This window comes from Vigna unguiculata, chromosome 6 (genome assembly GCF_037176805.1).
Source record: "Vigna unguiculata cultivar grain cowpea cultivar isolate G323 ecotype 2 chromosome 6, ASM3717680v1, whole genome shotgun sequence".
Taxonomy (NCBI): domain Eukaryota; kingdom Viridiplantae; phylum Streptophyta; class Magnoliopsida; order Fabales; family Fabaceae; genus Vigna; species Vigna unguiculata.
The window spans coordinates 36,105,141-36,249,319 of NC_140797.1; the positions used below are offsets into that span (position 1 = coordinate 36,105,141).

Consider the following 144,179-nt stretch of genomic DNA (forward strand, 5'->3'; position numbering starts at 1 on the left):
GTAAAAATTATTTTACTAAAAGTACAATTTTCTTAATGCTCAGAGTAATTGAGCCTAATGAAAATCAAAATATTTTGTTAAGAAACTGCTTTTTTGACAAAGAAGAATATCATACAGAAAAAAGAGGGTATAGATAATTAATAAGAGAGTGTGAATTGGTAAAATCAAAGTTTAAAACATAAAAACACTTCACTTTTAAATTTATAAAAAAAAAAGGTGTTTTTTTGAAACAAGTTGATATAAAATTTTGAGTTTTGAAAAGAAGTTTGAAGAAAGAAGGAGTAGAAGATGAAGAACGTAGCTAAATTAATTGACCTTCTCTAGTCACATACATTAGCCCCTTCAAAACCTCTTTTCAATTCTACTAACTATTTAATTTTGATTGAGAATTCTTCTTATTCTTCATTCAAATTTAATCACAGTTCTCTATTATCTCAAATCAAATTAATTATGAGTATTTTTCATTACTGCATGATGTTATTATTACTTGTTTTTGAAGTTTTCACCAAACTATATAATATATGTGGTTCTATTTTCCACTATATGCTGCTTTCAGGTTTAGTTGTTTCATTATTTTCGCGTGCAATAATATGATATCCAAACACCACTTATTTTACTAAATTCTCACCTACCAAACAACCACTACAAATTTTAAATTACAAATGACAAAAGGAAAATTGAAGGTAAAATACTTTTTTTTTTCAATTTAATTTCATAATAACTTAATTTTTTATTTAATAAATGTAATAATTAGTACACACTTCAATTGCCTAAATTATTAATAAAATTCAAAACAAAATTAATAAAATCATTTTTTTGTATTTAAACTATATAATTTTTTTATTTTACTGAAAACAAAATATTCGAATATTTATTATATTGAATTAATTATTTTCAAAAAAAGACAAATAAAATTAGAAAAATAAAATAAAATAAAAGCCATACTTTACATATACAACTTCTATAAAAGTAAAAAAATAAAAAATAATTTTTTTTATAGAGCACTAATTCTATAAAAAGTAGAGTTAAATCTATATTTTGAATGAGCCATGAATGAGCCAAAAAAAATTGTCTTATTGATAGACATTTGATTTGATTTGATGTGAATTCTTGATTTGAGTTGATACGATAATATTATATGTAATATGTTTTAATTTTAGTGGTTTACCTTTACATGTGTTTATGTGGTGTGTGACCTATGATCACTATACTATATACAAAAACAAATAAAAGTACAACATCATAGAATCAATGTTTAGACAAAAATATAAATTTTATTTTAAATTTTATATATATTGTGAAAGTTTATGTTGTATTTTGCTTCGATATAATCTTTGTAAAAATTCTTTTATGATTTCGTAGTATAATTGATACCATAATGTTTTAGAGTATTGCAAAAGGTTTTACTGTTAACTTACAACTTATCCATCTTAATAAATTTTCATTTAATTAAATTTAAATGAGAACTATACCAGTTTGATAAAACCATTGGAACACCACCCAATTCTTACTTTTTCTCATAACACAAATTTAAATAAAAAAAAAGAGACATTTAAATATTTATGATATTCCACCTCTTACTCTAATTGAAAAGTCGCACACTGAAACAAATAAAAATAAAAAAATAAAACAATTTGTAGTTAACTAACTGTCTCATAGTATATAACAAAACATCTAATATAATTAACTTGTTAATGAAAATGATGTGAACTATGCTGAAAAGTTCGAAAATGGGTTTGGAATAACATTAAAAGCGGCTGCGTTTTTACTTACTCCACACATGCTTAAGCAAGCTCATTCCACGCAGCTATAAAGTACAAACCCCACACTTAATTCAAATATAACGATATTTTAATTACTAAATTTTAACAATTATTTTATAAATAAAATATTATTTCTTAAGTAATTTTAAAATATTAAAAAAATAATAAAAAATTATTTAAAAAATATTATCTAAAATTATAAAAGAATTATCAAAATTTAGTATTAAAAAATCATTTTACTTAATATAAACACTAGTGTAAACACAGGCGCTATCGCGCCTGTGTGTACGCATTTTTTGAATTATATTAATAATTGATGATATTGTAATGTTATTAATTTAATAAACAAAATAACAAAATAAAAGTATATTTATAAAAAATAAAATAAAATGTACGGAGAAAATAAGAGAAAAATAACTGTTGATGAATAGTAAAAGAAAAAAAGAAAAAGGAGATAAGTAAATAATTTTATAAAAACTTGTAAAAGTAACCGTTAAATTTTAAAAATTTAATAAATAATTAAATTATAAAGGGTAAAGTTGGAATTATGAAATGTGGACACAAAAGAGGGAATCCCCTTTATATATAGTTATAGATGAATGACTTTTTCATAAACAATTATAACCCAGTCAAAGAAACCAACACATTAAGCAAAATCAGTGATAGAAGTGACGAATGAGTTAGCTACCTTTTAGGCTTCTCATTTCTGACGTTAACGTTCGGGAATCGATCACTGAGTTAAGAATGTTTCATACCCAAAAGCAGAATTCAAAACTTTTACGTTGGAAAATGTCCACGTCAGTGGCCGGCACAATAAAATCGGAATTGACCTTGCCAACAGGCACCAACCCCAAACAAGGCACTGCTTAAGTCAAATCTCCAATATACAAAAAATAAATAAAAAGTGCTCTATTATTAATAATAATACACATTCAACACAATTCTATAATTATGCATTCTTATCCTCTATTTTTTTATCTCGACAGAAATTGTCACTTGTTTCAGTCAACGTTTAATTGTTCACACATTTTGATGCCGGTTAATCTGCAATCATTCAGAGAGTTCTTCTTATTTTATTAACTATATTATATCTCTCGAATTTTTGACGAATTCTTGCCTTAATTTACCATCTATACTTTTTTTGGAATGTTTTTTCTTACACTGATTTTTTTTTCTTTTTAAATTTGAACAGTGACAGTTAAAATGGCAAAAGAGTTTGCTTAAATAACTCATTCCCATGAAAATAGAAAATTACTTTTGAATTATTTATTTATTTTTTAGCTGGGAAACTTTAATTAAATGGTGAATATATTATTATTATTATTATTATTTTCTTAGAAGATTAGTGTGATGGAATTAATCGCCGACTTTGACAGCAGAACATAAATAAGAAGGGGTCCATCGTAGGATGTTGTGTTGTATTGTGATGAATCAAAAAATCTAGAAAACCGGCCATACAAAATGGAACGATGGTTAAACCATTGGTGCCACCAAAAAGATGTGGTCAAAGTGTCAAACATCAAAGAACCTTTTAACATTAACATTTGACCATTCTTAATCACCATAACTCTTTTTTCTCCACAATATTTAATACATTTTATATTCAATAATTAAGATAGGGTTTAAATGTATTACCATCTTTAGCTCTTATAAAATGAGTTTTTGATTTAGGACAGTTTGTTTAAGATTAAAAAAAAGGCTTTTTTTTTTATATAGTAATTTTGTTTTAGATAATTTGAAAGTGTACTACAATATGAATTGTGCCTTTTTACAATCATGAAAATCAGTTTTTTTTCAAAGGTTGATTAGATTTCATGAAAGTATTTAGCGCAGCTTTTTGATTCTGGTCTGACAAGTTTTTTTTTTCTTTAATTTTTTATTATTTTAAAAACCTGATGCATACATCCGAAAAATTTAAAGTGATTATTCTCTAAAAATAAATTATTATTTCTTAAAGAATTTGTAATGATAAACGGGTCTAATATTTAATTATTTATTTTTCTAAAATCTAAACTTATTCATTTTCCTTAAAACTATTAGATTATTTTATATTATTTTATAGTCATTCTTCAAAAGTCTGAAGTCGTTTTTTTTATTTTTAATCTTTAATTTTATTAATTATAAGATAAATAACAAATCTCACATGGTAACAAAATAAAAAAAAAAGAATTTAAAATCAAGTACTACTAAAAATATTTTTTTCTTAGTCAAACTAAAAATAAATTTAATCCTAAAAATGACCATTTAAAAGGTGTAATTACATAAGAAGAATATTAGTAATAATAGAAACAAAAGATTGAATGATGAAGAAAGTCCTCCTTTGACCCATCTTCAAGGCAGACACATACTCTTCTTTAAATACCCTCTGTCCTTTCTCTCTCTCTCTCTCCCTCATGTTAACCCAAACAAAATTCAAACACAGTTTTCTCTTAAGAACAGGAACAAGAACAAAAACAAGAATCTGCACAGTACCAACGTTGTTATCGCAACATGTCTTGTTTCGTGGCAGTTCCTAATTCCCCCGTTTTCTCTCTGTTTAACAACAACACCAACAACAATAACTCTTCTTCCATGGCAGAACCTCTCATGCTTTCTCTTCCCATTCCCTCCCCCACACCCTCTTGCTCCTCTCCACCTTCCTCTCCCCAGTTGAAGCGAAGAAGACCTGCAAAACTCGACATTCCCGTCGCTTCTCTCGCATTCACGCTCTCCACGGCGCCGGCGCCGTCTCCGGCCATGGACGCCGTCGTCGAGGTCGACGGAAGCGGGTTTTCTGTCTTCTGCAGACGAGGAAGGAGGCCCCACATGGAGGACCGTTACTCCGCTGCCGTTGATCTTCGCGGTGAACCCAAGCAGGTAACTTAGAATCAAGTTTTCTTCGATTTCTTCTAAGATTTTGGCGCGTTTGTTTGGCATTGACATTAGAATCACTTCAGAAAATCAATAACTCAGAAGAAAAATTTGGTGACGGAAATGGTTGTTTTCTCACTAAGTTTAACGTAAAAGGATTTATCGATAAAACTTTTAGAATACTATAAATGCTCAAATTAGGATGTTGGCAAATTAGTTCATAAGAATAAAAAAAAAACAATTTTTATATGTTAAAATTAATATTTTTTCATAATTAAAAATTTAAAAGTTAGAGAAAGTATATGAAATTCTTCTCTAAAATTTTTATATATAAATCAATTTTGAGCTATAAAGAAACTAATCTCAATCCTTTTTTATATATTCTTCTCTCCTAAAAGTTTTTATGATAAAAAATTCATTCAAACATAAAATATGATATTTTTTAATTAAATCGTAGGGTTCTTAAAATTGTTATATTTTATGATAACTTATAAATTATTTTCATTAATTTTTTTATAATCATGTTATAGTTATATAACAACCATCAAATTTAATAATAGTTAAGTTCTTTCAGAAAATTTGGCAATAGCAACTTCAGTTTAAAAATCTATTTGAATTGTTCAAACAGTTTAGAAAATTGTTTTAACCTAAATGTTTGTCATTAATCGTGAATTTGTTTGAAGTGAATTTTGTTTGATATATATGCTTTAATGGTCAGAATGGATGCAAGTGCAAGCAAAGAGTTCTAACATGGAGTTTTTTTTTGTTGTTGTTTGTTTAGGCTTTCTTCGGCATATTCGATGGGCATGGGGGCACAAAAGCTTCGGAATTCGCTGCACATAACTTAGAGAAGAATGTGATGGATGAGGTGGTTAGAAGAGATGAAAGTGACATTGAGGAGGCAGTGAAACATGGCTACCTCAACACAGATTCTGAATTCTTGAAGGAGGATCTTCATGGTGGCTCTTGCTGTGTGACAGCATTGATATGGAATGGCAACCTTGTCGTGTCTAACGTTGGGGATTGTCGTGCTGTGATTAGCAGAGGAGGGGTAGCAGAAGCCCTCACATCTGATCACAGGCCTTCAAGGGAAGATGAAAGGGACAGAATTGAAACTCAGGTATTTGATTAAATAACCAAGTGAATCCCTATTACAATTTGTCTTCCAAACGTGTTCCAATCATTATAAATTGAAAATTTTAACTTTTTAACATGTATTGAATGGTCTGAACTGTGAACATGCGATGGTCTAACATCGTCTGATATATAACTTACCCTCTTTTAAGTTCTTCATTTGACATGAATTTGTTGATTTAAATAGGGTGGCTATGTTGATGTGTGCCGTGGTGTGTGGAGGATCCAAGGGTCATTGGCTGTTTCTAGGGGAATTGGAGATAGGAACCTGAAACAATGGGTGATAGCAGAACCTGAGACCAAAGTTCTTAAAATTGAACCTCTGCATGACTTGTTGATCTTAGCTTCAGATGGCTTATGGGAAAAGGTATACACACACAATATAGGACTTAATTGAGTTAATGAAGTGATTTCATTTTGATAATTTTTGCATCATGCATTGCATGATACTGTACATTACTCAACTATTAACAGATTAAACTTTGTTTGATCAGGTTAGCAATCAGGAAGCAGTGGATATTGCTGGTCCTTTTTGTGTAGGTAACAACAGACAACAACCTTTGCAGGCCTGTAAGAAGCTCGTAGATTTATCTGTGTCGCGAGGTTCTGTGGATGATATAAGTGTTATGATCATCAAGTTGCAAAACTATGTTTGAAGTCTCAATGCTACAAGAAGAAGGTTTTGGGAGGGTACGAGGGACTCCACCTTAGTTAATTAGTTCTTCATTCTTAGCCTTCAACACTCAGAAGATGATGAATGTGATCATTAAGGTTACAGGGTTGAAGTTGGTAACCTCAAAGTAAGAGACTAATCTGTATATATCCGACGAATGGCAGAGTTCGTTGAAGATATTAGCACTAACTTTTAGAAATTTTTTGGTAGAATGATCTTCGAGCAATGAACGTCTTTTTGAGTGTATAAAAGGGTATAACTTGTATCCGATTCTATCTGCAAATTATGTTATGTATATCATTTATGTCACATCTTTGTACAATTCATGTTTATATACTTGAAGTTTTACTGTTCTTTCTGGGTACGTAGAATGGATAATCGAAAACAATAGTTCAGAGAGCAATTAACAGCAAAACCAAGTGATCCTATTTGTTTACCTAACTATGAATATTGAAGCTGTGTTTATAGGAGTTGATGATTTTTACACTTCTTATTAATGTAGTTTTTTTTTGTGTGTAATTTATACCTTGATTGGTTTTTAAATCACATGATTCCCCATCTCTTGTGAAAATGGTCTTGTTTATATATATAAAAGACAGTGATGAACTGTATATAATTTTTATTATTTAAATTGTTTAAAATATGGTTAAATAAAACAAAAAAAAAATCATTTTATTCAATAATTTCAATTCTCCGTTCTCTAGTTTTTTTTCCATTGTAAAAGTATTCATAAGAAAATTATTACATTATTTCTCTTAATGTCATTTAACTTTGATTATTTAGTTGTAGGGCATAACATTGACTCGATATACTTCTAGAATCGTAAAAAGTGTTGGTTAACAAAAGTAACTAGGTACATAATTTAGTATATGAAAATCATTCTAAAGCTAAATGCTACATGAAAGTGTTTTATATTTTTGGTTTTTGAAAGTTCCAAAGTCTTCCCATGTTTTTGATGATGAGATTGGAATTATGGAATTGTGAAATTTACATCACAAATGGCTTGTCATCTCATCTTTTGACTTTTATCATACTTTCCCTCTCCCACGTAGGAGTTGACTTCGTAAAGCGTTGAAAATATGAAACAATGCGATACACACATATACAGTTATTGTTTTGTTTGGGTACGTTAAAAATGCAAAGAAAATGATGAGAAAAGAATAGTTGTAAAAAGTGATTCGAAGTGGTGGGAACGCGATTGTTTAGAACCATTTATAAATCATCACCGTTTTGTAAAGGAATTGACCAAGTTTGGTGGCGTTTAGAAGCATAGAAAATGTCCACACCGAATAAAGAATATTGCGTATGGGTTGCTCACCATGCACTCACTTTTGTATACGACAACCACTCATTCATATTTGAATAAGAAGTGATAAAATATGATAAAAGGGAATCTGTGAGCTATTTCTATTTGATTCCGTATTCTATCGTACTTAAGCAAGTTGCGCAAATGTGAGTTATATTTTTATCCAACTTATCTTTTAGAAAAATAAATTATTTTACTTTTACTGTTAAACAATAATATATATATATATATATATATATATATATATATATATATATATATAATTCACTAGGGATGTTAAAAGAACAGTAGAATACGAGGTAATAACTCTCTTGTACCCTATTTATCTGTTCTCATATCTTGTGGTTATTTATTACATGAATATCTGTAAACAAATTTTAATATCAACGGATATTTATGAATATTTAAAAATAATTAAAATATTTAGTAACATAATTTTTAAATACATGACTAGTAATCATTTATATTTATATCGAATGAACTCAAGTTTTTAAGTACAATTTCAATATTTTAAGAAATTAGTTTAGAACTTTGAATAAGAGATATAAGTAAGTTATTTTTTTAAATGTATTTTTAGTCCCTCAACTTGGACAATAAATTGGAATCCGTTTTTATTATAAATTTTGATATATTTTTATCTCAAACATTTAAAATGAATAGATATTATCATTTTAACCTAACAATGTTATTTTTTCTTTTACGTGTTAAACGATGTTCTAGGTTAACATTTGAGATTAAATGTAATAAATTTTGTAAACAATTTAAATGTCAGGCTGAAATATCAGTTAACACTTAACAAAAGTTAATATTGTTTTGGGTTAAAAAGAAAATATTCATTCATTTTTAAAGTTTGGGACCAAAATATATCAAAGTTTGATATATGAATTTTAATTTTATGTCTAAATTTAGAGACCAAAATATATTTATATTTATTTTTGAAATAAAAAAGTAGTGGACAATGATGAAGTGATGATGAGAATATGATATTTGGTATGGTTTGACTTGAGGTTGATAGGAGAAGGAAGTGGTAGAAAAAAGTTAGGGTTTGAATAAGTTTGCACATGTTATCTATCTATCACTTTTTTCTACCACTTTTCTTTTGGGTGCAATGCAACTTGTGTTATAAAGCTGAAAACAAAATTTTGTGTGGTGATGAGTTGATTCTTGAGCAAATGATATTTTTAAAGAGACGAATGTACATGCAACAAACACAAACTCTCCAATCACAACCAACATTTGTTGTGATAATCTTAGTGCATGTAGTCTTGTACTATATTGTTTCTGTCTAATCTAAGCGTGCCCCATCAACTTGGTTTAATTTTACACATCGTCTTATGAATAGGTTTCTCACATTTCCTTTGTTCTTTAGTAAAAGAATACACAAGGGTTGAATTAAATTCTTAATTTAGCTTTTTCACCAAAAACTTGTTAAATTAATTATCTGATAAACCTTATCAACTTTGAGTATGGCAAAACATAGTTGTTTAATTGAATATTATTTTTTTATTTTGTATATATTATAGTAATATCGAGTATTGTTATTTTGCTAACGAAGTTTAGATTGAAAAGGTGAAATCAGTTTTCTATTCTGAAAATGTTTTTATAATAGCTTTTTTGTGTGTGGATTTGTTAAATATTATCTTCAAATAATTATTATATACTTGATTAATAATAATAAGTTATTTATAATTGAATGAAGATATGTAGATAAATTATTAATTTAGCAAAATAAACTATCCATATAATGTATTCACAATAGGTTATTATTGATCTCAATGAAAGCGATTAAAATTGATAGAATACAAGATAAGATAAGAACAGTTTGAAAAAAATCATATTTGAAAAGATTATATAGTTAGTTTTCAGTCATTATACTCTTCTGTAATCCTGCTTATTTTTTTTACAATATTAGTGTAATTTTAATTAAAATTTATTAAAATGGGTAGATTTTAAATAATTACACAAATAAGTAAGTTATATATCAAAAACATGATTTTAAAGAGAAATCATGTTTTAAAAACACAACTTGAAAGAGAAGTCACGCCTTAAAAAATGACTTCAATTTTTATTATTTTCAAACAAGTTTATTTTTATTTTTAACTATTAAGGAAGTCGCACTTTACATGTATGATTTTTATTTTCCTAAAAAATATTAGTTTTAAATTCATTATTTTTTGATAAATATTTTTAGTAATTTCATTAACTAAATAAAATTTAAATATTAAATGTTATTATATATTTTAAATATTCATATATATATATATATATATATACAATAAATAAAATTTACATTTATAGTTTTAAAAACCAAATTACTAAAAAAAATATTTAAATAAAAAAATAATTTTCATATAAAACAAAAAGACATAATGAGTTTTGAAAAATAAAAAAAATAATTAATTTAATTGTTGAAAAACATATAAAAATAATTTTTTTTGATTATATATAGAGATTTAAAAAATCTATTAGCCAAAAACGTTTATATAAATATTTTTTAAAAATTAGACATTTAAAAAAATTAAACTGAGAATGAGATGAAAAATATTAAATCCTTGTACATTCAAAAAGTTAGTATTTAAGCTTTTCTAAAAAAATATTAAATCCTTTCACATTCAACAAGAAAACTATTTTCAAACTAAGGATCTAGGTAATAAATATTCTTAGTGAGTTACATCATATATAATTCATTTCAAATCTTGATTCAAAAAATGTTTTTCCATCAATATCTAAATCCCAAATCATATTAAAGTGATGAATATGTAACAACATTAAGGACAAAAATCAATAACATATAAGATATAAAATCTTACATTAAAATTCCAAAAAAAAAAATTGAAATTTTCTAAGTTATGAAATTGCTCATTGATTAGAATAAAAGTCTATAAGTCCAAAAATTTGAGTCGAGTTGGGTTTGGGTCAAAGGTTGAGTTAGGTCGGTTCGAGTCGAAAGTTGAACTAAACTAGCCTGATTCAAAGATTGAGCTGGATAGCTCAGTTTGGATCCAAAGATGAACCCGTTCGAACCGGGTCAAAGATTAACTTGAACCAAAAAATAAAACAAGTTTTATTAAATTGAAAGTCAAACTAGATTAAGTTAAACTCAAAAATAGAGTTGACTTTGATGTAAAATATAAATTAAATTGTTTTATAAAAAAAATTAAAATTTAATATATTTTAATTATTTGATCCAAATAAATTATTTAAAAATTAAAACAATTGAATTACAAGTAATTCAATTACTAGTATTTCAATTTTTTGGAATTGTGGAAATCTTTTATCAAAGACAAAAACATGATTTCAACCTTTTGACGTAGTTTTTTTTTAATATACGCACGGGTCGTTCTTTTGTTGTTGTTTTTTTATATTGATTAAATTTTTTAATAATTATTGTTATATTTAAATAATTATTTATTTATATAATTAATATATTTATTTTTATATTAATAATAATAATAGATTATCATAATAATAATGATAAGATTAAAAAATAGTAATTAGATATGAATTTGTTTGTTTTAAATCATAATACTAACACTAATCAATTAGTAATATGTAATAAAATAATATTGTTACATGGTTAAAATTTACAACTATAGTTTTGAGTTATATATTATATTAAAATAAAATATGCATGCAAGTCGTTGTTAAAATAAGATGAAAGTATATTGTGTAATATGGTATTGTACAAAATAAGTACAACATGACATTTGTTAATTTTTTTTAAATAAAAACATAACTAGAAATAAATACATGTATATTATATTAAAATTAAATGTATGTGCACTGGTTATTGTTAAAGTAAAATATAGGCATATTTTGTAATCTGGTACTATACAAAATAAATACATCATGAGATTGACGTTAAAAAAGTAACTGCCACATACAAAGTTTAAGTTAAAAGTTGAACTCTCATCTCAATTCAAAGTGACGACTTATAAAAATGCTTAAACTAATAATAATAATAATAATAGTAAATTTAATATCAATGTTAATCCTAATAATAATAATGTTAATGTCAATGCTAAGGTTAATAATAATAATAGTACTAACATTACTACTACCAATAATAATAATTTCAATAATAATAATGTTACTAATACTATTACTACTATTAATTTAAATAATATATAATCATTAAAAAAATATGCACATAATTAAAATATGGTCCCGTAGAAAATAAAAACAACATGAGATTGTGTTAAAATTTTTAAATAGAAACATATGTAAATATCAACAAATGTAATATCTGCATTATTATATTAATTAAAAAATGACATCGCGCTCACTACAAGTTACCCGTCATAATAGTAAAATCGATTGATTTGGATAAACTAAAAATCTATTTTACATTGAAAAGAAAATTTGAAAATATCAAATATTTGTCAATTATATTGATAATCACATAAAATACACAATATTATCAATATCTTTTAAAAACCATATATATCAGACTTGATTTTAGATTTCCTTGCGTATCATGTTGTTAGGAGTAGATCATTTCCTTTTCTATAAATTTTTGCTTCACTTTTCATTAAAAGTTAAAGGTCATTAAATAAAAAAAATGCATATCAAACACTCAGGGTTACAAATACCATCACGCATTAACCTCTTTTACGATCCACCCTTCAAAGTATGTAGAACATTAAAATTTTACTCCATTGCATCAGCCGAATTTTCAGCAGCAGGAACATCACACTTTTCTTTGTTCTTACTGTACAATGTTATCACAAATATTAAAGTAAAAACACATATGTTTTATTAAAAACAATTTTAAGGTTAATTCTTAAAATATCCACAAAGTATATACAATACTGTTGTATACTTACATTAATTGATAAGTTTTGTTGTGTTTGAAAAATTCTCTCCTAAAAGCTAGCAGTTAAAAGATCAAGCCACTTATGTAGTCAACTGAGTATCTAATATTATTCAATATGACGCTTATGTATCCAATAATACCCTAACATTTATCAAGCTCATATCTAATAATACTTCTATCTGAAAATGATGTTGGTTTTAATCTGTGATACGATTTCACTAATAAGTTAGGAATTGGTACCATAAATTAAGAATCCATTTATTATGCAAAGACTTCCATAAATTAACTACTTTGACATCAAGCTTATACTTTTATACAACCTTATTAGAATTAGCATCATGCTTCCGATGAGCTTTCCACATACTACCAAACCATGATTTTGCAACCATTGGTTTTATCGAAAAATAAAATTGCCCTCTTTGAGATAAATCTAGCTTCATAACTCTGCAATGCCTAACAAATAAAATATAAAATGAAATAGTTAAAAAAGCATTAATAATCTTTTACTCATTTCAGAGAAAGTTTATAAAAAATGTTCAAAGCTCAAATAATTGTCTCTAAATAATACCAAGGAAACTATTAACACCATAATGTATATTGCGTTGCTACTTGACAATACAAAAATTCAATAAAAAACTCTTGACATGATAATGTGCATCCACCATAGAAGATACCACATTCAACAACTCACTTGACAAAACTTTTGCATTATCTCATCACTAACATAGTAGATAACAAACTAAAATATCCATATAAATTACTTTAAGAGCACAAATTACACATTTTTTGGTCAGTTGTTCTCACATTACTTCATACAGCCATGTTTTTAATTTGAATTCAAAAATATTGTTAGGTGGCTTGAGTAGTTAAGTTGAAACCATCACAAGAAAATAAACCCAAGACAAAAATAAAGTCACACAATAGTTGTAGAGTCCAATAATGTACTAACTTATGAAAACCATGAAAATAAAAGCAATACACAAAGCTATTCATATATGAGCCTTAAAATCGTGAAAATAAGCAGATTGAACATTGGTCTTTTAAAGAAAAATGTCTTATACTCACCTCTAAAGCCTTTTTCCTCATCATATAAAAACTTTGGCAAGTTTCTCACCAATCCCTTCGTGGCAGTGCTAATTATGGTCGTTCCCCATCATATATAAATACTGATCTGTGAAATAATAAAATAATAATATACTAAAGCAATAAAAAATATATTTCGTTCCCCATCATATAAAGTTTGAAGAAAAACTTACAATGCACTTCTTGATATCTTTAAATTTTTAAATATGTGCAAAACCAACTATTTATATTTATGTTATATAACTGCTTACCCCAACAGCTTCAGATTCAACAAAACACGAAAATTGGGACTCACCATGTAATAAAACCTGAAATGTTGGTATAAGGGAAGGATCACGAACCTGGAATATTGACTAAAATTAGAACTTGAGTTACTTCCAGTTTCAGTTTCAATAGTGTTAATAGTATGAAAGAACAAATTAAACCACAAAAATAAATATAATAAATAAATGATTAAAAAATAGTATTGTTTGTTTAATTGGGGTTGGAAACCATTGAATACCAACACCAATATTTTCTGCATTCAGTCTTGAACCATAAAAACTCCTCATCAAAAGAATAGAATGTTGGCTAAAATTAGATCTTGAATTACTTCCAGTATTAGTTTCAATAGTGTCAATATTATGAAAGAACAAATTAAACCACAAAAATAAATATCATAAATAAAAGATTAAACAATAGTACTGTTTGTTTAATCGGGGTCAGCAACCATTGAATACCAACATCAAAAGTTTTTGCATTCAGTCCTGCACCATAAAAACTCATTAGAAAAATAAAAAAATTGTAAAAGCATAACTTTGAAAAAGCCCAAAAAAATGGAAAACAACATAATAAAGCATAAATAAATAAACTATACAGAAAAAACTAAACAAAAATGTTACCTTTTGTTCAATCACAATAATAATCTGTAAAATTAAACTTTCAAGAACATCATATTTGTAGATCATTGTATGAACCAATTTGTAGTAGGCAGATGGCATTTTCAACACAGAAACATGAAATGAAGGGAAATTAGAGAAGTAATAAAAAAGGTAACCAATAAAAAAGGGAAAATAGAAGAACCTATCGTGGTTAGAGAGATGTAGAAAAACTTGAAGAACGAAATAATGAAGGCATTGTATCCGCATAAATTACTTTAAGAGCACAAACTACACATTTTTTTGGTAGTTGTTCTCACATTACTTCATACAACCATGTTTTTCTAATTTGAATTCATAAATGTTGTTAAGTTCAAACAATCAAAAGACAATAAACCCAAGACAAAAATAATTTCTGCATTCAGTCTTGAACCATAAAAACTCCTCATCAAAAGAATAGAATATTGGCTAAAATTAGAACTTGAATTACTTACAGTATCAGTTTCAATAGTGTCAATATTATGAAAGAACAAATTAAAACACAAAAGTAAATATCAAAAATAAAATATTAAACAATAGTACTGTTTGTTTAATCGGGGTCAACAACCATTGAATACCAACATCAAAAGTTTTTGCATTTAGTCCTGCACCATAAAAACTCATCAGAAAAAAAAAACTGTAAAGGCATAACTTTGAAAAAACCCAAAAAATTGAAAAACAACATAATAAAGCATCAATAAATAAACTGTACAAAAAAAAATAAAAAAAGTTACCTTTTTTTCAATCACAATAATAATCTGTAAAACTAAACTTTCAAGAACGTCATATTTGTAGATCATTGTATGAACCAATTTATAGTAGGCAGATGGCATTTTCAATAAATAAACATGAAATGAAGGGAAATTAGAGAAGAAAGGAAAAAGGTAACCAATAGAAAAGAGAAAGTAGAAGAACCTACCGTGGTTGGAGAGTCGTAGAAAAAACTTGAAGAACGAAATGATGAAGGCATTGTATTTGCATAAATTACTTTAAGAGCACAAACTACACATTTTTTGTTAGTTGTTCTCACATTACTTCATACAACAATATTTTTTTAATTTGAATTCATAAGTTCAAACAATCAAAAGACAATAAACCCAAGACAAAAATAAAGTCTGCATTCAGTCTTGAATCATAAAAACTCCTCATCAAAAGAATAGAATGTTGACTAAAATTAGAACTTGAATTACTTCCGGTATCAATTTCAATAGTGTCAATATTATGAAAGAACAAATTAAACAACAAAAATAAATATCATAAATAAAAGATTAAACAATAGTACTGTTTGTTTAATCGGGGTCAGCAACCATTGAATACTAATATCAAAAGATTTTGCATTCAGTCTTGCACCATAAAAACTCATCAGAAAAATTAAAAAAAAAAAACTGTAAAAGCATAACTTGGAAAAAGCCCAAAAAATTGAAAAACAACAAAGTAAAGCACAAATAAATAAACTGTACAAAAAAAATGTTTCCTTTTGTTTAATCACAATAATAACCTGTAAAATTAAACTTTCAAAAACATCACATTTGTAGATCATTGTATGAACCAATTTGTAGTAGGCAGATGGCATTTTCAACACAAACACGAAATGAAGGGAAATTAGAAAAGAAAGGAAAAAAGGTAACCAATAGAAAAGGAAAAGTAGAAGAACCTACTGTGGTTGGAGAGTCGTAGAAAAAAATGTCATAACCACAGTAAACGAAGATGGGATAAATCACTCCCACAATATGTCCATGGGATGAAAAAATTATTTCTTCAAATAAAATAATTGAAAATGGGACATGTTCTTTCACAGAGTGTAAAGAAAGTAATAGAAGAATATATATTGCCTAGAAACATGCCCTAACAGATTCCTGCATCAAGATCACAATCCTCACAAACAGAAAAGGAAACAGAATCCCGAGCATCATTAAGATTGGAGCCAACGTCTGTTATTGTCTTCGTCCTCGATATCACAACTTTCTTGGTATGTAGAAATTCTTCAAAAAAAACCCAATGAACCATGAAATAAAATCAAATAAGAAAACAATACCTAGAAAACCTAAAAATAAAATCAAGCTTACCAAGAAGAGCAAAACCAATCTATGCAGGTGTTTATTTGAATTGCTGCAAAATTTCACTTGAAATCACCAACAACATTTTACCAAAAAGGAAATCACCTTACAAAAATTCCCATCAACAGAAAAAAAAAAATTACTTCAACAATCCCCTCTGTGAACAGTGACTACAGGTGACTATGAAAGTTTAAAAAAAGGAGAAGATGAGAAGCATTTGAAGCATAAAAATAAAACAAAAAGACTAAAAATCGAATATTTTTTAATTTCCTTTTACAAATCACCTTAAATCCTTACCTCGAAGCCTTGGTTCTCTAAACCTGAAAAATTCAAAACCAAAAGTTCCCAAACAATTAACAGAAAAATTTCGGTTGAATCTCGAAAAAAACAAAAGCCCCAAACTTGAAAAATACTTCAACAATCTCCTCTGTCAATAGTAACCTACAAAAGTTTAAAAAAAGGAAAAAATTAGAAGCATTTGAAGCATTAAAAGAAGAAAAAGACTAAAAATCGAATCTTTTTTAACTCCTTTTTACAAACCACCTTAAATCCTTACCTCCAAGTCTTGTTTCTCCAAACCTGCAAAATTTGAAACCAAAAGTTCGCAAAAAATTAACACAAAAATTTTAATGGTTGAATCTGGGAAAAATCAAAAGTACCAAACCTGAAGAACTCAAAACCAAAAGTTCCCAAAAAATAATCCAAAAATTTCAACAGTTGAATCTGGGAAAAAACAAAAGTTGAATCTTAGAACCAAAAAAAGAGGAGCAAGAAGGGGGTTTAGGAGGAAAGAGACCCAGAATCCCAAAAGATGGATCTTTAACTGAGCGAGAAGAGTTAAAAGGGTCAAAAGAGAATAATGACCGAAAACCTCATTTTTTTTTCTTGGAATCGAAAAAATGGAGAAGCAGAAAGGGTTTTTAAGAGGGAGGAGGAGCAGAAAGGGTGTTTATGAGGGAGAGAAGACGAAAGGGTGCGTAGGAGGGAGAAAGATGAACGGGAAGGGAAGAGGAAAGGTTAAAGAAGTTAAAAGAGGAGAATGACAAACAGGCGGGAAAGCGGAAATGACCTAAATACCTATACAATCACAGATAACCTAGGATGCTGAAAATGGTGTTTTCCGTAAAATACCAAACTCTATCAGTGCACATCACGGACCATATTCAGAAGAAGTTAAAGTGACAAAAAAGCCATAAAAATGGACACGTGTCAGCGAAACAAATAGGGATATTTGGGTATTTTCCAGAGGTGTTTGTTTTCATATGTTTTAGATATGTTCATGTATTTTATTGTCTTTTCTATACGATTTTGACGAGTTTGTCATTTTTGAGTTGTAATATTTTTTTATGTTAGGTTCTATAAATTCATGCGTTCATCATGCTTTTTTTGCATGTCTTCTGTACGAGCTTTGAGGTTATTAACAATTGATAAACCATCCTTTTCACTTGTTAAATTGAAAATATTTTAACTTCTTGTTCAAACTTTGAACTTGTGTTTTTGGGAAATTTTCACAAAGACTATCCACAATTAGAGTCAAATATTCTTTCTAAAATTTAAATGCGTTTGAATTATATCTTAATGACGTGAGATATATTTAATTTCTTGAATTATATTAAATCCTTACCTTCAAGTCTTGTTTCTCCAAACCTGCAAAATTTAAAACCAAAAGTTCACAAAAAATTGACACAAAAATTTTAACGGTTGAATATGGGAAAAATCAAAAGTCCCAAACCTGAAGAACTCAAAACCAAAAGTTCCCAAAAAATAATCCAAAAATTTCAACAGTTGAATCTGGGAAAAAACAAAAGTTGAATCTCGGAACCAAAAAAAGAGGAGCGAGAAGGGGGTTTAGGAGGAAAGAGACCCAGAATCCCAAAAGATGAATCTTTAACTGAGCGAGAAGAGTTAAAAGGGTCAAAAGAGAATAATGACAAAAAACCTCATTTTTTTTCTTGAATCGAAAAAATGGAGAAGCATAAAGGGTTTTTAAGAGGGAGGAGGAGCAGAAAGGGTGTTTATGAGGGAGAGAAGACGAAAGGGTGCGTAGGAGGGAGAGAAGACGAAAGGGTGCGTAGGAGGGAGAAAGATGAACGAGAAGGGAAGAGGAAAGGTTAAAGAAGTTAAAAGAGGAGAATGACAAACAGGCGGGAAAGCGGAAATGACCTAAATACCTATACAATCACAGATAACCCAGGATGCTGAAAATGGTGTTTTCCGTAAAATACCAAACTCTATCAGTGCACATCACGGACCATATTCAGAAGAAGTTAAAGTGACAAAAAAACCATAAAAATGGACACGTGTCAACGAAACAAATAGGGATATTTGGGTATTTTCCAAAGGTGTTTGTTTTCATATGTTTTAGATATGTTCATGTATTTTATTGTCTTTTCTATACGATTTTGACGAGTTTGTCATTTTTGAGTTGTAATATTTTTTTATGTTAGGTTCTATAAATTCATGCGTTCATCATGCTTTTTTTGCATGTCTTTTGTACGAGCTTTGAGGTTATTAACAATTGATAAACCATCCTTTTCACTTGTTAAATTGAAAATATTTTAACTTCTTGTTCAAACTTTGAACTTGTGTTTTTGGGAAATTTTCACAAAGACTATCCACAATTAGAGTCAAATATTCTTTCTAAAATTTAAATGCGTTTGAATTATATCTTAATGACGTGAGATATATTTAATTTCTTGAATTATATATTTAATTCTCAAAATTATTATTTCTAATATTTAAACAATAGTAAAGAATGAGTATAATACATATAATTTTTTTTAATACAACACATAATGAAGATCACATGCTAACAACACTAAAATTATACGTGAATAAGAAAGTAAGTATAAATATTATTAAAATAATAATTGTTAATTAAATATATGTTTATATACATTTTTTTCTAACCTAATATTTTAATTAAATGATATAAACATGTTGAGTCTTTATACGACAAAATATTATAATCAATTAATATACAACGTATAAGTGTAACGTCCCATTTAATTAATATGCGTAATTAAAAGAAACGCCACACGTAAATAGTATAACAACGCAGTCCTGTAGTCCTTAACGCCATCCCTACAAACTAGGCACACCACGATACCAACAGAAACAGTTGAAAAGTCTAACAAACGAAGTACAGTAATAAAACATAGAGCAATACATGGGACAAATCCCTAAAGAAACTAAGATCCAGTCCATGCAGATTATGTAGCGGAACCATCACCTCCCTGTTGCCCGCGGGTGTTCCTCGCATCTGCTCACACCAACAAGTTGATGATCATCGCAAAAGAGAGTACCACACAGCAGAACATACAACAAAGAAAGTAGGGTAAGCTAAAGCACAAAAGAATTCATCCATACAATCCAATATATATTCACCATATCATACCCACATATCAACCAAGCATGTTATGACTTCTCAAATAGTACACTAAGACACGACTCGACTCATACAGATACATATAACTTGGTCGAATTCAGCGGATGCTCACACTTGTGGTGGATACCTCTGCTCACCCCCGAGCTATGTGTTACAAGTGTTACAATGAATCAATTTCCCTCACCACAAGGTTAGCCCTTAATGAATTTCAGGCCTCCTGCTACTCTCACCACATGAGTCAGTCCGCTCTAGGTGAGACTAACTAACTCCTTAGTGCGTCAGGATGCAACCTTATCTTGAATCCTTACCTAGTTATACAGATGGGGCACCACCATAGACACCCACTAACAGGGGCCATGGGATTACGTCCCAACCACTGAAGCGCGACCCCGAAAGTCTCACCTAGAGACTCCAAGGATTTACGCACTGACACGGACTAAACATGCTCAACCAATCAAGAAAGATTCATCATACAGATTTATACATACACATCGCATACTAGTTCTTCATAATCCATCCCTTTTAATTTTCCAGTGAATCCATTCCAGTTCATCATTCTCAACCAACATAGTGGAATTTCATCTCATGCCAATACCATGTCAATTTAATACCAACCACCTCATTCCTTTCACATGCGAAGGTTCAAGCCCAAAACCATCATTTAAAATTCATGGATCACATCACTCATGCATATTGATTTGTCTCACGCATTTAATAGAATAATCAACACCCAAACAAGCATAAACCAATTTTGAATTTCAGAAATAACCACACAAACGCAATGTCTCACCCAACTCCTCGCTCAGGCTGAAGGGTCTCGCTCAGGCGAGCCCCCTTCGCCTGGGCGAGGGCTAAAAAAGAAGCAGGGGCTCACGCGGGATCTCGCTTAGGCGAGACCCCTCTCACTTGAGCGAGATGCTCGCTCGCTCAAAAGTTTAGCTGGTCGCCTGAGTGACCTTTCGCGTAAAAAGGTTTGGGCGAGTCCCTGTTCATCTCGCCTAGGCGAGACTGGCTCGCTTGGGCGAGATTATCAGGTCTCGCCACTATTTTCCTGCAACAGCCACCCACACCAAACCAACACAACATATTCATGCGTCCACAGTTAACATAATATCACACCAACCACATAAACTCAAAATACAACCAAACAACATCGAAAAATGGAATATATGATTAAGCCATAGCTTCCCTACCTGGAAATGGCTAGCACGAGACCTCGACCCTAAACAGCGGAAAGCGGCAACTCAAGGAGCCCTTAAGGTGCTGGAAAGAAATGAGAAACAGCGGAAATGAGTTACCCAGCGTAACAGTAGCAGAACTATGAGCATCCATGAAAGGATACTTACGTAGAGGAAGAGAGCTGGTTCGAACTTGCGTGCCTGCGGTGGTACCAAACCCTAGCAGAGATTGAGAGGCGGCTGCGGCTCTAGGACAAGGAACAAATTTTCTGAAAAGTGAGAGCGAGAGTTAGGGTTAGGGCAATCTTAGGGTCTGAATTCGTTTTGGGCCAGTCCTTGGGCCCATTGGATTTGGGGTAGTCCTTACAAAACCAAGGCAGCAGAAAACTGGGCCTTACAATAAGAATGTTTTTTTTATTAGTAACTAGAGATAAAAAACAATTAGTTTTTTAATTACCAATTTATAAACTAAAAATTATAGGTAACTAAGATAGTTTTTAAATTGGTCTCTAAATTAGTAATTATAGTGAATTTGTTTCTGTATTGGTCTAGTCACTAACATTAGCTATCAAACAAATCAGTTTCTAAATTTGTTCTATGAGTGATCAATTTAGATACAAATTTAAAGACCAATTTTTTTAGTAACTAAAACCTTGGTAGATAATATTAGTGACCAATTTAGAGACCATTCACTATAGTGACAAATTTAAAAACTAATTTAAAAATTATTTTAGTTATCAACAATTTTTTGTTTATAAATTAATATATAAATTAATCGTTATAGTGACTAATTATTTTTTGTTACTAAAATTGATTCCTACTAAGATATTTTTTGTTACTAAGATAATTAAGTTATCACTAAGGTTGTGCTCTTTTTTGTGGATGGATTTGAGGGAGAGTTGAAGATGAATTTGTGTGGATTTGAGTAGATGAATATGTGTGTTTTTTTAGTGGATTTAGGGGGTAAAGTGAGTGAATTTGGAGATAAATTTTATGAAAGTTAGTGAGTGATTTGAGTTATGTGATAAATTAAGAAAATTATTTTAATAGATAAAATTTGAAGATTACCAAAACACCCTTGATGATAAAAATAAAATAAAATAATTATTAAATGAGATAAAACATTAAAATTTAACAATATTTTAATTATTATCTATAACAATATATAAAGGGGATTCCTCTTTCTGTGTCCACTTTCTTTAATTCCTATTTTACCCTTTTTAATAATATAATAAATTATTTATTATTTTTAAAATTGTTTCAAAAGTAACCGTTATTTTACAGTTTGTTTTTCTCTGCAACCACATCATTTCTATTCCTTTCGTGAAGTTGTTTTGCGTTGCTTATTGTCTTTGTTTTCACACTCACTTTGTCGATGTTATTTATTTTCATTGGACTTCATTGGAGAAAACAATAACGGTATTTTCCATTGTTCCTTTTCATTTATGATTATTCGCTTTGGGTAATTGTCCAATTTCCTTTTTTCATTTATGTTATAGATGTTGGCGACATCTTCTTCGTTGGTGATGGAAATCAGGGTCTCCAAGTCTCCCTTGGGTAATTGACACTTCAAGATCACGAACGAACCGCAAAACTCAGTAAGTTTGACTATCACTTCTGCACAACGACGCATCAAAACGTTAAATTAAATTCATGAAACAAAGTAACGAACCTGAAAAGGAGATGAATGAACAAAGGAACAACAAAAACACTTACTTTCGGAACCTCCAAAACATGCCAGATTCAAAGCCAACTTAAGGATACTTCATATCTGGAACATTGTAATATATTTCATATCTGTTTTCAAATTAAATTAACGCAATGTATTCTAATTTATTTTAAAAAGTACCGTGGCCACTATAAGATAATTTTCTAAACAAAAGCTGTAGTTTATATATAGATTAAATTATTTTAACTTTGAAATTTGAAGGTTAATTAATTCTTAAATTATCAAGCACTGTGCAAAGGAACAGTGTAAAGTTTTTCGTTATGGAGATGGAAGATGAGCGAAAACTGTAAAATAACAGAAAATTGCAAAATGTATATAAAATGTAGGCTGAATTAAAAAGTTCAAAATACACACAGGCGCATAATTCAGCCTGTGTTTTAAAGTTCAATTTTGTGACAGAGAATACCGAAGAGTATAGTATTCATCAGTTTTTAAGTTTGATTATTTATAGAAATCAATTAAACTTAATATTTTTAAAAATAGATGCTTGAACAATTTTAATACGGTTGGAAACAAAAAAACTTAAGGCACTAATGTTAGATTTATTTATATTTAGCCAGTATACATCTTAATGTTCTAATTAAAACATATTTTATAAACTTTTTAATTCAGCCTACATTTTATATCCATTAGTTCAGCCTACATTTTAATTCAGCCTACATTTTATAACAATTGCAAAATCTTTAAATCTATTCAATGCATAATAATGTTTAGGCATGTGAATTTAAATAGTTATGATGAGATGCAAATCGATGTTCGTGGTTCTTTATTGTGGATTTTCCATTATTAAATATTTGTTCCTTCGGTTAAAATTCTCACCTTTATGTATATTTAAACCATATCCAACAAACTATTTACTCTATCAAGAAGATGCTACTATAAGTAACAGTAGAGTTTTTTCAACCATTGGACTGATTCGACTTATCTGAATTTGATTCATAAAAAAAAAAAGAAGATGAAATTTAGATTTAACCTGATTCATTTATAATTTAGATGTGACCAAATCCAGTTAAAAGTATAATCCATTAATAATGATTTTTTTAATATTTTTATTATAATTATTTGCCGTTTGTAATTATATTAATTGATAATTTAATATTTAAGAATTATTATGATATTAATAATATTTATTTAAATATTTAATTTATCTGTTGGTCCATATATATAAACTAACGGTTTAATTTTTAACAATTATTTTTACAATAATATATTTTATAAAATAAATATTTTTTATTATATTATTATAAATAAGTGAGTTATATTATAATATAATAAATATATAACATAAATATTATAATAAGATTAGTGTTAAAGTAATAAATTATAACAGTATAATCATGTATTAATATGAAATTTAAGATGTAATTTTCTTCTTATTATTGTACAAATCTCTATGTCCCTAGCCTTATGTCCAAACAAAACATAAAATATACTAATACTAAGCAATTTTTTTTAGAAATTAGCAACTTTTTTACATTCTGTGTTATTTTAAAACTGACAAATTACTTTTTTTAATTATGAATTTTTTTTTTCTTCAGTAACTTGCTAACTAGCCTGTCATCATTTGCATTGCTGCTCTTTATTGTTACATCAAATCAAATTTTGTAGTCTTTCTACTCACACATTTTGTAGTCTTCATTGTCCTTCTTTTCATTCATTACTTTCTTCCAAGTAATACATTTTTAAATTTATATTAATTTTGGATTTATTATTTATTATTTTTTGTTTAAATAGACAACATACCTAAATGGAAAATATTCCTTCTAACAAATCAACATCAGAACAACAAAGACAAAGATGGAGAATAAATGCTGCAAATAGAAGACGTAGAATGACCCCCCAACAAAGACTTATTGAACAGTCTAAAAGAAGGAAAAATAATCCTGAAAACACAACCAACATTGTCCAAATGCCAAACAGAGCTCCCCGATTGAGAATGACATCTATTCGACAAATGGCTCGGTCCGTAACTAATGCAGGTAACATCACATTTTTCCTCATCACTATTGTATGTAAACTATATATTCGATTTAAATAAAATTTAACTTAGCTTCTAAATATTAGGTTATGGTTTGGTCCCACAAAGGTTTGCAGGACGTAATGATAATGACGAAGAACCAAGTAATACACATATTACTGAAACCCTACATGGTCAGTCAATTTTATTCATCAATATTTAATCCATGTTATTTACTTACCATTTTATGAAATATTTACATATTTATATTTATTATGCTTCATGCTTTCACATAACAGGTTCTCCTCATGCACCGCAAAGGTTTGAAGAATATAATGTATATGAAGCATTGTCAAGTACTTCACCTGTCAGTAACATAGATTGTGGTTAGTACACTATATTTGTATTATGTACAACAGTAAAAAACATATATAAACAATAATGTATTCTAACAATCTTAAAAATACTTCATAGATAATTACATTTACTTACGCTTAAATGTAAAATTATATCTAACCCTATACAAAAAAGTATAATACAACTTCTTTGTTTAGGTTTAAACCCACCTCATCACTACTGTATGTCATTAGCCGAGAAAATCCTTCCGAATATGCTTACATTCTTTTTAGTTCTTTCCTGTAAAGTATATATTTGCTTCAAATACAATTTATCTTATTTTTTAAATATTAGGTTATGGTTTTGCCCCACAAAGGTTTCCAGGACGTAATCATAGTGAAGCAGGACCAAGTAATACGCACATTACTGACAGGTTTCCAAGACGTAATGATAATGAAGCAGGACCAAGTAATACGCACATTACTGACAGGTTTCCAGGTCGTAATGATAATGAAGCAGGGCCAAGTAATACACACATTACTGGCACTGAACATGGTTAGTCAACTTTATTCATCAATAGTTAATTTATGTTGTTTACATACCATTTCAAAAAATATTTTCATTCTATTTATTTACTATTATAGGATTTGTAATTATGATTTTGATATAATTTATTACGATGTTGAAAAATAAAACACCTTTAAGTATCGTTAATTTTCGCAATTACTTCCTTTTTTTTCTCTATGTATCAAGATATGATTATACTTTATTACCAACTATCATGGTTTTTAATTTTCTCTTTATTTATTACAGTGATATTGGTTTTTTATTATGCACTTTTTTTCATTGATTTAATACCACACAGGTTATGGTTTTCCTACACAAAGATTGGAAGGATGTAATCATAACGAAGCAGGACAAAGTAATACACACGTCAATGCCCTTCAACATGGTTAGTAAATTATTTCCATCAATAGTTAATACTAATTTTGGTACCATTGAACCTTATTTGTATCTTTTTCCTACCATAATTAATACATGTTGTGCTTTAAGAATGCACTTTTCATACTTTTGGAATTTATAATACTACATTATTTACTATTCCTCCAATTTATCACAATAATGTAGATATGCTACATGGATTCCCCCGAACACATAATAGTGCTAGAAATTTTTTAAATACGGTTCCGATGCTCAAATTTCAATTGTCTACACCAACTACATGTCCACATTGTCATGCACGATTATTTTATCATGAATCGCGCGATATGTGTTGCTCTGGTGGGAAAGTCTTACTTCCACGTGTTCCTCCTCCACATGAGCTTCTTCAAATATTTTCAGATCAAACATCTGAAAGTAGACATTTTAGACAACATATAAGAAGTTACAATCATGTCTTCTCATTCACTTCTCTTGGTGTTCATATGGATGAAACTATAGTAGCAAATGGTCGTGGTATATATAGTTTTCGTGCTCAAGGTGCAATCTATCATAGGATAGGAGGATTTTATCCAAATGATGGGTCCAGACCCCGGTTTTTGCAGTTGTACATTTATGACACTGAACATGAATTACAAAATAGGATGTTGGAAAACCCTCAACTTCATCAAACTATTGTTCATAAATTGCAACAAATATTACACCGGTGCAATCCTTTTGTGCATGTATTTCGACAACTTGCTCAAGAACCAAATATTCAGATATGTTCTTTACTCATTAAAGAGCGTCCTGCGAATCAACCACAGTATAATCTTCCAACTGCATCTCAAGTAGCAGCTATTATTGTTACTGCAGACATAGAATCAATGGCACGTGGCCGAGATATTAAAGTTGTAGGTCATGATGGAAATTTAATAAACATACAAGAAACCGTAGGATATTATGATCCTTTACAATATCCTTTATTATTTCCATTTGGAACATATGGCTGGGACACCAACACAAAAAATCATAATGGCCAAAGTATCTCTTGCCGAGAATATTATAGTTTCATGCTTCAGGTAACTTCTATCATAATTATCCCAGTTTCATTAAATTATGTAATATTAAGAAGGCTAACATATTTTAGAAACACGTGATTATTTAATGTAGATTCGTCCAAATGATCAGTCTGTAATATTACAAGCGGGACGACTTTTACAACAATATGTTGTAGATAACTACGTTAAGATTGAGACCGGAAGGTTACGATGGATTCGTAATCATCAAAACAACATTCGTGCTGAAGTGTACCAAGGTTTGCAGGATGCTTTGCATGAAGGACAAACTCACGCAGGTAAATATATTTAAAACAACATTTATTACATCTAATTATATTATCATTCACTCTTTCATTTCTTTGAAGATACTGTTGGAAAGAGGACAATATTACCATCGTCATTTATTGGTAGTCGTCGAGACTTGACACAACGATATCAAGATGGTATGGCAATTGTTGCTCACAATGGAAAACCTGATATTTTTCTTACAATGACATGCAATCCATCTTGGAGTGAAATTTCTTCTGAACTACAAAATCAACAAACTCCACAAGATCGCCCTGACTTGCTCACAAGAATCTTTCGAGCAAAATTTGAGCAATTGAAGGAAGATGTTGTTAATAAAGGAGTCCTCGGAAAAGTTAATAGTTATATGTATGTTACTGAATTTCAAAAACGTGGGTTGCCGCATGTACATATGCTATTGATCTTAGATAATAATGATAAGTTACGTGATCCACAAGATTATGATAGCATTGTGAGGGCAGAAATACCAAATAAGGCAGAAGAACCACAATTGCATGAAGCTGTGTTGAAACACATGATACATGGTCCTTGCGGAACTCTCAATCCTAGATCACCATGTATGAAGCGCAATCAATGCCAAAAGAGATTTCCCAAGGATTTCTTGGAAGAAACACGACAAGGTAATGATTCATATCCACAATATAGAAGACGTTTTGATGAACCAATTTCCATAAATAGAAATGTGACTGTTGACAATAGATGGGTGGTTCCTTATAATCCTTGGTTACTCTTAAAATACGACTGTCATATAAATGTTGAGGTCTGCAGCAGCATCAAAAGTATTAAATATTTGTATAAGTATGTTTACAAAGGACCGGATCGAGTAGCAATGGAGATTCATAGAGGACCAATTATAGATGAAGTCCAGCAATATCTCGATGCTAGATGGATTTGTGCTCCCGAGGCTTTATGGAAAATCTTCAGATTTACAATCTATCGAATGAATCCAGCTGTTGAAAGATTGCAAATTCATTTACCAAATCGACAACAAGTGCGATTTTATAAGCACCAAAACATCAATGACGTGTTGAATGATGATAACAACTCCAAAACCATGCTCACACAATTTTTTGCACTCAATCAAAGAGATCCCCAATCTAGAACATTTTTGTATCGGGAAATTCCAGAGCATTATTGTTGGAATAATAGACATAAGGAATGGTATCCAAGAAGGTCAAACAAGAAAGTTATCGGCCGAATGTATACTGTATCTCCTTCTGAAGGAGATAAGTTCTTCTTGCGGGTTTTGCTTTCTCACATAAGAGGACCAACCAGTTGGGAATATCTATTATCACCAAATGAAACATATTGTCACACATTCAAAAAGGCGGCTGAGAAATGGGGCTTTTTAGAAAGTGACAATAGTATTCATGAATGCTTAGTTGAAGCATCAACTTTACAAATGCCATATGCTTTACGAAGACTATTTGTGACCATATTACTTTTTTGTGAACCAACTGATGTTAGAAGCCTTTGGAATCACTTCCACACCTATATGCTAGAAGATTATACTTCAACCAACACTTCTGTCAATGAGAACTTGATTCCTATGTTATTGAGGGATTTAAATGACCTTTTAATTCAGCATGGTAAAACAATCAAGGATTTTGATTTGCCACCTTTATCTTATGATGCATTGGCAACTACTTCAGTACCAAGAATTATACAAGAAGAATTATCAATACAGATACCTACTGAAGATGTTGACAATGTACACAGATTGAATCATGACCAACTCATTGCCTTCAATACCATTTTAGATGTAATCAACCGTAATCAAAGTCAAGTCTTTTTTGTGGATGGACCAGGCGGAACCGGTAAAACATTTCTTTATCGTACTTTAATTGCACATTGTAGGAGCAACGGTCAAATTATTTTAGCTACAGCCTCCTCTGGTATAGCAGCAACATTATTACCGGGTGGTAGAACTGCACATTCTCGATTTAAAATACCTATCAATGTCGAGGCCGGTTCGTTTTGTTCTATAAGTAAACAATCAGATCTTGCAAAACTAATAAAAATAGCAAAGGCAATTATTTGGGATGAAGCACCCATGATTAACAAATATGTTTTGGAGGCACTAGATCGAACATTAAAGGACATTCTAGATTCTGATGCTCCATTTGGGGGGAAAGTGATCATATTAGGAGGTGATTTTCGTCAGGTACTGCCAGTTGTTCAAAAAGGTACAAAAGCACAAATGATTTCTGCCTGTATTATTAACTCTCATTTATGGAGTAACACAAAGATATTACATTTACAACAAAACATGAGATCATTACAAGATCACAATTTTGCTGAATATCTCATGCGCATTGGAGATGGTATTGAACCAACACAAGTTGATGACATGGTTAAAATACCCCAACAACTAGCAATATCATGGGAAGGAGAAACCTCAATACAACACCTCATACACCAAACTTTTCCTCAGTTACAATTTCATACATGGGATGCATCTTATATGGCTGAACGAGCCATACTAACTCCAAAAAATGAAGATGTAGAAAAACTTAATGACATAATTATCGATCTATTTCCAGGAGAAGATCGTAATTTGTTGTCATTTGATGAGGTTGAAGGAGACACATATCATTTATACCAACATGAGTACTTACACACTATTTGTCCAGGAGGTTTGCCACCACATAACTTAAAGGTTAAAAAAGGATCACCGTTAATGTTGTTGCGAAACATAGACCCTAAATCTGGGTTATGTAATGGGACAAGATTATTATGTCGTGGGTTCTATATGAACATGCTGGATGTTGAAATATTGACAGGTCACCATGCAGGAAAAAGAGCTTTCTTACCAAGAATTAAACATAAAACAACAGAGAGTGCAGGTCTTCCTTTTGTGCTTATTAGGAAACAATTCCCTGTGAGATTGAGTTTTGCAATTACCATAAATAAATCACAAGGACAAACTATACCTACCGTTGGAATTTACCTTCCACGACATGTTTTTAGCCATGGTCAATTATATGTTGCTTTATCAAGAGGTGTTTCTCAAACTTCCACAAAAATCCTTATTAAAGAAGGACACCTTGAAGGACAAGAAGGCATTTTTACCAAGAATGTTGTTTATAAGGAAATTTTGTTATCTCAAAACTAGGTATTGTTCGTTTTTTACTTCATTTATGTCATTAAAATGACTATATTTTCATATTCTACCCAATTATACTTATATTTACAACTACGAAAATAAAATTCATCATATTTATTTTATACCTGGCAGGTACGATAATAACTAAGGACAACTTACACCTCAATGAAGAATTACATGTAAGTCATTTCCACACATTTATACCACAAGAGGTGATATGCGATAAGTGTAGTTTTAAAAGTTTAGTTCCCAATCTTGCAATAGTTGACATTTTCTTTGTAGAATGCAAAATTTATGAACCAATGGAACACTTGGAAGGATGAATATTCACTTTCATTGGTTAAGCCAATAGACAACAAGGTAATCAAATTAATTCATTTCAATTATAATATGTCATGTTTACATATATCAATACAACTCTATTGTGCATCGTGTTTACATATATTGTTCTTCAATTGTAGATTCATCATTTGAAAATTTATTCTATTGGTTGGGGATCCACTGTGATAACTGATAAAACACAACTTTCAAATCTAATCAAACGAGAATTACTTTCTCAAAAGACATGCAGGTATTATGCACATTTAAAATTATTTACTTTCTTCCATTATACTTTCTTCCATTATTCTTCTATAATACCACAAAAAATCTTTATTCTTTTTTATTTAACTTCTTTCCATTACCAGGAAACAACAAAAATCATTACCAATCCATACTCACTACAACAACAATCTTTGTGTTTATCAAAATATATGCATCAATGAGGTTATTACTATTTCTTCAATATTTGTATACCATTACATATACATTTAATGACTCATAAGTAAATAACATTATTCAATGATATTTTTTAGTTCTTTAAAACTCAACAACTTATGGACCATGTCTTCTACAAAGAATTAAGAAGACTGCTCCAAAGGTAAATAAAGTTTTTTTTATTATCTATACATAATTCAATTGCTACATAATATTTCTGTTATTTGCATATATATTAGCAATAATATTTACTTTTTTTACAATGCAGGGAAGCTGAAACACATCCTAGACATCAATCTTTATTTGGCCTCCCAATTAAAGAAATGTTTAAGGATGTCGATATATGATACTTTCATTTACTATTTTTTTCTGCATCATGTATGTATGAAATATATATTTCATTCTTTTAATGAATGTATATTTATAAACACCTACTAAAATAGTTTGTATATTTATAAACACCTACCATTGACTCCATCACATATAACTCATTAACTCCAAATCTTGATCAAATGTATTAAATATTAGTTGATATATAATTTTATGAATTAGTAATTTACTGTTTTCTTTTTCAACCAATCTACTTATACCCATCATAAATTGTAATCGATTATTCTTAATATTATACGTATAAATACGTAAAAAAAAGCGAACACACAGGCGCGACAGCGCCTGTGTTTTCGCTAGTACATATTTATATATATATATATATTTATTATTAATTATTATTATATATATATATAAATAATAATTATTATTATATACATATATATATATATATATATACATATATATATATATATATATATAAATAATAATAATTATTATATACATATACATATATATATATATATATATATATTATATTTTAACAATATTTCAGTTATTATTAATTATTATAAACATATTAATTATTAATAACATTTATTTTATATTCATAATTAATTATTATAATTCAATATATTAATTATTATACTTTAAATAATATTTTAATTATTATATATATTATTTAATATTATAATTTATTATATATATAATAAACTATAATAATAAATAATATATATATATATAATAATGTAATAATATTTATTTTTATGTATAATAATAATAATTATTATTAATAATATTTATATATAATAATTAATAATGAGAAAAATATTTTAAAAGGGTATGGTAATTTGAAAAATGTGATAAGGATAATATGTTAAAATGTTATCAATTCACTACAAATCTTCTTATGAGAGGTGAGATAGTATTATTTAACCGTCTGGTAACTCCATCCGCCCTTATCTTTGCAAATCGTTTTAAAAGAATATCAATTTTTTTTATATCCATCTCACCAAATCCACCCTACAGTACAATCTTATCAAAAGAACACGATATAAGTAATTATTAACTCACGAATAAATAAGATATTCAAATTTCAATTGGATACTCTCAGTATAATTTCAATCAAACAATAATATTACTAGAGCAAGTTTTTAACTTAGCTCATCTATGCTAATTTCTCTTATTTAATAGTCACGTTACGATTTTTCAAAAGTAACATTTAAAATGCTTTTCTTATTTAAAATATAATGTTGAGTTTCATACGAAACCATGCCAAAGAACGTACTCTTATCATATTTTTAGTATTTAATTTTGAGCTACACGATTCGATATGACATTTCACAACTAGTTAAATTGTAAATCACCTCAAAACCTTCATTTATTAATTCAATGTTCAAAACGCAACCATGATATCTTTTTCCTAGCTGGTGAAAAAAAAAAATATTCGGGCGTTATTCTTTAAACTATAATTTGAATTCTTAATCCACAACTTCACAACTTGAATACCTTTGTTTTATTCCTCACAGTTTATTGCGTCACACAATATGCAAGTCAAAGTCATGAAGCACTTTGCTTTAACACTCCAAACAACACCTCATCCAAACCAATTATGCATATTCCCAACATATTCCATCTCATTTGCTTCTCCTCCGCGCAATCATATGTCAAACCCAAAATCAACGATAATCCAAATTGTTATCAAATGGTTACTTACACAAATCATTTATTGCGAAAGAGAATCTAATGAAAAGTGTTTTTTTTTTTTTTTTCTAAATGGTCTGAGTTTTACGTCGATTAAAGATATCACCAATAAACTTTATTTTACAAATTAATTTTTATGAAATTGAGATAGACTTAAAATTTATTTCATTATATGATATTAAAGTCATGAAATAGAGTTTATCATACAAAATTTATTGTTTGTTGGACATATTTTTTCACTCGCTATCATATTACTATTAGTCCACTTATTAATATCTAGTCTTATGCATTAGACATAGGGATGTGAAAACGGACCAGGCCCGTCAAGAAAAGGGCGGGCCAAGTTTTAATTTTTAACCCATCAATCCGTTCTAACCTGGTTTGCCTAGCCTGCTAATTTAGCATGCCAAAACGGGCCAGTCCGCCTTGGCCCGCCAACTCGTTCTTTTATATTTTTTTATGTTTAAAATTAAAAAAAATTTAAAAAATAATATTTTTTATATTATATAAATAAATTTATATATATAAAATAGATTTATAAAATAGATTTAAAAAAAATCAAAAAAATTAAGGGAAAAAATAAGCGGGCCAACTTGTCCTATGACATGATATGTTGCAATATCTAACCCATTTATTGGTGGTGGACCAGTCTGACCCGACCTGCTTTTAGCGGATCATAGGCGGGTCAGACCAAAATGGGCAGAACTGATCCGTTTTGTTATTCCTAATTAGACATATATACGTCAACAAACTTTTGTTGTATAATTGAGTTAAATTTAAAGTTTAATACAAATTGTTGTCAAATGGTTACTTACACAAGTCATTTATTGTAAAAGAGAATGTAATGAAATTCCTTTTCAAACTTTGTTTTTCCTTCAGTATATAGTTTTGTGTCAAAAGCCATCTTCCGTGGACGACCTTTCCCCTTCGTTTCCCTTTCCTCCTGCGTAACGCTGTTGATTATTGTTTTATATTCTTTTTGATCAATTCATTTTCAGTGTCCCTTGCGAGCACCCACACCATGACAAGTGGCGCAATTACTCTAGTTTTAAGCCACTCAACTTCAGTTTCCATGCACAAACCAATTAAACAAATGCGTAAAAAGGTGCTAAAAGGGAAAACAAAAATGGTGAGTGCTCTACAATGCCATCTACAAGGCTAATAAAAAGATAAAAAAATAAAAAACATCAACGATAAGATGATGTAAGAAAAAACTACATGAATAAATTTTGTGTTGTGAACCGTAACACCGTGAAGCAAAAGTAGTGTTCCAATAATGTTGTCCAGGAGAAACAGAGAAGAGATACTGTATAATGCATCCTGGTTCAGATCTTAAAAAAGATACGACTAGATTTTGGGACCTCACCTAAAAATTAAAGTATCCACATGCACCAAATTTTTCGTAAAAAGAAACAAAATAAAAATATTTTGAACATTGTGTGGCTAAGAGCAACAAGCATAATGGCATGGGCATCTTCTCTACTAGCCTCACTTCCCCACTTCTCTTTTACTGTCTTCTCTTCCATTCCCTTTGCCCAAAACAATATTCACCACATTCCTCACCATAGCCACATCTTCTATTTCATCACATTTTTATCACTCAAACACACTTATATTTTTCAAACTAATGATAAATGTCTTTCTTCTATCTTGATATACAGGCTTAAATTACTTTAAATTAGTTGTAACAATTAGAATTATAATTTAGCTTTTATCTAAATAATTAGTTAACTAACAGAAGTGATGATTCACCTAACTGTGCTCCAAATTTAGTGACTCCAATCTGGTTAAAATACAATGAATGTCTTAATCTAGTTCCTAAGCTAATTTAGTTGAAATACAATGGTTTTGTTTTGTCTCTAAGTAATTCCCAACCAACTAGCTTAAATGAGTGCTATTGGATAAGAATCTAACAATGTTTTTTGTTGTTGCATACATGCCATTAATAGCAACGTATTAAACCACCACAAAAAGGAGTAAAATGGGAAAAGTTCTTCAAGCTCGAATATAAAATGGATAACGATTAAAACACCCACAAAACAAAAACTCTTCCTTCCCTCTCTATCACCATTTACGTCACTTCTTGCGACCACTTTCGTTAATTATCCACTTCCATTAATTCCACGTAGAACACAAAATAAACAAGAAAAAGGAAAAAAATGTTTTTGTGCAGGAACAAATAGCAAACACCTACTCCACTATATATATATATACACTCTCAATTGCACACTCAAAACACACACTTTAAAATGGTTTCTTCTTGGGTAAGAGGCAAGTGCATAGGCAAGGGCGCGTTTGGCACCATCAGTGTCGCGCTTCGAAAGCTTGAGGCGCAAACGCAAATTTTCGCGGTGAAGTCTGTGGATATTAAAACAGGTCTCCCGGGTCAGCTGGAAGCGTTGGAGAACGAGATTCGGATCCTCCGACGCATGTCCTCGCCGCACGTGGTGACCTTTCTCGGCGAGGACACCACATGCGAGAAGCGGAACCTTCACATGGAGTACATGCCATGTGGCACTCTCGCTGACCTGGACCCCGACGTGGACGAGTATATAGTGAGACAATACACGTGGTGCTTGGTGAGCGCTCTGAAGCACGTGCACGAAAACGGCGTCGTGCACTGCGACGTGAAGGGGAAGAACGTCCTTGTCGGAGACGGAGCCAACGGTCGCAACTGCAAGCTCGCCGACTTCGGCTCGGCGATGGAGTTCGACGGGGAAGGTCTCCCGGCGGCTTCGCCGCGCGGGAGTCCGCTATGGATGGCGCCGGAAGTGATACGCCGGGAGTGTCAGGGTCTGGCGTCGGACGTTTGGTCGTTAGGTTGCACGGTGATCGAGATGATCACCGGAAGACCGCCATGGGAGGGAAACGCCGTGGACGCGCTGAGTCGGATTGGATTCTCCGGCGAGGTGCCGGGGTTTCCGCGCCGGTTATCGGAGCTCGGCCGGGATTTTCTGGAGAAGTGTTTGAGGAGGGAGCCGTGGCGGCGGTGGAGCTGCGATCAGCTGCTGGAGCATCCGTTTCTGATACCGTGTGGTGTGATTGTGGAATCGTCGCCTCGGTGCGTTCTCGACCGAGTTGACTCGGAGTTCGCTGGGTTCGACGACGAAGAAGAAGAGGAAGAAGAAGAAATGATAACCGAAAGTGAAAATTCGGCGAGGGATAGAATTGGAAGATTGGCTATGAGCGTAGGGGTAAATTGGGAAGCGCAAGGATGGGTGATGGTGAGGGAATTGGCGGTGGTGGCTGAAAGTTCTGAGGACGTTAGAGAAGGGACGATTTTGCAAAATTTTGAGATTACGAGGGCAGAACGGGGAATTCAGGTAGGGACAAATTCGGAATGTGCAGGTTTGAAAAACGAAATGGTAAAATTGGGAATGTGTAGTTTGGGTGGAAGGCGTTGGTTGACACGGTACAACCGGCGGAGTGAGTGTGAGTGTGGGTGGGAAAATGTTGATAAGAGAAAAAGAATGTTATTGAAAATAAATATTTACAAGTTGTACTTTAAATTATTGAAATCACATTGTTTGTTTTTGAAGTATTTAATGATATACTTATGTTTTGGGTGGATTCGTATTGATGGCATTATGACTAAAGTATGTTAAGTTGAGTATTTCTGTAAGGAGAGTATATTTGTAACTGAGCACAACGCGTGCATGACGCAACCAAGCAAAGCAAGGAAACATTGTTGGGATTTAATTGACAGTGAGATGGCATGGTTGGGTTTGGCTGCGTAATGTACCCCACATGTTGGGGCATTCAGGTAAAAGGACGATGAAGTTGTAATGTTGCGTGAGTATGACACTCAAACAATGTAGATAGAGAAAAAGAAAAATCAAAAAATAAATTCCACATTTTTAATAGGACATTCGATGAAGGCTTTTTAGCCATGAATTGGGATCAGAGACACTCTTGCTTCTCCACACGTTATCCACGAAAAGATGAATGACAACACTGTTAACAAAATTTCAAATCATGATTGCCAATTAATTAATTTACTAATGTCCAATGGGATGATGGCCTGGGCCTACCAGGCCTACCAGGCCCAAGGCCCACCTCTCCCTCCATCTTCCGGGAATCAAAAACAGCAAAAACAATTTTAGAAAGGATCCTTCCATTGTTCCATTTCCACTTCCACCTCGTTCGTTGTGGTGTGTTTCCTTCTGTTCCTTCCACACACTCTCCTTATTCTTCTCTATCCCTTCCCCACCTCTCTCTCTCTCTCTCTTCACTGCTTCAGATCTCGCAGCGCACCACTAACACACCATCTCTCACTTTCGAATTCCCTTGGATCCACGCCCGCCATGGCCGCGAACGCCCCCATCGCCATGCGCGAAGCCTTAACGGTCAGCATTGCCCCATTGTCCCGTCGTTTTCCCCGCAATGCCTCGTCGCATTCTCCATTTTCTCGTCGTTTTCTGACTCTCCGATACGTTCGTCGTTTTTGCAGTTGGGAAGCGTGGGCATCAACCCGCAGTTTATCACCTTCACGCACGTCACCATGGAATCGGACAAGTACATTTGCATCAGGGAAACCGCGCCGCAGAACAGCGTCGTCATGATCGACATGGCCATGCCCATGCAACCACTCCGACGCCCTATCACCGCTGATTCCGCTCTCATGAACCCTAACGCCAGAATTCTCGCGCTTAAAGGTAATCATTCGCTGTTCCGATTGCTTTACGTGACTCTGCCATGATTCCGATTCGATCAACGAAGGTGACGGCTGTTCTCCGTGCAGCTCAAGTTCCTGGCACTAGTCAGGATCATTTGCAGGTGTTTAACATTGAAACGAAAGCGAAGATGAAATCGTATCAAATGGGCCAACAGGTGAGGATTTGTAATATTTGTTAATGATTTTTATTCTCGCACAATCTGTCTGTTGTTATCAGTTTATTTGTTAATTAATCGTGTTGTTCTTTATTTTCCTCCATTTCCTTTAGGTTGTGTTTTGGAAGTGGATAACTCCGAAGACATTAGGCGTAGTGACTCAGTCATCTGTGTATCACTGGTCAATTGAAGGTAATGTAATGTTGTACTATTTTACTGATTGTGTATAAGTTTGACTGCTGGTTATCTTATGCTCTCTTCTTGTTCTATTGATGGACCTTTTTTTCAGTTGTGAGTTTAATGTTTTTATGGTTTCTCTTATCTAGCTGAGGGTGAGCCAGTGAAGGTGTTTGACCGGACAGCTAATTTGGGGAATAACCAGATCATCAACTACCGTTGTGATCCTACTGAAAAGTGGTTGGTTTTGATTGGAATTGCCCCTGGTTCTTCTGAGGTATGCGTTTTTTTCCTGTCGCAACGTCTAGACCTTGTCCTTAGCCATTCCCTTTGTCTTATTCTTGTATTTGTGTGTCAGCTTACTGTCACTAATAAGTTGCAAAATTTGTCAATTTAATTTCATGGGCTGGTTTTGAGTATGTGAGGAAGATATTACAATAGTTTCTAACATAGTCAATGAGGTGCTATTATACAGTTTCGTAAAATTTGATATTTTGATTTTGATTATAATGGATGAGTTAAAAACCCGTTAATGCATTTTGGATTGTTTGAAAATGTATGTAAATCGCAAAATCAAATGCATTCATGCCCCATTTAATAAATAATCCAATCTATATATTTAATTTTTTTAGAAATATATTATATTTAAAAATTCATCTACACCTCTTTCACCCATCAAAGAAAGTTGGTGTCTAAAAACTTGTCTTTTGTGTGGAATTCTGTTTTTTGCCACTTAATTTTCCTGTTAGGTTAAAGTTTAGGTTGCTTAGTTTACTTCTCTTTTTCTGTTTGGGAGAAATGCTACATTTTAAGTGAAGGTTTGTCATTGTTTATTTAGAATCGTATATGTGGATACTGCAATGGCTCTAGTACTGTAGTATACTGTAGATTGCGCCCTTGTGCTCATACTTGGTATGAATTAGTTTAGATTGAGAGTTTTGTTCAAATATGTTAGCAAAATTCTTGCAAATATATATATATATATATATATATATATATATATATATATATATATATATATGTGTGTGTGTGTGTGTGTGTGTGTGTGTGTGTGTATTTGTAAATGTAGACAAAAGATACCTTTTGATCAACAGCTGAATAAACACGTTTTGGCTGTTGTTTTTTATTATGAGTTGTATTTGTATACATCAATGGCTATAGTGCTGTAACATACTGTAAATTCTGGCCTTGTTCCAATCCTCATTATGAGCTATTTTTGGTAGACTTGAGGAATTTGTTTGAATATGTTAGGAAAATTCTCATATATATATATATATATATATATATTGTTTACATACTGAGGGGGTCATTTTAATGAGTGTCCAAATTAAAAGTTTTTTACAGTATCGCTGCATAATCTGCTCGTGTAACTATTTATAAAAATTACATGACTTTTGGGTATCTTGACGGTTCATGATAAAATTTAATGATTTGATTTGTCTCATAAAGTCCTTTTTAACAAGATACATGGACCCACACACTGCATTTTTTGTGTGGGTGATATGAATACATACTAATCCTTAGATCTTACATGAATGTTGGGATTAAAACAATTATATGACGCGGCGAGTTTGTTTAATAAGTCATGACTTTTGACCATTCATGTATGGTTCCTTGTGGCCCAGATTTACTCCTCTTTGGACATAAAAATGTCTCTCTCTAAGTACGTCCGTTATGTATTTGTTTGTGTGTTCGCGGTAGTTTGGAATGGATTGAGAGAAGTAATAGTATCATAGGGTGAGATACGAGGAAGAAATCTAGACGAGACAATCATCCATGAACATGGTTAAGATTAAATCGTGAAGTCGTGTGACTTCTTTAAGTAGTCCTGTAACCTTTTTAAATAGTTACAGGATCATTATTTATGTTTAGGAAAGATAACTAGTTGGAAATTCAGCTGATTTGGAAAAAAAAAAAATTTCAATTTCAGTTGGATGTTAGGGATAATGGTTGAAATTTGTTAAACATTTGTTTTTTCTGAAAAAAATCAGCTTTTTTCGTTGTAAGCTTCGTACATATTTTTGTGCACAAGTGGATTTTTGTTGCTTCTAAACGATTTTAATTATTTTAATACCATTTTTCAACAAATTTACCCAAACAAAAACTTATTGTGATTATAACAGTAATATATTATACATATAATTGATCATTGAAATAATTCTATTATCACAACTATCCCAAACACATCATAAATAACTTTTAATCTTAACCATCTATTTGTGATGCGAATTTATTTCTCTTGTATTATTGTGAGAAATAAGGACAATAAATCTGGGTCTATATGTATATATATGATTTATAATTACACACTGAAGCTGTCAAGAGACTCAGCATGTTAATACTTCCTATTGTAAATAGTTAATGGTTTAGTCATTTAGTTTTACCTCCATTGTCCTTTTTTCTGGTCAGTATTAGTTGTTATATTAAGGTAAATAAATGTCAAAGTTTTCTTGATGAAATAAACAAGTCCTTGATTTTAATTACTCAATTGATGGCTCAAATTTATATTTTTCTGAATATTTTTCATTTCTTTGTATTATTTTTACTTCTATTTGGTATGTACATTACAAACACTTTAGAAGGTTTTCCTTGCTGTGTGTTGTAAATACGATGGTTTATAAGTTAGGTTTAGGTTACTCATGTTTTTCAATATTTTTTGTCAAATGTTATTCTCCTTCAACTTTTTGTCATGCCTTATTAGTGGCAATACGTTTTACACAAATTAATTTGTTTTGAACTTATATTGTGTAATAAACATTTTTTTTTTGTTTTTTTATTTGAGACGGGGATGTTAAACTTACTGAATTACCATCTCTTCATATTTTTGATTGCTAATGATAAAACCTTCTGAAATTATTTGTCGGAGTGATAGTATTTTGTTTTGTTGGTTACAGAGGCCACAACTTGTAAAAGGAAATATGCAACTTTTCTCTGTGGACCAACAGCGGAGCCAGGCTCTTGAAGCACATGCTGCCGCATTTGCCACATTTAGAGTAATTCTGTCTTCTTTGTGATCGATTAATATGTATTTCAGGCGTGTGGCTTGCAGGTTGAATACTGTTTGATATTTTTACTTTGTTACACGTAGGTTGCTGGCAATGATAAGGATTCAACTCTTATTTGTTTTGCATCCAAGAGCATCAATGCTGGACAGGTTATATCAAAGATGCATGTCATTGAACTTGGCGCCCAGCCAGGTATATGCATGTCTAGATTTTTCCTTTATCAGCCAATAGATACATCCCCACTCATTAGTATAAACAGTTTTTTTTTTTTCTTAAATCATAAAGAAAAATAAATTTTCAATATCAATTCAACTTGTTAATGAAAGAGGGGATTATAGGATATAAAGTGATTAATAAGTTAAATAGGAGATAAGCAACACGAGATGTAATTATGGATCTTCAATAGACTGTCTGCTATTTGTATTATATGTTCTTGCCGCATTCTGATGCCTTTTTTGCTACCTTCTGGTGTGTTGTGTTATTGGTTATCAGGCAAGCCATCTTTTTCAAAGAAACAAGCCGATCTCTTCTTTCCTCCAGACTTTGCTGATGATTTTCCCGTATCAATGCAGGTATAAGTGTAGACTTTATGATTCTCTGTTTCCCAATAAACATTATGTTGAATACCTGACTTGTTTCACTGTGCAGATTTCAAATAAGTATGGTTTGATATATGTTATCACAAAACTCGGTCTTTTATTTGTCTATGATCTAGAGACTGCTACTGCAGTTTATAGAAATCGAATCAGCCCCGATCCAATATTTTTGACAGCAGAGGCCTCAACATCAGGGGGCTTTTATGCTATAAATAGACGTGGCCAGGTGTTGCTTGCTACTGTGAATGAAGCAACCATAGTACCTTTTGTTAGTGGCCAGGTATTTAGTGCTCGTTCTTTTTCTATGCGAACACCTCTTTTGCTATCTACTTCTAATTTTTGCTTGGATTTTTGGCAGTTAAATAATTTGGAACTTGCTGTTAGTCTTGCTAAAAGGGGAAACCTCCCTGGTGCAGAAGAATTGGTAACTTGAGCTGCATATGATGATGTTATACTTTTATCTGTAGTTTTAAAGTTCATGAACTCCACGTATTTACTTTTAAATTTGCTGAAATTTTTTACCTGATGGATACTTAACTAGAAGATTTATCCTTGTATACCTTTTGTCTCAATAGATTGTAGTTGTCATAAAAGCATTTCAGATGTGTCATCTAGAGTAGAGCAGTTATCAACAAGACAATTAGCATAAAAGCGTGAGAAAATGATTTTCTTTTGTAGCATTTGCTTGTATGTATGTTTTTTGTTTTTGACAGAATACCAGAATGAACAGGTAACAGTTTGTAAGCTGTAATTACTTGAGGCCCAAGGGAATCTTCATTAAAAGTATGTGCTGAGAAGAATAATGTTGAAGTGAAATATGAACATGGCAACTGTAACTTCTGATTCAAAGATTAGTAACTGGAGTTATTAGGGCTTAAATTTTTCCCCAACCATAATTTTTTTCTTCGTAGTTGGTTTGATAGGAGGGAGGGGAGAATGGTTTTCTTTTCAATTTTAAAGTTCATTTATTTTTACCTAGTTATTGTTATGCTTGTGTTTTCTCTCAGGTTGTTAAGCGTTTTCAAGAATTATTTGCTCAAACCAAGTATAAGGAAGCTGCAGAGCTTGCTGCACAGTCACCACAAGGAGTACTTCGAACGCCTGATACTGTTGCTAAATTTCAGGTCTTTTATACATCAAAATGCTGCTCCTTTAATATTTCTTGGTTTTGTTACCAAATTTAGGGTATGCATAATCACATTAATATATCAATATGCTCTTTATCCTGTGTTCTTGAGTTGCCTATGTTAATTTGCTTTCAGAGTGTACCTGTGCAAGCTGGGCAAACGCCACCACTGTTGCAATACTTTGGAACTCTGTTAACCATGGGAAAACTCAATGCTTTTGAGTCACTGGAACTGTCACGACTTGTTGTAAATCAGAACAAAAAGAATCTTTTGGAAAATTGGCTGGCAGAGGATAAACTTGAATGCAGTGAGGAGCTTGGTGACCTTGTGAAGGTCCTGACAGAAATTTAATGTGTTATTTGTTTTTCATTTGGACATTTATGAATATTATTTTATTGATGGTTTGGGGAAGGAAAATCCAAATTGTCCATTCCTTTTAAAGAAACACATGATCTGTTCCCTGACTTGTGTTTTGCACTTGTTTCCTTTGTTTTTCCTAATTTTTACGAGGCTTGCATATATGCAGACGGTGGATAACGACCTCGCTTTGAAAATTTATATCAAAGCTAGAGCAACACCAAAAGTTGTTGCAGCTTTTGCAGAGAGGAGAGAATTTGACAAGATTCTGATATATTCAAAGCAGGTAAATTTTTTTATTAGTTTAGTAGGATCAGAAAATTATTGGTGTTGATATTCAATGTTATTATGTCATTTGTTAGTTTTCTTACTACTACCTTTATAATGCCATTCTTCGCTGTTCTTTAATGAAGGTTGGATATACACCTGATTATATGTTCCTTCTTCAAACAATTTTACGAACAGACCCCCAGGTGAGAAGGTTTTGTCTGAACAATCATCTGATTTAATTTTATCTCTGACTTGCTTGACATTCATCATGTACTTGTTTATGTTTTGGAAGTCTGAGCATAGCTTGCTTAAAGTAGCATCACCTAATGAATGGCAGTTAATGTATCCAAATGGGAATGGTTTCCTCATGCTTATGTTGCTTTCATTTTAAGAATATTTTCACATTGCTCATCCACACTCTAATCTAAGTTGTTTATTTTTTGAGCATCCATATTTTTTCTGGTTTATGTATATAAAATAATTCAAAACTTCTTTGATTGCAGGGAGCTGTAAATTTTGCTCTGATGATGTCTCAAATGGAAGGAGGATGCCCCATAGACTACAACACAATTACGGATCTATTTCTTCAGGTTTACTTGCAGTTTACCCTTTGGATCTTCATGATACCGTGTTCTTTGCGTTCTCTTATTATTTATTATTCAGTTGTAATTTTAGAAGACAGTATAATGTACAATTTTGTTTTCCTTTTATATCACTGCGTTCATTATGTACCTTTTTTGAAAATTTAAAATGAAAAATAATAATAATTTTGTCAAAATAAATCTTTCTTTAATTTTTGGTTTTAATAAGGCTTTTTGATAACTTTCTTGCTTAGGCTAATATAGTTTCCTCCACTTTCAACTAAAAATTATTTGTTTAAACTTTAATGTAGGAACTGATTGCATACTTTTTTTTTGGTTATTTGTGAATTGGAAATCTTATTTATATATATTTCTTCTGCTACTTTTTAGAGGAATTTGATCCGTGAGGCAACGGCCTTTTTGTTGGATGTGCTGAAGCCAAACCTTCCTGAACATGGATTTCTTCAAACAAAGGTTCTTTTATTATATGTGTCATTATCACTGCCCCTGAACTGGATGGTGATATATATGGTTTTTTTTTAAGAAAGTGAAATCATATTTTTCTATGTATTATACTTAGGTTTTGGAAATTAATCTGGTAACCTTTCCAAATGTTGCTGATGCTATATTGGCCAATGGCATGTTCAGTCATTATGATCGCCCACGCATTGGACAATTATGTGAAAAGGCAGGCCTTTTCATTCGGGCTCTTCAGGTTCGCTTCTTCTTAAGTTCTGATGGCAGTATAATGTTCTATCATTAGCATATCCTGAACCTTGTCTGTGTATTATGCAGCATTATTCTGAGTTGCCAGACATCAAACGTGTCATTGTGAATACACATGCCATTGAGCCGCAGGTTTTGATTGCAATTGCTCATATAACCCAGTCTATCATAAAATTGTTTGATATTCTTATTTCTTACCATATAATATGATGTATTTCAGGCTTTAGTTGAGTTTTTTGGTACCCTTTCTCGAGAATGGGCACTAGAGTGTATGAAAGATCTTTTACTTGTGAATCTCAGAGGCAATCTTCAAATAATTGTTCAGGTACTATCTCTGGACAATGTTGCCGCAAGACTTCTGTTCTATTTTTTTTGTTTGAATTCCATAATTCATTTCTCAGAGTATCTTACTTAGTACATGATTTGCAGACTGCTAAGGAATATTCTGAGCAGCTGGGTGTTGATGCATGTATTAAACTATTTGAGCAGTTCAAATCCTATGAGGGACTATACTTTTTCTTGGGTGCATACTTGAGCTCTAGGTATTTCTTTCTTATTGGGATGGAACATGACTTCATTTCACTATTCACGCCAGTTTCACAGTTCTAGTTTGTTTTTTTTTTTCAATTATTGTAACTTTCTTTTGTTGTCTTGTAAAGTGAGGATCCTGATATTCACTTCAAGTATATCGAGGCCGCTGCTAAAACTGGACAAATTAAGGAGGTTGAGCGTGTAACTAGGGAATCAAACTTTTATGATGCTGAGAAGACAAAGAATTTTCTTATGGAGGCCAAGCTTCCGGATGCACGACCATTGATTAATGTCTGTGATCGTTTTGGATTTGTTCCGGATCTCACCCATTATCTGTATACTAACAACATGCTTCGATATATCGAAGGTTATGTTCAAAAGGTATATTTGTTTACAGGTTTTATATTTGAATTTGGTAATCCTTGTATCATATGTGTCCTTCAAATCTTTCTTTGAAAATTTTTGAACGGTGACCTAAACTTTGTACTTCTTGCTCTTAGGTCAATCCTGGAAATGCTCCTCTAGTTGTTGGACAGTTGTTAGATGATGAATGCCCTGAAGATTTTATTAAAGGTCTTATACTTTCCGTTCGTTCTCTTCTGCCAGTTGAGCCTTTAGTTGAGGAATGTGAGAAGAGGTGGGCTAGCTTCTTTCTACCTTTCATCTCCAATATCAATGTCATGTTGATTTCTAATTTAGATTCCTATGAATAGGAATCGTCTCCGCTTGCTTACTCAATTCTTGGAGCATCTTGTAAGCGAAGGAAGCCAGGATGTGCATGTACATAATGCTCTGGGTAAAATAATTATTGACAGCAACAACAATCCCGAGCATTTTCTCACAACCAATCCATACTATGATTCTCGTGTTGTTGGTAAATATTGTGAAAAGCGGGATCCTACCCTTGCTGTTGTTGCTTACAGGAGAGGGCAATGTGATGACGAGCTGGTTAATGTTACTAATAAAAACTCCTTGTTCAAACTCCAAGCAAGGTGCGAACTTTGACCTGTATCAGGAAAAGTTTTCATTGTATTTCATAATACTAGTCTCTGACACACGTTATTTTCCGATGTTTGTGTCAGATATGTTGTGGAAAGGATGGACTCTGACCTCTGGGAGAAAGTTCTTGATCCTGAGAATGAGTTTAGAAGGCAGTTGATTGATCAAGTGGTGTCCACTGCTTTGCCTGAAAGCAAGAGTCCAGAGCAAGTTTCAGCCGCGGTGAAAGCTTTTATGACTGCTGATCTTCCACATGAGTTGATCGAGCTTCTTGAAAAGATTGTGCTACAAAATTCTGCTTTTAGTGGAAATTTTAATCTGCAAAATTTGTTGATTCTTACTGCAATCAAGGCAGATCCTTCAAGAGTTATGGATTACATTAATAGGTTGGACAACTTTGATGGACCTGCAGTAGGGGAGGTAGCTGTGGAAGCACAACTATATGAGGAGGCATTTGCTATTTTCAAGAAATTTAATTTGAATGTTCAGGCTGTTAATGTCCTGCTGGATAACCTCCAGACTATTGATCGTGCTGTGGAGTTTGCTTTCCGGGTTGAAGAAGATGCTGTTTGGAGCCAGGTTGCTAAAGCACAACTTAGGGAAGGCTTAGTGAGTGATGCAATTGAGTCATTCATTCGTGCAGATGATTCAACTCATTTCTTAGAGGTTATTAAGGCTGCTGAAGATGCAGATGTATACCATGACATGGTGAAGTATCTTCTCATGGTTAGGCAGAAGACTAAAGAGCCCAAGGTGGACAGCGAGCTCATTTATGCTTATGCTAAGATTGACCGTCTTGGAGAAATTGAAGAGTTTATACTGATGCCAAATGTTGCCAATTTACCAAATGTTGGGGACCGCTTGTATGATGAGACATTGTATGAGGCTGCAAAAATTATATTTGCTTTTATTTCTAACTGGGCTAAGTTGGCAGTCACATTGGTGAAGCTTAAACAGTTTCAAGGAGCTGTTGATGCAGCCAGGAAAGCAAACAGTTCAAAAACATGGAAGGAAGTCTGTTTTGCCTGTGTTGATGCTGAGGAATTCCGCTTAGCTCAGATTTGTGGTCTCAATGTCATCATTCAGGTGACATAATTTTCTAGTTTATATTTTAACGTTTGGAAAGAAAAACAATTTATTTCTTTTGTCTAACCTTTTTGCTGCTGTCTGGCTACTTACTATCTGCTATATATGAAGGTGGATGATTTGGAGGAGGTTAGCGAGTTTTATCAGAACAGAGGATGCTTCAATGAACTCATATCTCTAATGGAAAGTGGGTTAGGATTGGAACGTGCACATATGGGTATCTTTACTGAGTTGGGAGTTCTATATGCAAGATATCGACCCGAGAAGCTAATGGAACACATTAAGTTGTTCTCAACTCGGCTTAACATTCCAAAGCTTATTCGGGCATGTGATGAACAGCAGCATTGGAAAGAACTCACTTACCTATTCATTCAATATGATGAGTTTGATAATGCTGCAACCACTGTCATGAATCACTCTCCAGAAGCATGGGACCACATGCAATTCAAAGATGTTATAGTTAAAGTTGCAAGTGTAGAGCTCTACTATAAGGCTGTTCACTTCTACTTACAAGAGCATCCAGATGTAATAAATGATATGTTGAATGTGATTGCTCTTCGTGTGGACCACACTCGTGTAGTAGATATAATTCGGAAGGTCTGCAATTTTTCTATTTACAGTTTCAATCTTATTTGGTGAGTTAAGTTACTGGTTTCAAATGTCATTCTGTAACAATATTGCTTGTTGCTTTGTTTTTTTATTTTTAGGCTGGCCACCTTAGATTAGTTAAGCCGTACATGGTTGCAGTTCAAAGCAACAACGTATCTGCTGTCAATGAAGCTCTGAATGAAATTTATGCCGAGGAAGAGGACTATGACAGACTTCGAGAATCAATAGATCTGCATGACAACTTTGATCAGATAGGTCTTGCACAGAAGGTGAATCTCCTTATTTTTTGTCTTATTTTGACGACAATTAGCAAAATATGGGATTATAATGTTACTGGTAAATTTATAATTTTCGAGTTATTATTGATCGAGATCAACGATGAGCATATGCAGATTGAGAAGCATGAACTTCTTGAGATGAGGCGTGTTGCTGCATACATTTACAAGAAAGCAGGAAGATGGAAGCAATCCATTGCTTTGTCAAAGAAAGACAATCTTTACAAGGACTGCATGGAAACATGCTCTCAATCTGGTGATCGGGAACTCTCAGAAGATTTGCTTATCTACTTTATTGAGAAGGTGTTTATTTCTTGCCCTTTTCCTTATTCAACTCTGGTGATATAAGCCCCATTTGGTGGCATAGTTCGGTTTGACCCCTGTTTCAGTTAGAAATTATTTTGCTGCTCCCTTTTTCATTTCCTGCACCAGTTCTTTTCTCTTAATTAACAAAGGGAATATATTGATTTTCAGGGAAAGAAAGAGTGTTTTGCATCATGCCTCTTTGTCTGTTATGATATTCTCCGGCCAGATGTTGCTCTTGAGCTAGCTTGGATGAACAACATGATTGATTTTGCTTTCCCATATCTCTTACAGGTATGCTTTTGCCTGTGGCTCTGGTATAATGATTTTCATCAACAGACGAAGTTAACCATTTTTATTTTATTTTATATTTTTGGTTGAAGTTTATTAGAGAGTATACAAGCAAGGTGGATGAGCTTATCAGGGACAAAATTGAAGCTCAAAATGAGGAGAAAGCTAAGGAAAAGGAGGAGAAGGACGTGATTGCTCAACAGGTAAGCCTTTTTCGAATCTCCTTTTACAGACACAACCATATTGTTTGTTTGATTACTAACCCAACAGTTTTTTTTGTCAATGATCTCCAGAATATGTATGCCCAGTTGCTACCACTTGCTTTGCCGGCACCACCGATGCCAGGAATGAGTGGAGCCTATGCCCCTTCCCCTCCTCCAATGCCTGGAATGGGTGGAGGCTATACTCCTACGCCTCCTCCACCACCCATGGGTGGAATGGGGATGCCACCAATGCCTCCTTTTGGCATGCCTCCAATGGGGGGCGGCTACTAATGGTGAAGCTAGATAGTTTAGAATATCTCATTTTTGCATTCAAGGTAACTACTTTCTTAGGGTTAAACAATTTCACGTGGTGGCACCAAGCATCATCAACCTTCTGTCCAATCATTGCGGCTTTCTTCAATCAAACTTTTCTGAGCTACTACTTATTTCTTTCGGCATTGGCTTGGTTGCGACCTGTATAGTTTATTTTCTTTAATTATTATTTGTTTTCATAGTTGTCAAGTCATAAATGTTTATTCATTAGGACTTAAAGTTCCTCATCTTAGTATATAGACTTTCATATAACATTTAAAATTATCTCTTACTGTATGTTGCTTTAATTCTTTCAGATATATAAATTAGCCCATAATTTTTTTATTATCCATTCAATAAATGTTGAATGTTCCAAACTAATCCATTTCAGTTTCGGCTCCTTTTTGGATAGCCATGCTATTGATTAGTTGCAGCACATAAATTCTGAAGTTTCTCATAATACGAAGTGTTGGTTCGTTATTTCCACTTTTGTTTGTGTTTGTGTTTGTGTCTGGATGAAGAAAAAAAAAGAAAGAGGAAAGGAAAATAGTAGATAAATATAAAAGAAAGAGAACAAAAGAAATAAACAAAGTTTATATTGAAACTTTGTTGCAATCAGCTGAGTGAGTATCGAATGCATTAAGATAAACAATTTGTATATAGTATGACGTCACTTTTCACCAGAAAATGTAGATAACCAACTAATGACAAAAGATATACTGAGTACAAAAACCGTTGACGTAATTGCTCAATTGATTACAAGACAAACAGTCGTTAATGAGCAACAATACATTATAATAAACTTCTACTTTTTATTTCTTTTAAAAATTTGAATAAGTGCGCTATTAGTACTTTTTTATTCAATCTTCTTGCCCAATATTTAAATTAAAAGTTTTATCATTGATAAATACACAACCAATTTCTGCATAATAATAAAACTCCTAAACTAAAAAAATACATTTAATTCTTAATTTAGTTTTTATAAATGTATTTATTCTTCATATTTTTTTAAGTTATATTATCTTAATTGCATACACGTCTCAATTTAAACTAAATTAGATAATGAAATTTTTAAGATAGATTAATAGTGTTGGAATATTCTTACCTTAATAACCAACTTTTAAGATTGAGTTAGACGTTAACCTGTTCGTTCTAAAGTTAACTTAGACTTTAAAATGATTTCGAAATTATCGAAAAATTATACAATTATGTATATAGATTATGTTGAAAAAGTTAAGTTTAATTGCATAAAACTAAGACTTCATCCCACGAAAAAACAATAAAAAGTGTTGTTTTGAATTTAGTCGCATTTTATACCTCTTTAATACTCAATAAAATGTAAAAAAGAAAAAGAAATACATTGTCAAATAAGTGAGTATGACTTTTAATGCTGTTCAACTGTCTTTAGGCGCTCAAAAGGTAATTCAAACACATACCATATCACCATGTTAAACCACTCATTTAATACCGAACTTGATATATTTATTCGTTGATACGAGAGAATTTCTTGAAGAATCATATTAATGAGATAAAATTAAACTATAATAAATATTTACATAATCAAATTAGACCATACAGGCATTTCAAGAATTGAAAATGGAAATGCTGGTATCAAGCATTAGGAAAATGATCATTACGCAAAATTAATCAAAAGTTAAAATGGTCACACATGTATATCCTGAATTGTCTTCCCATGAATGGGAGATTCTCACAATTATAAACATTTCCCGGGCTCCTGTTAATGTAGGAAATCTTTCATGGGATCATCATGATGTACTCTCTTCATCCTGTATGCCTCCATGTCCTCCTCAGTGACCTCGTCGTTCCATCTGACATTATATTTGCGTTTCCTCTCATCTTTCTCTTCCCTCTTCCTTATATCTTCCTGCAAAAGAACGTTTGTATACATGTCAGGATAACTGCATCTCAAAAGATTGAAGGCTCCAGCAAAATACATTTTACACTACAAATGGACATCCTAAAGTCATGTTTGTCACAAGAAATTATGTATAAAATTTAGCTTAAATCAAATGTGTCGTGTCCTTGGTAATTAAGGTCAACTTATGGGAAAAAATATATAATTGATTTCAAAAAATATATAATTGATTACAGTGGATACAATTAAGACGCAGAAAGACACTAACAAAGACCGAGTGAGTAGCCACACAGGATGGGACGAGAATTACCTTCTTGAGTGCATCAGCAAGCAATTTCTCATCTAGAACTAAACCATCTGGGACATCAGTACCCCACGTAGCAAGCTTTTTCTCCTCCACAGGTGCAGGATCGTCTACAGGTTCATTAAAATGATAGTGATTAATAAAGACATGCTAAATACAATTAAACAAAATTGACAAACAAACAAGAAGTAAAAACAGAATAGGAAAGTGACAAGATAGAGGTAGAGAAATAGCATAGATGTGATGTTTGTTAGCAAACGAACCTGTAGCCGCCTCCTTACGGGCAATATTTGCTTTCATAAGATCACTTGCCGCTTCAGCAGCCTCAATACCGGCAGCACCCGTGCAATAGCTATTTCGGATTGTCTGCTTGCAGCACTTATAGCCCCACTGGTGATCCTTCCACCATGAGCCCCACACTGTTGTGTGGTTGTTAATGTAAATATCTTCTTCATACTTGCTCCTGGGGACTGCTGCTTCCTGATCAGGTAAATAACAATTAAATATAGTCCCAAGTAACCATAAAGCAGAATCATTAAAGTCAAAACTAAAAGTCAAGGTAAAACCCAAAACGTTAACAGATCATGAAAAAGTCCGACTACCAAGAATATTTAAAATTTATAAGCAAATTATAATGGTGTTCTATACAGATTTAGGATACAACTCTCACCTGGCCTTTAATTATTCTACCAGCACGATCATACTCAACTTGCATTTCAGTTTGGCCTAGCAGAAGTGCTCTTGGAGGCTTGTTCTCATCAGATGCATTGCCATACTTCTCAATAATTGTTTTCTTTGTTTGATGCTTCAGTTCCTCACTCCGGATAAGGAAACTCTTATGGACTAATTCAGCTTGTGATGGGGCCGCTTGCATGTGAACATCTTGTCCCTTTTCAAATGCTTCCCAAGCATGGATGTTCAACTCCTTAAATTCCAAAGCTTGCCCACTATTTCTATATTGGTTATCACCCTACAGTAAAAAAACACAGGTTCAGTCTAAATACATGATTAGATATAACAGTAAAAACAAAGTTAAAGTGTTCCAAATTTTCATTCTAGAGACAAGTTACCCCATAAAACTTTTCATTTGGATCTGCATCTGGGAGTGGATCCTCTCGCATGGATCTGGTCTTAGGATCATAATGTGCTGAATTGACATCAAGATTAAGAAGATATTTTGCAGTATCCTCTCTAATACGTAAATTCCTGTTGAAAAAATATTTTAGCTCCAGTTCATTTAAAATAAATAATTAAATAGATAACCTTAAGTATAAGACCAATTAAAATTAAATTGGCCAGAAGTATTAAAATGATGGTAACACAAAAATTACCTCACAGTTCCTGTGCTCCCACCACCTGTTGTACGCACACGCTTCTCAACCTTTGCAAAGTCCATTTGCTTGCTCTCATCAACCTTTGCTTCATCTATCCTTAGATCATCTTCATCTTCATCCTCATCACTTGCAGCATCCTCACCGTTTTGGTTGCTCTTCTCCAATTTCTTAAGCTGTTGTTCTTTCAGGTACTTCTTTCGTGCTTCATCTCTAGCTTCATACCTCTCAATGACTCGAGCATAAGTAGATGCGTCATAACCATTCCATCTGTCCCGTTTTCCATCATAGTCAAGCTCAAAAGTTTCTATCTTTTCATCAGGGGCAATGTGAGTGTTTGTCCATTTTGCTCCCACTTTTCGTGGTCTTTCCATACATGACTTCACATCATGCGTCATAGCTCCACAACTGTATCAAAAAGATTGGAGTGGTCCATAAATAAATTCAGAGACAAGCCTGGCTGTCAAATAGTTTACGGGATTTGAAAGATAATATTTAATAAACATGTCTTAATAGCCAAACATATCAAATAACATATTCACTTACTCACAAGTAATGGAGTATAAGGTAAAAACATAAATAACTAAGTCATCTGTTACGCTATATATATACAGTCCCACTCACAGCCTTTATCGTGTACTTTAATAGCAATACAAAAACTAATTCAAATATTCAGACTTCAAAAACCTAAAATATACATTGACTAGCAGCACCAAGTACCCAGTCAAAAGTTGCACTTGGAAACATCTTAAGTTCAAGACTAGAATCAACTGCTCATGCGAGTGTTTACCTAAACACATTACTTTGAGAGAGAATTTACAAGCAAGTAAACACCATACTTATCTATTGTCTTATAACCAATAACTAGTAAAAGTTGAATCAAGAGTTTACAAGTTGTTTGTCAGACAAGGAATATACATTAAACACAAACAAATGCTAAGATATTTGACAAATAAAGATCACTTACTTTTCGCATGCGCCTTTCCTATACTTGTCTGCCTGATGGATTTTAGCACCTCTATCGTACCATGATTTGGTGTAATTGGGATCAGATTTCCATTTTCTTTGATGTTTCAAACTCTACAAGCATAACAATGGGACGACAATGTTAATTTTTATACATCAAACACCCCAAATTCCTACCGATCTTAATAATTCTAAAAAAGTAGAAACACTTACAGGTCTCTCAGCATTAAGATACCAGGGCGCAGATGACATATACTGGGGGATATGAGGGTTGATTTCCTTTCCATCCTCATCGAGTTCAGCAGGCGCAAGCCCCGCTTTTCGTGCCTCCTCCAACTCAATCTGTTTGCGATGGTCCTCCCTGGACTTAAATGCCACTGAAATTCATGCCAAACTAGTTTAAAAAACATTGAGGTATATAAGGTAAAATGAGACATGCATGGTCATGATTACAATTCGATTACTATTCAAGGGGGAAAATGGTGCAAACAGTCTCAAACCAATTAACCTAAGCTATGAAGCCACCGTACTTCAATTTTTTTACACGCATACTTGCCAACAATACTAAACTAGTCTGAAAAAGAAAAAAAAAAAAAAAACCCTCACGCTCTCTAAACCTTGCCAAAATTTCATCTAGTTTCTATCATCTATTAATTCAAAACATGATGAGCGGCTATTAATAGATTTAAATTGTGATATGATTGGGGCATTGGGACATGCATGAACGAAACAACAGCCAATCCCGAGAGAATGAAAGTTACACAAAACAGAATAAATAAAAGATTGAAGCCGCCCATAAGAATGAGCAGGTTTAGGGAAAAAGGAAAAGAAAAGAGAACGATCTAAGGGGGACTGGTATCAGAAACCCTAGAAAATGAAAATCTGGGAATTGGGAGGGAGAAAAGAGTACCTGAAGCTGTAGCCATGGTGTGAAGTACGCACGAAGTAGAAGATCCAGGTGCAAATCGCAATGATTTTGATTTTGCTACTTAAACTTGGGATCCTTCTATCTCTTATGTAGTTTATTTTGTTCGGAATATGTGATTTCTATCTTCTATATCTTTTATTTTTTTTTGGAGAATATGTGATCTTCTATCTTCTGTTTTTTTTTTTTTCGTAATATGTGATTTTCTATCTTTTATCTTTTGCCGCCTCCATTCCAAAGCCTATTAAAAAGATGTTAATAAAAATGGGCTTATTGAGAAACACATAATGAGGGATTACTTTTTACAGTCCCTTTTGTTTTAAAATACACTACTCTTCCTCTTTTTTTTTTTTTTTTATTAAAAACTAATAAGACTTATTTATTAAATTACAATAAATAGTATGATATTTGATTATATATATATATATAATTCAAATTATCTTTATTTCTCAATTGAAAAAGATTCTATAAAATAATTTTATTTTGCTCAGTTCCACAATTGTTAGTATTGTTTTATAACTTATCTTTTATTTTTATATTTTATTTATACATATGTTTGATTTATATACTATACGTTCACAAGCATCATGCCAATAAATACATTGAAAAAAATAATAAATTTATAAATATTTTACTATATTAAAAAGTAATTTAATATAAATTTTAACTTCAACAATGTTAACAAATAATTAGTAACATATAAAAAATTATATATATATATATATATATGATTTTTATTATAATTACTATTTTTAATTTTTTTTTTGTAATTTTTATGATAAAATTGTTAAATATTTTCAAAAAGTTATAACAATTTTTTTTAAAATATTTTTTGATACTAAAAATTTTTCAATTAGAGATATATGTTCACAATCTTAACTTTATCTTCTATCAATAAATAAATTACAAAAAAATTATAGCACAATCTTATTATTATGTTTGATTTATATACTATACGTTCACAAGTATCATGCCAATAAAAACATTGAAAAAATAATAAATTTATAAATATTTTACTATATTAAAAAGTAATTTAATATACATTATAACTTCAACAATGTTAACAAATAATTAGTAACATATAAAAAATTATATATATATATATATATATATATATATATATGATTTTTATTATAATTACTATTTTTGAATTTTTTTTGTAATTTTTATGATAAAATTGATAAATATTTTCAAAAAAGTATAACAATTTTTTTTAAAATATTTTTTGATACTGAAAATTTTTCAACTAGAGATATATGTTCACAATCTTAACTTTATCTTCTATCAATAAATAAATTACATAAAAATTATAGCACAATCTTATTATTATGTTTGATATGTATAAATATAAATATATTAAATTATACAATAAAACTACATTAAAAGAACTACTAACATATATTTATTACCAATTAACTGATTTCTCATCATATAATATTATACTTAAATATAATAAATGTTTTAGTTTAGATTTTTCATATTAGTTTGAACCATGTAAAAAGAATCTTGATTTTGTATTTTTTTTGTTTGATAGGTTATTTGAAGAGGGTCCCACCTTTTTTATCCACATTGGGAAGTTCAACTTCTGAGTTGGCATTGTTATCCAAACATTGTGGACACCTCAGAACCACACACGTGCCAATATTAAAATTCACTATGACAAACTTATTTGTCCTTTTTTTTTTGTGGTCAACATGGCTTTCACTTTACTGCTCCCCTTCACAACACTTTTTTCCGCCCATGAGTGGGGGCTTGTAATAAAAATAAGTTATAAATTTTATTATTATGTAAGAATTTTAAAGTTCACTAAGTTTGGCATATAAGATAATAAAATTTAAATTTAATATATTTTACAGAATAATTCAATCAAGTGAAGTGTTAAAGAATTTAAGTATGATGACTAGATATGATAATATTAAGTAACATATAAAAAAGTAATCTAAAGAAAAAAAAATTAACGAATTTATTATTTTAAAATTTTGGATAAGAATTGATATGAATTTTTTATACGTGTTTGAATCAAATTTTGTTATTATTGAATCTTATTGAATTTCTCCTTCAGAAAACTTTATCAGTAATATCTTGGAGTCAATAATTTATTTATGTAAATATAAATGAAATTTGAAAGATTCATCAAATTTAATTGAAAAACTTTGTTCTAAAAAATATAATATCAACTACTATATTTTTAGTTTAAAATGAGATTCCTAAACTATAAATATATACTACAAATGATGATTGAGTAAAATGCATAATTAAAAAGAATAAGTATAATGGATAATTGCCTCTACGCCATCAATTAGTTTTATAATCCTTGCTCCACAATATATATATATATATATATATATATATATATATAAAGATAATATAAAAACTAAAATCAAGATATATTTTACATTATATATTCTTAAATAACACAGTAGGACATTTTCTGTTTAATTAATGATTTAAAAGAAAAAATGAGTACATGATTGAAAACTACACTTAAAATAAAATATAAAAAACTGGTACCATACGGATAGTGTGCATTACACTATTGTAATATTAAAACACATGAAAAAAAAAACAATAATATAACTTATCACTAGTATATTGTTAAAAAAAAAGTCAATATAATTAAAAAAATACTTAAAAAACCTTTCTATAAAAGTTAAAAATATATAGAAATTACAAAAAAAAAAAAACACTTTACTTTTTAAGAAATGAATATTTGTTTGTAAAGTAATTAGATTGATATTTCATTAGCAAAAGTAAAAATAAAGAGATTCACGAGCACTAGAAAGAAACATTATAAAAATATTGCCAAAAAGGAAAGAATAGTCAAAAAGACAAAAATCACATAAAAAAGAAATGATGTTTTAGCTCTAAAAATGATAACAAAACTTATCACTATTAATTCTAAATTGTTTGGAGTAACAGATATAAAATAATTTTAAACACTTTATTAGTGTCCATCATTTTTCCTTATTGCACCATATTCCAGCAGTTACATTTATCTCTAATTTCATATAATTTAAATGAAAACCGACTAAAATAACTATAAACTAGTTACTTTTCCATCAGAGAATGAGTGAGAATCAGAATCAAGGAAAAGTTTTCTTTTTTTCTGAGAGAATCGGTTCTAACTACTTACTAGTTTTGGTGCGACCTAAAGAGGAAATAGTAAACATATACGAAAAGAGAAAGTACAAAGAAAGATGCAATTGGTTCAGTTTCAGATTCATTCGGTGATTGATGAAGTAACACGTGTAAAGGTGATACGGTGATGCACATAGACATAACCAAAATAGTGGCACAACCAAAAAGCACAAGAAAGAGAGAGGTATAAAGGGTCCAAGAGCAACACATACAACAACTTTCCAATTCCCAAACCTCTTTATCCATATCACACCAAAACCAACACAAGACATACCCATCCCTTTTCTTCTACACATCGGTTAATCCATTCCCATCCACACACACAACAATAACTTTCAAACACACTTTTCTTTTCTTTTTTTTGCTTTTGTAGAATCATCAAAGGAGAATTCTCGCAGAGATATGGGAACGGGGACATCGAAGGACGAGGAGGAAGGGGGCAAGGAAGAGAGTGACAGGCTCGACCATGCGGGTGGCCAACTCTACGTCTCTCTAAAGATGGAGAATCACAAGCTCACTGGGGACCTTGTTCCTCACGTTTATGGCTCTCTTCCTCTCGTCGGCTCTTGGGATCCTTCCAAAGCTGTAATTTTTGTCCCTTCCCTCGTCTCATTTCCATTCATCTTCTTCTGGGTATGTCTTATTTTTCCTTGTTTCTCGTTCTTTTGTCGCTTTTGGTGTTAGCTTTTCATGGAGCGGGAATCGGTGTCAATGTGGGAGCTTAGCTTTGTTGTCCCTCCTAATCACGGTAATACCTTTTGCTCTGTCTTTTCTTTCTGTCTCAGTTTAGTTTAGTGGTCAATCAGTAAAATCAATTTTATACCATAAACCAATCACAATTACGTTATCTGATACTTCTAAGTAGATTTTGTAGAAGTTGACAAAGAGCAATTTAGTATGACCTCATGGGAAATCCCACGATTTCAAATTTTCTTAAAATCTGCTTGGTAGTCAGTTACTGAACCGTATTGGCAGAGCTTGAAGAGCTCAGTTTGGTAGTTTACGTAGGTGGAGGGGCCAAAACGATTTTAAAAGAGATTTAGTGAAAATATCTTAAGTTGTAAACTTAGAACTGTGATCATCCGTTTAAGCCAGCGGAGAGCATCGCCATTCATGTACAGGAAAGCCATATGTAGGCGTTGTTTAAGAGGAACCTGGTAAAGGGAAAAAAACTCTTCAGCATGAAATAAGGTGTCAAGAAGTTCTGAGCCACCAAAAGTCACTAGTTGCAGTTTTGGGGGGTGGAGTGAAGGAGGAAGGTTGTGTGTGTGAAGAGGGTTGAATGGGACAGTGGTCATGAGGAAAATGTGTTGTTACTGTTGATCAGGAAGGAGGAGGGGAAAGGATGCATGGGGGTAGTGGTGAAACGGGGAAATGGTAGTATTAACATTGTAGGAAGGAGGTGGATGAGGTAGGGGTTGAGTAAGCATGAGGGGATATGGCATATAAATGGGGTTGGTGGTGAGAGGTAACGGTAGGCCATTGTTTGGGAGAGAACATAATGATAAAGTGTTTGTAGTGACGATGGTGAAGTGGGGGTCATAGCACGGTAGTAGAGAGGGCAGAAACATTGTTGGTGAGGGAGGTAATGGAAGCTTGGAGTAAAATTGGCCAACAAATATAGCCCATTAAGGATGTTTCCATTACTGGGTAGGATTGCAGTTAAAATGTTTGGCTTTGAGCATTGACTTTGTTTCCATCACCATGAGGAGGGAATCTGGTATTAAGGTGTCTTAGCAATATTGGGAAATGAATTGATTTTGGTTATGAAAGTGTGTTGTGCTTGATTATGTCAATAGTGAAATTAAAGGGGTGTTGGTTTTTGAGTTATGTGTGGGTTTCAGAGTTTAGCTTGGTTGTTCTACATAATCAGGATAATGCTTTTTTCCTTTCCTTGCTTTGTTTGCTTTGAGTTACATATGCAGTTCTGAGTTTTTTTTTTTTTTTCAATCAAAGTAATTTGTCTCTTTCTTTATGAATATGTCTGTGTACATGGATCTGGGATGTAGGAAGGTGCTGGAAATTGCAGGGAGAAGGGAAAAGTTAGACAGTGAGGGACTAAAAAACTTAAGTGTCTTTAGGGTTTGTTTAAACAAACTTCTTCATAAGCACTTTTAGGAGAGAAAAGTAAGAGGAAAAATTGAAATGAACTTCTCCATAAGTTAAGCTTATGTATATTTCTACAAACTCTGTCATGTAATTTCTCTGAATTTTTATTTTAAATTTATGTAACCAGTTTTAACTTATGGAGAACTTTATTTTACTTTTTTCTTATTTTTCTCTTATACAAGTACTTGTGGAAAAACTACTGCAAACATATCTTTTAAAATATTAAAATAAAAATTGTGTGTGTGCAATGAGATGCCATGTAGTCACCTCACCATTATTGGCAACTAGGAAGCAACAAAGACTAATGCAAAAAAATGAATATAAAGACTATTTTAAAGTAAAAAATAAAAGGTAACAAAAAAATGAGTATATTATGTGGACTAAAATTTAAAAATGTAATTAAACCTTTGTCTCTTTCTTTTCCTTATCTCATTCACTTAAAAGAAATATGTTTAATAAAATAGTACATAGTGTCTTAAGATTCAGAGGTTATAGGGAAGAAAAAAGAGAGCATAATGTGACTCTTAGCAATGGCTTTGTTGCCTTTACCATAAGAAGGAATCCAGTATTAAGGTGTCCTAGCTATTCTGTGGAATGAAAGGAGTTAGGTTATGGAAATTGTGTTGTGCATGATTGTGACATTACTGAAATCGAAGGGATCTTTAGAATTTTGAATTATATGTGGGTTTCAGAAACCTTGGATTTCAAATTCCTGTTGAAGCCTAAGGACAGCAATGCACCTTGCTTTGTTGAGGAGGGTCCAAGCCACCTGCTTGTGGGGGGAGCATTGCAAGAGGATGCCAGGCTTGCACTGTTTAGGCTTGATAGCGGTGAGGTTCTTGAGTATCAAGTGTTTGTCAAAGCAGACAGGGTTTCTCCATTTGATCTTGCTGCTAGTTGGAGGGCTTATCAGGATAATTTCCGTCCTTCATCTGTGAGATGGATTCCTGATATCAGCATAAATTCAGCACCTCAAACAGGTGGTGAGGTAAGATGAAAAAAGAAAAATCCTTCTTGGCACCTTCATTTTACTTTGTAATCCACTGTTCCACATAATGTTAACCTTGTTCTGAGGTTTGAGATAGTACGCACATGTGGGATGTCTCGCACTTAAAACCTCACCTTTTTCTAAACAATGTTTTTCAAATAGTGCCAAAATATTGGTCAATTTTATATTCCAGTTCATTTTTCCTTTGTTTGTTCTATATGTGATGTAATGTAATAAGGAGATTTCTTTAATTGCAATTTTGTTTGTAGTATTTTTCAAGTCTGAAGGGGATTCTACGTGCAATGTTTATTGTCAAGCTTCAAGTGAATTAGGCTTACTTTATTTTCTTTGTCCAGAATGGTTCTTCTGTGGGTTTGGAACTTGATCTTGAGCATTATGTTGTCCCAACTCCAGCAACTTCTGCAGATACAGCCCATGTATATGCAGCTAACTTGACAGAGAATCCAAGGTCACTGGTTAGTGGGTCTGGCAGCAATTCATATCCCATCAAGGTTTTTCTTTCAAAACTGCATTCTTTTTGGTTATGTTATACTTTCTAAATGGACTTCTAGTTTTTACAGCTTACTCTTTTGAGGATAATCGACAAATAAAAAACTTTAATCAGTCCATTCATTGTTATCCCTTTAACAAGTTTTAAGTGCTTATTTTCAACCTCTTCATTTTTTTGACCATGAATCTTCACTCTTTTTTTGTAATGCAATGCAATTGGATGTACACAAGAATTTAATTGGTTCAAGATTGAACATACGTTCTGTGCTCCTTAAATTTGATTATCAGATAGATGCTTGACATTATAATAATTTGCAAATTTGGTTCTTTCTCATGAACCTTTGTTCTGTATTTGTAGTGAATATGTAACTGTATTTCTGTAAGACTAATTCTTTTAAGTTTGAAAATGAAATCTCTTCTGTTTGTCGACATCTATGGCTAGCAGGCAGATGATCAGCTCTATAGAGTGTTAATGACTCTCTCTCTCTCTCCATATATATATATATATATATATATATATGTACACACACATACCTTTTTATCCTTATAAGTAAGAAATAACTTCAAATCTTAGAGGAAATACACAATGAAGTAAGCTACTGGTTACTGTTAAACTCTAGGGAAGAGAGAAACATTTAAGTTGAAAGAGTGTGTTTATGAGATAACATGGGTTCTTTATTTATGTTACACATAAAAGGAATTAATACAATATATAGAGGTGATTTGATATCCTCAAATAATAAAGATATAAAATGGAAATAAATAAAAATGTTCCTAATAATATATATATATATATATATATATGTATATAGATAATACACATATATATAGTTTAGATATTCCTAATTATATAGAAGAATCATCTTCTTGTTTACGTAATTATGACATTTACGTTGACTCTTGCTCCTGCCAACACGTAATTCATTACATCTAATAGGTTATGCTGATGTTCCAATCAGGAGATGGAGGTTATCGTTCCTGATTCATCTAAGACGTTTCAAAGTTCTGGAATGGTTGAATCCAAGTCAGTTGGAACAGTTTCGCCTCTGCAAAAGCAAGAGAGTCAAAGAGGACTTTTTGTTGATAGAGGTGTTGGATCTCCTAGACTTGTAAAATCTTCTAGTTCAAATATTTTCTCTGCTGATACTAAGGTTTGTATAAATGATTTCCATTTCTTGTTTATTGTTCAAATTTATTGCATGTCAAGTAACTTATCATGTTGTGAGGTTGTTCACAAATAATCGTTTCGGCTCCTTTGCCTTTTTATTGATAGAATTCAATGCCAGCCGCTGCTGGAGCTGTTGCTGCTGCAGCTGTTGCTGATCAGATGATGGGTCCCAAGGAAGATAGACATTTGGCAATTATCCTGGTATTATTCTGGCATGATGAGTATTTAGTTACATATTCAACTCTTGGTAATTAGTTTCTCTTTTTTCATGGGACGATTTGTTTCCTGGTTTCTATTTATGTTACGAGATAGTTAGTTTCCTATGATTATTTCTATCTTGTATAGTTCCTTATAGTAGTTTCTATCTTGTTTACCTTCCCTTTATAATTTATTTTCCCCATTATCCTTTTCATTATGCATTCTATTTAAGCATTTGACTTGTAAATGTTTAGGAGCAATCTGAATAATATTTCTTTGTTTTATATCAAAGTTTTTCTTGAATTCTTCATTACTCTGCTGCACTAATTTCTCATGAATATCCATAGTTTTAGTAATTCTAGGTCACTGTTTTTTATTGTGCAATGTGGAGTTCTAGTTGTATGTTACTTTAGAACATATGCCAAAAGCTTGAATTTAGAAATTACTTTTATGTAGGTGGGTCTGCCCGCCCGAGGTAAAACTTTCACAGCAGCTAAACTTACAAGATATCTTCGTTGGTTAGGTCATAATACAAAACACTTCAATGTTGGGAAGGTTGTTTACATTCTTAACACCATTCATTTATTTGATCAATATACTTTGACCTAGTAATAAACTGGAAATACATTAGTTGTCATGTATGAACTTTAGAGATTAACACTTGTTTTTTGATGTCACAGTATCGTCGCCTTAAGCATGGAGTTAATCAGGTAATGTTTATCTGTGAAATAATTTTTTCCTTCTCATTTAATGATTATCTGCATAGCTACATATATTGAATAGCACAAAAGTTATCATGATTGCAGGAAAATGTTGTCTCACTTATATAGTTGTTGCTGTATTTTTCGCTTTTATTTGTATCCCTCATTGCATGTAGTACTATATACTGATGCGTGATACTGATCGTCATATGAATATCTGGTTCATGGTAATGCAGAAAGTATACGGTGAAGAAAGTGTGGTAGAAAGTTCTTATACCATTTCATAAGAACCTTAGTAGAATTGCACCATATAAGCTAGTCATTGTAGTTGGAGAGCTCAAGGCACTATAAACCTCATACAAGAATCTCTTGTGGGACTCAAGTCACTTGACCTAAAAGCTTACCTATTAAGCTGTGGGAGACAAAAAAAAAAGGTTTTTATAACACACCCTTTCAAATGAAATCCCTCTGGGATTGAAATGTGGACCTAGTATATTGTTACAGTTTCCTTGTGCTGAACTTGACTTTTTGTATAATGAAATTCGTACAGAAGATGGAAGGTTGAAAATAAAATATTCTAAACAGTTAAAGAATTTGTTATAGTGAGTTAACACTCCAAGAATGAATTTTATAATCCTATCATCATCGATGGTTCAAATATAATGTGTTGTAGTTGAAAAGTTTCCACATAATGAGGCAATAGAATAAGATACTATTCTATTGATTATAGCTCATCCTAATCAATGTGGGTCTCCTAACGTGATTCCCTTTCTAAATGATATGTTCTGGAAATTAAAATGTTGCACCACTGGCCTCAGATATCCTTGGACTATCTTAATCATGTCATTCTTCTATGCAGTCTGCTGATTTCTTTCGAGCTGATAATCCTGAAGGCATGGAGGCACGCAATGAGGTAGTTTTTATCTATTTGTTATAAAATATTAGTAGATTAGCTGCAGGTCTATGATAACTGGCCTAATAAAACCTATAGTTTGCATGCTAGGCCAGAATTGTTTATTATTACTAATTATTTAGTATTCTATGATGAATTTGCTGCTATATTTTGTTGAACCTTTCCATGGGACTATATTATTTCTTGAATCTTGTTCATTTGACTAACTTTTGTTATTGGGTCTTCCTCGGAAACCAAATTGACTGTCTTTGTTTCCTGAATCATCCATGACACTGTTTCTTGAATAAAAGTAATATATATCTTGTTCGAATACACTACATGATTACTAAGTACAGCATTGTACAATGCCTCAAAAAGGACGGGAAACTTCGTATTTTGTTTGTGTTCCCTTGTTAAAACAGTGTTACTCTGCAAAAAATGCTAATGCTGTTGTCTGATTTATTTTACCGAGTCTGTAAATATAAAGTAATCTAGAATAAATTAAACAAAAGAAAAATTCATACTATCAGGCAACAACATTTTAGACCGTGTTAACTTTCAATATAGTGTTACTTCAAATATTTGATTTATAATGTTTCTCATAAAGTTGACACCACGTTGACCCTTTCTCTGTGTACATAGTTTTAATATATCACGTGCCATTAGGTAGCAGCACTGGCATTTGAAGATATGTTCTCTTGGATGCAAGAAGGCGGCCAGGTAAGTTCATTTTTGTTATTTTAATGAGTTATTATTATTATTCTTTTTTAAGTTTTAATCTTGATTTAGGTTGGGATATTTGATGCTACAAACAGTAGCAAGGAACGAAGAGATATGCTGATGAAATTGGCTAAAGGAAGATGCAAGGTAGTCAAAGATGGAACTGAAATAAGCATACGATATGAATAATATATTTAATTTTGAACTGTTCTGATCATAGCTGTGTTTTCATTGTAGATAATCTTCCTTGAAACAATATGCAATGATGTAAATATAATTGAAAGGAATATCCGTCTGAAAATTCAGCAAAGTCCTGATTATGCAGAAGAGTAATAATGTTCATTTAAAACCAGTGATATTTTGATGGCTATATGGATACATATGCAATTAACTTTCTTATGCAGGCCAGACTTTCAGGCTGGATTGCAAGACTTTAAAAATCGTCTTGCCAATTATGAAAAGGTATGTGTATATCATACCATGTTCTTTTAATGACTGTTCAAGCTAAAGCTTTTTCCTTAAATAATGTTGATTCCATGCACCAGGCATATGAACCTGTAAATGAAGGATCTTACATAAAAATGATTGATATGGTCAGTGGACATGGTGGACAAATACAAGTAAGCTCAATGTTTATTCCATTGTTTCATTGAACATAATCCTCTTACGTAGTTGATTGTTAAGTTGGCTAGTCAGAGATTGTATTTAAAAGTTTATTGTCCGTATAGTAGCTGTTATTTGATAGTTGAAGGCGATAGAAGGAAGTAATATCATACAAGAAATCTGTGATGGGATTGGCATAAGTGTTGATAATAGTAGAAGATGCAAAAATGTTAAAAAATGTGTAGTTCAGCAGCATATTGAATGTGTTCTTTCCCTTTCCTTCATGGTGTTCCATCTACAATTGGACATAACTGGTTTGGAAACCGGCTCTCTTCAATTAGTGAATTAGGTCATGTTAGTAATTTTACCAGACTCTAATAGAAACTAGGTGTAAATTGTAGTTGCAGTGACATCTTAATTACAGTATCTTGGAAATTGAAATGGCTTAGTTTCACACATAACTTTAAATCATTATAGCATTTTTTATTTCTCTTTGTCTTCTTTGTTTATTCCATGGTAGACTGAAAGCACAAATTTCAAGATGTGTCTGTGCTGTGAAGAATTAGTATTTGAAAGGAGTATTGCTATCGTATGAAAGTGTTATGGTGTACAACCTGTGTGCATGTCCTTGAGTTTTGCTCTACCAATTTAGTAGTTTCAAGTGTGGTTTTAATTTGTTAATTGTTAATAACTTCTGTCTTTTGGTCTAGGTGAACAATATCAGTGGTTACCTTCCTGGACGAATTGTCTTTTTCTTGGTAAGCTTTGTTAAATGTAGTTAAATACCAAAATTACTGTCAAATATTTGCATACATGCACAAACAAAATAAACAATTAAGTTGATTAATATACTTACCTTGCCCAATATTGGCTGAATGAATTTGATCCTTTGAAGGTACAAAGTTTCTTAAAATTAACCCACATTATGTGATTTAAAGAATTTGGTTGACTCATGTGATTAAATGCATAATTGAGCTTTCACAATTGCTCTTGTGAAAAGTCAGTGTTCTTGTAGGGTACAATGCTTTTTTTTAGTGGCCAGGGTTGTACTTTATTTATAGGTCATATGCAAGAACAAAATCTTCTAAAAATCAAGAGAACATTTTTATGATACTTTCATTAAAAGTCCTCAAATGCAAAGTTTTTTTAGCTGAATTCAAATCCTGAGGAATCTTCTACTCTATCTGAAAGACCATAGTGTCTTGTAGACTGTGGACAATAATTATGGGTAAAATATTATCGAGTTGAACCATTCTATTGTATGCTTACACAAGAGAGGTTTACAATAATTAATAGGTAGCTAATATAATGTCAAAGTTGACTCATGTTAACTTTATGGAACATGAAATACGCAAGGAACTGAGCTATTTATATTCAATCATAAATACATGTCATTATCCGTGGCAAATGTTACTGAGGATATTGCACTGCTCAGTCAAAATTTGACTTAAAAGGACATGCTTGTCTTGGTGTCATAGTTATGAAATGAAAATGGTTTGTATAGAAGATTAATGATAGTTGGAAAAGTTATATATTTTATAAAACTAGTATCTACAAAATAATGCATAGACTCTGTATCAATGGTAATTTCTTATGAATAACCAGAACTTTTCTTCTATTTAATTTTCATACATTTTTATGAACCTCAATTTATGTGAGGCAGGTAAATACGCATCTTACTCCTCGCCCAATATTACTTACTCGACATGGGGAAAGTCAGGATAATGTGAGAGGCAGAATTGGAGGAGATACTGCAATAAGGTATTTTCTTAGTTTTGGTCTTTAAGTTGCTATTCAATGTAAATTTAAAATTGAGGGTGATATTAGATGTAGAAAAGGAAGAGAGATGAATATAAATCAGTACAAGAACAACCTGACCACTGTTTTGATTAACAAATACATTTAAGATTTCCCTGTTTTCTTTTTCTTCAATCTCCCCCTCACCCCTTTCAATTGTAGAAATAAGGCTTGTTGACTTCTAGTATAATGTCACATTGGTTTCTGAGGGAAGCAAAGGGTTGTTAGATAATAAATTCAAGGACTTCCATACAAGTTTGAAATGGTAAAATATTTCTCATGTTTGAATGTTGGCTCAGTGCTCTCTTTTTTATGTGATATCTGGCATTTCTTAGAATCATTTTTAATATTTGGCTGAATTCCTAGAGCTCTGCAATTTGTTGTTACAGTGAGGCTGGGGAACTTTATTCAAAGAAACTTGCCAAGTTTGTTGGAAAGCGTCTCAAATCAGAACGGGCTGCTTCTGTAAGCTTTATCTACTGTATAGATTCAATCTTAAATTTTCCTTGAAATTCAAGCTTATATGGCTAAGTCCTTGTCTGCTAAATCTGCATATAGCATTTTTGTTGAACTGTGTTCAAGGATTATACATCATCTATGCGAATCTGCTAAACAGCATCTATAAATATAAGCGAGTGTTAAAGTGATGGATGGTTTATGATTTTTGTAACTGGTTGTCTAGATATGGACTAGTACACTACAACGAACAATTCTAACAGCAAGTCCAATTGTTGGGTTTCCCAAGGTAAAGTGTCAATCTCAAGCTTATTGTTGTGTACTGCAATGTTTTTTATATTTCACAAGAAATAAGTTCACAAATTTACACAGTATGACCTACTATCTATATGTTAGATACAATGGCGTGCACTTGATGAGATAAATGCAGGGGTGTGTGATGGTATGACATACGCTGAAATCAAGAAAAACATGCCAGAGGAATATGAGTACGTTGCAAACTTGGACTTTCTTTCTTCTTTGCAAGTGAATGCAGCTAAATATATCAGATATCAAATAAGCACTATGAGAAACTTCTTTTTGGTTTTGGGGTTAGAAGATAATCAAGTCACGGTTATATCCCACCCCTCTTCTTTTTCATATTTCAGGTCTCGCAAGATGGACAAGCTTAGGTATCGTTATCCTCGTGGCGAGTCTTACTTGGATGTTATTCAAAGGTTCATTTTATGTTATGAACATTATTTAGCTCCTTGCTTAAACTTTCTTGATACAAATTACTCCAGTTTTACTAATAATACAGGTTAGAACCTGTAATTATAGAGCTTGAGCGACAACGAGCACCAGTTGTTGTGGTATCTCACCAGGTTGGTTGTACGTAAGACATTAAGCTTAGGATTGTCTTATTCTATGGTTGTCTTGTTCTAATCAGTGAGGTTTTCCCATACTCTTTTCATTGCAGGCAGTTTTGAGGGCACTATATGCATATTTTGCTGACAGGCCTTTGAATGAAATTCCGCATATTGAGGTTAGCTGAACTTCTGTCATATATGTTTTACCAGATTCTTGCATATGAAACATGGAGTCCAATGATGCTTTGGTCTAATTGTCTTGGATGCAAATATTTAAAGAACAACGAATAAGGCCTCACAATTCTTGATAAGAAAATGAGAAAACCTGAACACAGTATCATCAGTCTTGATGTTATTACTGTTCTCCAATCAGATTTGGAGTTTAATCTTGGTAATACTTGAAATATTTAATGAAATTATCTATCATGTGTGTATTGTGGAAGTGAAACTTCAAATTTGATTGGAGAACAATGGCATATATTGCATCTAAGTTTTCTTTATACAAAATGTCCGGAGGAGAGTCGATCATTTCGGTTGGAAGTCTTATAAATAATGTCAATTTAAATAAGTAGGTGCAAATGTCATTTTACAAGTCGATTTTGTAAGATTGAGTTAGACTTAAAGTTCACTTTTTAACATGATAAGACTTAAAGTCTACTTACAATCTCAAGTATTAAACCGAAGAAGAATTTAGAAAGCATAAACTACAGATTCTGGTTAATTAATGGAATGAATACTGGCTTACTTTCTTACACTTGTATTTACTTTTTGTTTACAAATTTTGGTGGTGTTCATCATGTCAGTTGGTGAGTGATGATGAAAATGGAGAAGATATCTAACGTGAGATTTGTGATTTCCAGGTTCCTCTTCATACCATAATTGAGATACAAATGGGAGTGACGGGTGTCCAAGAAAAAAGATACAAACTAATGGACTGAAATGAATTGAAGAAGAGTTTCTTTCTTTTACTATACTTTAACTATGTCCTTAGAACCAATTATCCATTCTTCTCATTTCAATTTATTGGCAAAATGTAATATTGCCCCGAATGGACTACATTGTTCAAAATTACCATATTGAAGGCAAGTTATGCTCTTCAACTTCAATATTGTTTCACTATACAACTGTAAATGACATATCTTTATATTCAGTTAATACACACGCCATACCATTGTAAGTGTTGTGTGATAATTCTTTTATTTTTTGTAAATACCAAAAATGAAATGAATTTTGGTAAGTTTTACAACAAGATAACTGGTTATCTCTTTACTCATCAAATGAATACATATTACAGGATTCTGTTATTCAAAATCAGGTAAAATTACAGTCACTAAAAGTACTCATCAAATAATATTTATGAATATAACCATAATTATATCAATAAATAAGTTAAGAATATATCTATAAATCAATAATAAAATAAAATAAGATGATAATATCTTAATAAATTTCTTTACAAGTTAAAAATAATGTATATATAAATTAAGAATAATAATTAAAAAATATTATGTAAAATTAGTTTATAAGTGTAGAAGTTTATTTCATTTTTCTTAATTTCTTATTCTAAAAGTGCTCTCGTTTCGAACTTCTCCATCTTAACCTTTGGTCCTTTTAATACAGTATCGTTCCCAGTTTTGCATATCATTCACTATTCTTTTAATATGAATTTGTCTCCTGTAAACTATGTAAATGAAGTAAATGTAAAGTGAACAACATGATTTTGTTGTTAATTTTAATTAAAGTACTTTGCAATTTTTAAATGGTTTTAAATCAGTGGTTGATTAGACTTTATTTTTATATATTTAGTCGCTTATCATGGATTAAATATAGTAGAAATATGGATTACGTTATTTTATCATAAGTTTGTTTCAGCATATAGATTTGTGCATATATACTCTTTCAAGATAAAGTTATCATAAGAAGACAAAAATTTTGCAAAAATTGATTTTTTTTTTAACTTTCTTTATTTGCAAAGTGGATAAATTTAATTTTTAAATAAATTTAATTTTTAATAATAATAATAATAATAATATAATAATAATAATAATGAAGATTATAATTTTTCATTTTTTTAATTAAAATATTTTTAATCTATCACATCCTTTCTTTTTTACTATATTTTCTTTAATTCAAACAATTTCACGTTTCCTTCTTCTTCTTTTTTTTTTCTTTAAATTTATTTAAATTTAATCTCTCAAATTCATCTTGACGTATAAAGACAGCCTAAATAATACTTTTAGGATATTTTTGAGGTTAACATATGTTGTATTTTGTTAATGTAGATGTTTTTATGGACCTATTTATCTTTTTGTTATTTATAGCATTGTCATCAATTGCTACTTTTAAGTCTTTAGTAATATATATATATATATATATATATATATATATATATATATATATATATATATATATATATATAAAATGTGTGGTCTTTGGCGTCATATATATCTTTTTTAAGAGTTTAATATTTTAGTTTCATTGTGATTATAATAATTTTATTAGGGAAGACGTATGAACTTGTATTTAAAGACGTTTGTATATATAGGTGTTATATATAATAATTTTTCATATTTTAAGTTTATTTAGAATTTCAAGATATATTTTTATTATTATTACATATTAATTATATTTACTTTCATTTGTGTGGTTTTATTTAAATGGCGTATTATTTATGGTAGAAATGTAAACTTTAATTTCCATGAATTAATTTTATAAAATACATATTTGATTATTTATATTAATTTAATATTTATATTTGTTATTTATTTTATATTTGGCGTTAAAAATGTAGAATTCTCAATTTTGATTATTCATTTGATAGTGACCTAAAAATATTAATTTTATTTTTTATTTAATTAAAAAAAACTTTTTTATTGTATAATTTTTTATTTTCTCTCAATAATTTTTATACTCACTAACATTTTCAAATGCGCTTTCTCTTTCAATATTAGAAAAAAAAATGATGTAATTGTCATAAAATAACATATATTGTATTTAATAGCGGTGACTCAATTGAAAAATATAAATTTATTAAATACTAAATATATCACAAAAGTTTAGTACGGATTCAATTGAGTATTCTCATATCTATTAAGGACTTAAAATACAATTAAACTTTTTATTTATATTTCATTTTAAAAATCTATAAATATTTTTTTTTCAGATTGCTATTTTTTATATGGGTTTTATGATGCACAAGATATGACATATATCTGTTAAATATACATGCATATCGAAAAGTATACAATAATTATTAAAAACATGATAAATATATTATTGTTATTGTGTGAATCCAAATTAAAATCACATGTATTGAAATTTTTAATATAAAAAATTATAAATCATTATCATCATAAAAGTGTTACTCATTTATAGATTAAATATTTTATTTTATTTATAACTATCGGTAAAATATCCTAAAGTATTGGACACATATACGTGACTAAAATTGAAGTATCAGTGCATCATAATCAACTAGTAACTAGGGATGGCATCGGGGTGGGGATGAGTACAATTCTTAGAGAAAAAAATTCATCATCGTCCCCATACCCAAACCCAATATTTGTCTCATTTTCACCCCTGTGGAGTATTCATAGAAAATTTGAATCAGACTATTCAGAAATCTAAAAAAGGATAAGAATTGAGGCATTAATTGTATAACAAAAACGAGCTATGAATAAATTTATAAAAATAGTTAAGAAAAATGAATTAGAAAATACATGTGGGTGCTCTTTGAATCAACAAGATAATAACAATATAGATATAGGTGAGAGCAACAATAGAGAAAGAGAAGTAATTAGTGATTAGGATAATGTTAACAAGTTCAGTGAACCGAAAGATAATAAAAATTTATTTAAGATAAACCATTATCTATTGAAAAAGAAATGTTAAATAAAATTAATTATGACTATTTAATAAATAATTTTGCATAAAAAAAAGTTCAAAAAATAAATTTTAAATAAAAGGCCTCATTTTTTAAGTTTACTTTAGACCTCCCAAACTCTTAAGCCGTCCTTATTTGCCAACACACAAGTTTTAAAACTAAAATCTAAAATATTGCATTGATGAAAAATAATGATGAAAATAATTTCTTTAGATAACTAAAGGATGAATGTCCCAACTTTATGTGCCATAGTCAAATTTTCTTTTTGTTTTTATCTTGTATATTTCACTTGCAAGGTGAGTCAATGCAATTTGATGGGTTTATTGTGAAACATTTTCAAGATCTTCAATGTGTTTACCATACCACTATCAATCTTCTCCTTGGTAATATGTTTTAAAAAACACAATGGGTGAGATAAAAGTAGCAACACAAGAGTGTGACTTAGTTAATTTACTGGCATATAGAAGGTTACAATTTCAAGTAGGAACAAATAAGACATCAAGTATTGATAAAAAGGTGAAAGTGACATGATACTAACACCTTCAATAGGAGACGAGACTCCAATGACATTAATAATAACAATTTTAGAACTTCTAAGAGAAAAGAAAAGTAATCATGTGGGGATCACAAGTCATATGACCAGTAGCAGCTGTATTGATTATCTAATCATTATTCTTAGTAACAATAAAAAGATTAAAAACAAATTAGATATACTTGACTTGGTCACAAATCTAATAACAATAAATGTATGACTCTTCATATTTTTTGTTTTGGTATTTGGAGCAATTTTACCTTTTGAATGTTGTATCGATTATTTAATCACTATCCCTAGTAACAATAAAAAGATTAAGAGCAAATTTAGATATACTTGATTTGGTCACAAATCTAATAACAAAATGACTCTTCATATTTTTTGTTTTGGTATTTGAAGCGGTTTTACCTGTTGGATGCTACTATGAATATCCATGAGTCATAACAACACAAGTTATAGAGTAAGGTTTCTCCAATTTATTTTGATTATGAAATACCATCAAAATTTAGTCAATAAAACCAATAATATACTAATTCCTATATTGTAGAGAAAGTCGGTGTTGACTCTTGATTATTCTAATGTATTTTCATTCATAAAACAATATTATATATATAAAAGAAAATTTATATAAACCATAATTGTATTTGCATAAGTCTCTTATTTCTAACGGTCGTAATATTTAATTGTCTAATTAATCAAATATTTGATTTACCTAACACTCTCATCATTACGAGTTTTGTTAAATCTAATCTATCAAACATTATTTTAACTTATGTCTTATCTATTTTTATTTAATTAAATGTCGCTAATTTTACTCATTATATTTTATTTCGCACCTATCATATTTCTCTTCTCTCCAACTTTGGCACCTCTGTTATGTAAGAAGATCCTGTGGAGAGAGACAAAGACATGATTATTACCTACATCTTGACTTCTCTGTTGCCTCCTCCCATCAATGAATTCTTCAACTCATTCCCATCCCACTGTCAGAACACAACCTCACACCTAACCCATTTTGAATTAAATTTTTAATAATTACTTTACAAATCATTATGTGTTTTTTTATTGGAGCTTAACTTCTTTAGCTACTTTTCTCTATCTCTCTTGGTGGATTTTTTAGTTTTCTTTTTTTTAACAACAATTTTTCCACACATTCAATAATCTTATGTTATTTAGAAATAGAGTTCAAATCACATTTTTAACTGAGTGTATTCAGATAGAAATCAAGAACTCATTAATACTAACAATGCAGTATACGTATAAAAACTAAATGAAAAGCACGTATGATCGTAGAGTGATGATGAAATAAGAAAAAAGAAGTGAAGTTAAAGAGGAAAAGGTGCAATAATTTTGAAGTGCATGGGAAGAGGCCATAGGTCCCTCTTTACATGATACAATAATTACATGGTGGCAGTTTGGGGTACGTCAGAGTTCACGAGCCCTTGTGAATGAATATGAACATTCACACACACAGCATATGGCATGTCTAAAACGGTGGTCGGAAGCATGGTGGAATCTATGCAAAGATATCCACTGTTGTTGTTTTTGTCATTTAGTTTTGGTTGCAAAGTGTAGAAAAAAAATACTTCTCAATTCCGTTCATATTGGATCATTTGACATCAATGAAACATGAATTCAACCTATACATAAATTATTAATATCATTCTTAACCCAAAATCTTAAAACAGTAAATTTACGAATCTTCTTTTTCATTGTAAAATCTAAACTCACACTTAAATTTCCAAGGCACCTAAACCCCAATTCTAATAAAAAAACACGTCCCCTTATGTTTCCATCAAATTTTCCCTATTACATGAGGATTCATGTATTCCAAATAATTCAAGACGAGTTCATTCATTTTGTTTGTAAGAAAATAATGGTTGAAGCAATGTTACCGTTCCTTGGTGTACTTCGGGTTTGGTGCAACATTTTGCAAGAACCTCAAGAATCATGACTCGGAATTATATGCCCCGGGTCTGCCTTGGGATCCCCTAAATTCGCCACATTAGTGAAATTACGTACGGTCCATTCTATCACACCAAAAACTCATTAAAATACTTACAAATTTTCATCACCAATAGATGACTTTTTGCAAGGATAATTAAAAAAATGGCTCCACCGAAACCATAGTCTACAAAAACCTGTGCTGCATAAACTATTCAGAAGAGTACACTGCTCCACATGAATATAATAAACTTCAACCACCTTCTTTCTGCTGCCGTCGCCTTCACGAGTCCTTCATTTCTGCACCTTTTTCTCATCACATCACTCTCTCATCCTCGGATATAGGGATTCTTCTTTGACTTCAACAACACCCCTTTCGAGTTCAATCTATACAACAATCTAATGCATCACTACACACAAATTTGTTGCTAACCACTACACGCAAGTGTATCATATGCAAGAGGCAACACCCCTAATTTATTCCATCACACAAAACTAACTTCACTCTCACGTAATCACTTTCACATGACACAAACAAAACACACCAACTACGCCCCCAATCTACTCTATTATGCACATTTTTCTATCTAGAACTGTCATATTAATTAAGGTTGCATCAACTTTATTCTGCAGATTGAGTTTGTAAAATTAGTTTAGTGCTTTTTCAAAATCTGAATGGTCTCATCTCAGTAATTACATTATAATTAACATATCCTCAAAATTATCTGAGATAGTTTTTGAACAAAAATATGTTACAGGATGTATCTGAAATAAATGCGCAGAAAAAACAAACACCCACCAGGAATCTAAGGCACCCACACCCTACTAATAAAACCCTTCAAGTCCAAACCTTTGAGCCAAAACCAAACACCCTTTTGGCCACTCTTCACAATGCCAACCCAACCTGAGTCACCCAACACGTTGACCCAAATGTTTCAGAACATCTTCTCAGACAACAGTAACATCATGCTTGCAGCCATCATTTCCCTTCTCCTTGTCATCCTCTTTGTCCTCCTTCTCCACCTCTATGCCAGATGGTTCCTTGCTCAGGCACAGGCTCAGGCACACGCCCGCCGTCGACGCCGCCGCCGCCGAACGACGGTCACCGTCTCCGACGTCCTTGGCCCGGCAAGGTTCCACCAGTTCCACAGCTTCAACATAGAAGACCCCTCCCCCCTCTCAACCAAAGGCCTGGATTCTTCCACCATTAGAGCAATTCCTCTCTTCATCTATGAGCACAACAACAAGGCCAAAGAAGATGAAGAACTTGAATGTGTGATTTGTTTGAGTGCCTTTGAGGGTGGTGAAGTGGGAAGGTGCTTGCCAAAGTGTGGCCATGGTTTTCATGTGGAGTGCATCGACATGTGGTTGAGTTCGCACTCTAATTGTCCCATTTGTAGAGCCCCCATTGTAGCAAATGTTGTTGAGAGCGATTCTTCTCAGGTTGTGTCTTCAAGAGATCATGGTGGTTCTGATTTTGAGATTGTGGTTGATGCTGGTTCTGATGAGACTAGAGAAAGTGAGCACGGCAATGGAGGAGCAAGAACAAGTGTTTCTGTGTCAGAAACTTCTTCCTCGTTTTTTGGATGCTCTTTGGAGAGAATGCTCGGCAAGGTTTTCCCATCGGCAAATTAATGTAAATTAACTAATCACATGCTTGATGAGATGTATATTCTACACGATTTACCATGAAATGAGCATCATCAACTACGCTTCTGTACAGGTTTCTCTGTTTCATCCCTCTCAGAAATTATTCTAAAGCCTTGAAGCTGTCAAAAGTTTCTTTTTCCTGCATTTCACTGTGTTATACTATTAGATAGGTTATTGAATGCCATTAAGAGCATGTTAGGAACATTGTCCTCATATCATATTGATAACTAAGTTATTTAGAGCTTTCAATTTTAATTTTCATTGGGTTAAGTTGAGTGGGTTGGTAGTACCTGCATGCTTACATCACAGGCCAGTTAACTTTCACTGCTTAAGAAATCTTTTTGCTTAGACCAAATCCATGACAATCTATGAGCATGACTTTATGCAGGATTGTATTTAAAGAGCAATGCAGCTAGAAAGTAGCAACCACACTCTATTGCTTCTTTTGAACATAGTAGAGTAGGAAAGTAACAAGGGTTAGCACTAGGGTAGGTGCATAATCCAAAGGAAAAAGACAAAAACACAGTACTTAATAACTAAGCACTTAACTCTGTTGAATTGGGCAGTCACACTTCATGATATATATACCTTTTATCAGCATTTGATTGTCCTCAAAACTTTAGATGTGTTGTTTTCTGTCCAGAAAATGTGGCTCTCGGTTGCAGAAAACCAATACGGTGTGGGTCCATCACACAGTCTTATATTCAACAATTTAAACCAAATTAGTTCAGATAATTTCGTCTTGGATTTAATTATGAGTAATTAGTCATAATAGTAACCTTGTCATTGTGTGTTAAGCAAAGGGATTGATGAATAATGTAAAAAAATGTACTCTCATTTCTATCCAGACAACTGTGTGCACTGTACAAGTTTTTTCATGATTTGTTATGAATGTTTGATTTGTTTGAATAGTTGTGCATGAAGGGAAGGGTGGAGTGGGTCAAAGAAACTGTAGAAGTGAACCCATTAAAAATGATGTCTGGTTGAAGCTATTTAATGCAGACCTTGGCCTGACCCAGAGAAAAAATGTTTAGTCAATACTGCGTACAGAGAACAGAATTTGCTGTATAGATTCATAGTTGGCTTGTTGTGCCCATGCTTTTCCCCTTTGATAGCTACGTGTTTTAAATATTGAAATATAGGTTTTAATATACTTTTAATTTTGTAACGTGTTGAATTTGAGTTTTCTGCTTGTTTTTTTTTCTTGTTTTTTTTTTTATTTCTCGACTGTACTTTCATAATACACTAATTATCACTAATTTCTAATATTTTAAAATATATTAAAAAAATATTTAAAATATTAGTACAGTGTATTTTTAAAAAAATATTTAAAATATTAGTACGGTGTATTTTTATTATCTAGTAGAGGGGATAGGACAAAATCTTTACTCAACATGGTTGTGTTTTAATTTGAACTCTTCTTTTTGTTTTTATATATCTTTAACTTCTTTTGCTTAAATAAATAAATTTTATTTTGGGATAAATACTTTTCTTTGATTTCATTCTTCCATAATATGAAGTTGTTATTTATTTTTTACATCGATATGTAACATTTATTTTCATAATCTAAACTTGTATTGTGTCCCTAATAATTGTTATTTGATGTTGTCACTTAACCTATGTTAAACACCTAATTAAGTAATGAGTTATACGATAAGATTTAATACAAATTGGGTTTAAAATAAGGTATTTTATAATTTGATCCAATTCACAAGTTCGAGTTAGATAAGTTTACTCATTTAAAGATATTTCATTTTTTTTAATTTATTTTATATATTGTAGTATAATCTAAATAAATCGACATGATATATCTCACTAGGATACAATATTTCTTTAAAGACTCTTATAATAAAAAAAAAATTAAATAAAAAAAGAAAATATATATGTTTCTCTGAAATCTAAAATTAACATATCATTAATTTGAAAATAAGCTTTTAAAGAAACTGATATAAGAAAATTTTCTTATAATTAATAGATTTATAAATTACTTCCTGTATAACTTATTTCATGTCATAAATTAGGTAAATGGTGCATGACAAGTCATACATGTGCTTACATAACCTTTTACACAAATTTAAAACATTCAGACTTTCTCTTTCTCTTGTGACCTTTGTCTCCAAACTTTGCAAAAGAAAGAGAAATGATAACCCTAACACATCAGTTGTTAGCTAAAGAGATAAATAAAATAAAAGACATCGTTTTGAAAAAGTTGTCCCTTTTTGTGACACAACCTACATTTTAGTTTTATTTTTTAATGTTACATCCAAGCATGATAAGCAACTTTGGGCTGGGCCTAACATTTTGTTTCACTATAACTATTAATTAACCTAATTAATGCTTCACGCAGTCCCATAATTATTAACTGCACTCCACACTAGTGAAAATAACTAAATTACCCTTCATCATTGCATCAAGCAACTGTTGTTGTCGTCATTACCGTGGTTGCTTCCATCATCATCTCTGCCAAAGATGAAACAGAGAGGAAGAACGTTGCAGAAGAGAGAAAACACAAAAAATAGCTGATTCTCAAAAAAGCTCATTCCATGCATTCCAGAAAACTCATAGCATTATATGCGTTTCAAAAAGTTTATTATGGAAATCCTATTCCAAAATGCTTTTCTTAAAATATATTTCATGCATTCTTCTGAAAATTTTGTTTTGAAAATTTTATTTCAAAAATCTTATTCTGGAAATTCAAGAAAGCTTGTTCCCAAATTTTTTGAAAATTTGAGGGTGCACGAAGAAATTATAAGAATGAGCCTTAATCTTGAAATTATAAAGAGAAATGATGAAGTTGTATAAGTAAAAATAAAATTAAGTGTTTGAAGAGAGATAATGCTAACCTCTACAAAAGAGTGTAAAAGATTCATCTGTTAATTACTTTTAGTTCCATTATCAAATACTCACTCTTTACAGTTTTTTCACATGTTTCTTTTAATATACTTTTTATTTTTTTCAAAAAAACTTAAAAAAAAATTTAATAGGCTTCTCAAAAAGTTAAAATCAACTTATATAAAGATAATTTCTACAAATTATCTTATAAATTTTCTCAAATTTTATTTTATAATTTGTTTATGAACTAATTTTAATTGTGATAAAAGTCGTTCTTTTTTAAAAATTTGTAAACTACTTATTTTTATAAGAACGAGTTTATCTAAATATTCTAATTATAAAATTTAGCAGTGGATTTTTCATTCAAACCAAAAAAATGAAGGAAACAATAACATTACAAATTCTAACAATAACATACAATTAGACATGAAAACATGTTTTATGGATAAGAGAAATTGAAGAAATGGGTATGTTTCAAATGTTTGTATCACCACACTATTATAAAATATGCATATTGTTACTACATACTTTTCTTCAAAATTGTGAATCAAAATGATCATCACGAACCGAACCAAACACTATTTAATTATTAATTGAGAATTAGGACCACCATTTATTGGTAGATGAGTACAATAAGTAAAATCATATCAGGTAGTTGTTTTCTAATATTGTTTATTTGATGTCATTATTAATGCTATGTAAACAAAATAAAGGATTCTGACACCTTTTTTTCTATCTTAATAATGTTAACACATGGAAACAAAATAAGTAAATTGGGTAATATGTTATTGTTAGTTAAGGTCTAAGGTTCTAATAGTTGTACTTGATAAATTTATACGTTTTAGATTTTACAATTATGCATATGTGATGATCAAATTGATAATAATAAACGGTTTAAATGTGAGAAATATGATATATGGATTGTATTAATGAATAATAAAAAAAATATAATTAACTAAGTTTAAAATATCTTAATCTTGTGTTTGGGTGAATGATTTCAAAAATTTCAAGAATTGAAATACATAATATTTGAATTATTTATAATTGAATTTATTTCATTTCTTAAAAAGTTTGTTTGGATTGAGTGATGAACATATTTTATATTTCAATTTTTTTTATTTGGACAAAATAATTTAATTTATATTTTAAGACAAACTCAATTCTATCTTTGAGTCTTAGGTGAGTTGGATCGACCTTCGATTCGTGGGGACTGAGCTCGACTTCGATCCAGGTTGACACAACTGGACTTTGGGCCAGGCCAACACAACTCGACTTCGGCCCAAGCTTATTTGGCTAAACCTTCGACCTAGGACGACTTGACTCGACTCGACCTTCAGCCCGAGTCGGCTTGACCTTCGGCTCAGGCTGGCTAGGCTCGACCTTCGGCCTAGACCAGCTAGACTCGACCTTTAGCTTGAACCGACTTCGCTCGATCATCAGCTCGAGCCCTTCTCGATTTTTGGGTCATCGTTTGACTCGAGCAGACTTGTCTCAACCTTTTGTCTAAATCGTGTAATCTCGACCTTCTATCTGACCTAACTTGATTTTATGGACGTAAATATTTTTTGTCCTCAACAATGAATAATTTTACTAACTTGAAAAATTCAATTTTTAGTTATTTGAAATAACTTCTTAAAATTATTCAATAGTTTTAGCGTGTAAATTTATTTATTTAGTAGAAAAATTAAAAAATAGTAAGTTTTATGATTATTCTTTTATTTTATCTTTTTTAGTTTACTTCTTACTTTTTAGTATTGATTCTTTATTTTATCCATTCTGTCTTTTCTACCAAACACTAGGCTTTAGTAGGTCCATATATTTTAAGTTAGTCTTTCATAAAGAGGGATTTCATTAAGAAAAAAAAAAAGAGAGCATTTCCTCGTGCACTTCACAGCTAGTCACGATAAATATATAAATGCAGACTAAGAAAATATATAAATCGTGTCCCTACTACCTCACATAAGATACGGGGTTTCTTTAATGAGAAAAAAAGGGTTAGGTTTGAACAGATATTTATCCAAAGAACAGAAAGAGAACTAATTCTTTATAATTTAGTTAAAATGATTTCGGTAACAATTTTATTTTATAGTTTCCTTTTACTTTTATTTTTAATTTACGAGTATAAATTAATTTTAATTTGTTAAAAAACTAATTTATATTATGAAACTTCATATGAAACAAGTCCTATAGTTCAATTAAACTACCTCACTGTCATATTTTTATCACCTTACATACTATTCTCTCTACACTTCTATCATTACTAAAAAATCTCATATTACATAAGAATTATCTTGCAAATCTCATATTACATAAGAATTATCTTGCAAATTTATTAAAAAAATTTACAAGAAAAACTTTTTCCTAGTACTTTTTCTAATAATTTTAATTGACAAGTAATTTTTTCTGTATAATTATTTTCTACAAAATTATAAAATTCGCAAGTATTTTCTATAAAATTTGTAACGAAAAATATTTTATATAAAATATTTTGCAAAAAAATTGACAGCAATCTCCTGCAATTTTTTTTTCACAACAAAACTTATAAATATTTTCTACGAATAAAAAATTTAAAACAAAATTAACAGAAAATATGAATTTTTTTTAGCAGTATCTCTTCTTCTGTTACTAAGTGTTAGTTAAGTAGGCTTAAAACATAAGTAAATAAACATCATTTTATGTTCTACCAACTCTATGTTTTTGTAATATCAACTAATCTCTACATTATATATTGATTAAAAAAATTAATAGCCTTTCATTATATATCATATATAAATTAATAAAAATAATAATAATAACATTAGAAGCATGAATGTAAGAAAGAAGTGAGAGGAGATATTATTATTTGGTAAGATTTTGTCTAAGATGCAGAGAGGCCCTGCAGAGAGGGCAACTAGGGTGTGTAGTGAGCCACAAGTCCAAGCAATGAGAATGAAAGACATGTTCACATTGAATCAGCACCTTCAACTTTTCATTACCTTGGAAAAGACTCAAACATATGCAACATTCTTCCTTCTCAAAACCAACCATGATGTTGTTTGTTAGCTCAATTCCAACACACTGAAGATCAGGCAGGGGAGAGACCACTGTGGTTGCCGTGGACCTTCCATGACGTGAGAAACAGCGGCGACAGAGGTGGATGCAGAAGAAGAGCGAAGGAACAAAGATGAGAACAGCGAAGAAGAGGAGCAACAAGAAGAAGCTTTGGCCATAGGAGTGAACAAATGTTGAAGCATTGTCGTCAAAGTGCAATTGGATTAAGTGTTGTTGCTGAGAGGCCATGTTTGGTCAGAGAAAGAGAAAGAGAGAGAACAGTGAAATAAGATGAAGGGTGAGAGAGTTTGGTTAGAAAGTTAGATTGGAAATTAATAGTGTAAGATGAAAGGAGGAGGTAGTGGTTGGCCTGAGAAAATGGGACATGAACACCCGACCCGACCCGACCGACCCGTGAGTCCCGTGTGAGGTGGTTGTGAGCATTTACCAGGTAGAAAAAATACTATCTTCTATTCTGCCTTGAAAAAAATGAAATATAAGTAAAGAGTTAAATATGTTTTTAGTTTCTTCATTTTCAGTAAATTTTAGGATTAGTCTATTTTGAGATTTTGAACCAATTTAATTTTTTATTATCAAAATACGTAAATTTAGTCTTTTTAATCATATTTTGTTAAGTTTATTTGATATTTCAAGCACGTTTTATAATAATAATTGACTTAACATTAAAGCAAAAATACAAAAATGTGTCAAACCGTATAAACAACTTAAATAAAATCTTAAATGCGTACGAAACATAAAATAAACCTAATAAAAATTAATTAAAAGTACTAAATTCACGAATTTCGAAAGATGAAAGACTAAATTTATTCAAAGTTTTGAAATAAAATAATTCCAAAATTCACTTAACGTTAAGAGACAAAATGCATATTTAATCCCATAATTAAACAACAACTCTTTTTTTAGGTTTTCGCCACTTCAATATATATTACATAAAGTAAATTTTTATAGAAAATAAACTCTTATCTCCTTCGCCACTCCTTTATATCTGTGTAGCCATTCTCAGCTCTTTCAAATTCACATGTGACATGGATTTAATTGAATAAAATTAGATGTAGTTTATTTAAAAACGAGCTGGTTTATTTAATAATTGGGTTTTAAATAACGTACAATTCAACTTATTTTCACTGCAATTGAACATTAATATCAAATAACAATTTTTGTTTTTTAGCAATGTATGTTTTATGAAAGATTTAAATGCAGTTGATGATTTTTACATTATCATGGAATATTATATGAATGCATCATTTAAATATTAAACATTTTCAAGGCTTGATGATTTAATGTAAATTAAAAATAAAATAAATATATCATCAGATAAAATTATAAAAAAGACGCATTGGTGAGAAAATTATCCAGTGTTATATATTATATATGGGCATGTGGGGCTATTTAGAAATTTGGTGAATGGATGCGGCATGGCATGACATGGGGATTAATTAATTTGTTGTAGTTGAGGAACTACTAATACTAATGTTCATTGACTACATATTTATTCATCAACATTTCTTTCTTTTTTAATACAATTTTATAATATTTTTTTCTGGAAACAAAATTATTATCACAGTGATTAAATAGAAATATAGATTTTTTTTAATGTTATTATTATTATTATTATTATTATTATTATTATTATTATTATTATTATTATTATTATTATTATTTTATTATGTTTGTTCGATTGATCATGTAAGTGTTAGGATCGAGTACTTACCATAGGAGAATTGTACAAACAATATCCCCTTAAAAATTACTCTAGAAATTGAACTCATGATCTTGGTTCTAATATCAATTATTAGGATTGAACTTTTACCACTAGGTCAAAAGGTATAACCATTAGTCAAGATGCAACTCTTTTTACTTAAGAGTGTAACACAAGCCCAAACACTAAGATTCAATTGTGACTCAGCCCACTTAATCTCTGCCATGAAACAATTTGATGCCACCTGCAACAGTAAGATGTTTTTGCACCAAATTTGTTTCAAGGATAGAAATGTTTAAGAGTCGAGGAATAAAGGAAAAGTACCAAAAACGAAATATAAAAAGTTAAAAATAGTGAAAAAAAATTAGTATATTAAACTTTCAACAAAATATCAAAAAAAAAAAATTGATTATATTCTTACATAACTTTTGATTATGTAAATATTTTAAGGTTAAGATAATAATTTAGTCCATGATGTTTTTTTCCGATCAATTTAGTTCTAATATTAAAAAAAATAGGACTAACACATGACACGATGATGACTTGACAAATAGGATTTTTCTTAATTAAAAAATTTTAAAAATCCATAATAGCTGCTTATAATAAGAAACACCTAACACTTATAATGGCAACTTATGGTTCCGACGAGGCTCGAACTCGCGACCTTCGGCTCATAAGACCAACGCTCTAACCAACTGAGCTACGGAACCAATTTATTTATATAATAAAATAGGCAATTCAACAAATAATTTTTCTATCTTGTTAATTCAATGGTTATAAGTAGACATAGATTCAAATGGAGCCAAAATCTAGAAGTGAACCGTGGATGATCTAACACGATGCTCAAAGGTACCCTATGCAACCTCATTATCTTCTTGATGTACAATTATGCCAACTTGGCCATAAACATCCTCATATTCACTACTAGAAAATGAGCACTCGGTCAACCGGTCTACGATCATTTAGATGACATCATGACCTTTAACAGACCGTGGCAGATGGGTAATAAAGTCCATAGCAATGTTATCCCATTTTCACACTAGTATCTCCAACTGCTGTAACATTCCTTCTAGCCTCTAATGTTCGGCTTTTGCCTTCTGACAAGTCAAACAAGTTGTTACAAACTGAGCTACATCCTACTTGATGCCTCACCACAAAAAGGACTCCTTCAAATCATGATACATTTTAGTCATGCTAATAGGAATGCTAAGGCGACTCTTATGCCCTTCCTTAAGAACTATACTCTTCAACCTTGTATCCTCTAGTATGCAAACTCTGCCTTTAAATTTCAACACTCATCTGACCCATCACAAAATCCTCAACTTTCTCAAATCCAAGCAACCCCATTATTTTCTACAACTTGGTATGTGTTAACTACTTCTCTTTTACCAAAACAAGGAAATCACTAGATATAGTCAAGTGACTACATTTAATGACATCTTCTCCTGATACTACATGTAGTTGCATGTCTTTAAACTTCTCCACTAGTTCATACTCTCTGATCATCATAAAAGATGCATGCACCGCCTTTCTGCTCAACGCGTCGGCCACCACATTTGCTTTCCCTGGGTGGTAGAGTAGTTCAAAGTCACACTTAGATAGTTTAGTATACAACATCTTCTCTCTTAAGATGCTCAAGAATGTCTTTAGAATATCAACATGCTCTTCATGAGTTCTGAAATAAATAAGAATGTCGTCGATGAAGACCACTACAAACTTATCTAGAAACGATTTGAAGATTTTGTTCATATAGTCCATGAACAAGGCATGAGCATTAGTCATACCAAATGACATAACTAAATACTCATAGTGTCCATATCTGGACCTAAAGGCTCTTTTTTGCACATCATCAACCTTAACCAGAATCTGATGATACCCTGATCTCATATCTATCTTAGAGAACACAATAGCATCGTGCAACTGATCCATTAGATCATCTATCCTTGGCAAGATATATTTGTTCTCAATGGTTAACTTGTTCAGTTGCCTGTAGTTCACACACAGCCTGAAATTACCATCTTTCTTTTTACCCAAAAGCATTGTGCTCCCCGAGGTGATACACTTAGTTTGATAAACTACTTCTCCAACATCTCTTCTATCTATTTCTCAACTCTGTCAACTCTGTTGGAGTCACACGGTATAGAGCTAATTATACTAGTCCCGCTCTTGGCACCAAATCAATAGAAAACTCCACTTCCCTCTTAGGAAGTAACCCAAGTACATCCTTAGGAAAAACATCTACAAACTCCGTCACAACAAGTATCTCAACATTTTCATCTCCTTCCTCAATAGATAATTGAGTTAAAATAATGAAACATTGAGACCTTTCCTTGGCTTCTTTAAGAACTTGTTGTGATGACAACAACCCCTTATCTAGGACACAATAACCTCTTCTCAGTGCAATCAATAAGAATGTGATTGGTCGACAACCAATCCATCCCTAAGATTACATTCAAACCCTATAGAGGCAAACATACAAGGTTTACCTTGAACTTACGCCCCCTCAACAATAATAGAGAATCTAGCACACAAGGTAGATGTCTTGACCAAACCAGATGTGAGAGTGGAAACAACCTGATCATACTACAACTTCCTAACCGGCAAGCCCAACACTTGAACCTTAGATTCTGACACAAAGAAATATGTCGCTCAAGAATCATTTAAAACACACAAGCTTCTACCGACTATCACACAAGAACCAACTATGAGATTACCTGAGCTAGATGCCTTTGCACCCGTCATGACATACACTCCGCTTGTTGCCTAAGGTATGTCACCTCCCATCTTCTGTTGAAATTGAGACTGAACTGTAGGTCCTAACATTACATTCCTACCAGAAGGACAGTCCTTGACGATATGACCCTCGTTTGCCACACCCATGGCATGTCTTTCTACTAACGATCTGTGGGCAAGCACTCTTTAAATGCGGTCCTCCAAACTGAAAACATTGAGGTTTGAAAGATGGAGATTGTTGTGGCTGGGGTGAGAATCTTCTAGAACCCTGAGATTGAGGCCTAAAATATGGATTCATCTTTTCTTCCTGTTTGACCTTGGACCTAGATGGTCATCCCACTCTCTGTTGAGATAACTACTAAGCTTCAACTTCAGCTTTCAACTTTTCCATCACTCTGGACTTCTCCTACTAAGGCATGGAATTCCTTAATAAAGAGAGGAGTTATCATAAGCTTGAGATCTCCCCTCAAGCCATTCTCAAACTTCCTCATTGCCACTCTTCATCCATCCCCAAGATATGAAACCTGCCCAAATGTTTAAACTTCTCCGCATACTTAGATACAAACATATTTCCTTGTACAAGGTGCAAGAAATCCACTTCGTTCACATACCTTGACATATCTTATTTATCCTCTCATTCAATTTTTAGTTAGTTTCATTTTATTTATCCTCTCATTCAATTTTATATTATGTTTTGTGTATTATACCACTTTCTATCATGTAACTAGTATTGAACAAGTAAGTCAAGAAACTGAACTAACTAAACTAATCAACATTTTTAAAAGTGTTCCAAAAAAATATAGCATTTCAAAAATAATTTTGAGAGAAAATTCTAACACACTTAGAAAACTTCGGGACCTTCGACTCATAAGGTACCAACCTTCTATAAAAACTTATGGTCCCAGCGAGGCTCGAACTCACGACCTTCGGCTCATAAGACCAACGCTCTAACCAACTGAGCTACAAGACCAATTCTTTTGTATAATAAAATAGGTAATTCAACAAATAATTTTATCCATCTTGTTAATTCAGTGGTTATAAATAGACACGAATTCAAATTGTGATTATACGAGTTATTTACTATTACTATATAGTTTATATCATAATTATCAATATAATAAGAATTATAAATACAGTTTATCTAACATCCCATTTAATAGTTGAGAACTACTAAATACAATATTATATAATGATAATGCAAAGTAAGTAGTGGAAGACAACATAAGAATATTAATACAGTCATCCCAAAATAACCATGATAATATACATATATTTACATACAAGCACTCTACATAGAGGTCTAAGAGTTTTCTAACTCTACACAAAAACAAAAGATGTCTCTATACTATGAGACTTTACTCTATTGCTCCACTGCTAGCCAAAAGAGGATTATCCTCACCTACGCCCTTCTCTGCTCACACAATTAAGTGATCATTGCAAAAGAGATAACCAAGAACAAACACACAAGCATGCAAAAGGGTAAGCTAATATAAATGATGAATATTCATATGAAAGCTTAACACAAATTATAAAATAACACACATAGGCATACATATAAACAGAGATACAATTGACACTAAACTCAATTATTCGGAGACATGCATTTGACATCGAACTCACTAGTGGTGTACACTTGTAGTGGTTCCCAAACTCTGCAGAGTTTAGCCTCAAGGGGTTATCACCCAACCACTCACAAGGTAAATCCCCTTCGCACTAGGACCTCCTTCATCTTTTCACGACATAACCTACTATACTATATTTGAGTGTGAGCATTGAGAAAGGATACTACCACATTGAATCCTTATGCAAATGCATACACTAAATACCTTCACTTAGAATTTCTCCTTGAAATTCTATCAATCACATATCATTTCATACTTATAGAAACACATACGAACCTTAATTAACATTCATAATCATGTGTATAAATATACAAACTTCTAAATTCCATTGACTTATATATGTTCAAAATATGACACACTCGCCCAGCGACCAGCGAATAGGTTGTTCACCCAACGAGTTTTCCATTGGGATTCTAGGGAAAATATTCCTGAAAAACTCATCCAGCGAGTCCTAAATCAAAGGTATCCCTGACTTGACACTCGCCCAATGAGAATTACTCACCCAATGAGTATGCATAATTTTGCAGAACAAAAATTCTACATAATTGTGTAATCTCAATTCAGCTTGAATAACCAGAAAACTTCACAAATATCAGTCACACATCAAGAATCCAATTTCATTCTTAGTAATGATACATTCATGGACTAATAGAGCTATAAATTTTACACGTCATACCAAAGAATGCAACATCGCAGATAACATCTAAATTCACACATCAGGCAATACAAAACTCAATTTCACAAACCAATCATCATCACAATCATGAAATTCATAATTTCAACAACTCTACAAATCATAAACAACATAATTAGCTTCCCTTACTGAAGATGACTCGAACAACCTAAAGAATACCAAATTCCCCTTTTTGCTAACAAAGCTCACAACTCAACCTAATAGCAACATAAACACGGTTAAGGAACATCATCAGAACCACTGATCGGTGGAGATTCATAAAGAAAACTCAAAAGTCACATGCGATTCACGATTGATCACATCCAGACATAAGAACAATTGACCAAGAAAAGAGCAGAAAAACAACTTACTCAATTGAGAAAACTGATCGGACAAATGTGGAAAGATCATCGCAATGATCACTCTAGCTGTCTCCAATCTTCAAAAAGATGAATGCAGGATGAGAGATTTTAGAGAGAAGGAAAAGAGTTCTAGAAAAGTACTTCTAGAGAGATAAAGTGTTTTATAAGTAATGAGATCATTTTATAAAATTTCTATTTATATATAAGTTTTTAATATTAAAATAATAATAAGATCTCATTATTTAAAACATTGTTACTCTTAAAACAAGATTTTCTATGTTATCCCAATTCACCAAATATATAACTATCATAATTATCTATCTATAACAATAAAGGGGATTTCTCTTTTTGTGTCCACATTTCATAATACCCGTTTTACCCTTAATTATTTTAAAAATTAATTATTTTATAAATAATTTACTTTTAATCATTTTTTTACAAATCTTTTTTGTCTTAAATCATTATTTAAATTTTCTTTTTACATATTTTTTTAATTTTATATTTAACAATTATTTTAAAAATTATATATTTTTTATTGATCTTAAATTTCTTAAAAATTAAAAAATGCGAATACACATGCACTGTCGCGCCTGTGTGTTCGCTAGTTAATATAGTAAGAATTACAAATACAATTCACCAAATATATAACTAAAATAATATATTACTATAATTAATATTAATGATATTTATTATTATTATTAGTATTTTAATATTATTATTCAATTATTATTATTATTAAAAGTATTTTGGATTATTATTATTATTATTATTATTGGTTTTCATTATTATTATTTTTAGTATTATTATCATCATTATTATTTTTATTATTTGAATTAATATTACTATTAGTATTAATAAATATTTAGTATTATTATTGTTATTATTTCACATTATTATTATCCTTAGTAATAATTATATTATTATTTTGTATAAGATCCATAATAGATAATATGACTACATTTTGTTTTGGCAATAACACACGTAAACTATTTTATGTTATTTTAACTTTCTTGAGGATTACATATCACACTATGTTGTATTATATATATATATATATATATATATATATATATATATATATATATATATATATATATATATATATATATATATATATAACAATATATAAAGGGAATTCCCTTTTTTGTGTGCACATTTCAAAATACCAATTTTATCCTTTAAATATAATAATTTATTAAACTTTTAAAAATTGACTGTTACTTTTACGAGCTTTTTATAAAATCGACTATCTTTGCTTCTTTCTTCTCTTCTTTTTTATTGATCTACTGTTATTCTTTCATCTGTTATGATATATTTCACTTAATTTTTAATAAATATAATTTTAGTTTATATATTAACTTAATAACATTACACATATAAAATATCACGTATATTTAAAAAATACAAACACAGACGCTATCGCGCTGTGTTTACGCTATATATATATATATATATATATATATATATATATATATATGCTTATGTTAACAATTTTTATCATCAACTTCGTTTTGTATTTATTTTGTATGATATCCAAAATGTACAATATACCTACATATTATATTATTGTTATTATTATGTTTACCGTATTCAATGGCGGACCATTGTCATGACAAGTGGAGCCATGACTCCCAAAAAAAAATTAATTCTATTTTTTATATATGTTTTATATTTTAAAATTATATTTATATATTATTATTTTATTTATATTAAATTTAATAAAATATTTTATTTTATCACCTATTTTATTTATATATATTTATTGTATAAAAAATAAAATAAAAACCAACTTGATGGACATTGGTTAATGAAAGGTAATAGGTTTTATCACTAGTGATGAGATTCTTTTAGAAATAATGAGAATAGAAAGAAAGGTAAAGAGATAGATTACCAAACAAAAGATTGAAAAATACACAATATCTCTCATGAATCAAGGTTAGTATTTTATTATAATTTATGTGATTATGATTCTCCTAGTACGATTATTTTCTTAAATTAAGTTTTTTTCCTAATTAGTTTGTCTAATTATGATTGTAGGGATTATTTTATAAAATTGGCACTAACCCTAATTATATTTTTCCTGAAATTAGTATAGCATAGATTATGAATTTAGAAATTTTGTGTTTTTCATTGCATAGGGTAAAATTTGTAAGATTTTAGGGATGTACCTTGGGTTGAACTACGAATTTCGTTGCACATAATGAATTAGTTGAATAACCTTGAATTGGATTAGAAATTAGAATACCCCTATTATGTTAATTTAATGAATTTGAAAGATTATAAATTGAAAAATACATACGAGAATCACTTTATGAAAATGATTGAAACAAATAAAATGAAGATTTTTTTTATTTAATTAAAAAAATAATTTATATATAAAAAATCTAATTTGATACTCCTAAAGTTTTTGTCCAAGTTCTGCCACTGACAGTATTATATTACTAGCACTATTATTATTATTATTATTATTGTTATATTAGTTTTGGTATTATTAGTAAAAATATATCTATGTATTTCTGTTTAAAAATTTTAACCTCAAATTCATGTTTCTGTACCTATTTTAATATGGATTACATCTCACAATATTGCATTTTGTTCATATATACATGTTACTTTTGTTTACAATATTTTAAGTTTAACTTAATTTTTTCTTTGATTTCATATGGTCAATAAATTTTCGATATTATGTCTCTATGCTTTAAGTGGCTTATATCCACGTGTACTTTTATTGATAAATATTTTAACATCAATTTCGTTGTATTTATTTTGTACGAATCAAGTGACGGAACTTTGACCAAAATTTGAGGGGAGGCAAATTATATTTTTTTATATATAAATGATTTTTTCTACATTAAAAAAAATATTTCCTCACATCATTTTCTTTATTCAAAACAAACAAATATGATAATAGAATCCAAAAAAATATGACAATAATATATATGAAAGTGTAACATAAAGTTTATTATAAAAAATTATATATTAAAAAAGTAAAAGTTACCTTTAATTATAGTGCTTCTCAAAGCTCTTTCAATATCCCTTTCGGTAAAAGTTACCTTTCAATATAGATACCTTTGAGAAGCACGCAAAGCACTCAAAGTTACCTTTAATCAGTAAAAATTTTAGTTTGTTGTAATATTCCTTTCAATATAGATAATCATAGTGCTTGCTATAAAAACTTTTAAAACCTATAAAAAAACACTCAAAAAAATTAAAACATGTTGATGATAATCAACTCAATGCCAATTAGAATTCAATGAAAATCAACTCAATTACATGTAACAATGAAAACATCTGAGTTAGGTCGTCAGTTTGGTTTTTTATTAAAAAGATACCACAGTAAGCAATATGCAACATTTTTAATGGCGAATACTATAACCATGAACAAAATAAGTCAAACCATGTGTATTGAAATCTTCTTGGATGATCATCTTTATCAAACAACGGATAATTTTTTAGATACATTTGATATGTACCCCATTTTAGATAAGTCCTTCGTACCTCATCAATTTTATTTGGTGGGTATTGACAAATTTGTGGACGTTTCCCTGGATCACGTTCTGAAGCATTTTCAAATTCATTGTATATAACTCTAGGAGCTTTAGAAAGTTGTTTTTCATTTTCTTCAATTTTTGGATTATCGTGAAGTTTCTCGAGTTTAGATGACGTAGATGCATTTTCTTCATCTTCATCACAAGCCTTCCTCTCGAAAAAAGAATCAATTCTTCTACTCTTTATCATAATTTTTCTAATATAAATTTGTCACCTCTCACCTATTTAGGAAAAGATAAAATTATGAATACCCCAATTAAATCCCAAAACTAAGACTCAATATTTTGGGAAAATTAACACCTTCTAAATGTTTAGCTTCCCTTACCTTAAAGTAGATTCCTAATATTGTTCTTCCTTTATACAACTTCAAAGACTAAAATAACTCTATGTACACAAAGAGAGTTTGATCAACAATTAGAGCATAATTTTATGATCACTAACAGATAGAGATATGTCTAGAGTGTAGAAAAGCCACATACAAGAGGAAAACATACTGCTTTGAGAGAGAAAAAAAAGGTACAAAATGAACTTATTCAAAAGAATAAATTGTTCCGTCCAAAATGTTCATTAACTCCTCAATTTTACTATAGCGCAGTTTGATTTTGAAAAAGATAAGAGATTGAGGGTGAAAATTGGAAGAGAGAGAAACCAAATATAATATATATCTCAAGTATTTAATTATAAATTTCAATCATACAACAATATTGTTTTACTATCCATCACTAATTAATTCTTATGTCAATGTTATAATTTAACACACGCAAAAAACATATATAAATGCATAATTCCAAAGAAAAAAAAAGCATGTATATGCAACAATAATTAATTATCATAGTGTCGATGTTTCTATTGATAACAATATCTGCATATATTTTTGTTCAAAATTTTTAACCTCAATTTAATTTATTCATGTTACTATAACTTTTTTAATATAAATTACATTTCACAATATGTTGTATTTTATTCATATATATATATATATATATATATATATATATATATATATTTTGATATTTTTTTTTTTGTGTTTTAAAGGATTTATATCTATATTTTTCAATTTAAAATTTTTAATATGTGTTATATTTATTTTGTACGAAATCTTATTACAAAATATGCATTTAATTTTAGTATAATATATACTCAAAAACTTTAATTGTAAATTTTAATCATATAACATTGTTTGTATTACTAACTAATTATTGTGTGAATTTTATAATTTTAAACAAAAAAACTCATATCCAGATTTTATTTTTAAATTATACTTTTAATAATATATTACTTTAACATAATAAAATAAACATTAGTTAATTTTATTTGTTATGTAAAATGAATTCATAATTAATTATTTATCTTTTTCCCAAACTTTTTATTAAAGTTTTATATTTATAACTATATATAATAATAATAGTTAATTATATTCATATAAATAAATTATTTATATAAATATAAGAATAATTACATTAATTTTTAATACAAATTAAAATAAAAAATATATAAATTTTTACAAATATAATAAAAATTAATTATTTTTTTAACACAAAATTTAAAATAAAATAAATAAAAAACAAAGACCCGCGCACAATGATGGACCGATACTTCAATTTGGGTCACATGTCCGTGTCCGACACGTGTCCATGTCCGATATTTTAGGATACTTTATCGATACTTATGAGTGAAGTATCTAATTTATAAAGTTATAAAGTCGTAGTAGAGTATAAGAAAACATTTGAATAATGATCAATTTTAATGACAATAAATAATTAGTCATTATATAGTGACCAATTTAAAAACTAAAAATTATTGGCAACTAAAATAGTTTCAAAAAATTATAATTGGTTTCTAAATTGATAATTAAAATTGATTTCATTATGAATTGGTTTCAAATTGGTCACTAATATTAACTACCAAAATTTTTACTACCAAAATAATTAGTCTCTACTTAGAAAATTGGTCTTTAACATATTTTGTTATCAAAATTGGTCATTATTTGAGAGTTTGGTTATAGTAGTACTTTTACGATGACAATAATTTATATATTTTTTTATGTTGACAACTTTAGTATATATAGTTTTAATTTGGATTTACACAATAACCATCATATATTTATTATGTTTTTAAGAATTAATGTACAATTTTTAATATTCATATATCGCGTATCTATCACGTATTGTATCCTATTAGTTTCAAAATAAACGTATTGACGTGTCGGATACGTGTTGTATCCGATACACATATCGTATCCGTGCATATGTGGGGTCAATTTTAATGTATATTGTGACTATTACTTTTTAAGCTACTTGTATATACATATGCAACTGTTTAAAAAAAAATTAACATTAATTTTATGTTCTATTTATTTTGTACACAATATACATGCATTCTATTTTAACAACTACTTACTCACACACATCTCATTTTAATATAATATATAATTCAAATGTTCATTGTAAATTTGGATCATACAACATTACTAATCGGTTAATGACAAATGTATAACAAAGGCCCGCGCATATGCATGATCAATCTTGATGTGCATTGTGATTATTAGTAATAGTATTAATAATTTTTAAGCTTTGTATTTACATGTGCAACTGTTTTGAAAAATTTTAACATTAATTTCATGTTCTATTTATTTTGTACACAATATTCATATATTTTATTTTAACAACCACCCACCCACACACATCTTATTTTAATATAATATATAACTCAAACGTTTATTGTAAATTTTAATCATACAACATTACTAATCAATTAGTGACAAATGTATAATTTAAAAAAAAATCATATCTAAATATTATTCTTTAATATTATTATTGTAATTATTATTATTATTATTATTATTATTATTATTAGTACAATTCATTATTATTATATACTGTATTTTTTATAATCCATTACTTTACTATAAAGAAATCAATAATAAAATAATAATATTTATTTTTAATGATTTTGTTATAAAATATAATGATAATTTATTATTTTTTATTATCAAATATATTATTTAAATGTTATATATATAATTTTACATTATTATAATCTTTACATATATAAATAAATTATTTATATATTGAAAAGAAAACAAAATAAGTGTGTGAGTGTAAAACTAGTTTATTATAAAAATTGTATTAAATTTTTATTGAATTTTGTCAAATTCTATATATGCAATTTCAAGCATTACTTTACTATAAAGTAAGAAATCGATACTAAAATAATAATGATAATTTATTAATTTTATAAAAATTGGTCCCGGCGAGGCTCGAACTCGCGACCTTCGGCTCATAAGACCAACGCTCTAACCAACTGAGCTACGAGACCATTTCATTAATATAATAAATCGTTAATTCAACCAATAATTTTATATATCTCATTAATTAAATTAATCTTAAAATTAGAAATTTGAGATTTTACTGATTCATAGTTTCTCTGTAAATTATAATGATATAATAATTTCAGTAAATTTAAAAGATATATTCCATTATTTACTTACGTCAAATCATTTCTATGTAATAAGATTTTTTTTATTGACACAAATGTATTTAATTAAGATTTTTTTTTACGTCAAAAAATATTTAAATAAACACGTCTAGTTAAAGGATCATACATAAATGAATGATAACTATAAATTGTCTTTATAATTTAAATAGAGTTGAGAAGTGATTTATGTTTAAAAATATATGAATGACTATGTTGTAGATAAAATGTTATACACATAAAAACACAACAAATCAAGAATCCTTTTAAGAATGATACAAAACAATAAAACTTGAGAAGGAAACCTTCGTGGACCTTTGTTAATTCCGTGGTATGCTTATTAATTGAGCATAACTTACTTGCATTTTAATGAAATTTTTTATTTTCAATATTTTGTTTTTACATTAATTTAATAATTAATTTAGTACGCCTATTTGACAATAATATATGAGTAAAAAGTGTAATTAAAACAATAAGACGTATAAAATAATTAAGAAAAGAAGTAATTTTTATAAATGATATAATGATTATTTTATTATTAAAATGTTTGAATAATAAATAGAAAATTAGTTAACCAAGTTTTATTTTGTAAAAGTTATTATCTTCCAAAATATTTATTTACATTTCTCTAATATTCTAACAAATTTATTTTTTGGATATTAAAGTGCATCATAACAGTCTTGACGAAGAATAGTATAATTTTATCCAATCAAAATTCGAAATAGAATAAGTTTATATTGTGTCTTTCTCTTAAGTTTTCTTAGAATCTATGCATGAAAAGTATAAAGTTATTCCATGCATAAAAAAAAATTCAAATTGTTAAGATATATTCAAATTGTTAATATGAATTTTCTTTGGACAAACCTTTAAAATATGTAAAACTTAATTCATATATATATATATATATATATATATATATATATATTCTTATTAATAATGTTTATTATATTGTATTTAGAAAGATTTTATTTTTGTGGAGAATTGTAAACTTATATGTAACTACAAATTAAGGTTCTATAAAAACCATTTTTTATTTGGATTGCGGTAGTAACTAGATCAATAAGAAAATCACAAATTTTGTTAAGCAAATCCAATGGGTAAATAGAACATACCATGAATAAGCAATTTGATGTACGCCATTAGGTTAACAATTTCAATTAGACTTAATTAATTATTTAATACTCTAATTTGTTGGTTTGGTTCATTTTTTATTCTTTTATTATTTTTTTGTTTAATTCGGTGCTTTAATTCTTTAAAAAAGTTCAATTTGTTCATTTGCGTTAAGTTGACGTTAACACCGTGTATGTACATGTCACGTGTCATTTTATAGAATTTTTTATTTTTCTAAAATTTTTATTTTTTTAAATTAATGTCGTGTCATAGTCATGTCATGTGTCAATTCGTGAAATATTTAAAAATTTTAAATTTTTTTAAATTAAAAAAAAACTGTCACATGGCAAGTCATAGTTGTGTCACGTGTCAGACTAACAATGATTGTTTTCAGTATAGTCCTTCTATTTACAATTTTGATTCAATTTAGTCCTCTATTTTTTTTAAAATGATTGAATTATGTCCCATTCAATTTGAGAACAAATTAGTAATTAGGTTTAATTACAAGTTATATATTCATATCAAAATAATTTTTATCATTTATACATCATATCACTCCTTAAATACTCATTATTTTATTTCTTACGTTTTTTTACTTGTAATATTTACACTTGAAAATTTGTACACTTGTGAAAAATAAAATAATTTGAAAATTTAGTGGAGTAATTTGATGTATAAATTATAAAAAGTTATTTTAACAAGTATACATAAGTTATAATTAAGCTTAATTACTAATTTAGTCTGAAATTAGAGAGGAAAAAATTGAATTGTTTTAAAAAATAGAGGGAATAAATTGAATAAAAAATTATAAATAGATGGACTAAATTGAAAACAATAACGGTTAGTTTGACATGTGGCAAAACCATAATCTACAACGTGGCATTTTTTTTAAATTATTTTTTTTTTGAAAAAGATTAAAATTTTTGAAAAGTTCACGAATTGACATGTGGCACGACCATGATGTGACACGTGAGAGTTTAATTTAATAAAAATTAAAAAATTCCAACAAATATGGACACGACGTTAATGTCAACTTAACGGAAAAGACCAAATTGAACATTTTTAAAGAATTAGAGGACTAAATTAAAACAAAAAATAATAAGAGGACCAAAATAAACCAAACCAACAAATTTGTGTTAAATCAGTACGTATAATATACACAAACCAAAAAGGGTGAATTGGATTTTCAAGATTTTAATATGTTAAGCAATTCTTGAAACAATTTTCAATGTTTAACAAATACTCTAATCAATTACACATGCAATTTTAATGAATTATTTCAGACACGTCAAAGATAGTAGTAAAGATAAAAAAAGAGAAGATAAAAAATTTTATACTGGTTCAATTCAACGTGAATCTACATCCATTTTTCTTCTAAGCAACCTGAGCTTGGAATATTTCCACTAATTCAATAGTTTTTCAAGAATTAAAAGTTCCTCTAAATAATTCTAGACTCTAAAGAACCAAGATATTGATCCACTAATCAAGAACTCTCCCTAAATGCAATGCTTCACTCAATTGCAACCATACATTCACCTACAAAATGAACCAAGGTACAAAGAAATTCAATTTAAAGAAAGAAATGAATGAATACACCTATTTCGTGCATATTTTACAATTGATCTCTAGTGCCAAGCTTGAACTCTCAAGATCAAATCCATCATGTAGACTTTTTGAAAACCATTCTTCAATAACTCTTGTATCTCAATCTCTCAAATTATATTTTAGAAGTTGTTTTTCATTGTTTAGAAAATGAGTTAAGATTGGTTTAAAAAGAGTTTCTGTTGTTGATATTAATGGATTAGGAAATTGACCTAATCGATTATCGTAGTTAAATTGTGAGTGTAGTGACTCCAACAAATATCATAATCAATTAGATAAGTAAGTTAATTCATTATGTAGTTTTGAAGGTCTTTCTTGTGTCATATTTCCTTAATCAATCATGTTAACATATACCACATTTGGATTTGTTGATCTAAGCGATTCTAAGCTCAGGTTACAATGATTCTAAGCATGCACTACTATTCATATAAATAGTGACAATGTTGAATCATGTTACTTGACTTTGAATATCATCAAAACTTCATTTGAGTGGGTATTCTCTCTCTTTCAACAATTAGAGGACTAAATAATTAGTTAAGCCTTTAAATTACTTGGAGAAACCTAAGAAGATGGAAGGAATATTATTCAAACTAAAACTCCTTTTAATATAATAGTTTTTCTATCTTGAATTTGGACAATGGAGATTAAATTGCATACCACTAAAAGCGTTGAATTTCTCAAATGGACATACTTAATAGAATTGATTTCTATCATGGAAGTTAACTGAAAAAAATAAGTATATCTAAGTTCCATGTTTGATAAATATGAGAAAACTAGATATCTTATAAAGAAAAATACCTAAACTATTTATCGTCTTAAAAGTTTTTATTAGAGTGATGTCAATTTCCTATATAAATTGAGTGTACTTTTCATTGATATTGTATGTCACAAAAGAATCTCTCTTTAAAAACTCATGAAAATATAGATGTAATGAATTTTGAATCATAAACTAGTCTATACATAATATATTTGACATTATTTTGAATCCAAAACTTTAAGATAACATGTTTAATTGTCTTTTTTTTCTTATATACTATTAATCTTACACACCTTTATCAAAGAGATAAGACCTTATTCTACAAATTCCACATATATATATATATATATATATATATATATATATATATATATATATATATATATATATATATATATATATATATATATATATATATAATGGCTATATCACTAAGTCTTGCTTTTATCACTTTTTTTAGCTACTGTTTCCTGAACCTGCTTTTATGGAAGATACAGTAAAGAACGCAACATATTACTTTATCTAAGATATAGTCATCACGACTCTAAATCCAAAGGTTCCCATCCCAAACTAATTTAAAAAGACACATAGTGGAATCAAGAATCTGTCTTCAAATTTCGAAGAAAGTTTTAAAGAAATAAAAGTGCACAAAGAAAAAGTCGAGTACAATGGAATCACACTTCACAATCCATGATGAAGAGGCATAGCGAAATTTCAAGTGCATTTTTTACTTAAGTTAGTGCGGTCACTTTTTACCTTTACCAATTTATTTTCTCATATCAAGACTAAAGTTATCACCTGATAAATGATCAAGGAATTTTTATTTCTCTTTTCTTTTGGTGTGATGATGAGAAATTTTTCTTTCAACCATAACATGTTTGTAAGATTGAGGACCGTTAAACTTTAAACTATAACTAATTTGAATTCGTTGAAGGGGAACTTTAAAATTTATTATTTGACGGATAAGTTTGTATTTTTTTTTTATCATCTTAAGATAATATCTTAAGCAAATTATTATTAAAGGCTAATTAGTAATAATTAATAACATTAAATAAACATAATTTTAATTGTGTTTGGATGTAGCTAGTAGTGATAAAAAGGGTAGGATTATCTTTATTTTTTGAAGGACAGGCTGAATTAGTATTTCAATTCATTTCTAATAAACTTGACACGGCAAAATGTTTCAGGCCCAAAGTGCCAGAACAGACATTGAAGCAGAGCCAAGAGTTAAAGCAAGAAAAGAGAATTTTTTGAGCCACAAATTGGAGTTCATAAGCTTGTTATGAAAGAAATCAACTGCTATGAGATCAACCAGAGCCATGTAAATTAATATCCCTGAAGAAACTGAACCCAGTAACCCTTCCATGATCAAAGCTTTAGGGTTACTATCATCATAACCAGTCACTGAGAATAACATCATCCCCAAAATTATCCCCACTGGTGTTGTCACTGAGAACATGAAACACATGTACGCAGTTGTTCCAAATCCAAACCCTGCCTGCAATATTAATCAACATCATTCAATGTTGGGTCTATAAGACATAACATATAAAACATAAGACATAACTCTAATTATACGAAGTTAGATAACATTCTTGATCTAAAATCTTAAAATAAGTTTAAGAATCATCTATACTTTTACCAGAACTTAGATTCACATGGATTCCAACATTGAATATTATCAGAATCTTCATTGTGACCGATGATTCAATCCACACCCACTTCATGTCACCACATATGATAGAGTTCAAAAATAAGAAAACAAGTAGGCTGTGTAAATGATTTACCTGAGCAATGCAACCACCGAGACCTAAGCCTTCGAAAATCTGATGAAATGCCAAAGCAGCAACGAGAGGGCGAATGGTGCAAACATTCTGGGACATTCCCATAGTGACTCCGATGATAACAGAGTGAAAGATGATACCTATCTCCAACACCTGCGACACCAGCTTCTGCTTCAACCTCATCAACTCTTCAACCCTATCCGCTTCACCGCCGCCGCCGCCGCCGCCGCCACTTACCAGCTCGATACTCAATGAGCCACCGCCACCCTCCTTCTCCTCCGTGTCCACCGCCGTGTAGTGCGCATGCTCCACGTGAGAGCTGGCAACAGTGTCCACCAGCAGAGCCAGCAGAACCCCACCCAGAGTCACCTTTCAATGGGTCAGTAACAAAGATTGAATAAAAATAGCAACTTTTTCTAAAATTTTTCTCTCTGAGTCAAGCAAAATTACCAGGCCAGCAAAGGGAAAATCCTTCCACGGATGCTGCGATGCCACCTGGCAATCGGAGAGTGCGGCAAACGCGTCCGGCAACACATGAACCAGTGAGGTGGCGAGAATAACACCGGCGGCAAAACATTTGATTACCAAGATAGCTATATCATAGAGAGACTTTCCTTGAAAGTATCGTGCTAGCATGACAGGCATGGACACACCCATCACGCTGGTTACGAAGATTGTGAAGATGGAAATCACTTTCAAATGTGCTGCAGCGGTGCTGTTCCGGCACAGAGCAACCTGAGCCATGTCCGTCACACACTCCGCCATGGAAGAGCTTACAGAGCTTACAGAGCTCACAGAGAGAGATGAAATGATGTTTGAGTTTTGATTTTGTGTGTTTTTGAATTTTGTGAAGAGGTCCCATCCCATGCATTCAGTTGTCCACCAAGGATGTTTTCTATTGGTGGGTGATTCGGTGTGCTGAATCTGAAATCCATAGGTTGAGAGAAGTGCATGCCTTTTATGAACTGTTCAGTGTTCAATCTTCGTCACGCATTGTAAAGGCTACACGTAAAGATGGAGATTATGACAAAAGTTTTGTAGCTTCCTCTGTGGTCATGTTTTTCAATTGGACAAGGAAAAAAAAAAGTTTCTTTCATACCAATTTACAAACATTTAACACTCAACGTAAACGTAAAATAGCCATTAAACTATAAACTTTTGTACTGAAAAAGAAAAGGAGAAGGTGAGAAGCAGTGAAGGATAATGTCTAAAGATACTACCTTTACTGTCTTTCACTCTATTTTTGTTTTGTTTTTTAAATACAAAAGTTTAAAACTATTTTACTTCTATTGTAAATTGTGTAGCTTTTTTTTTTGTGTGGCAAAAGTAATTTATTTCTTTTTCGATTGAAACCCCACATTTCTTCATCCATGTACCCTGAACGAGAAAAGATAGCTAAAAAGAGAGAGCAAAAAAGAATGTATATAGATATAATATATGGTGTGAGAGAAAATTTTAAAAAACAATTTAAGATTCGTGGTCATCAATTAGTGGATGTTTTCTTTGCTTTTATGAGACTTTTTTTTTCATTTGTTAATTCAATTTTATATAAAAAAGAATTGGAGAAGGTATTAATTAAATCAGATGAATTTTGTAGAGATGGGACTATAGTAAGGAAAAAGGATCCTTGGAACGTTGTTGGGAGAATAATATAAATTTTAGTGTTATTTAAAAAAATTTATTTGATAGTGTTATTTGTTTTCTAATATTTAGTTCTCGTTATGCGTGATAACTTGTTTCTCCAACACAAGCAATAATAAAATTGTAATGAATTTGTTCTTGTACAGAGAGTTAAGTGATCTCAAGAATTTTTTTTCATTGACTTATGTTCTTCATGACTTGTGTCTGGATTGCTCCCTTAATTATACTTTCGGAGAGTAGGTACCTGCAAACACTCTAATGTTCAAGTTAGGAATTTTTTGTTAAGATATCTAAGAGATGAGTAAACTCAGAAAAGCATACATTTTGTAAATACAGACCCTTACTTCTTATTTCCTACCCCTAATCCTAACTTTATTACCTTTCATAAACATTAATAGTTATTCATCAATGTCGCATCGCAACTATCGATGTTGTTGAGGACCTGGTTACATTTTCTCACTCAACTTGGAATTACCACTACTAGTACGTGTGTACACTACCCGTACTGGACTAGAACACCTATACCTCCTGCCTGGACCAAGATATACTCGACCTTCTCCTTTGCCTAGTTGGACCGATATATACACAATCATTAATCATGACCATCTCGACCCTCTCCTCTCAACCACTCATTCTCCTTGCGGATGGGAATGGATCGAGATATACTCAGCCCCCTATGCTCCCATATTCCCAGCCTCACAACTCCTCTATACACCAGCTCCTCTATACATCAGTCCCCCTACACCAACTCCTTTGTACATCAGTCTCTTGTACCAACTCTTTTGTATACCAGCTCCTCTGTAGCCCCTCTGTACACTAGCTCCTTTGTACACCAGCCTCTCTATACATCAGTCCCTTTACATCAACTTCTCTATACACCAGCTCCTCTGTATACTAAGGAAGTTCATCTTTCTAGTCTAAAAGATTGTAAAAATCATTGGCATGGGCGTTTCTTATTAACAAAAGGGGATAAGCCCCCTCACGCACTTGGATTTGTGTAAGAAACTTGATTAGGCTTTGAAGCATTTGAGTCAATGGAAGGCAATTCTCTTGATAAAGAATTCTATGAATTTTCTTTCTCTTCATTGGAGGATATGAAAAGGGTTTTGGCTATTGGAACTTGGAACTTATCTCGTGGTATTGTTCGTATTTTTGCATGGATAAAGGATTTCATGCTTGCTTCTATGAAACTCACAAAAACTCAATGTTGGGTTCGTATCAATGGCCTTACATTAGAGTATTGGCAACCAAAATTGATTTTTTCCATAGCATGTGGTATTGAACACTTTTATCTTTGGATGATTACACCATGAATAAGTCTCGTGGTTTCTTTGCCCATGTTTTAGTTGATATTGATTTTTTATTTGATCTACCTAATCAAATTATGGTGGAAAGGCTAAGATTTGCATTCATTATTGATGTGGAGTGTAAAATATTGCCATTATATTATTCTAACTGTAAAATGATTGGTCATGACCTATCTAATTGTAGAAAATTGTACCACAATGCCAACACCAATGTTGTTGGGGGAAAACAGTTGGTACTGGTGAAAAGATCCAGCAACTTTATTGTTCTAAGGTCGTTAGTGTTCTGGATGGTCTACAAGACTCAGATCTTGTGTTGGAGGAGCTTATGGTGAAATTTAAGAAGCCTTTGGTGCAATATGTGGTTCAACAACCTTCTAATGAGATTTAACAACCTGCTAATGACATTCAACAACCTACTAATGAGATACATAAACCTATTCCATGGTGCAACTTGTTGCTATGATGCACTCTGCTATTATGGTAAAGCCTGCTATGAAGCATGTTGTGGTACAACTTGATGTGGTTCAACCTGGTGTGGTGCAACCTGTTCAGCCTACAGTCCAGCTTGCGACACCATGTTCACCTTCTCACTTGGTGGTTAATCCTGATAGTTTTGTGTTGAGGATGAGTCTTCTCTTGTGCATAATCTTGGTACTACTACTGGTCAGGTGCTAGTGGACTCGTATTCCTTAGTTGGTATGCCTTCTCTAGAGGATGTTATTGCTATTGAAAATAATTCTCTAAACTTACGATAAATGGATTCTCGCAATAGAAATTCTCAGAGAGTCCTTAATCCTTTTACATATGAGGAAGCTCGGTTGCGGAAGAATTGAAATTAGCTTTTAATTTGGCTAATATGGTGGAAAAGGGGAAGATTCTACTATTATAAAAGATTATGTGCCACTTAAAACTACTAAGAAACCAAGCAGAGGAAGACTTCCAAAGAAATCTAACGTTAAGTCCTCAAAAGTAGGGAATTCTAAAAAATTATCATGAATTTTAGAGGTCTTTTTTGGAATTTGAGGGATTTGGCTAATGATAAAACTCTTAATATGCTACAAAATTTGATTGTTGAGCACTAATCGAATTTTCTTTTCTTAGCTAAACAAATGGCTTCTTTTAGTTCTTCTATGTTATTTGTTTTATAATTTGAACTTTAAGTTGTTGGTTGTCTTTGATTCTTCTACCAAGGTTATTAGTTATGGTTCTTGGGTAGAAGTGACTTCATGTTTGATATTATTGATATCACTAGTGAATTTAATTCATTTGTTGTCATGGTCAATGATGTTAAGTTACAAGTTACAGGTGTTTATGGTGCAATTACTTACATTGCTCATCACTTTTAATGGTCTTCTCTTATTAATATTCATGATTCTTAGTGTATCCTTGGTGATTTTAATGATGTTCTTTGTGTTGAGGATGTGAAAGGTGGTGGTGCCCCTAGTCCAATTTCTTATGTTGAGTTTTCAGTTTGGATAAACTCTAATGAGCTTGTTGTGATTCCATTTTCTATATCTTATTACACTTGGTCAAACTTACAAATAGGTATGCATCATATTGATAGAAGACTTGATAGAATATTTTGTAATTTTTCTTATCTTGAGAATTGGTCTTCTTGTTGTGTTAATATTTTACCTCGAAATTACTCAGATCATCATCTCTTGCTACTTTTTTCTTCTTATTTGGTTGGGGTTTCCAAACCATCCTCTTCTAAAGATGTGGAAGTCTCATATGGATTGGTGTTCCTTCATCAATAGCTCTTGGAATGCTCCTACTTCTAGCATCCTATGTTGATTTTACAAAGGAAATTGAAACGTCTTAGTTTCTTTGAAAGAATGGAATAAAATTGTTTATGGAAACATACATAATTTGTGGTGGATAATCAAGGTCTTCTTTCTAATATTCAACAACATATTTTAAATGTTTTTCCATCTGATTTGGATGCTTTGCTAATAAGGTCAAGATAAAAGATGATTTAATTTTTTTTATGAATTGTCGAGCCTTATTGGAATGAAAAAGTTAAAATGAATTGGTTTATAGACAGGGATAAGTATACTTCAATTTTTTCATGTTGTGGTTTGCATAAGGCATAAGGCATAAAGCAAAGGGTGAAATGACAAATAGTAAAAAGAATTTAGCCAGTAAAGTAAAATTTTTAATTATTAAGTAAGTCCAAAAGTTAACATGATAATTAACAATTTTTAATATTATTATAAAATTTTAATTTATAATTTTGATTTAAAATAAAAATATATATATCTATATGTGAAAATGTGGAATGACAAATAGTAAAACTATTGTGAAAATAAAAATTCGAACAAGAGTTAATATAACAGAAGTCCAACCCAAATGGAAGTGAGGTATGGGTACGAAAGTGAATTGTGAAGTGCAAGACATGGCCTGATCCATTAACTAATGAAGCATAGGTGCACAAAGAGCGTGCGGCAGTGCGACAATTAAAGTGAGGTGTGCAGGAAATGCTACAATCAAATCTCGTACATATAATAAAGCCCAATAAGTAGAGGTGTGTAAAATGAACAAGCAGCCCAATTCAAATAATAGGAGGTGCAGGGAATAAATTCGGGTGCTGGGAAAAACTGGAACGGGATAGGCCCATCCTAAAGTTTTGATTATTTTTTGATTATTTTTCTTTTATTATTTTTTTTATGTCTAAAATGCTTCTAATGAAAACCAGAATCTTCTTCATTCTCAAGTCATCGTCACCAGCCATGGATGATCGGACATGCCGCTGGCATTGTTGCCGGCAAAAATTTCTTTATTCGCGCGTTCTCTCTTCTCCATTCCAAACCCGCGACACCATCATCGTACAATCGCTGCAGCATGAAATCTTGCCGGCGTTCGGTGGCGTCGCCGGAAATATTGCCGGAAATAACTAATTTTACATTTTCTATTCTCTACTCTAATCTCTCTGTTCTGTATTCTATTTGCTCTATGATTTCTGGAAGAAGATATGAATTCAAAGCAACTAGAAGGTTTAAAACTACATAGCAATAGGAATCAAGCAATCTAATGATCAAATTGAAACAACGAATCAGCAACGAACGAATAAGTGATGTAAGATATCAGCAACAAGCGTATCATTCGATCAAAACAAGAATTTAAACAAAACAAGCGTAAAATCTATAGAAAAGGTAACGAGTCACCTCCGAAGCGAGATTATTCTTCTTTTCTTTTGATTTCTACTTCTTGGACTTCCAGATTCTCCTCAGATCAACCACTGTTCTTCTCTGTTTTCCGATTTTTCTCTGACCTCCAAACTTTCATTTTGATTTTCAAATTCCAGAATTCTTTAATTTTATTCCCCCAAAAAAATCTTCTACTCTATTTAGCTCATCCGTTTATGTAAGAGTAGAACCTTTGCATTTTTACCGCTTGGTGTCATTTTAACTGGACAAGACTTTTTTTAAAATAATCTAATAAAGTAAAACATTACCCCCAAGATGGCTCTAAAAGTAAAAAAAAAAAAAATATATATATATATATATATATATATATATATATACTGAGATAGAAAATGTTTCGTAATTGTTCAAATAACATAAACGTGAATTGAGAGTATTATGGTTTACTAGCTCATTAAAATTTTAAATCTTCAGACTTTTTATTTAATTTCTAAAAATAAAAAATAAAAAATTCTGATTTTCTCTCTTTTATTTTTTATTTTTAATTTTCTAATCTTCAAAATTTTTATTTTGTGATAATTAAATTTTCAATATTTTTTTTTGTTTTCTATTATTTTATTATTTTTCATTTTTTGATATAATTGTTATTATTCATATTCTTTATTTTTATTATCCTTTTTCTTTAAAAAACTATTTCAATGTTTATTATTTCTTTTTAACTTAAAAGTAAATTTTAAGTGATCCGAACAAAATTGGATTTTTTTGACTCGATCCAAATATGATCGAAGATTTTATTTTGTCTTTTTATAATAATTTTATATTGCTTTAACTACTTTTGATGTTTCTATTACTTCTATACAGTATTTTGTTAGGATGAAGATAATTTTTTGCTTAAATACCCTGATCTTGATGAGGTGATGCATGCAGTTTTTCTCTTAATGGTGATAGTGGCTATGGCTCAAATGACTTTGGTGGATGTTTTTATCACTCTTTTTGGAATATTGCTTGTGTTGATATTTGTAAAATTGTCCAACAATTCTTTCAAAAGGGTTATATCTTCCTTGGTATGCATTTGAATATTGTTTTTCTTATTCCTAAAGTTAATGCAACAGATCGTATAACTGATTCTTGTCCTATATCAATGGCTAATTTTCTTTTCAAAATCATTACAAAAATTTTAGTTGATAAGCTTATGGTGATTACTAGTAGGATTATCTCCCTTAGTCAAAATGATTTCATTAAAGGGAGGAGTGTTAAAGATTGTATTTGTATTACTTTTGAGGCTAATGTTTTATCTAAAAAGGTTAACGATGGTAATATAGCGATCAAGATTGATATAATCAAGGCTTTTGATACCATCAATTGACATTTCTTAATTCAAGTGTTGCACAGTTTTGGTTTTCATGAAGGCTTTTTGAAGTGGATTGTTCAAATCTTGTAATTTGTTCATCTTCGTATCCAGGTTAATGGTAGTTTGGTTGGTTACTTCACTTGTGATAGAGGGGTTAGATAGGGAGATCCCCTCTCTCCTTTGTTATTTTGTTTTGTTTAGGTGATTTTGAGTAGGGGCACCTTAGATCTTATTTCTAAAAAGCTTATGCTTCCAATGGTTGGTCTTCGGGGGATACAATTTCCTTCTCATACTTTCTATGTTGATAATATATTTATTTTCTTTAGAAGAGATACTACTACCCTACAACATTTGAAATCTTTCTTGCATGAATATTGTATTTCTTCGGGTCAATGGGTGAGTCTTGTTAAAAATCTCGTTTATATCGTTGATGTTTCTACTTGTCATCTCAAAAGACTTCTCTCTTATAATCAAGGATATCTTCATTTTACGTACTTGGGTGTGTCAATTTTTGTTGGAGCTCCTAAGGCACAATTTTTTCAACCTTTGGTTAATAAGATTTGTAAGAAACTTGCTTATTGGAAAGGGAAGTGTGTTGATGGGGAAAATTGATTTGGTTGGATGAGATACCACCAACTAAAATTTTGGTTCTTTTGAAGTTGTTGTCTGGTCGTTTACATATTTATTTGGAGGTTAAGAAAAATAGTGGTTTTATGCTCTATGTGTTCATTGTGTGGTAATAATGTTGAATTTTTCTCTAATTTGTTCTTTCATTACTCTATTATTATACGGTTGTGGGCATAATGATTGTTGAGAAAGTTTTTCAGAATTTGCAATTTTCTTTTTTGGATTTGGTTCTGCAGTTTATAAAGTTTCCTTGTAGTCATTTATTTAAAGTGATTGTCACTACTACAATTTTTAGGATGATTTGGAGGCTGAGAAATCATAGTAGATTTCAATATTAAATTGTGATTCCTTCTACTTATTTTAAATTAAGGAATTAGAGCATATGACTCGAAATAAATATAAGAAACATATCAGTAATATTGTCTTTGGTTTTTTTGTGCTAAAAATTTTTAATATTTAAACTAGGGAAAGATATGTTGTTTCATTTATGGAAGTAGTATGGCAAGTTACATCTTCCAATTGGCCTTAGGTGAATATTAATGGTGCAGTTAGAGGTTGTTTTGGCCTAGCTTCATGTGATGGCTTTTAAAGGCTTTGGTTGAAGAGTGGTTCTTCTTTAGTATGTCATTATTTTTTTGATCAACAAGTGGTTTCTTTGAGTCATAGAAGAAAATGGTGTGCTTGCAATTTTGTAAGCATATGCAGTTCAAAATTGTTTATGTTTGTTGTGAAGGAAATCATTGTGCCAATAAGTTACTTAATCTAGCTTTGATTCATAGAGATCAACATAAGTAGTTTAATGTTTTACCTCCATGTACTTATTTAAATTCTTTGTCTATGTTTTGTAAAATTTAATTCTTATCATGAGTTTGGTGTGATTCCCCTATGTTTTTTATTCTTTTTAATTATTTTTTCTTTTTAATAAATTTTCATGTAATAGCAAATTATTGATGAGCTTTGGGGTGTTAACACAACTGAGATGTTAAAGTTTAGTGATACTCAAAATGACCTTATTTGGAGGATAGAAAAGATAAATGATCATATAGGTGAAAAGTAAAATAGATTTTAATAAAAAAAGAGATAAAAAATATATATAAATAAAAATATTTAAAAATAAAATAAAAGTAAAATGAATTCTATGACTTAAAAATGTTTTCATTTCCAAATAATTTCAATTACTTCCAATTACTGTTTCCTCTAATTTATTACAAATCAATTTGATCAAAACTATTTTGACATATTTGTCAAAAATGGAGTATAACTTAGTTTAGGATATTTGAGACGTAAAAATTTAACTAGTGTTTAAATTATGGGCAAGTTCAATCAAAATCATTAAACATAAACACATATAAAACAAAAAAACAAACATCGTCGGATTCAATCTGAATATTACGCAAGATTATGTTAGCTATTTTTAAAAAGGTTCATAACTCCATAATAAAATGCGAAATACTTGTCTAAAACTCAAAACATAGAATCAGTAACTAATTAATCAGCGAGCACAGCACACATAACTACTGAATATCTCTAACTTTAAGGTGTTATACAAAAAGACTTCACTGCAATGGTTCCACAACCACCTGCAAAGATAGACAAACAAGATCAAATGAATATTTCAAACGTTAACTAGTTTGAAATAGAAAATACCAGGCTTATCAAATGTAATGATTAAAGATAACACATTATAATTTTTTTTCTTTGCTGAAAAAATAAAACTATATACCAAATAATCACTACATACACATAAACAAACAATTATTAATATTAAAGTCAAAAGCATTCTCACCTTAACTTTATGATGGCCTCATTCAAAAATAATCACAACAGGTATCTTCAGAGTAGCTGAAATCAGATTCATAATCATTCCAACAGTCATCATAGCCATATTCATCGTCACTCAAGAAGCCATGGAAACCATAACTGTATCCATAGTCATCGCCAATGCTTCCACCACGGCGGCATTCACTGCTACAATAGCCACCAAGATCAGATTCAAAATCATCTTCACTGTAGTCACTGGTGCCGCCCAAATCAGATCCAGATTCATCTTCAAAGCTATCTTCCCCAATAATGCCACTGGAGCCACCGTAATGAGATTCATACTCACTCTCACTGATATGGTCACTGTTATTCAAAGTGAAACCACTATATTCACTGCTATCAGAGCCATCAAAATCAGATCCAAAGTCATCTTTATAGTCATCTTCACCGTAGCCATAGGTATCATCAAAGTCATCTTCATAGTCATCTTCAAAGTCATCTTCAAAGTCATGTTCATAGCTATCTTCCCCGCTGTTGCCATCGGAACCACCGTAATGAGATTCATAGTCATCTTCACTGTGGTGGTTCTCTGCCATTTTCTGAGAGTCTTTTTACCGAGTTTATTAATGTCGATGCAAATATGGCAAGAAAGCAACTTCCAAGAAATCATAGATATATATATTATCACTAAGAAAATCATCGATTAAGCATTTTTTGTTTGAAAACCTATATTGATGCAGTTTCTAAAACATATAAACCTGAAACTAATACCAAGCCCCATCATGTACCTATCATGGCTTTTTGACCCGCCACAACCGTGGTTGCAGCCATCAACTCTATTTATCTCTTGTTTCTTGCAATGTTCTTGAGAAATTTGCAGACACAGTTTAGAACTATATATGTATTAATTCCCTACTTTATCATCAATCAAGAAATGGATATAGAAGATTAAAAGAATGATTTTCTTTAGTACAAGGGGATGTACGCACCTTTTACGCCGGCGAAGAGAAACTTGTCTTCAAAGGGAACAACGCATTCAAGGTAAATCAAGAGTCGTGAAATGAATGGAGAATTTGAAAAGACCAGGTGCCACCTTAGTTCATAATTATTTTTTTTAGGGTTTTTCTATTTATTGTAGGAAGTGTATTTATATAGAGTTTATTTTTTAAAATGCATTAGTTTATCTTTGTCTTTCTCTTTTTACGTTGTTTTTCTTCTTTGTGTGTGCTTTCTTTTCTACAATAATCAAATATTAATATGTGAATAGGAGTAGGAACAAATGGTGGTACTAACACGAGGAAAGATTACTCAAAATTTATAATGGTAAAAACCTTATGTGATGATGTATATTATAATTTTTGAAAAATGTATCATTTATGTTTTAAAGCACTGCAATTACAATTATAGATAATATGTGAATTTTATTTGTCTCCAAGTAATGCTCTAAGAGTACATATTACTATAACTTTTAGGTGTTACACTTATTTTTCGTTCTCAATTTGTTTTATTTGTTTTGTATTGGACTAATGTTTAATTATTTAAAATTAATTTTATGAATATATAAATATATATAATTTAGACAGGGAATTTTAAAATAAAAATTTAAATATTTTGAATTTTATGATAATAATTCAATTACTTAAAATAAACAAATTTATAATCCTATAAAAAAATGAAATTCTATGTATTTTTAATAAAGTCACGTGTTTTTTTATTTTTAATATTTTCTTTCAGTTCAGTTTTGACTTTATAGTCGGGGTTTCTATGACATAACTAGTTTCAGATAACTATTTATTTATTTATGTTAATTAAAAGATTTTTTTTATTAATTTTGGATAAGAGATGTTTTTTATTTAAATGTTAGGATTAATTTTGTTATATAAAGCATGGCATTTCGGGTTTGATATTTATAGTTTTCTCAATCAAAATGAGAATACTATTTTCTGTAGATGTAAATTAATATTTCTTATTCACATATCATGGTTATTACTTTGTGTTGATTATAACAATTAGTTGTTCTCATCAATATAAATGTTATTTTTTTAATAAATTGTTATAATTATTTTTTGAATATGTTAAATTAAAAAAGTTTTTGTTTTTACCACATAAAATAGTCCTACATCACTTAAAGATTGAAGTCTAAAATGATTTAAATATCCTTCATTCATCTACCTTTCCAAGTATCTTCTAAGAATAGAATTGTAATTATAATTAAAAAGGAAAAATCTTCACAAACATATGTCATGAAATTTTTTTGTTAAAAAAAAAACAACAAAAGAATAATTATTATTAGTATTTTTGAATTATCAACTATTGTTTGATATTTAATAACTTTTTTTGTTTTTGGTGATAATCGAAATATTTTATCTAAATGAAAAAAAATAGTAAACTTAAAATGATTGCATTTAAAGAAAATATTTATAAAGTAAAATAATTTAAAATAAAATAAATTCAAATTTAATGTTTAAATTTCTAAAAGATATTATCAAATTTTCCGTTAAACGAAGGTGAGAAATATAATGTAAAGAATTCAATGGCTTAAATATCAAAATTTGTATATGGTCAACTAGTAAAAAATTACCCTTCTATAAGTTTCAAAATTTTTAAAAATTTAACCATCTTATTTGTGTTTGATGATTACTTATCACACAGTAGTAAAGAATTATTTACATTAAGTCACTTTCTTCTCGTATAAAGAACAACATACTTTTTCATAGAAGTGTCAGAAGGAATAACTCGGTTCGACTCGACTCGATTCATTACGGGTTTTTTTTTTTATCAACAATAAAAAATATGAATTGAAAATAGGGACAATAGGGTTGCCCCAACCCTTATACAGAAAAAAAAAGAAAAAAAAAATATGCTAGCAAATACACCAACAGACAAAACAAAGGGCAAAGGTTCACATTCAACAACAAATTAACAACCGCAAACCCTTTTGATAGGTTAATGATTTAGTGAGTCAATCCAACCTGACTCACTTTTTTAGCGAGTCAAAAAAATTTGAATTCGGTCCGGCCACCATGGATTGGCAAGTTAAACGGGTTGGCTCACGGGTTCACTTGATTAAAAAAAGTACAATTTTTTTATTTTTTGTTTCCGTCAAAACTAAATTGTAATTAAAATTTAAATAAACTTTAATACAATCCAAATACAAACCAAAATAAAAAAATATAAATTATTTATGTGTTAGATAAAAAAACGCAAATGTAAAGCCCAACTTAATAAAAAATAAATAAAAAAAAGCACTTGTGTGACCCTTTTATCTGTGGGTTGGTGAGCCAACCTGGCTCACCACGGGTTCGACCCGGATGAACTCAATTCTAGATGAGTCAGGTCAAAAATAAACTTGTATTGAAATTTTTTAAAAAATTTTAACCCAATCCAACCCGAACCTATAGTGAATAGATTGAATGAATAGATTGAATCGCACATTCTGACCCATTTTGACATATTACTGGTCAGGATTTAAATATAAGTCAAACTAACAATTGTTTAATTAATTAAAATTTACATAATACTATTTTATTCCGGAAATCATTTTTCAAGGTTATCTTTCATTGAAATTTGAGATAAAGTGTAACAGAATTATTGGAAATAAGATCTTGATTGATGAAAAGGTATATTTTAGAAAGATATATAATTCATTATAAAAGTTACTAAAGTTTTATTAATAATATTTTTATCTAATTTAGTCGATATGTGTCCAGGATGAAGATAAATTTTTCAAGAGTCGAACTGTATCTTATCTTTCCTTGAAAAAATGATGATAAGACTGTACGTTGAAAGATTGTAAGACTGATTTATATATTTATTGAGACATGAATAAACAGATCCATTAAACATATTTTATTACTTGAAAACAATTAATTATTATATTATAAAATATTATTTCTAAATATCTTTAAAATAATAAGATTTCATAATAATGGATTCAATCATTACATTCAATTTTTATCCTATTTTTTTCTCTATTATCTCATTCATTTTTATATTCAGATTTAATACATATCCCCTTAAACTTTTATTGACTATCTTTCTAATTAGACTTGAATCAAATTCAATAAAAACAAACAATTTTATTATATATATATATATATATATATATATATATATATATATATATTAATTATGTTACATATTTTTATATTTTATTTTTATTGTTTCATCTAAATGAATACGTCTTTGTCCATTTTCTTATATTGTTATCTTTAAACAAAATTATTTATTTAAACGAGTCTCTCCGTAACCACTGTAACGACTTTTAGAGAGAAAAATAAGAAAATAAAATAACTTCTGCACAAATTAGAAATTAAAAAACTCCACAAATTAGAAATTAAAAAAATTAAAGAAATTATATGAAACAAATTCTACAAATGAACTTATACAATAAACCTCGATTTTAACTTAAATGATTTTTTTTTTCTTCAATAAAGACCTGAAAGAGATGCTTGTTAAAAATGACTCTCTTTAAATATTTTTTTATAGCAACTTTTGTCTAACATTTATCTATGTAAAAAATCATTTTATAAATAATAATAATAATAATAATAATAATGTATAATTAATAAATCAGTTTCATTTTTAATTTTTTATTTGTTAGAATTTTTAACTTGATTTTCTGGGTTTAAGCACGGTGAAAACTTAGTTTATCATGCAAACAAACGACACCGTATCCCTTCTCCTTTCAGTGCATTTATAGGTGAATTCTTACCCTTTCAGTTCATTCAATCAAAGAAGCTTAAATTCTCTTTGGCGCTTGCTCCTTTTCTCTCTGGTGATCTATACTCCGTCTTGCTCACAGTTTTTTATTTTTTTCTTGCAATGTTACTCTAATTGCTTTCCCTCTATTGTATATTCTTTTAGTTAATACTAGTTACTGTTCTTGTTCTTCTGTTTCTGGGCGTTTCTTCGAACAGCGAAGTTTCCACGGATACCCAAATTGTTTTTCCTTCTGTGTGATTATTCTAAACCCCAATTGCTTAAAGTTTTATTTTTAATATTGAATACTTTCTTTATGTTGGAGTTTAATTCTTTAATGTTGAATACTTTCTTTATGTTGGAGTTTTATTCTTGGGTGTAAAGATCTCAGAAATGGGAATTTTTCTTGAACTTGAAAGATTTTTTGCTAATGTCATTTTTCTGGTTCTTTATGCTTGAACTTTGAAAGAATTAATATCTGTTTATGTTCTTGCTTTTATTTTTTATATAATTCTGATTCTTTCTTAAGTGCAGGCTTGTAATTATATTTTTTTTTTTTGTGATTTTCAGGATAAGCATTCCTAGTTGTTGTTCTTTTTTCTCGGCTGATCAAAGTCATTTTTTCTGTTTTCTGGTGGAATAAGCTTCTTGAAGTTTGAACTATGGCGCTTCTTGGAACCACCTTACTCTTCAATGTAAATTGCCTATTTTCTTTGAATCCAAAAGCTGACATATTTCATTTGACTGAATTGAGAAGAGTCTGCTTCAGTTCTTGGCAAATTTCTATGAGAGCATTTGTGTGTTGATCAATGTTATATTAGATAAGAAGTCCGATATTGAATCTTGATTTAATTTAACTATTTGACACAGAATTTTGGAAAATAAAATTAGGCTTTCTCATTGACCGCATGCTATCTTGGATTGATTTCTGATTCTGTTAGAAGCTATGATATATTAGGTTTGTATGTGCTTATATTTTCCATTGCATTGTTGTAAATAAGATAGACCGTGAATTAGCTGACAGAAATCGACTTTATGGATTGATTAGGGGTGAGGATGAAGTTATAACTTTCCTTTAAACAATTCTGTATTTCTTTAGTAAATTGCAACACAGTTCATTGATTTTATCTTTTGAATGAAGGGACTTTCTTCTACTATCAAGGAGTTTAATGTCTTGCCACATTCATTCATCAATAGCTTTCAGAAGGTGCATCATGTTTCTTTGCCTTCCTGCACTCCAAACAAGTTAGTTCTGAGCAGAAGTTTTGGAAGAGGAGACCAAATATGTCTTTTACATGGTCAATCTCTCAAGTTGCAAATGGGAAGATTCAGTAAGTAACTTTACTTAAAACTTTATAATTCACATTGAGATATTTTGCCAAATTTAGCAATTTCCTTGTCTAAAACTGCCTTTGGATTCTATCAGTGGGAACACTGAGAGTAAAAAGAGAAGACTCAGAGAGCAAATTGAATTGCGAGAACGTTGCATTGGATGAAGAGGAATTGGAGGAGGAGCTAGAGAACGCCATAGCTGCAGAGAATTATGCAAGAGCAGCACAAATAAGGGATACGCTGAAAAACCTTCAGAAAGGTAGCAAGACAGCGATATTTGGTGCAAACAGACGGTTTTATGAGTCATTCAGGAATGGTGACCTTGCAGCTATGCAAGGCATCTGGGCGAAAAGGAAAGATGTATGCTGTGTCCATCCTGGTTTGAAGGGGATAACTGGTTATGATGATATCATTGAGAGCTGGAATTTTATATGGGCTAACTACGAGTTTCCACTAGAAGTTAAGCTAGAAGACATTAAGATTCACGTTAAAGGGGATATAGGATATGTTACTTGCGTGGAATTTGTGAAGACAAAAGGAGGCAGATGGGGAGGACAATTTGTGACAAATGTGTTTGAGAAGATTCGTGGAAAGTGGTTTATTTGTATCCATCATGCTTCCCCAATAGACGTATGAACACATCAGAGTTTGTAATATAGATAGGAACTTCACCCTTAGTTGCTCTTTCTATGTTTGTATCCATTTTTGTATCCAAAGATTCTGCGGGTGTAGCATTACAACATACACATAATCTGTAGAAGATGTGATGAGGATTACAGAATAAAATCAATTTCTTTTTGTAGAATTTTTTTCTCTATTAGTTCCTTTGAAATCTAACTTTTTAAATTTCTGCAGAAGTTAATTTAGTGTCTGAAAAATATCAGGTTGCTAATGGGATGCTGTTGATGAGATATGTGAAAATTTTAGTTGTTCAGATGTTGTTGACGACTTAGACAAAAAAAAAACTATTTACTTATTTTGGGGTTAGAGGAATATATAATGCAGGGGGTGTGTGCGTATTGTATTAGAGGATAAAAGGAAAGATGACTGCTAAAAAGGTCAAATTACACTAACAAAGATACAAGTAGCAAGTCTTCTTCCAAGTGAAAAAAAAAAAGACACCGATTTGAGATAATCACATAAAAGTAACAACAAAATCACATGAAAGTTTTGTCCTTCATCCGTGCTCTCTAAATTTGTCACCCTCATTACTCGTGCTTATGTTCTTCTCATAGCTCTTACGCCTGTGATTCTCATGGCTCTTCTGACCTTTGTGATGCTCAAGGATGTTACCCTTGTGATCCTCAAGGTGCAATCATCCCACCATGTACGCGCCTTCATGTTCATCAATAACATTAGTTAAACAATGCCACAACAAAGGTGAGAAGTGAGTGAATGTGAAAACTAAGAAGTAACAAATGTATTGCTACTTAAGCTAGATTGTTGGGTTAGAAATAGAAGATAAAAGCTAAATGAAAGGACAGAATAAGCTTATCAAAAATATATAAAATAATATAATATATATTGGTTGAGCATTAATATATATATATATATATATGGCTAATTCTTAATATAAAATATAATCAGCTAATTAAGGCTTCCAAGATCCTCTGTTTTTTTGTCTCTTTCATTGGTTTTTCTTTGTTAAGCCTTTCTCATTTTATATGTTCCCTTTTGGGCCTGTCTCAGTGTCTCATTTTCATTCCAAATGGGCTATTTCTTTAAGCACTCTTATAGTTTCTTCTTCCACATTCAGAGGTGCAGTAAAAGTCCATATTGTTGATAGGTCAGAAATTTTAGATTCAATAATATACAAAAACATTTTAGAATTTACAGTTTTAAAATAGAAAGTATATTTTAAATTACATAATCTGTAAATATATTTAGTATACAATCCAAAATGTATTTCTAAATTTAAAAATGTATTATAGATTGTATAATCTGAAAATACACTTTAGATTATATATTGTAAGATATATTCTGAGATATTGTAATATAAAAATAAATTATGAATTATATAACCTATGATACTTTTTCAGATTAGGTACTCAGAAAATGTATTTCAAATTATATAATCTAAAATACGTTTTCGAATTATATAATATGGACATGCATTTGTAATTCTACGATTTATAATGTGTTTTTACAGTAGCTCATTTATAATATATTTGTTAACATGAAAATGTTTTTCCTATTACCTAATCCATAAACTAAACTTATTTTTAGTTTTAAAAATGTGTTTTGAATTGGGTATATACCATTTTTTTATTGTGTAGTCCAAAATATATTTGTAAATTTTGGATATAGTAGAATCCATAATATGTTTTCAAATTTACGCAATCCAAAAATATAACCTATGCACAATTTAGTCTTTTCCAACACCTTGTAGAGGTTCACGATGAAACTGGTTGGAGGAAGAAAGAATTTTCCAAGTGCTTTATGAACCAATGTAAACAATGTTGGACCCTAAAGTAGAAAAGACTGAAATAAAATATATATATATATATATATATATATATATATATATATATATATATATATATATATATATATATACACAAAAGAATATTGTTCAATCGGGATACTGAAATACAAAAAATATACAATTTTTTTATTAGTTAACACTATGATTAAATTTTTCTCTCATCACATCCCTTAAAACAAATTTTGGTGAGGTATTATTATGGTTGGTATTGATTGGCATCAAAGCCATGAAATGTCTTTGAACAGAAGCAGGAATTAAAGTGCATGACATAATAATTGTTTGCGAAAACTAAAAACAGCAAGCAAAGGTAGCTTCCTCCACTTGACGACAAGCACTAAGTCCAAAACAAATGACAGAAATTTTGACCTGCGTAAACCTTTTGGTTTTTGGCTTTCTATGGAGATAGATAGTACTGCTGAATTACTAATCAAAGTGGTCCTGAGTCTACCTTCAAGTTCAATGTTTCTTCAATTTCTTCAGTTTCAGAGACCCTTCTTTTTCAGGCTACTAAGTCTAGGTGCTCTCTGCATCTTTAGGTTTATTTCGGCACACTGGTTTTGGAGAGAAAAGAAGGACAATGCATGGCCCTTGGCTTAGAAAATTTAGTGTGAAATCAAGGAAAACTTTCCTTGCTCAAACCCAAAGTGGTCTAAATGTCTATTTTATCAAATGTGGACAGAAAAAATTTTGGAAAATTAAAGGAGCATGACTAAAGCCACAACCTTTGCATATTCTAAGCTTAGTTTCAAATTTGATAATGAAATTTAACGTTTTCATAAATTGTAAACTGTTTTGACTGAAAAATATTGATGATGAGAAATGAGTCGATAAATGTAATGTAATGTCTCAATCATTTATTGCAGAAGTTTCATGAGTGCTATTCCATGGTCACACTGAACAGAAGTAGAACAATTACAGAATCTTTCTAAATACAAAGCCACTAACTTTAATAGTCCAAGTCACTCTTTATATGGTTCTAACAAAGAGCAAGGTCCCTAGCTAGTTAACCAACATTTGCCTTAATGGTAAAAAGTGAAAACCCAAGCAAAGTCTCTCTCTCAGTTGTGTTTTTGGGTGATTCCAACACAAGCCTTGGAAACTTTAACATTCCTCATGCAGTTAGGGACAACAATGCTCGAGCACAAATGAAGAAGAAACCAACCCCTTGACAGTCACATGCATTTTTTCTTTCCCCCTTTATCTTGGAACAGAAGCTGTCTAACTCTGACTTGAATGGAATAGAATAATGGTTACTTTCATGATCACACACTATGTATATAAAATGGCTAGAAAGTAAATCTCTTTTTCTTTTCTTTTCTTTTTTTTTTCAGTGATGACATACATGTTACGGAGATGATATCCCAATGAGATGCGACAAAGTGAGTGAGGAGGGTCCAGCTAAAAATTTTACCTGAGGGGAAGGAACAAAGTTTGGACCACCATGGTGATTGAGTAGTCAGAGTCATGAGGCAGAAGATGGGAATTGCAAAGAAGGACACCAAAATTATGGATATCTTTTGAGATTTTGTGTCACCGATGTGAAAGGAACCAGAGAAAAACCCCCACCAAGAGAGATGGATGGACTTATCACACAATACATGAGGTGGGTTTTGGTTCTTGGAGAAAGCTAAGGAAAGAAAAGAAAGAAAATTAAGGTGAAGATATTTCCAAGCTTTTTCTTGTCCCCCCTTTTATTACTCTTTTTTTTTTTTTTAATATATGTGTTTTTTTTGAGATCATGCATTAATTAAACCTCTCTTGGGTCTACAAAAAGAGCTCTTGTTGGTGGGGTTTTGGTTAATTCGTGGAACTTGTTATTTGTCCCTTCATTTTTCAAGGGCTTTATGCACCACAAGTCCTCTGGGCACGAGAGCAGTTTCCAATGTGGAATGTGATGGTTGAGCTCGTCTCTTCCTCCAACTTCAGTCACAATGATCTTGCAATTCTCATCCTTGGATTCTGCAGCCATGTTGTGTACGAATTGGCACAAGGCTCTCACCAGCTTCCCTGAGAATGGCCCTTCATGGTGCACCCCATACATGAAATAGAACCCAAATGGGTTGAAGAAATCAGGTATGGTTGGAAGTTTCAAACATGGGAAGATTTTATCAATCAACCACCAACTCTTGGTGCATAACAAGCAAGAGAATGGTGCTTTCCCAAGCCTCAGTTTGAATATCTCCCCACTGTTCCATACACTCAGCATTGCCCAACTATTAGGGACTTGTCCATCTGACCCAAAATCCCCCCAACCAATATCTCCCTTCAAATAAGCCACCCATGTCCCCAAACTCAGCTTGTTCCTAAGTATGTTACCTATGTCATTGGGAAAAAACTCTGTGGACCCCATGAATCTTCTGTAGAGGTATTCGGCTTGGTCAACCTTCAACCTTGCAATCTCAATGTTGGGTGATACTTGAAAGCAATGATGGTTCACAGGGTTCACAAGAATTGCCGGAGTCCTAAACTTGGTGTAGCCAAACTTGTCCATGAAGAGACTAACCGAGGCTTGGTTGTCTTTCTCTGTTGCCATGTATGCATAGTCCACGTCCTTGGAACTGAACCATTCTTCTAGCCTTCTCACAAGGCTTGAGCCAATCCCTTTTCTTCTGTGGTGGGGTGATACCCTTAGGCCAAGGACATACCCCACCTTTGCCAAATCCTTCGGGGGATGACCATGAACAGTCACCAGCTTTATAGACCCTTGAATCACACCAACCAGTTCATTCTCCAACTCTGCCACCTACCACCAAATTCAGCAGTTAGTGGTGGACATGATGATCAAACAAGAACAATGAGAATTGTGGGAATTGCGGGAATTGTAGCACGTACATATAATAATAAGAAGAAGAAAAAGAAAGTGTTGAAGCCATGTAGTGGCTGGCATAGTATTGTATATCACTTACCAGCATCATGTACATTGGACTGTTCCGAATCCTACAAATGGGGTCACCCATAGTGTCTGTGAAGAGGAACACGCTTTCTGATGGCCCTACCTCGCATCTTCTCTCAAGATCTTCCACTTGAGCCCTATCATATTGCCCCTCGTAGCTTCTGATTCTGAACTTGTTGAATTCCATACCCGAAACAAAGAGATTTCGAGGATGATCGGAAGGTGTTTGATGTGTGGTGATTGAGAGAAAGAAAAGTAAAAGGGAACGAACCCAAAGCTTAACAAGGTACGCGAGATACAAATAGCAAGACAGTGCAACCAACGAGAAGTAATACAAGTACTACAACAAGAATGGTTTGGCATAGACTTCATTATGATAATGATTTATATGCAGGAGGTAGAAAGAAAAACAAAATACAATAAAATACAAAAAAAAAAGGTGGTGGAAAGAGAGAGAAAGAAAAAGGAAGAGTGGAAGTAGAAAGAGAGAGATTGAAACTAGGGAGAATGTTCTTTATCAGATTCATCAATAACCTAGGCTTCAATAATAATAGTAGACAAAAGTTAGATTAATAATGGAATGTGTTTTTTGTCTCTAGCTTTTTGTGTCCACTCCTCCTATTTATATAGGTTAAGGTATTGTTATTTTTATATGTAAAATTAAAATCTCTCACATCACCTAATTTTCATTATTCATCTTTCTTTTACCCTTCATTTTGTTTTTAGTGATTTCCACACTATCTCTTTAGATTAAAACCTGGACTCCAAGTTTACTTTCTCCTTTTTCACCCATAATTATGACTCCAAATTCATCAACTATGCAACCCACTATGCTCCAGCTTTTGATTGACTGTCATTTCCCTAGCAATTCAAAAGAGAAGATAATGGACAACAACACCAACAAAATGGTACAATTATTTTTCAAATTATTCAAAATAAGTAGATTTTAAAATAGATTGAAGAAGTCGTGTTAATTGAGTACAACTTCTTTACAATAAAATTATTTTAAATTTTTTTTAAATCTGTCTGTTTTGATGATTTTGAAAAATATTACACCATTTTAATGTTTTTACTATGATAACACTTCAAAGATGAAATTGATGATATATTTTCCCTTTTAAAATCAAGCGTGCATCTTAGCTTTTTCAAGAGCAACCCATTTGAGTTTTCACTTTCTGAACAATTTTATATCATTTTGAAGTTTGGATATATATATATATATATATATATATATATATATATATATATATATATGTTCCGAAGCAAGATGGGTTTCCCTAAAGTGACTTTTGTTTATGTTCATAGGAGTGACTCTCTTTCATTAGGAATTTAGGGCAACCTTTTTCCAATAATTTGGAAATTCATAATTAGGGTAAAGCAAAGCATGTTTAGTGGGGTTTAACTTTCACTTTCGAATCTAATGTCTAAAGACAAAGGGGCCACCCACGGCCACACAACACAACACAGACAGAAACATATCTCAAATAAATTAACACTGAAAAAATAAATAAATAAATAAAACTCAAGTGTTGCATTGTTCCCAAAAGCTTCATTAAATTAATGTCCTGTCATTAACTTATGAATCCCTAATTCCACTTAATTATGTTGCTTTAGCTAACACACCGCTTTGCTTCTACGGTTTACACGTAACCACCCATTTATAATCTTAAATGATTAATTAGGTTTTGATGGACTAGTCTCCAATATAATATTGGAATGATTAATTTAATTAATCAATTGATTAACGAATGAATATGTGTTGTTAAATATGGTTGATTAGTGAGTAGATTCTGGTTTATGAAAGTTATTTAATAATCTGCCGACTTGTACGGAACAAGATTAAAACTGCATATTTGTAGTCAAGTCACACGCACTTTAGTTTACACAGTCTATTCTTTTACACTGTTTGAAAGTGGGAGAAAATAAATATATAAATTAGAAGATGTTTGATTATAGGAAAATTAATTTTGTGTCATGTATATTCCTCAATATTTTTTATGTTAATTTTATTTACAATATAATAGAGTTAATTTTCTTAACAAATATTTTTCTTTCCAAGGACCAAACCCAGTCTCGTTTGATAAAAAGTAAGCATGCACTGAATAAATCTATTAAAAAATTTAAAGAATTATGAAAATGAAATTAAGTAAAAGTAATTGGTATTAATATTAAAAATTAAAGAAAAGAAAACAAAAATCAAGTGATGTTTGTGATAGGGTAGGGTAAATATTTGTTGTATAGTTTTGTAATGCGTCAGCGTCGTACGAAAGGCGTGCAGCGTGGCGTGCGTGAGCCTGAGGTTAACCTAACGTCGATCCACACAAAAACATAATAATACCAAATCTTATTTTAAAACTATTTTCTCTTTATTTAATATTATATTACTTTTTTAATTGCGTAATTTCTCAAGACAGGTTTATAATAAAACAAATGTGGAGTAAAAAAGAAGAAGAATCAATTTTCTGAAGGAGTTAAAGTTTTATTAGAATAAAAAAACATATTCTCAATTATTATAGTATTAGAAATTCTCTTATTTAGCCCATGTGACGAAAAAAGGATCACGACCTCTCTTTTTATCATAACATGTTACGAAGGCTTAGAGAAAATTTTTAGAACACATGTATGAGTTATATTATGAATCAATTTAAAAAATATTTTCTGGATAGAATATTTACAAATCTAATTTAGAAGGACTTTAAAAAATGTTAATATTCTATGTCGATTTTTACCAGCCCATAAAAAGTATTTTCTTAGTCGATTATTAGTATAACCATAAATGTTAAAACATTTTAAATAATATCGTATAATCAACTGTACAAATAAAAGAATTGAAAATAATTTCAAGATTTTTTTTTTGGCATAAACAATTTAGATAATCCTGTAGAAAATTCAAATGTTCATTGTAGATTTGATGGTTAAAAAGTAAATGTAAAAATTACTTTTTTTTACTTTTATTTTTCTAAATAATCTTTTACTTTTAGAAAGTCTAAATTTATATATACTCCATCTTTAAAATAATTAATTTGTTATTCAACAATAGAAAACCATGTAAAATAATTTTTCAATTTTCGAATTATGATATTAAAAGACCAAGTTGATATTGTTTTCAATAATCAAAGGACTAGTTGAACAGATATCGATCTCCTGTGGTTTAGGAAAGTGCTGTCAAATGTTCGGACAACGAAATCTTTTACATATTGTTTTATATTTGTTAAAATTTATACTTTATGTTCTAACTTATCTAATTTAAAATAAATTAATTTATTTGTAGCTAATAATTTATTATATAATTTTATTCAAGTTATGCTTCAAAATTATTTGTTATCTGAGTTTACTTGTTAAGCAATTACTAGCAAATGATTTTATTTAAAATTAACAAAAATTACAAAAAAAATCATAGATATATGTTTAAATATAAAGAAAATCCAATACTCAGTGTATTTTTTTTTCTAACTACCACTTTGATTTAAATTTGAATAAGAATTGTTACATTAAACAAAAAGAATGTTGGTTGATTGATTTATATGTCCGACACTTCTCCTATTTATAAGCAATGGGTTATGCAATAAGTGGCGTATATAATCAGGGATGAAAAATTCAAATAGAAAAAGAAAACGACTTAATGAATGTTTAATTTAAATTTGGAATGAGCTTTTTTATCATTCAAACTCATCTTGCTTTAAATTCACCAAATTTTAATCTAACATTAGGTTAAATTATGAATTCTAAGTTACATGTCAAAATTAATTATAGTTTCAAATTATAATTTTATTTCAATTAATCTAAATAGAGAGTATATTTTAAATCACATTCTTTTATTTGAGGTGTACATATCAGAGCATAAATTATAATGGGAAGTTCAATTTTAATTAAGTATGATCATGAATAAAGAAAAAATTCAATTGGGCGGAATGGTTGGTAGCAAGTGAAGACAAGAAAGTGACGATATGATGACAAAATTAATCTTAGGAATTGTGATTCAAATAATAAAAAATATATAAAAGAGACTTACTTTGAGTTTTAAAAAATATAATCTACATAAATTAAATGAGAGCTTTTACAAGTTAATTTATAACAATTACATACATTATATTAAATAATACGTGTAAATATAAAAAAAATTGACAGATATATCATATATCTCTAAACTTTTTATAAACAAATACCTACATTAAATAAGTCAAGTCTTCATCATAAATGTATTTCACAGGCACATTGAATAATTCCAATTATATTTTAATTACACGTAATGAAACTGTTCCAAACTCTACTTCGTTTTTTATTTATCTAAACACATTGAATAATTCTAATATTGTGTGTTTGAATAGTTAATTTTGGTTCTTCAAAAACCTATTTATAAGTATATAATTACCGCCGCAAATTTGCATGAAAGGTGTCAATACTTGTTTTTTTTTTTACTCATAACATGCATGCATGGAACTCATCTACCTTCATGCATTTTCTATCTTCAATTATTTTAAACTTCATCAGTAGTAAATAATGAATATGATGAGAGTAAAACAATAAAATTAAATGCATGTAGAAGTGAAAAATAATAACTAATTATTTTTGTAAATAAATAATAAATTATTATGATGGCAGAAAGTGTGGGTCCAAGTGGACATGAATTAGAAGCAACAGAGGTATTGGACGGTGGTGGCTGTGCTTCATAACCTTTTTGCATAAAAAAACAAACAAAACCTTCACAATTCGATACACATCAACACCAATCATCATTGCCTCACAAATCAACGTCACACATAGCAAACTTTTAAATATAATTTATTAATGTTTACATAATAATAAAAATAATACAATAATAACGCCTATATATATATATATATATATATATATATATATATATATATATATATATTATGGATATACATTACTTTTTACGAACTTGAAATGTATATTATTGATTATTGATGGTAATCTAAATGAAAAAGTTGAACAAGTTGAAAATAGTGTTAAGTTTTTTTATATATTTCGTTCTAACAATTAGTTTAGGCAAGTATACTATGATTTGAAATATTTTTGTTTGAGAAGAATTCTATTAATTTTGAAATTTACCTTTAAAAGAAAATTATTAGAAATATATATATATATATATATATATATATATATATATATATATATATATATATTTCTATACAATTGAAAAAGTTAAAGATTTTACTTAGATCTAATAAGTACGATCGTCAAAACTGGTTCGAATCTATATTCATATCTAGTCAATGCAGAAATTTTCGAATTCAAATAATAATTACATACGAGTCTATTTGTTATTCTTACTCACTATATTAAATAAAATGGTATTTCCAAATAAAGAAAAACACAAATTTTTTTAAATGAAAGTATTAACTTATGAACTTTAAGTAAATGTAAGAAAGTTAAGAAATATATAATAAAAAAAACTTATGAACTTTGAGTTTATCTCAAATTTTATGATTGTTAAATTTCTCCTATGAATCTTTTCGAAAATCTGACTATCATTTCATGTTTTTGTTTTTGTTTGGGTGAAGATAAATATTAAGAAAACATCATAATACAGAATCATAAGAAATACACCAAGTATGAAAGTGTCGTTAATGATAGAATATTGTTTTAACAATTAGTTGTAGTTACATCATTGGAACTCAAAGATTATAATTTATACGTTTAAATCAAAATATTCTCTCTCCTTTTTTTTTTTATCAGAGATATCCTGTATAATATATAGTAGTATGGATGAAAAAGTATTTTAGATTCTTATGCCAAATTCATGTAGTCCATCCTCTTCTAAGTTGTATTATTAAGTTGTGTGGTTTTCAATAAATAAATAAATAATCATTATAAACAAATTTTGAATAACAACTAATTTTAGTGACAAAAAATAATTAATTATTATAGTGATAAATTTAAATGTCAATTTAAAAATTAAAAATTATTGATAACTAAAATAGTTTATATTATAAATTAGTTTCTAAATTGAACATTATAACTTAATTATTAAAAAAATTAGTTCCTAAATTAATTTCTAATTAAAAAATTGGTCTCTAAATATATTTGTTGTCACTAAAATTAAATATTATTTAAAAGTTTCCTCGTAGTGTATAACTACATTTCTTATATTTATACAAAAATTTATTATATTTGAAAAAATTGTAAAATCTGTAAACCCCTCTATTAGATTATAATAATAAGATAAGATAATCAATTAAATTTGCATTTTATGTTTTATACATGGTATACTTTATTTCACCATTTAATATGTTTTTTAACTTGAAAAAAAAACTAAAAATTAAATTATGTTATAAAGAATAGAAATCAAGTATTTTATGAAACAAAAATACAAGATACAATTGAGATATTTAAATATATTCAATTTTTTTTATAAGATGAGGGTTAGAAATATGAGTTGAAAAAATAGAAATCGATAACATACAAGAGAAAAAAAAAATATTAAGAGACATTAAGTCTTAAGGCTTTTTATTGAATATATTGTCTTAAAAGTAATTCATATTTAAGGAGAAAAGCATTAAAAATTCAAGCATAGTTGAAAGTCTTACATGAATAAATATACAAACATTAAGCTTTAAAGTCTCCAAAATAAAAGAAACATAAAAAACTGTGAACAACGACATCCATGGAAAACAAAGATGTCCATATTGCAATGGGAAAAACATACTCTCGAATAAATATGCAAAACAAGTATGAAATAATATAACGAGGGCAATATATTATTTATGGAAACATATGGGTCCATAAAAACCTTTGGTAGTATAATTATTTTTTCAATTATGTATTTTAAAATTTGTGTATAGTACATTTCAAATGTCCTTTTTATTAATTAATTTATTAATATTGATAAAAAAAATTAAATTTCAAGATTTTATGCTGAAGATAATGTCATATAAGTATCTCATTCATCAAAAGTCATTAATATCCCTAGTACATAATTTCACACGTTTTTTAGGTTTTCTATAAAAGAAATATATTAGTGTAGCGAAGGATTTTAGCATCGTTTATTTTCGGCATTTTATTTCACTTCTCGAATCAAAGCATATCAAGGTGAGTAAAAATAGGATTTTTTGGCTTCATTTCTGAATCGAAACATAGACTTCAACTGAGGATTCAGCGCCTCTAAAACCAAAGTCCAAAATATTAAAAAATTACAAAAGTAAATAAATAAAGGAATAGACTTCGATTATGAAAAACAAGCAAAACCTATTTGACTATAGGCTTCCGTTCCTTGGGCAATAGATGTGGTCTTTAAAAAAATAAATTCATTGAGTAACTTTCATATTATATTAAACAACCTAAAAAATTAAACTAAAATTTAATACTACCAAATGAACCAGAAACAAGTAACATAGTTAAAAATTGAGGACTAGTATTGAAATATAGATTTTCATGCTTTTATGAACATATATAAAAAGAAATAAGTCAAACATATCATCATATCATTTTTAAGGTTTCGAATAGGGAAGTGCAAACCAAGGGACATAATTTAAATGATTCTCCGTGAAAAAACATCAAAGTATGTGAATTATTTAAATAGTGAACAAATGATGAACAAAGAAACAAAGACAATGAACTTGAACAATTAACATAAAAAACCTCTTTATGCGGGCTGAAAACACTAGCCCGCCCCGCATACTCCTTAGCCTGCGGGTCTGCGGGCCGGCCCGCTTTCTATTTTTAATTTTTTTTAAATTTTTATGATAAAACTTTCAAAGTTTAAAAATTGAAAAACTTTAAGAAGTTCACAAAATTAAGTAAAGACTTTGGGAAATTAGATGATAAATTGATAATTCAACATTTTCATGATATTCATATTATGACATACACAATGTATTCTTTATATTTTAGCACATTACAAATTACATAATACTTGTCTTTTCCAATTATACAAGAATTTGAAACGTTAATGCAAGAGTCCATAAATGAAGTAATTAATATACACAAGTGCAATTTTTTTTTATTTTATGCGGGCTTGCGGGCCGAGCCTATGCGGGCCTGTGGGCTCGCTACCCTAGCCCGCCTCACATTTTTTCTGCGGGCCTGCGAGCCGAACCGACGGACCAGACCCTAATTGTCACCCCTACTTTAAACATGGTGATGTGAACTTGTGAATGAAGGAGAGAAACCAAGAGAAAAATCAATAAGAAAAAGTAAGAAGAGAAGTTGTGAGAGAAGAGAAAACCTAGAAACGAAGAGTTCATAATAATGAGAGTCTAAAAATGTTGTGACAACGAAATAACTTTCTAAATATTTAACTTTAGACAGAGAATAGACTTCGTTATTTAAATAGCTAAAGTTTATGATAGTGCAAATATTTAAAAAATTGTCGTCGATAACGGTTTTAAAATATTTACACGATTATAAGTTACGGTTTTATACTAGTATATATAGGCTTCAATTATTTTAGAACTAAATCTTATAATTCTGGAAATAATTTCAAAAATATTACCATATTTTGGAAAACTTCTTGTTTGTTTTTTTTTTAACCAGAGTCTATTAAGTGATTTTGAATATATTTTTTGCACTGCTATATATATAAATAAAAGTGTGGATAATTGAGAACTATGTAATCCTAAATATTTCCAAAAACAACATTTTAAATTTGGTTGTTATTTTTTAATTAATAAAATTTAAAACTACACTAATTAAGTTTTTTTTTTTAAAGATAGAATAGTTTCTAACATGTCAAAATTCATACAATTTTATTGGCCAACACCTAGTAGGAGCCGTATTGGATTTTTTTTTTTTTTTTTTATATACAGAAACAAATATTTATATTAGCAGAAAGCTATCTTGGACTCTTATTTTATAAAGTACCTTCTACTTTTAATGAAATGGCTAATAGAAAAAAGTACAATCAACACAAAAAGAGTATGATATCTTAATTCAATAATAGTAAATATACATATTTTTTTGTTTCCTCTTTCTCATCATTATAGCTCATCACATATGTTTCTTTCATTCTGTTTTAAATAGGTGTACGATTTCCATTTCCCTTCTTAATTATAATACACTTTTTATAATTTTTAAATATGCATATAAACTATTGCTCCCACAAATGCATAAAATAATATATAATTAAATCATTAGGAGTTTGATTTCCATTTTTCTTCCATTAATTAACTGTGCACGATATAGTTGAGATGTATAATTGGTTCACGGTTATTTTAAGTTACTAGATATTCTTATTGAATACTTACTTTAATTTAAATTAAATCATTAATGAAATTGTACATAATGTTTCTAAAAGACACTAAAGATATTTTTCCAACTAGTAATTGAGAATTAATATATTCTAGATATTTAAGTTATTGAAGTGTGATCAATGGAAACCAATCACAATGCATATACATCACTAAACCCTCACTACAATATTATAAAATATATGTTTCATAAGAATGTATTTCTCTTATGAAAATAAGATAAATAACCTTTTCTCGATCTATAATAGTTTGTAGAGAGCAAACAAACAATGAACTATTTCAATCCATTACTTGAACAAATAATGTAAGAGAAAGAAAGTAAACTATATAACAGCTGACAGTCAAAAGATGAAAGAAGTTATTAACAAAAAGAAAAATAAAGTAAACAATGAAAAAAAAGGCACAACTTAAATATTCATTTTAACTGGCAAAATATAATATAAATTTAACTTGAATTTAAAAAACTTCTAAAAAATAAGTTTTCCTATAACATATTTTTCTTGTGGTGATTTAATTGTAACTATTTTCTTGTTAAGGAATTTTCTTTTTTGATTTGTCATTTTAAAAACGAATGCAGCAGTAACTATTTCATGGATTATGTCCTTAAAAAATGAGAAATAATAAATAGTGAAGAGAAATCACAATGAGATAAATAAAGGTTATAAGAAGAAAAAAATTAACACATAAAAGCGATATCATTATCTGTACTTCTATTTTTTATGTCAAAATTTTAAACACTTACGTAGTATTGATTTTCTTGTACAAAGACAAGGATGTTTATATATTTAAGATAAAAACTCCCAAATATATATTTTTTCAGACAATGAATAGTAGTATTGTGAGAATGTATTTCTCTATAGAATTATTCATGCAAAAAATAAAGTCTATCCATGATTACATTATAATAATAATAAATAAATAAAAAATAATAATACTAATAATTTTTGAAAAAATAAATCTTGATAATATACACACACACATACACTAATATTAGATACATAACATTTGTGTAAAAACTATGTTTATTTTTATTTATATAAATAAAAGACAAAAATTACAATTAAATATAACTAAATTATAATATATAAATAGAAACAAATATATAATCTATAATACAAGTCTTACTTTATTAAACTAGTTTTATATTTCATGTGATAAATTCTCTTATAATAAAGTAAGAAGATCATACACAATATAGTAATCTTTTGTATGTAAAAAAAAAAAAACATTACTTAATCTTGAAACAATCAGAAGATATTAGAGTAAAAAAATAAAGTGTTAAAATGAAACATGATGGTATTAGCTTTGTTATTAGAAAGTGATTGGAGAAAGCATAATAAGCATGTTGAAGCCCTGATCTGATCCTTTTGTCTTTTTCTTGGCTTTTTTGTATATAGGCTTTACATATACATACACTTAGCTTTTAACCCTCTTTGTTCCTTCCAACTACCATCCTTTTGGTCACTAATCATAAGAAGCCCCATTGTTAATGGAAAAGACACGTGGCAGCCAAAACGTGTTGGAATGTCCAATGGGGAAGTTCACACGTGTACATGAATGGGGATGGGTCCCACGAGTGTAGTGGGAGGTTCCCTTAGGTTAATGATTGTATTCTCCACAACAAGTGTACCACCTGTCTTGTTGTGCTTTTCTTTGCATGCATTATGTTGTCCTCCTCTTCACACCTTTCCATGCCACAATGTGCCCATGACTCCTTCATGGGGACCCACTTTTTCTCTCTTCTCTTCTCAAAACAAAACCCTAAGTGGAATACTGGGTCCCACCCAATTCCAACAAATCTTCTTTTTTTTTTTCTTTTCTTTTCTTTTCTTCTTCTCTCCTTCATCCTCCAAACTCATTCTCATCCAATCCAATCTCCATTCCAAAACCTTCATTTTCAACCAAACAGGAATACACTACTGTTGCTCTGCTGCTTCATGCCTTCCTCATACTAATCTTCTGTTTAATTTCCAAACAGACTTTATGTTTTATATATATATATATATATATATATATATATATATATATGCAATATCTTCCATGGATCGTGTTTATCCACTTTGGTGCACAATTCAATCATGCCTCTATGTGCACACGAGTGCTGCAAAATTCAAATATTATGCATCCAAACGTGGACCTAATTAAATTGTTGGCTTCTTATTAAAAACGGGGTTGCAAAGATTAAGATTTTAGTTATCAAATGAACAAATGTACACTGTTTGAAACCGGAAGACATTTTTCGCATCAAAACTTCAATACCTAAATTCACAGAATAATCGACAAAGTTATTTAGAATTCAACTTTAAATCTTATTTAACCAAAGTGACGGTTGTACCCACTTATATATTATAAATCTGTCTTATCTTTAGTTGATGTGAAATTTTTAATACACATTTTTTACACTGAAACATATACATCTTGAACGTGAGACTAATGAGTGGTCTGATAACAACTAATAGCAGATGATACAATAGACTCAACAAACAATAAATCTAGTTAGAATATGATTTAACTCATATTCTGATACCATATTAACAAGTGAATTTTAACCCTAACTCAAACTTACAAAACCAGTTTGTAAGATTTACAACCATTTATATACACTATGAATTTGTTTTATCTTAATCGATGTAAGATCTCCAACAAAAATTATTATTCCTCAAAATACAATTTTCCAACAAAAACTAGAAACTTTAACACAATTATACTTAACAATTAAATTGTGGTTTAGGTATGCATACTCTTTGTCCTCTTTGTTTTGTGGATCACAAAGTTGTTCCAAATTGTGATCATCTAGTTTTGAATGGTCTTTTGTTTTGACGGAGCAATGATGCTACACTATTGCATCTATTTGTCCAGGTTCTACCTTTTTGTATAAGGGTTAGAGTACTTCTCAAGTGCTCTATCTAATTTATTTTATTTTTTGCTGATAAAAAAAATTGTGATAACCACTCTCATCAATTATTATTTTTTAGAACTTTTCTACAACTTTCACCGTCGAAATTCTCGACGTAGAATCTTGATAAATAGGCACCTGAAGACTAATCATTCATGTTTTAATTTATCGATTTTGATTAAAATTTAAAAAAATTAATCTTTTGATTTAAATTTTTTATTATATTAAAATCTTTTACTGTAGTTTTTATATTTTGTAATATAAATACTTTTAATAAATACGAGAATAAACGAGTATAAATATATTTATTATTTGAGAAAAAAATGAAACATAGATTTTATCACATGCCTTAAACAAAGATATGTACAGTTGTTATTCCACTATAAATGGATCGTTACATTAACTGTTAACATTGTTATATATTATTACATGTAGCTGATTAGCAAGCTTATGTCGATAATGGCATCTTAAAATCAATTTTTTTATTAAGCAGATGTTAACTTTCACATCACGAAGTTTGCAAAATTAATTATTTAAAATTTGCGATTTAAAATTTTGTTCTTATTAGTTCATGTGATATTATCTTTAATAATTGTAATCTTTTTATACTTATATATCATTCGGTAATATCTGATATATTTAAATAAAACTTTAGTAATTAAACTGTTGGATTAACATTTTTATGAATATATAATTAGAATAAGGATTGATATTTCATAACTCAACGTTCATTATGATATACGGTATACTTCAAGTTCAAATAAATAGATATCAACAATCACATTGTATGTTTATGAATGTATGAATTATAAAAAGATAAATAGCAGGTTTGCATGACCATAAAATAATAAAAATGATTCATAATAGCTTATTAAATATTAAATGTTTTAAGGTATTGATAACTTTATTATCTGAAAATTCTGTTGTGATTTTATTTTTAAAAGACGTTTCACAAATTTGAATGAAGAAAATATACTTAAATTACATTTAATTTCAAAATAATAAAATTATATATAGAATATAATGATTGTCTACGAAAATAACCAAATTAAACTAATAACATATATAATTGTTTCATACACATATTATTCAATTGAAAATATGATTAGAGATGAAAAATTAATAGAAAAGAAGAAAAATATGTAAGAAATATTTTAATTGGATGAATGGGAGGTATATGGAGCTTAAAAGAAGGTGGCATTTTGTTGCTTTAATGACTTCGCCTATTTACGTGTCCAAAAATAGATAATCTTACAAAGATTTCAATCACTTTCACACTTATCTAAATCTTTTCCCATGATTTCCTCCTACATAGTCCCATTGGACCTCACTTTTTACGATCCTTTTTAGCTGGTGATTGTTATTCTTCCTTCTTCATCAACAATTGTGGTACATAAAGGAAAGAAGAGCAATATAAAAGAAAAGTTCCCTATAGATTATGCAATGTTTAAAGATTTTCAATCTTTTGAGGCCCTCTTTTCTAGTTCACGTATACCTCACTTTGATTCTCCAACCAAATTGATGACAAATTATATATAAATATAAATTATAGGGTTAAATATATTTTTAGTCCCTTAACTTTTTCTACTGAAAATTAAAATTAGTCTCTCTTTAAAACTATGATCCAATTTAGTCTCTCAATTTTATAAGTGCATAAATTTAGTCATTTTAACCAAATTTTGTTAAGTTTGTTTGACGTTTAAGACGCGTTTAATGATAGTATTTGAGTTATTTATACAATTTGGTACATTTCCGCTTCAACGTTAGTAATGAAAAATGTTTGAAACATAAAATAAATTAAATTAAATTTGGTTAAAAGAACTAAATTAACATATTTATAAAGTTAAAAGACTAAATTAGGTTAAAGTTTCAAAGAGAGACTAATTCTAATTTTCACTTAAAATTAAGGAACCAAAAACATATTTAACTCTGATTAATAGAATGGTTATAAGTATTGGTTGTGATAATGTATCTGTAAACTCACTTTTGATAGTAGTATTATAACGTTAGAATATTTATGTGTGAAGTAAAAGTAAAAGAATTGAGTAACATAAAAAAATTATTCATAATCTGATTGTAATAAGATTTTAGATAGAAAGAAATGTCTATATTTTTACAAATAATATATAAATAAGTTTATATATTTTATTTACGGTGTCTTTTTTGTCAATTTTTCCTCAAATACTTCATCATATAACTATGTGGTTATAATTTACCATTAAAGACTTCAAATGTATATATATGTAGTTTACGTGATCCTTATTCGAGTATGTACATGGAAAAGAAATGTAACTAACTATGTACAAAAATTCCATTAAAATTGATAAACAAATTTAAAGAAAATAGAGAAAATAGAAAAGAATGACATAAAGGCAAAGAGGGTTGGAACAGGTAAAGCAAGAAGAAGAAGACATAGGGCAAATGAAAAGCAATAGAAGCAGTTAAATTAGTACGGAGTACAGAGATCACGTCTTTAACTTTTTACTCGTTTATCAATGGCCTTTGAGCAATGATAGTAATATCTACACCAAACAGAGCTTTATTTATTTAATATTATTATTTTTTTGTTATGTGGGGAATCCAAAATAATGTTTGCTTGCGTGAATAAGCAATTGTTGGTTGGGTTGGTTGTCATCGGATACATACAAAAGCATCATATTCCCTACCCAAACTTTTGTTCTTTTTATTTTATTTTTTTTGAGTTTAAAGTTGTTTGAGGCAGTATTTTTGTTGTCTTGTGGTCCTTGCTTCGGTTCATAACATTTATATTATTGAAATGATGGAATGGGATATTCATGAACCCAAACAAGGCAAAAATGGAGAAGACAATGATCAATCATTGATTGATATATACATAGCCAAGCATTTTGAGCTTCCTACATTTTCCCTCCTCTAAATTATACTTTAAGTTTAATTCAATCTCACACAATCGATTCGTAAAGTAAAATTTATTGTAGATGACATCAATGATCTCCTGATATAGGTTAAGTGGACCGGATTACAGTCAAATTTTGATGTTTTGACTTATGTTACACTTTTAAGTAAAAAAAATTATGTTTTGACTAATGACTATAACTTTTGACTTAGTGGTAAGTATTCGATGACTTCTAACTAATTAAAATAGTTTTAAATCAAAAATAAAAACTGAAAATTAAACCTAAATTTCAAAACCTAGACACGTAGTTAAAAGAAAAAAGGAAAAAAAATTGGGGTATGAAAGAAAAAGACGAGGACAAAAGAAAGGAGTGGTGTGTCTGAGCAAGGTTGATATAAATGTTTAGGCATAAGATGGCGCAGAAGTTAGCAATTGGATGGAATAGATGATCTGATGATGACAATTACCTAAATTTAAGATATTGAAAACTAGGGTTATCTGAATTGATATTTGATAGCGAAGTTTTGAGGAAACAAAGGGTTTGATTAGGGTTTTGGAGGGTATTCGAAAAGGGAAAGCATTTTGGATGGTTTATGATATGAATGAATGAAGAGTAGCAGCAGAAACTTGACCTTATTTATTAATGTTTGGTTTTCCCTCTCAGATGTTGTCTTCAACATCAGAATGGAAATTGTTTCACAGGAATAACGAAGCACTGCACAATTTCTTCTTTTTCAAAGTCTGCATCTTATGATCTTCCCTCTGTCATCAGTCAAACTACGTGCGCTTCTTATTATTGCACCCTTTGCTTCTTTTCCAACCAAATTTCACAAACTCATTCTAAATTTTATGCAAAATCAACTTCTTTCAAAATAACTAATCACAATCATCTTAACTTCATCTCCTTTTATGGATATACATATACAAGATAATACATGAATAGAAGCTTGTATATAAGATATTTATGAAAATATAATAATTTCTTAGGCTTTAAATTATTGTACCGATCAAATAACATGTCTTGAAAAGTCTCAAATCGTCTAGGATAATCAAGAGATTGGGTGTTAGTGACTATATAATGGACTCTAAGTTTATGATGTTCCTTGTCCCGAGTCAAAGACACTTCAAGCTTATATTTAACTTTTCTTATTTCTTATTATTTTGACACTTCAAACTTATATTTGACTTTTCTTATTTCATTGTTTATTTCTTAATACTCTTGTAATAAAAAAGTTATGAGATTTGGGTTAAATTATAAAGTAATTTTCAAAGAGTTTTTTCCAATACAAATATATAATCAAGATAGTATATATAAGTTTTAATCACTTTTATATTAGACATCATAGGAGTGTATTTAGTTTTGTTTTGGAACATGTATCGTAACTTTTTTTTTTGTGATAAGCTTGATTTAATATGTGGTTTTTTTTTCATATATATATATATATATATTATATGATGATAAATGATAGATGCATTTTAAAATGTTAGTATAGTTAAGATGTTATTCCACAGAATTATACCTAATATGAGTTTTTAATTAAAAAAATTTATAACCGAGATAATATATTTTAAAATGAAACATATACGTTCTTCAATAAAAAGTAGATAAGTCAGAAAAATATTTCACTAACATTTATTTAAGTTAGCTTTTAAATTAAATCACTATTTAATCGAAATTTTATATGGTATATACATTACAAGAAAATTTTTAAACAATGATCTAATTTAGTGATAAAAAATAATTAGTTATTGCAGTAACCAATTTAAATACTAATTTACAAACTAAAACTTATAAGTAAACTAAACTAGTTTCAAAAAAATATAATTGATTTCTAAATTAGTAACTAAAATAGTATCTATTATAAATTGGTTTCTAAATTATTCACTAACATTAGCTACTTAGGTTTTGACTACCAAATGATTTGGTAACTAAATTAGTCTCTAATTAATTATTTAGAGATCAATCTAGAAACCAACTCCTTTGATAACAAAAACCTAGGTAGCTAATGTTAGTGATCAATTGAGAAACCAATTCATAATAGAAATGATTTTAGTTACCAATTTATAGATCAATTATAATTTTTTGAAACTAGTTTAGTTACCAATAATTTTTAGTTTATAAATTAATATCTAAATTGGTTATTATAGTGACTAATTATTTTTTGTCACTAAATTTGTTTATTATTTAAGTTTTTTTTAGTGATATAGGTGATGGAATCATTATAAAAATCTAAATATGTAATTGAAGTTATATATTTTAAATTTTAAATATGTAGAAGTATAAAGTGATGAATTTTAAGATGGTATATATCAATCACCAACACAATTCAAAGGGATAAACAAAATGTGTGTACCTCAATTGATCCTGGACCATAATTCTTTGATTTATGACAATAAATTATCTATATTTTTGGTACTTTTTTTTGTATGTCGTTATAATTTTTATCTGAAAGTATATGATAACATTTTTGAATTTATTGTGTAAAAAATGAATTAGTGTACCAGTTCTATAATTGGTGGTGTAAAGTTATGAATAATCGATGTTGATTAAGGTGGAAAAAAGCATAAGAAATTGTGAGGTAAGTATATTTATTTGGGTAATGATAATAATAATAATAATAATAATAATAATAATAATAATAATAATGGAGATCATTAATTATTAATGAAGAAGATTTGATAATGGAGATCATTTATGGCAACACGTCATGTTTCCATCTGTAAGAAGAGTGTCACATTCAGAAGCCATATTCCTCAAAATTTCAATCCAAGTGGCCACAGTTAGTGTCTATATATTGCTTCAAATTCAAATCAACCACTCTTCTCTCTAACAAAGAGATTAAAAGTAGTGGACACATATATTTGTCTCTACCATTTTTGGTAACAAAGATTAAAATCAACTCTCTCTTTTCTTCCACAATTATATATGTTGGAGTTTTATTACTCTTTCTCTTTTCTTTTATCTAAACATTATTTTTTTACTTCAAAATAAAATAGTTCATGAAATACAATTATTATTATAAAAAAAATAGGTTTGAATTTTAAGTCACTCATAAATCTGTATCTTTTTTATTCAGTCCATATAATTTTTTATTGAGTTTTTATTGTTTAATTTTGTTTTGCTTAGCTTCTTATATAAGATATGGATTCTATTTTAGATTTTTCTATACTATTCCACTACTGTACCATTTTAAAATACACTAATAATCACTTGTTTTTAAATTTTATAATACATTAAAAAAAATAATTACAAATATAAATATATTTTTAATGCTCTATAAAAAAACTCAGTAAAAAATTTGGAATCAATTATTTTATCATATCACTTACTTATCTTTACATCTTTAACAAAATGTGAGATTTTGTAGTAATCAATATAAACAATATTTTTGTAAAATAATATTTTCATTGAAAATGTGTTAGATATCAATTATCACATTATCTAATTGAAAAAATTAAACAGAAGCTCAATTGAAAAAAATATAAATAAGAGTTCAAGCATTTGTTCTGTTACCTCAAGATTTGGTAAAATAAATATTTACAGGGCACTTTGTTTTATCTATATCAATATGTAAAAATGGTATCATTTTGAATAAGTTTTTCATGTATATAATTTTCTTATAATTTTGTCTATATTATGATGACGTTCGGATAATTATTAGTGTTTCCATTAGTGAGAATAGTATTTCTGTAATTATAAAATGTGTTTAATTTTTATTCTTGCCTGAAAGTCAAAAGCTTGTTCGGTTTTATTTATTAACACTTCCTATAGAACGTAATGTCATGAAAAAATGCTTTGCAATTCAGAAAAAAATGAAAAAATGATTTTTATTGCATTTATGTACAAAAATTTATTAGTCAATTGCAGAAATCCGTTGTAGTCTAGTTGGTCAGGATATTCGGCTCTCACCCGAAAGACCCGGGTTCAAGTCCCGGCAACGGAAATTTTTATTTTTTATTTTTTATTTAATTCAAAATATTGTTTAATATCTAGAAATTTATTAACTATTTGCAAAAATCCGTTGTAGTCTAGTTGGTCAGGATATTCGGCTCTCACCCGAAAGACCCGGGTTCAAGTCCCGGCAACGGAAGTTTTTTTTCTTTTTTACAATGTTTTTTCCATCATTACTCTGTATAAACTCTCATGATATTCATCTCAAGATTTTCTCAACACCTTATCCATGAGTGAGAGTACATAGTTGCACAAAATATATGGTAAAATTATAAATAAATTACATTGGAAACTCACTGAAAAGTAAAGCTACTTTGTAAAGAAGGTACAGAGCATGAAGAAAACTGTTATAAAATTGTTTGAAACATTATTTTGAAACACATAAAATTGAACTCAGCTATAATCTCCCAGAGAAAGAGGTTGAAGGTGTGACATAAACCCTGCATGCTGCTATGGCCATCACACATGAACTAGTTCATCATGACTCCAGTGTTCCATTTGAGTGCTCCTCACCTGCAACATTGGAGGTTCCATTTGGCAACCGGTTCATATTGTTCGTAGAATAATTTGAATTTGAATATGGTGAGTGTGCAGAAACAGGACTGCTTCGTGAATACCGGTTCTGAGCAACTGTGCTGCTCCTTGTTACTTTCAGACGAGCCTTCCTACCCTGAATGAAGCATGCATGCAAGCATTTCCATGGTAGGAAAATGACACATGTCAGAAAACCACAAGCCTCAAATGCATGCATCTTTGGAAGATTAAAAAGTAAAAACTTTCAAGTGAGGAAAAACCAAGTTTTAATTCGGGTACATGGATTAACCGACAAAAGCTGTTCTTTTTAGTTTCTGATTACTCTAAAAAGCTGAAGACTAAAACATTTGAGGAAATAATTTAATTGTAGAAGATAAAAGAATAACCTTCCCCATGCACTTTTCCAAATGAGGAGCAAATCTCCCAGCCATGATAGATCGACCACAATTCATGCACTGAAATATTTCATTTGCAACAGGAGGATGGGTTTGTCCGAATATGTCAACCACATACTTGCCATTTGCTTCATTACTATTACTAGGATCAGCCACCCTAACCCTGGCTTGTGATGACAGCTTCAATTCTTCATCTTCTTCTTCCAAATTGGAATCAAGTCCAAGCCTTGCCACTCTGTGACACTCTGATGCCACATCAACTATGATTGAATCAAGGAGATCCAAGAAAAAGTGAGATGAAAGCTGCAAAACATCCCAATATAAGAAAATAATCATAGAAATATATATAATAGAAAAACACATGTTTTACTTTAAATGTTTCAATTCACTGAGACATGAATAACTACTTTAGGCTAATCCACAATAAAAAGAAATACAAGTATGATTAAGGTATTCTACTAAGATTAGTATCTAACACCGTTTAGTGTATTTGATTTTTTTAAGGAAACAAATGAGAGATGAAGAGTGGCATTTATGAATTCCTACATCCTTATTCTAAAAGAAAGATACTGTATAGGACATAAGGGTTCGATGTTGAAGATAGACTCCCCCATTCATGCATATCATCCAACTATCTTTCTCTGGAAAAGAAAACAAAAAACAATTGA

The 144,179-nt window shown here is 30.2% G+C and overlaps 11 protein-coding genes and 5 non-coding genes across 22 annotated transcripts in view; 9 read left to right on the forward strand and 7 right to left on the reverse strand.

The window, feature by feature from the left end:
* The first annotated feature begins 4,137 nt into the window (after positions 1-4,137).
* Positions 4,138-6,773, forward strand: LOC114188975 (putative protein phosphatase 2C 25). Its single transcript, XM_028077664.2, has 4 exons — positions 4,138-4,619; positions 5,395-5,733; positions 5,935-6,114; positions 6,242-6,773. The coding sequence occupies exons 1-4, from the start codon at positions 4,254-4,256 to the stop codon at positions 6,401-6,403; spliced, it is 1,047 nt and encodes a 348-aa protein (XP_027933465.1). The 5' UTR covers positions 4,138-4,253; the 3' UTR covers positions 6,404-6,773.
* A 19,661-nt stretch (positions 6,774-26,434) lies between these two features.
* LOC114188511 (uncharacterized) lies at positions 26,435-30,566 on the forward strand. The gene is made up of 3 exons (XM_085675111.1): positions 26,435-27,166; positions 27,258-27,441; positions 27,511-30,566. Exons 1-3 carry the CDS (start codon positions 26,435-26,437, stop codon positions 30,564-30,566), a joined length of 3,972 nt encoding a protein of 1,323 aa, XP_085531237.1.
* Positions 30,567-35,592: 5,026 nt separating this feature from the next.
* Positions 35,593-37,240, forward strand: LOC114187704 (mitogen-activated protein kinase kinase kinase 17-like). The gene has a single exon (XM_028076022.2). It carries the CDS (start codon positions 35,594-35,596, stop codon positions 36,947-36,949), a length of 1,356 nt encoding a protein of 451 aa, XP_027931823.1. The 5' UTR covers position 35,593; the 3' UTR covers positions 36,950-37,240.
* A 151-nt stretch (positions 37,241-37,391) lies between these two features.
* LOC114187703 (clathrin heavy chain 2-like) lies at positions 37,392-49,974 on the forward strand. Its single transcript, XM_028076021.2, has 30 exons — positions 37,392-37,690; positions 37,795-37,999; positions 38,086-38,174; positions 38,288-38,366; positions 38,501-38,628; positions 41,246-41,344; positions 41,440-41,548; positions 41,849-41,928; positions 42,005-42,232; positions 42,311-42,376; positions 42,960-43,076; positions 43,215-43,412; positions 43,606-43,722; positions 43,850-43,909; positions 44,210-44,296; positions 44,678-44,761; positions 44,868-45,002; positions 45,083-45,145; positions 45,234-45,338; positions 45,443-45,555; positions 45,673-45,925; positions 46,045-46,181; positions 46,258-46,536; positions 46,627-47,629; positions 47,741-48,226; positions 48,337-48,507; positions 48,631-48,816; positions 48,988-49,110; positions 49,200-49,310; positions 49,401-49,974. The coding sequence occupies exons 1-30, from the start codon at positions 37,649-37,651 to the stop codon at positions 49,599-49,601; spliced, it is 5,154 nt and encodes a 1,717-aa protein (XP_027931822.2). The 5' UTR covers positions 37,392-37,648; the 3' UTR covers positions 49,602-49,974.
* A 1,238-nt stretch (positions 49,975-51,212) lies between these two features.
* LOC114189069 (pre-mRNA-splicing factor SLU7-like) lies at positions 51,213-55,212 on the reverse strand. Its single transcript, XM_028077775.2, has 9 exons — positions 55,010-55,212; positions 54,313-54,476; positions 54,101-54,213; positions 53,134-53,541; positions 52,873-53,008; positions 52,473-52,772; positions 52,066-52,282; positions 51,809-51,912; positions 51,213-51,507 (listed from the first exon to the last, which is right to left on the reverse strand). The coding sequence occupies exons 1-9, from the start codon at positions 55,023-55,025 to the stop codon at positions 51,361-51,363; spliced, it is 1,605 nt and encodes a 534-aa protein (XP_027933576.1). The 5' UTR covers positions 55,026-55,212; the 3' UTR covers positions 51,213-51,360.
* Positions 55,213-58,376: 3,164 nt separating this feature from the next.
* LOC114188864 (6-phosphofructo-2-kinase/fructose-2,6-bisphosphatase-like) lies at positions 58,377-70,329 on the forward strand. Its single transcript, XM_028077522.2, has 23 exons — positions 58,377-58,747; positions 58,847-58,910; positions 60,964-61,259; positions 61,616-61,771; positions 62,729-62,920; positions 63,043-63,138; positions 63,592-63,690; positions 63,816-63,845; positions 64,696-64,749; positions 65,395-65,448; positions 65,518-65,595; positions 65,686-65,777; positions 65,853-65,910; positions 65,994-66,068; positions 66,762-66,809; positions 67,715-67,812; positions 68,238-68,313; positions 68,531-68,593; positions 68,701-68,792; positions 68,952-69,020; positions 69,104-69,167; positions 69,263-69,328; positions 70,013-70,329. Exons 1-23 carry the CDS (start codon positions 58,565-58,567, stop codon positions 70,088-70,090), a joined length of 2,181 nt encoding a protein of 726 aa, XP_027933323.1. The 5' UTR covers positions 58,377-58,564; the 3' UTR covers positions 70,091-70,329.
* A 5,737-nt stretch (positions 70,330-76,066) lies between these two features.
* On the forward strand, positions 76,067-77,233 carry ATL63 (TOXICOS EN LEVADURA 63). Its single transcript, XM_028075912.2, has one exon. The coding sequence runs from the start codon at positions 76,403-76,405 to the stop codon at positions 77,144-77,146; it is 744 nt and encodes a 247-aa protein (XP_027931713.1). The 5' UTR covers positions 76,067-76,402; the 3' UTR covers positions 77,147-77,233.
* An 8,146-nt stretch (positions 77,234-85,379) lies between these two features.
* On the reverse strand, positions 85,380-85,453 carry TRNAI-UAU (transfer RNA isoleucine (anticodon UAU)). The gene has a single exon. It is a non-coding gene; the product is annotated as a tRNA-Ile (tRNA).
* A 2,919-nt stretch (positions 85,454-88,372) lies between these two features.
* Positions 88,373-88,446, reverse strand: TRNAI-UAU (transfer RNA isoleucine (anticodon UAU)). Its single transcript has one exon. It is a non-coding gene; the product is annotated as a tRNA-Ile (tRNA).
* An 8,480-nt stretch (positions 88,447-96,926) lies between these two features.
* Positions 96,927-97,000, reverse strand: TRNAI-UAU (transfer RNA isoleucine (anticodon UAU)). Its single transcript has one exon. It is a non-coding gene; the product is annotated as a tRNA-Ile (tRNA).
* A 4,715-nt stretch (positions 97,001-101,715) lies between these two features.
* Positions 101,716-108,658, reverse strand: LOC114188249 (zinc transporter 6, chloroplastic-like). Of its 2 annotated transcripts, XM_028076821.2 has the most exons (4): positions 108,522-108,658; positions 102,860-103,411; positions 102,413-102,778; positions 101,716-102,123 (listed from the first exon to the last, which is right to left on the reverse strand). In XM_028076821.2, the coding sequence occupies exons 2-4, from the start codon at positions 103,274-103,276 to the stop codon at positions 101,809-101,811; spliced, it is 1,098 nt and encodes a 365-aa protein (XP_027932622.1). In that variant the 5' UTR covers positions 103,277-103,411; positions 108,522-108,658; the 3' UTR covers positions 101,716-101,808. The 2 variants fall into 2 exon arrangements, with proteins under 2 accessions (XP_027932622.1, XP_027932621.1); XM_028076820.2 differs by lacking the exon at positions 108,522-108,658 and having other exon boundaries at positions 102,860-103,590.
* Positions 108,659-116,893: 8,235 nt separating this feature from the next.
* On the forward strand, positions 116,894-119,077 carry LOC114187172 (Nuclear transport factor 2 (NTF2) family protein). Of its 2 annotated transcripts, none has more exons than XM_028075333.1 (4): positions 116,894-117,016; positions 117,511-117,635; positions 118,082-118,271; positions 118,367-119,077. In XM_028075333.1, the coding sequence occupies exons 2-4, from the start codon at positions 117,603-117,605 to the stop codon at positions 118,906-118,908; spliced, it is 765 nt and encodes a 254-aa protein (XP_027931134.1). In that variant the 5' UTR covers positions 116,894-117,016; positions 117,511-117,602; the 3' UTR covers positions 118,909-119,077. The 2 variants fall into 2 exon arrangements, with proteins under 2 accessions (XP_027931134.1, XP_027931135.1); XM_028075334.1 differs by having other exon boundaries at positions 118,103-118,271.
* Positions 119,078-121,591: 2,514 nt separating this feature from the next.
* LOC114189240 (Acyl-CoA N-acyltransferases (NAT) superfamily protein) lies at positions 121,592-124,212 on the reverse strand. Of its 2 annotated transcripts, XR_014995594.1 has the most exons (3): positions 123,664-124,212; positions 122,169-123,500; positions 121,592-121,981 (listed from the first exon to the last, which is right to left on the reverse strand). XR_014995594.1 is itself a non-coding variant. In XM_028077959.2 (2 exons), the coding sequence occupies exons 1-2, from the start codon at positions 123,835-123,837 to the stop codon at positions 122,505-122,507; spliced, it is 1,170 nt and encodes a 389-aa protein (XP_027933760.1). In that variant the 5' UTR covers positions 123,838-124,212; the 3' UTR covers positions 121,592-122,504. The 2 variants fall into 2 exon arrangements, 1 of the variants encoding a protein (XP_027933760.1); XM_028077959.2 differs by having other exon boundaries at positions 121,592-123,500.
* An 18,289-nt stretch (positions 124,213-142,501) lies between these two features.
* TRNAE-CUC (transfer RNA glutamic acid (anticodon CUC)) lies at positions 142,502-142,574 on the forward strand. The gene has a single exon. It is a non-coding gene; the product is annotated as a tRNA-Glu (tRNA).
* Positions 142,575-142,648: 74 nt separating this feature from the next.
* Positions 142,649-142,721, forward strand: TRNAE-CUC (transfer RNA glutamic acid (anticodon CUC)). The gene has a single exon. It is a non-coding gene; the product is annotated as a tRNA-Glu (tRNA).
* A 40-nt stretch (positions 142,722-142,761) lies between these two features.
* The window catches only part of LOC114186912 (SAGA-associated factor-like protein), a 3,898-nt gene continuing 2,480 nt past the window's right edge, over positions 142,762-144,179 (reverse strand). For 3 of the 4 annotated variants that reach the window (XM_028074989.2, XM_028074988.2, XM_028074990.2), the window contains exons 3-4: positions 143,503-143,814; positions 142,762-143,252 (exon numbers count right to left, since the gene is read on the reverse strand). In XM_028074989.2, coding sequence (XP_027930790.1) covers positions 143,061-143,252; positions 143,503-143,814 — 504 coding nt within the window. In that variant the 3' untranslated portion in view covers positions 142,762-143,060. The remainder of the gene's footprint in view (positions 143,253-143,502; positions 143,815-144,179) is intronic. The other variant, XM_028074991.2, reaches the window with a different exon arrangement.

Bases quoted from the DNA above. Each gene is read 5' to 3' on its own strand.
- LOC114188864 (XM_028077522.2), top strand. From the start codon at position 58,565: ATGGGAACGGGGACATCGAAGGACGAGGAGGAAGGGGGCAAGGAAGAG. The intron at 58,748-58,846 runs GTAATTTTTGTC...TTTTGGTGTTAG, and splicing joins CTTGGGATCCTTCCAAAGCT to CTTTTCATGGAGCGGGAATC. The intron at 67,813-68,237 runs GTATTTTCTTAG...TTGTTGTTACAG, and splicing joins GGAGGAGATACTGCAATAAG to TGAGGCTGGGGAACTTTATT.
- LOC114187704 (XM_028076022.2), top strand. From the start codon at position 35,594: ATGGTTTCTTCTTGGGTAAGAGGCAAGTGCATAGGCAAGGGCGCGTTT.
- ATL63 (XM_028075912.2), top strand. From the start codon at position 76,403: ATGCCAACCCAACCTGAGTCACCCAACACGTTGACCCAAATGTTTCAG.
- LOC114187172 (XM_028075333.1), top strand. From the start codon at position 117,603: ATGGCGCTTCTTGGAACCACCTTACTCTTCAAT. The intron at 117,636-118,081 runs GTAAATTGCCTA...TTTTGAATGAAG, and splicing joins GAACCACCTTACTCTTCAAT to GGACTTTCTTCTACTATCAA. The intron at 118,272-118,366 runs GTAAGTAACTTT...GGATTCTATCAG, and splicing joins GTTGCAAATGGGAAGATTCA to TGGGAACACTGAGAGTAAAA.
- LOC114189069 (XM_028077775.2), bottom strand. The intron at 52,283-52,472 runs GTGAGAGTTGTA...TTACCTGATCAG, and splicing joins GTAGAATAATTAAAGGCCAG to GAAGCAGCAGTCCCCAGGAG. The intron at 51,508-51,808 runs GTAATTCTCGTC...GTTCTTTTGCAG, and splicing joins TTGCTGATGCACTCAAGAAG to GAAGATATAAGGAAGAGGGA.
- LOC114188511 (XM_085675111.1), top strand. From the start codon at position 26,435: ATGTGTTGCTCTGGTGGGAAAGTCTTACTTCCACGTGTTCCTCCTCCA. The intron at 27,167-27,257 runs GTAACTTCTATC...TATTTAATGTAG, and splicing joins ATTATAGTTTCATGCTTCAG to ATTCGTCCAAATGATCAGTC. The intron at 27,442-27,510 runs GTAAATATATTT...ATTTCTTTGAAG, and splicing joins TGAAGGACAAACTCACGCAG to ATACTGTTGGAAAGAGGACA.
- LOC114188249 (XM_028076821.2), bottom strand. From the start codon at position 103,276: ATGGGATGGGACCTCTTCACAAAATTCAAAAACACACAAAATCAAAAC. The intron at 102,779-102,859 runs GTAATTTTGCTT...ACCCATTGAAAG, and splicing joins ATTTTCCCTTTGCTGGCCTG to GTGACTCTGGGTGGGGTTCT. The intron at 102,124-102,412 runs GTAAATCATTTA...TTAATATTGCAG, and splicing joins TCGGTGGTTGCATTGCTCAG to GCAGGGTTTGGATTTGGAAC.
- LOC114188975 (XM_028077664.2), top strand. From the start codon at position 4,254: ATGTCTTGTTTCGTGGCAGTTCCTAATTCCCCCGTTTTCTCTCTGTTT. The intron at 4,620-5,394 runs GTAACTTAGAAT...TTGTTTGTTTAG, and splicing joins TTCGCGGTGAACCCAAGCAG to GCTTTCTTCGGCATATTCGA. The intron at 5,734-5,934 runs GTATTTGATTAA...TGATTTAAATAG, and splicing joins GGGACAGAATTGAAACTCAG to GGTGGCTATGTTGATGTGTG.
- LOC114187703 (XM_028076021.2), top strand. From the start codon at position 37,649: ATGGCCGCGAACGCCCCCATCGCCATGCGCGAAGCCTTAACG. The intron at 45,146-45,233 runs GTTTTGATTGCA...GATGTATTTCAG, and splicing joins CACATGCCATTGAGCCGCAG to GCTTTAGTTGAGTTTTTTGG. The intron at 47,630-47,740 runs GTGACATAATTT...CTATATATGAAG, and splicing joins GTCTCAATGTCATCATTCAG to GTGGATGATTTGGAGGAGGT.
- LOC114189240 (XM_028077959.2), bottom strand. From the start codon at position 123,837: ATGGAATTCAACAAGTTCAGAATCAGAAGCTACGAGGGGCAATATGAT. The intron at 123,501-123,663 runs GTAAGTGATATA...ATTTGGTGGTAG, and splicing joins GTCCAATGTACATGATGCTG to GTGGCAGAGTTGGAGAATGA.